At 37.0% G+C, this 143,130-nt stretch overlaps 3 protein-coding genes, 2 non-coding genes and 2 pseudogenes across 6 annotated transcripts; 6 read left to right on the top strand and 1 right to left on the bottom strand.

Moving 5' to 3' along the window:
• Positions 1-11,242: 11,242 nt before the first annotated feature.
• LOC148565718 (uncharacterized) lies at positions 11,243-12,811 on the top strand. Its single transcript, XM_088486460.1, has 4 exons — positions 11,243-11,547; positions 11,706-11,794; positions 12,287-12,523; positions 12,711-12,811. Exons 1-4 carry the CDS (start codon positions 11,243-11,245, stop codon positions 12,809-12,811), a joined length of 732 nt encoding a protein of 243 aa, XP_088342586.1.
• Positions 12,812-28,064: 15,253 nt separating this feature from the next.
• Positions 28,065-46,684, top strand: LOC110272274 ((+)-cis,trans-nepetalactol synthase NEPS2-like; annotated as a pseudogene). Its single transcript, XR_015883805.1, has 4 exons — positions 28,065-28,496; positions 28,609-31,813; positions 36,415-36,457; positions 46,242-46,684. The product of XR_015883805.1 is annotated as a (+)-cis,trans-nepetalactol synthase NEPS2-like (transcript).
• Positions 46,685-49,603: 2,919 nt separating this feature from the next.
• On the top strand, positions 49,604-50,799 carry LOC148565717 (zinc finger BED domain-containing protein RICESLEEPER 2-like; annotated as a pseudogene).
• An 18,063-nt stretch (positions 50,800-68,862) lies between these two features.
• On the top strand, positions 68,863-108,618 carry LOC107642010 ((-)-isopiperitenol/(-)-carveol dehydrogenase, mitochondrial-like). Its single transcript, XM_016345351.3, has 2 exons — positions 68,863-69,115; positions 107,926-108,618. The coding sequence occupies exons 1-2, from the start codon at positions 68,919-68,921 to the stop codon at positions 108,527-108,529; spliced, it is 801 nt and encodes a 266-aa protein (XP_016200837.2). The 5' UTR covers positions 68,863-68,918; the 3' UTR covers positions 108,530-108,618.
• On the top strand, positions 83,716-83,824 carry LOC148565716 (small nucleolar RNA R71). The gene has a single exon (XR_015884439.1). It is a non-coding gene; the product is annotated as a small nucleolar RNA R71 (small nucleolar RNA).
• Positions 108,619-116,881: 8,263 nt separating the features above from the next.
• Positions 116,882-117,364, bottom strand: LOC148565715 (uncharacterized). The gene has a single exon (XM_088487219.1). The coding sequence runs from the start codon at positions 117,362-117,364 to the stop codon at positions 116,882-116,884; it is 483 nt and encodes a 160-aa protein (XP_088343345.1).
• Positions 117,365-135,974: 18,610 nt separating this feature from the next.
• Positions 135,975-136,082, top strand: LOC148565714 (small nucleolar RNA R71). The gene has a single exon (XR_015884114.1). It is a non-coding gene; the product is annotated as a small nucleolar RNA R71 (small nucleolar RNA).
• Positions 136,083-143,130: the final 7,048 nt, after the last annotated feature.

Below are 143,130 nucleotides of genomic sequence, written 5' to 3'. Positions count from 1 at the left end.
CCACCGACACCGGCAGCTCGAGATACTCGCAAACCATCTCGAAACAGCGGATAGAAACCCAGCTGTTCGGATGGAGCTGTGACGGCGACACGGATATCCGATTCAAGAGCCACATCTGGAACTCGGAAAACGGAAGGCGAACCCCGACCTGGGTGAACATGGCTTTGTAAAACCAAATCCAGTCGGCGATCCGGGGAGAGTGAAGATTGATCTCGTACAGCTGCTCATAGGGGGCAGGCACGGAGGTCTCATAATTGGCCTCTTTGTCTGTTCCCCCGCATAAGTACCCGGCTTGTCGGAACTCCGTCAACTCCGCCAGATCCATCTGGTTTGGCGAGTCCTTTACATTCGAGGTTACCCAAACGTACTGATCATAGCTCGCCACGGAAGGGGAAGCCCGGGAGATGACACGTGGCATACCTACAGCGGGGTACCACTCCGTTAGCCTATGAGGTCGGAAGTCCGGGAAAAACCCAGAAACTATACCCTTTCCACTCAATCATGACCAAATACGGCTAAAAAGCTATACCTATCGCACAAATCACCTAGAAACCTACCCAAGAATGGTACCCCTCCTTCAACACATCTACCTAGCATCAAATGGTCATATGGCAACAAATCCCAAAAAAGAAAATACAAGCAGGAACGACCGAATACAAGTAGCAAGCACGCAACAATAAAAGTTAACAAAGCGCAAGAAAATAGGGATGGAGAGTCCCCTGAATTGGTTGCAGGAGCTTGAAAGTAAAGGAAGAAGCACTGAGACGCTCAAACAAGAAGCTTTGGATATCAGGGAGAGAAGAAGAGGGGAATAGCAAGAATGGGAGCAAGGGAAACAAGAAACTGTTTAAAAACCGCTGCACAAAGCGCCAAAAGGCCAGGGGTAAAATGATCTTTGCGCGCGGGATTTTTTGTGACCCATTATGAGCATTTAATGCTCAGCGCAAAGAACGAAGCAACGAAACGGTCGCCTTAGCAACCAAGAGACATGCGCGCAGGGGGCACGTCATTCCCACGGTCAGCCGACCCGATGACAACACACGAACGAGGAAATCACGCGCCACCGATGTCCCTCTCAACCATCACTGGCGCGTCGGGGGCACTGTTACGGCCTGGCCCAGAATCCCTGCGGGTCGGCCCGACCCGGACGCCACCCGATCCGGATACACGCCCCACAACCGACCCGGACACGCGTCCAAGACAGCTCATGTACAGCTATGGGACAACGTCCCTGGAAACATGGGCCTGTCCTCATCGGGCCCACCTCTGACAGGTATATAAGGGGAAGACTTGCTCTTCCCCCAAGGTACGTCACATATCACACTACCCTTTCCGCCTGCACATTTACTGACAAGAGCGTCGGAGTGTCTTTGTAGGTGGCACCCCCCCTTTTTCCACACAAAGTACTTGGGACCTCGCGTATCGCTGACCGGCAGTCCACGACTTGACGACCCCCTACCATCATCCCGGATCACAACCCGAACCGTCCGGTAACCGACCTACCGAACATAAATATAATAAACATTGGACATATAAGATGAAACAAAATATAGATTACAATCATAGAGAAGTAAACACACAAGAATAAAATAATTATGGTTAAATAATGTAACCATTCATAAAGGCTCAAATCTTGCAGGTTGTGTGTTCTTTAGCTCAAAAATCATGTTCCAAATACAACTTCAAGCAAATTTAACATAAAAGTTTTAATTAAAATTAGTGAAATTTTGTTCCAAAGATAGGGTCTTAGAAGAAAATTATTGTTTTTTCAATCAAGCAAAACATGCATGCAACTAATCTATTACTATGTAATTTATCCTATTCTATAAAAGAAAAATCTAACTAAATATCCTAATTTATTGGTGTTAGGTAAGAGAAATTACCTCCGGAAGTCAGGTACTGACCGACCTCCCCACACTTAAGGCTTTGCACCATCCTCGGTGCCATCTGTCAAGAATAGGAGTGGGTTGGTAGCAGTATCTCCACAGTCGGGACCATCATGGCTCCCTGTGCTGGTAAAGGAAGTGGAGTCCGGGGTGTCTGAGTCCTTGAATTTTCCCATGATCAGCTCCTTGAGGTATGTGAATCGGCGCTTGTTACGGCGCTCTCTCATCTTAGCTTTGTGTTCTTGCCGATCCAACCTTGCAAGTATCTGCTGGAGCAGTTGGTCTGTAGTAGGCGCTTGTGGTGTTGAAGAAGGGATATCTTCAACTGGTTCAGTAGGCTGGCTGATAGTGGCTGCTGGAAGTCTAAGGTACTTCCCGTTAGGGACATACTGATCATCCCGGGGAAGCATGGCTTTGGTGTCCCCAGCTCTGTAGGAGACTCCGACTGCTGAGATAAGATCTGAGACCAGGGCAGGAAAAGGTAAGTTGCCTGCGATTTATACGTGTCCCATGGCATTCCGGATGTGTCTTGGTAGGTTCAGAGGCTGGTCTGTAAGGATGCACCATAGTAGAACGGCCATGTCCGCAGTAAAGGAGGACTCGTGAGTGCTCAGAAAGACGTAATGGGACATGATCTGTGCCCATACGCGAGCCTCCAAGGTAAGTGCTGAAGCCGAAATTCCCTTAGGGCGGGTACGATGGTATCCGTAGATCCATCTGCTGCCAGGTAGTGCGATAACTCTGAGAACAGTGTCCCAGTCAAATTGGTACATCTGGCGCTTGAGTGCGGCTTCTTGAAAGGCATCCAATCCTTCTGGAATAGGGGGAAGACTTAGAACTTTTTGAATGGCCTCTTCTATAATGGGGACTTGCTTCTGATGGACATAGACAGACTGCAGGGTTGGTAGGTGGAAGTTGGAGTAGAACTCGACTACCCAAGAAAGATTGACCTGCCTTGGTTGTCTCTGTAGGAAATCCCATTGTCTTTGTGCAATCTGTGGATCAACAAATATAGCAATGAGGTTTGGGAGGAGAAGAAGGTATTCGTTATTGTAACTCCTTTCTACTAGGATGGGGAACATCTGCTCACAGTAGCGATTGGGGAATCGCGCAGTGTCCTTTGCTGGGAAGGCTCTTTCTTTATCATCAACCTTTATAATCCTCTTAATTTTCTTTGTTGAGGGCTTAACTGCAGTTGAAGAAGGCTTTGCCACTAATGCCCTCTTCGTTCCTCTTCTTGCTGTTGATTTGGGAATGGCTTTCTCTTTTCCTTTCTTGGTGGCCATCTTGAAAAAGGGAAGAGAAAGTAAATTAAATTCAAAGATATAGAGCAAGGAAGAGAATGGAAAAGGATGGTTAGAAATGCACATTAAAAGGTAAATGATGTTAACACACGCTCATGAGTACATGTGAAAACTCATTAATGGAAAATAGCTAGTACATATGATGACAAGTGAATGCAAGGTGTTTATTGGCATGCCGGCAAAGGGCACGAGTAGCATAGATCAAGCATCACTCGTAACAAACCATCACGTTTGTATTGACAATTGATTTCAATTAATAAAATAGTAAAGGGAATTTGTGAAAAGCAAGCATTGAATATTGGAGTAGAAAAATGTAGAGAAGTTCATAATGTCATATGGACGTTTTCACAAACACATAACATGCATGTAGAAGAAGCTCTTGAAAATAAGAATTTGAACATGCAAGTAATCCCTTAAAAAGTAATATATAATTGTCAAACAAATTTACAACAATCCACAAGCGTATAATAATAAATAATGACTCACATAAATTGATAACACCAAGTAAAAAGGAAAAAGAAGAAAGAAAAAGAAAATATGAATAATGAAAGTAAAAAGAAAAAAAAGAAGATAACATATAAAAATAAGAAGAAAAATAGAAAAGTAAGGAGAGGAGAATGAAAAACCTTGTTAATGGGGGTGAGAGAGAGAGAGTGTGTAAAAAGTGAGAAAGAAGGAAGAAGGAAGAAGGGAAGAAAAAGAAATAAGGAGGAAAAAAGAAAAATAGGATTTGGGGAAGAGAAAGATAAGATAAGTGGCAAATCAGGAAAGCTGTGCGGTGCAATCGACGCGGTCGCATGGGGCACGCGGTCGCGCGACTTGCGCTGATACTGATTGACGCGGTCGCGTCGGTCACGCAGTCGCGTGACCCGTTTTAGGCTAATGGCGCGAGGGTAGCCTCGTGCTCGCACAACTCTCTGTTCAAAATCATATTAGTGCCAGATTTTAGGTGACGCGATCGCGTGGGGCATGCGATTGCGTGAGTGGGCTTTAGAAGGATACGACGCGGATGCGTGAGCCATGCGTCTGCGTGGGTAGAATTGTGCGTTCAGCACCAATCCAGCACCACTCGAGCACAATTTTTGGTTGTGCACCCTTTTGACGTCAAAATCCAGGGCACGCGGTCGCATGGGTGACGCGGCCGCGTGGGAGGCTATTATTCCCATATGACGCGGTCGCGTGGGAAGATTTATGCCATTGGCACGCCTCCAGCCCTGCTCCTGCGTAACTCTCTGTTCATATTATTATTGTCTCCTATCTCCTTACGACGCGGACGCATCAATGAGGCGGTCGCGTCGCGTGATTTCATTTTTTTTAATAAAGTATGTAAATGCAGATGTACGAAATGTACTAATGAAGAGAAGAGTTATTGAATAAGAAAACTAAAATTAAAGAAAAGAACGATCATACCATGGTGGGTTGTCTCCCACCTAGCACTTTGCTTTAACGTCCGTAAGTTGGACGCTCCACTAGCTCAGTCTTCGGCTATGTGGGGATCTTCCAAGAGGAAGATCTCAAGCTCCTTATTTTTCTTCAGCTTCTCGCCATGGTACAGCTTTAAACGATGTCCATTAACTTTAATAGGTTCAGAGCTTGAAGGATGACTTAGGTGATAGACTCCGTACGGTTCGGCCTTCTCTACTCTGTATGGACCTTCCCATCTCGATCTCAACTTGCCTGGCATGAGCCTCAGTCGAGGCTTGTAAAGGAGGACTAAGTCCCCAGGTTGGAACTCTTTCCTCTTGATGTGATGATCATGTACAGCCTTCATCTTCTCCTTGTATAGTCTTGAGTTCTCATAAGCTTCTAGGCGAAGGTTCTCCAGTTCTTGCAGTTGCAACTTCCTTTCAGCTCCGGCTTTTTCAATTCCCATGTTGCATTCCTTTACTGCCCAAAAGGCTTTGTGCTCAACTTCCACAGGGAGATGACAAGCTTTTCCATAAACTAAGCGGAAAGGACTCATCCCAATGGGTGTTTTGTATGCTGTTCTGTATGCCCAGAGTGCATCTTGTAGCCTGGTGCTCCAGTCTCTTCTATGAGGTTTGACTATCTTCTGCAAGATACGCTTTATTTCTCTATTTGACACCTCGGCTTGCCCATTAGTCTGAGGATGGTAGGCTGTTGAAACTTTATGAATTATCCCATGCTTCTTCATTAGTCCTGTTAGTCTCCTGTTACAAAAATGGGTGCCTTGATCGCTCACGATTGCTCGTGGTGATCCAAAGCGACAAATAATATGGTTTCTCACAAAGAAAACAACAGTGTTAGCATCATCATTGCGGGTAGGAATTGCTTCCACCGATTTGGAAACATAATCCACAGCTAACAATATATAGAAATAACCATTAGAATTTGGAAATGGACCCATGAAGTCAATGCCCCAAACATAAAAAATTTCACAAAAAAGCATAATTTGTTGAGGTATCTCATCCCTCCTGGATATATTACCAAATTTCTGGCATGGGAAACAAGCTCTATAAAATTCAGCAGCGTCTCTAAAAAGAGTAGGCCACCAGAATCCACAGTCTAAGATTTTTCTAGCAGTTCTTTGAGGGCCAAAATGTCCTCCACTCTCAGATGAGTGACAGGCCTCTAAGATGGACTGGAATTTTGATTGAGGCACACACCGTCTAATTACCTGGTCAGCGCCACATCTCCATAAATATGGGTCATCCCATATATAATATTTAGACTCGCTTTTCAGCTTATCTCTTTGATGCTTAGAAAAGTTTGGAGGAAAAGTGCGGCTAACTAGATAATTAGATACAGGTGCATACCAAGGGACTATCTCAGATACTGCTTGCAGGTTATCAAATGGGAAATTATCAGCTATAGGAGTGGGGTCATCTGTAATGTGCTCAAGGCGACTCAGGTGGTCTGCCACTAAATTCTGGTTACCACTCCTATCCTTAATTTCTAAATCAAATTCTTGTAATAGTAGTATCCAACGTATAAGCCTTGGTTTGGACTCCTTTTTAGATAATAAATACTTTAGAGCTGCGTGGTCTGAATACACTACTACCTTCGCACCAAGTAAATAGGCTCGGAATTTATCCAGAGCAAAAACAATAGCAAGAAGCTCTTTCTCAATAGTAGTGTAATTAGATTGAGCGGCATCTAATATTTTAGACGCATAAGCAATAACAAAGGGGCCCTTACCTTCATGCTGAGCCAGTGCTGCTCCTACTGCATGGTTGGAAGCATCACACATTATTTGAAATGGTTGGCTCCAATCTGGTCTTCTTACAATTGGGGCTTGAGTCAGTGCGGTCTTCAGCTTATCAAACGCTTGTTTGCAATTTTCATTGAACTTGAACTCAATATCTTTCTGCAATAACCTGGATAAGGGAAGTGCTACCTTACTGAAGTCCTTAATGAATTTCCTGTAAAAACCTACATGGCCAAGGAAAGAACGGACCTCTCTCACAGAAGAGGGGTAAGGTAAACTAGAAATAATATCCACATTTGCTGGGTCTACAGAAATGCCAGTATTAGACACAACATGTCCTAGTACAATCCCTTGTTTAACCATAAAGTGACATTTTTCAAAATTTAATACAAGGTTTGTACTTACACGTCTATCTAATACTCTAGATAATCCATCTAAGCAAAGGCTAAAGGAATCGCCGTATACACTAAAATCATCCATAAAAACCTCCATACAGAAAAAACTCATCATGCACCTTTGAAAAGTAGCTGGTGCATTGCACAAGCCAAAGGGCATTCTCTTGTAAGCATAAGTCCCAAAAGGACATGTAAAAGTGGTCTTTTCTTGATCCTCAGGAGCTATATGAATCTGGAAATAACCTGTGTAACCATCTAAAAAACAATAATGCGATATACCTGACAGGCGATTCAGCATTTGATCAATGAATGGAAGAGGATAGTGATCCTTACGGGTTGCTTGGTTGAGGCGTCTGTAATCAATGCAGACCCTCCAGGCATTCTGAACTCTGGTTGTCAGGAGCTCTCCATGCTCATTCTTCACTGCAGTGACTCCAGACTTCTTTGGCACCACTTGTACTGGACTCACCCATTCACTGTCTGAGATGGGATAGATGATATCTGCCTCTAGTAGTTTGGTCACTTCCTTTTTGACAACCTCTAGGATAGTGGGGTTCAGTTTTCTCTGTGGTTGACGGATAGGTCTTGCTCCCTCTTCTAAAAATATCCTATACTCACAGACTTGGGGATTGATGCCTACTATGTCTGCCAAACTCCAACCAATTACCTTCTTGTGCCTCCTCAGCACACCAAGTAGCTGCTCTTCCTGTTGAGAAGTGAGTTCCCTTACAATGATAACCAAAAACTTCTGCCCGTCTTCAAGGTAAGCATATTTGAGGTGTGGAGGAAGGGGTTTTAATTCTAACTTCTGATCATGTTCAGGCTCTGGGTTGTCTGGAGCTGGTGACAGTGGTAAGGCACTACCATTGTCCTCTGAGAATGTCCCCACACTTGGACCTTGTCCTGTGTGCTTCTCTTCAAATTCCTCCTGGTGAACTTCAGCCACGGTTTCATCTATAATATCACACTGGAGGATAGAATGATCTTCTGGAGGATGCTTCATAACTCCATTCAGATTGAAGATCACTACTCGGCCATCTATTTCAAAAGAGTATGTTCCTGAGAAAGCATCTAATTTAAACTTTGAGGTCTTCAGGAATGGTCTTCCGAGTAGGATTGATGATGGCTTGTCTGAGTCATTCTGGGGCATCTCCAGGATGTAAAAATCAATGGGAAATGTGAGCCCTTTAATGCCCACTAATACATCTTCAGCAACTCCAGCCACTGTAATAATGCTTTTATCTGCTAACACAAAACAAGTTGCCGACCTTTTTAAGGGAGTGAGCCTCAAAATATCATATATAGACAAAGGTATTATACTTACACATGCTCCTAAATCACACATGCAATCAGAAAATACTACACCACCAATAGTACAATTAACCATACAAGGACCTGGGTCACTACACTTTTCAGGTAAACCTCCCATTAAAACAGATATGGAACTTCCTAAAGGAATAGTTTCTAATTCATTAATTTTGTCTTTGTGGATACATAAATCTTTTAGAAACTTTGCATATTTAGGTACCTGTTGAATAACATCAAAAAGAGGAACAGTTACCTCAACCTTTTTGAATATCTCTACCATTTTTGGATCAGGTTCCAGCTGCTTCCTGGGCTTCCTTGCAAGTTGTGGAAATGGAATGGGAGTGGTGTCTTCTGTAGTGTCTGCGCCTTTTAGTGCTTCCTCTTGTGGTTGCACTTCTTCTTCTTCAGCCATGTCTTGTATGTCCTCTTCCTCTTCAATATCTTCTATTTCCACTACCTCTTCAGCTGAGGCGTGTTCTGATGGATTTGGCTCCTCTTGATTTTTCTCCTGCTGTGTGGTTCCGGACCTCAGGGTGATGGCATTAATACCACCCTTGGGATTGGGTAATAGTTGAGAGGAAATTCCACTGGAGCTCAAAGGTTGGTTATTGGAGTTGTTCATTGATCCAATCTGGGAGACAAGAGCCTGCAAAGTAGCAGTTAGACCATTTAGAGTGGAATTGATGTTATTTTTCATGGTCTGCTATCTCTGATCAATAGATTGTAGTAAGTCATCATTGGCAGATGAAGAAGGATGGGTAAATTGAGAGGTCTGCTGTAGGGTATTCTGTGGTCCTTGGGATTGCCTTAGGTGAGGTGCTCTGTAAAGCTGATTCTGATTCTGTTGCCTGTTGTTGTTGTTATTCTACCTCTGATATCCCTGATTATCTCTGCCTCCTCTGCTGTTGTTGTCCCTCCAATTCTGGTTAGAATTGTCTTGCCATCCATAGCTGTAGTTGCCACCTTGATTGTACCCTTGGTTGGGGCGGTCATAGAAGTTATGAGTGGCTGCCATGGTGTTGTCTTCCTGCTAGAGCTGCAGATATTCATCAGTATAATGGCTGTAATCAGCATAGATTTCGCAAACTCTTTGTGGGAATAACTGTTGGTTTTGCTGTGCTGGAGAAGGTTGAGCTTGCTGAACTTATTGTTGATTTAATTGCATTTGCTTCAGCAAGTTGGTCATTTCACAGATACTCTGAGTTAGAGCAGTAGTCTCTCTGCTAGAGGATACTTCTGCAACGGCTTTTGAACGGCCTTGTTTTTGCCTGTGATTCCTAGTAGATTCAGCTAAATCACTGATCAATTGCCATGCCTCATCAGTGGTCTTGTACTTTTTCATAGACCCATTGCTAGCACTTTCCAATGTGGTCTTATCTTGGAGCCTCATGCCCTGTGTGACATAACCGAGTAACACTATCTTGTCAATCATATGGTGGGGGCATGCTTCCAGAAGGTTATTGAAGCGCTCCCAGTATTCATAAAGCGTCTCGGATTCATCCTGAACAATCATGAAAATATCTTTCCTTAGTTTATCAGTTACTTCAGCTGGAAAGAACTTTTCCAAGAATTCTCTTCTCAGTGTATCCCAGTTGGATACAGTTGCTGTGGGTTGAGTGTAGTACCACTCTCTTGCCTTTCCCTCAAGAGAAAACGGGAAGGCTTTCAGCAAGATTGAAGTTTCATTTGCACCATCACGCCTGACAGTAGAACAGGCTGCTTGAAAATCTCTCAGGTGCTTGATAGGCTCTTGAGTAGGTAAGCCATGAAACTTGGGCATTAAATTGAGCAGTGCGGTCTTTATTTCAAAATCTGTAGCCACCACTGGGTGATGCGCTTGAAACGGTTGCATTGTAAAATCAGGGGCTCCTTCCTCCTGGATAGTAACTCTTCTGGCTGCTGCCATGTTACCTGTACGTAAATCAACCGAATCAGTAGAACGGGAGCTGGTTTCTTTCTCAAGTGGCGTTTCAGATCGCCCTCAGAGAGGGCTAACCGACGCCGAGCTTGCCTTATTCGTGAAATAGTTCTTTCAACACTACAAGAAAATAGAACATTTGTAACAAAAATTTTGTATCAAATTTAAAATTGTTACAAAAAAATAATTTTTTGTAATAATAATTAGTAATTGTTACAAAAGAATAATTTTTTGTAATAACATTACAAGTTGTTACAAAACATGCTAATATTTTGTAACAATCTAACTTTTGTTGTTACAAATTATGTTAGTTTTTGTAACGAATCTTTGTTTTGTTACGAAATATTATAATATTTTGTAACAAAAAACAAAGAAGTTGCAAAAATTCGTAATATTTTGTAACAAAATATCTTTTTGTTTCAAAAACTCCAATTGTTTTGTAACAAAAAATTAATTTCTCACAAATCAACATTATTTGTAATAAGTTATTTGTTTATCACAAAATGTAAATATATTTTATAACAATTTTTTTTTCAAAATGTTAAACACGCTAAAAAAATTTGTTTATATAATTTTTTATAAAAGAAAATAAATAAATAAATAAATAAATAATAAATATTTTATATATCTTACTTTTAAATATTTAAATTTTTAACCTTATTTTATAAATAAAAGAGAATTAATTTAATTATTAAAAATTTTCATTAAATTAGTATTTATTCGAAGATAGATTTCAAGTTAGTAATTAAACGGCATTTCAAAGATAATTATTTTATATTTAATTTAGTTTTAAATTATTACTTTATTTTATTATTTTATTAATAATTTTACTCTAAACAAAACTTTAATTTACACTCCCAAAACACTAAACCCTAGCTTAATCCCAATCCTACTTAAACCTAATTTTCTACGCTAACCCTCTAACACACAAACAGCAGCCACACAGCCGCCCACGGTCACACACTCACACTCAATACACACAAAAAGAAACCTAACAGCAATTAGAAAAGAAATAAAAGAAAGAAAGGGGAAGAGGGGAAGCACGAAGAGGGAGAAAGGGGAAGAGAGAAGAAAGGAGATCCGACGATGAGAGAGGGCCGCGCTGCTGTCACCGCCAGAACCGCGAGGAGAGGGAGTCACGCCGTCAGCCGCGTCGCCGTCCGTGAAGCCATCGCATTCCGTGAAGCCATCGCCGCCAGCCGTGTCGTTACTGTCGTCGCCGGTTTTCACCACGCCTCGTCACCACCGCCGCGCCGTGCTCCATGCCGTCGCCGCCACTGTTCCGTCACAAGAGAAGGACGCACGAGGGAGGAAACAGAACCGCGAGGGAGCTCAGCCACGAAGAGAGGAGACGCGCGTCAGATCTGTCGCCGCGGGTCCGCCCATCGCCACACCACGTCGCCGACTGTGAAGCTGTCTCTGTCGCCGCTGCCGGAGGTCGCCATCGGAGCCGCCGTTCCACTTCTGTCATTCTTCTTTTTGCAGTGAGTTGCCCGCGCCTTGAACCGTGTTTCCTTTTTGTAGTTCCACCTTGTCCTAGGTTCCCAGCAGCAATGTCTGCAAATGAGTGAGTGTGTGTGTGTTTTTTTCTCCTTATTTGTTCATTGGGTCAAACATGATACTAATTGGTTGTCTTTCTTTTGTTTGCATAATTTAGTAGTTTTCACCATGGATAAGACCATTCTAATGGCCTAGTCAGTTAATACCATTGTTTGCTCTTTTCAGATTAGCATCAGCACCAGCCATGTTCAATAGCACACTCACAAAGGATGAAGCATTCTTGTGTCCTATTGATGGATCCATTATGATAACAGGTACATGATGAGGTTGTAGCTGAATGTCACTATTCTAACTGTAAGACATCATAGTTGTTTGAAAGCTTTAGATTTTGTTTGTAACATGCTCTTCAATGCAAAAGTCCTTTTGAGTTATCTGTAGAGATTGGTATTGCACATGCTTCTTCTTGCGAAACTATAATGAATCTTGGAGAATGTTGAAAGGAGGGTTCAAACAAAATCACTTAGCCATGAAACCTGATATACTATGTCAAGGAACTACTATTTATGCCTTAACCCTTAGCTGTTAGACTGAGTGGTTTTCCTTACTAGCTTGTTATCGTATTGGTGGTCATGAATTGTTTTTACTATTTCCTGTTTGTTAATAATTAACATCCATGGGTTTTGACAGACACTTTTATGTTAGTTTAGTTTGGTTTTGGTAATTGAAAAATAATTTCTCATGGATAAAATGAAATTTTGAATGTTTAACTCACCAATTGTTTATGAAACATCTCTATATGTGAACAGCGAGTCATCTGCCCTTCAACCGGAATGGATTCAAATTTTTCACAAATGCTGGTGGACTTGGAAAGACTGATATCAAAGACGTATTAGAGCGAGCTACTGATATATACAATCAATTTACAGCTGAAAGTTTAGCAAATTCTGAGAGAAAGGCTTCATCATCTATTAAGCAAGTTGATTACATGAATGTATATACATCTGACCTAGTAAAGGCAGTTCGCAAAGCAGCGGGAAGCATAGGTATGTCTTGATATTGGTATGATAATAAATAGTTGTTTGGTAAATAAAGTGGTTAATAATGGAGTTCTAATTGGGATACATTATGTGTTATTATTTTTATGGTAGCATTTACAGTTTTTTCTCTGTCATTTTTTTGAATGTTCTGATCCTATTTGCTAATCTTTTATATTGCATTGTCTACTGACAGAGAAGCCATTGGGTGGTTTCCATATAGTTGTTGATGCAAGCAATGGGCCTAATGCTGAAGTGCAATGTGCATTTGAGTCTTTCTCCAAACTTAATATTTGATGTTTCATTTTGATAATTAATCAGAAAAAGGTTCTGGAACCACTCGGAGCATTTACTACCGGTAGTCAATTTTTGGAGCCTGATGGCATTTTCAATTTCTGTTGTTTCAATTATGTTTTATCAGAAAGTTGACAATTCTATGGTGCCTGATTATTTTACTCTAGTGCCTTATTATTTTGATTCTATTTTTTGCATTTTTTTAGTGATTTTGATACTTTTTGTTTTCTTAAATTTTTGTGTTTTTAGGTAACTACATCATCATTATTAACATAGAAATATTAATTCAATTTTGTTATTGATTTTGTGTTTTTTACAATGCATTGAATTAGGATAGTTTTTATTGTGGAGTTATAGAGAACCACTTTGAAATTTAGTTTACATAGAGCCCTTTGAAAGTGATAGTCACTGTGATGCTAGGTTATGGCATAAAGGCTTAGAAATCTAAGTTAAGTATTCAAGTACAACTTCAAGAGGCAATGCAAGACTGTGAAGAGCTAACAAAGAAAATAGATGTGCTCAAAGAAAAACTTAAAAAGCAACAAACACGCCAAAAGGAAGAATAAGCTCGAGTGAAAGCTCAATTGGAAGCTCAACAAGCTGTTGTGAACTCTCTCATAGCGCGCTTTGACAATGAAACAAACTAAACCTTAAAGGTACTCCTAAAGTTGCTTATGGTTTTAATACATTTTCGTAGATGATTCCCATTTTATATTAGTATATTTTAATTTGTATATGGATCTATTTATCACATTTTACTTGTGTCATGGTTGAAAAATGACAAATGTCCTATTATTTGGTTTGATAAATTTGGTTGGGTATGGCTGAGACATAAGTTGTGAATTGGTTGTGTTTGTTGGAACCGTGGACGGTGGAAATATCCAAGTTTTAGGGGAGGTTTTGCCGAAATTTTTCTAAACATTTTGGATAAAACTTAGTGGAAAAATTATAATTAGTGTTATATCTTGTTTCTAACTTTTTTGTTTCGATTTTTCTTATTTACAGGAGTGCTGAAATGGTGACCATATGCTACCTTGAGGGCTCAAGAATGTTTTGATGCATAGAGACACTAATCTACGTTAGAACTTTTATGTTAGAACTTTTATGTTTTGGTTGAACTAATCAATGTACTCACTAGCTAATGTTATTTTGTTTCAAGACAATTTTAGCTAAAAGGATCTTGTTTGACTTATGTATGTTTTTGCATATTATATACATGTAAACTTACTTATTAAAATCGTTAATATATTAGTTAATTTAAAAAATAATTTAGTAAATTATGCATGTAATTTGTAATAAAAAAAAGTTTTGACAAAATAATTAATTTACTTTCGTAACGAAAGAAAAAAATATTACACAATCATGTTACATTTTGTAACAAAATTTTTTGATAGGAAAAAAATTGACTGTCACGAAAAATACCTTCAAGATCAAAATTTGTTACCACTTTTGTAACGGCTTCTGGTTTTTTGTATCAGAAAAAATTGTTACAAAATATGGTATTGAATTGTAACAGTTCCATTTTTCGTTACAAAAATTTTTTGTAACGGGACTTACTGCAATGGACCCTTTTTTTGTTACAAAAAACTTTTGTTTCAAAATTTTGACGTTTTGTAACAATATTTTTTGTTACAAATGCGCCTTTTTCTTGTAGTGCAATCTCAGGATCGAATACTGGCAAGTTTGGATCAGGAAGTGAACACGTCATCTAACAAAAGAAACAAGCAGCTCATAGTAGCAAAATAAAATAAAATGTAAATAAATAAATTCCAATTAATAACTTTAGCACTCTATTGCAACTCTCCGGCAACGGCGCCAAAAATTGATGTGGGCAGAAATTGGCGAGTTAAGAATTGTTATAAGATATGTGTTGCAAGTATAGTTCTCAACCAACCAGAAATCCGCTTATCAATTTAGAAGGGTGTCACAGAAATTAAAATTAAAATAATGGGAGTATGAATTCCAGGTCGTCTCCCAACGAGTTGCAGGAAAGTGTGCTATTTTATTAATCAGATGTTTTCAAAAAGATTTAAGTTGAATGGCAGAAAATTAAATTAGAGAATTTATATAAATTTAAATAAATGCCTTAACTGGGAGTTGATTAGCTGGAATCCCTATTCTCGTTGGAGTACTCTCAAGATCAATTGACAATTGAGGATTGTTATGTTTAGTTGTCCCTCACTAAGTAAGGGAAAGTCAAACCAGTTGGAATGCTGTTTCTATCCACAAGTTCCAATCCGCTCTTGGGAAAATTGGTGTTAGTGACTAGAGAGCAGTCCAACAATAAACCTAATTACAATCTTTCTCTTGAGCATCCCAACTCAAGGGTTCCTTTCAATCAACTCCCCATCAAGTTAGGGAACTACTCGCTCATTGTAAATGTAAAATTCATAACATAAGAAAGGGAATTAAAGAAAGCCATGATAAATAATGATCAAAAGATTAATTAAAAATAAAAGTAATTCTTGTATTAATAAATGCTAAAATAATCCAATAGTAAAATTAAGCAAATTAAGGAACATGGAAGAGTAAGAGACAAGTAAAGAGAACGAACTAGAATGTCGAAGTCTTGATGAGGCAATAACTCTTCTCAATATCCCAATGCAAAAATAATGAAAAATAACCAATCCTAAAAATTATCAATGTCTAGAGAGAAAACCTAGAGGAGAGGAAAACTAGATCTAAAACTAAAAACTATGCGGAATGAATGTTGTTTTTGGTTTCTGCATGTTCTCTGGCTCTAGTCTGCTTTTCTGGGCCGAAAACTGGGTCAAAATAAGTCCCGAAATCGCTCCCAGCGATTCTACAGATTATGCAGATCATGCATGTCACGCGGACGCGTCATTCAGGCGAACGCGTCATTCGGCGTTTCGCTTTGCCACGCGGGCGTGTCGTCCATGCGGCCGCGTCACTCGTGCTATTCCATGCCGCGCGGTCGCGTCTTCCATGCGGCCGCGTCACTGCGATTTCCTTTCTTTCGCGCGGTCGCATCATCCATGCGGCCGCGTCGCTTCTCACTGGTCATCTCCTCAATTTCTTGTGTTCCTTCCATTTTTGCAAGCTTCCTTTCCAATCTCTAACTCATTCATGCCTTATAAAGCCTGAAACACTTAACACACATATCACGGCATCGAATAGAATAAAGGAGAAATAAAATACATAATTAAAAGTCTCTAGGAAGCAAGTTTTCAATCATACAATAACTTTAGAAAGGAATTATAAATGCATGCTTATTTAATGAATAAGTGGGTAAAGATCGTGATAAAACCACACAATTAAACATAATATAAACCATAAAATAGTGGTTTATCACCTTCTCATACCCTTTAACTTTTGAAGCAAAGTAGACTCCTCATTCCTCCTTTACTATCGAGACAAACTCCTCATTGTGATAGCCATACATTCAAGGATTGGAAAGGCTTTGGACCCCAGTCGACATCCCCAGAATCCACCAAAAGCGCACAATGATTCGAAAGCGAACGAGGGAGACCGTTTAAACTTAAGGTATTAAACACCTCCTGCCATTCACTATTCACAAACATCCTATCAATCCTGCTGCAGCTCTTCCTCCATACCATGTGAAATTCTCCCATTAAGATCTAGCTCTAAAAGTTTTATATCATCTATCCATGTCTTGGACTCATAGCCACTCTGGGACAATGTTTTATACCCAATTCTGTTTTTAAGCTTCATAATATCATTAAAATAACTTTCCATAATCAATGAGACACCACAATTCGTTTTCAAATTTGATATCTATGTCCATACATCCAACTTCTCTTTTCTTTTATGGGAACCATAAACAACACAAATCAAACCAGCCATATTTTTTTTCTTTTATAAAGTCCTTCACTGCCAACCACTTAGCCCCTGAAAAAACTTGAGATCCTTCAACAAAATCAGGCCTTCAGATACAAATTAGACCCCCTGAGTTTCCTAACGCATCAATGGATACCCATTTAAATGAACTCAGTCCCCACAGTTTTAACACCATATTTCTATCACAATTTTCTTTCTTAATTTCCACCAACCCTACAAAATCAATTTTATTCTTTGAGCATAACCTCCTAACTATCCCTAATGTCCTTTTCCCCAAAACTCCCTAGTATTCCAAAAAAGTAATTTCATTTAAGAGAAGAAACTTCACCTGGGTTTTGTGTGTGCCAGCCACCCTTACCGTGCCCCTTTTTGCACACCACGACCGTCTTTTCCCTCTTTCTCAGGTCATAAGGCGTGCTCTCTTTTTTGTTTACTAATCTAACAAGTATTTCTAGAATCATATCTTCTTCCTCCTCAACAAATACCATACCTGGCCGCCTCCTCACAAACCTTCCTCGTTGCCACTGCTTCTTCTACGGAGCTGGAGATGTTCTCTTTATGATCCCTTGTAGAAGGAGACGCATCTTTCCATACGCCCCAGTGCCTCACCAGAACTCTGAGTGTTAATCTCTTTAGAGTTACCCAACGGAAAAGCTTTTTGGTGCATTTAAGCCATAGAGAAGCAGGGTCCAAAACCAGGTGGGTATGGGCTAAACCCACCAGAAAGTTCTTGTTCCAAGTTCTCTACTTGCTCTGTCCAATGTGAAGTCCTTAGCTGCTTATTTTTGTCACTAATACCTTGGGCCTTGTAACACTGCAATCTAATAGACTCCACATATGTGATTTCAAATTTAAATTAATCCCTTCATCCTAACATTGTTGACCACTTTGCCAAGCTTCCTGTAACTCCCCTCCTCAGATAATAATCATACCCCTCCCAAGCACTAAAGCCCACATTCTTATTAATATCTTCTAGTCGCTTCTGCATTAACTCCTCTACAAGTGGATCCCGCCTTACACAATGACCTCCCACCTTGAAGCTTCACTATTGTCATAGGTCTTGCTACTATTCGATCTACTCTCTAGACCTCCTTCACTTTTACTTGCCATACTTTTCAGATGGACTTACACACTGTAAATCTCCCATCTGAAATCCCTCACAAAAACCTTAAACTTTCTGTCCCCATCCTTCATTATACCCCACTCCTGGATTGGTTCCTATTGATACGAGTCTATTAGTACTTTGGCCGCACAAAAGGAGCAGTAATTCTCCGTGAGGCCATCCATCATGACCATATTCCCCCATATTTTTTCTATATTCTAGAATGATTTCTCTAACCATAAATGCACTAGAACTCTCATTATCTCCACCCACACCCTTCTTGATAGATTCCACATAAAACTCTAATAAGGTTAGAGCTCATCAAAGAAGTCGTTGAGTATTATATCATTGAGTATTTTTTCTCTATAATCTTTATTTTCAAGCGTGATCAAGCACTTATGGGATCATATGTCTCTACATTCAATCCTGTCATCACCTACTCACTCGTCCGTTAACATGCTCATCAGTAGGTTGTGTAAGAAATTATATTATTATATGATGTCTCATGTGTGTGATGCGTCTTATTTTATTGGTTTAATAAATATTTAATTAAAAGAAAATTACATGATTATTTTAAAATGTAACCAACTTGATGGAAGTTGGTTTTTATGAAAAGAAATCAGAATTTAGTCCTTACTTCCTACCTATGAAGTCTTTCTTCTTCATTCACTATCAATAACCAAATTGAAAAAAGAATTAAGAAGGCAAAGGAATAGACAAAGTGAATTCTTCCTAATATCATCATCATCATGGATTAAGGTTAGTAACTCTTCTCATTTCTATTTGTGATAATCATAAATTTCAAGATCTTTCCTGTGAATGATAATTTTATAATGTATACTAAAATTATATTGAGCATAACATGTGGTATCAGAGCGCTTAGGTTGTGAAATTTATGATTGTCCATAAAAATAAAATTTTACTGCAAAATTGATATAGCATGAAATCTGCAGTTATAAGAGCTTGTAAATTATATTTTCAGTTCATGAAGTTTTGTGCATGAAGTTTAATGCTTGTATGTATAAGTGATCAAGGCATTGCTATTATACTGTGTATATATTGAAATTGGTTTCCTCTTATTCATAAGACCAACGCTCTAACCAACTGAGCTACGGGACCTTATTATGAAATTGGTTTCCATTGTTACGCACTGCGTTATTATGCTTGCATATTTATGAACAGCGATTTTTTTTTAAATCCAGAATAATGAGAAAACTCTTTCAATTTCTTTAATTTTCTACCAATTTGTGTAGCAAAGTACTCAAATTTTAGCCGAAAGTAAACAGTATCTTTTATTTTTGTAACAATAAAAGAAAATTTTGTATTGAAATTTTAAGGTTTGTTAATCACTAAAGTGGTCAAATCTAAAAATTTTAGTTAATATCATGTTTATTATTTTGTATCAATTACATATAAGAAAAGATGCTATATGATAATTATTTATATGTTAATTGAAGTTCATTATTATGAGATATTTAAGGATCACCCAAAGGTTGATTAGTTGATCTTATAATTAATGAACATGATTGTTAGCACATATATATATATATATTATTAGTATTTAAATATCCAAAGATATTAAATATTTTTAATTGGTGCATGTATCTTTACTAAATAAAGTTAAATTTATTGGCATCATTGTGTTATTGTATATTGATATATCACCTAAAGGAGAATATTAATATACTTTGAATGTTTCTATGAATGCTCTTTGAATCTAAATAATGTGTTATCTTATGACTCAAAGTGTTAATATAAAGTATGTGATAATTGTAGCAATTCTTCCTGTCGCATTGCATTCGCATGCTACGTCTGTTCCAATGTTTAATGGGCTGAATTTTTCTTATTGGTCTGAACAAGTCCAATTTCACCTTAGTGTCTTGAATCTTGATTTAGCAATTCAAGTTCAGAAACCTGCTGCTATTACTGTTCTTAGTAGCAATGAAGAAAAAGCTCATTATAAAGCTTGGAAAAAGTCAAACAGACTTAGTCTTAAGTTTATGCGGATGAGCATAGCAAATAGCATCAAGTCAGCTCTTTCCAAGTCTAATAATGCTAAAGAATTTATGAAACTTGTGGAAGAACGCTCCCAAATTGCTGATAAGTCTCTTGCTGGGACGTTAATGGGTACTTTGACCACCATGAAATTTGATGGTTCTCGTACATGCATGAGCATGTCATTGAAATGACAAATATTGCAGCAAGACTTAAGTCATTAGAAATGGAAGTGGATGAAAATTTTCTTGTGCAGTTTATTTTAAACTCATTACCATCTTGAGTATGGTCCTTTTCAAATAAATTATAATACTATGAAGGATAAATAGAATGTGCATGAGTTGCATAGTATGTTAGTTTAAGAGAAAACCAGACTTAAGAATCAAGGAAATCATTCTATCCATTACCTGAACCATCAAGGAGTTAGAAAGAAAACTGGAAAGAAGCATGAAAAGGAAAAGGGAAAGGGACCATTAAAGACTGTTGAGTCCTCTTCTAAAATCCAGAAGAAAGATAAGTGTCATTTCTACAAGAAACCTGGACACTTCCAAAATGATTGTCTAAAGAGGAAGGCTTGGTTTGAAAAGAAAGGTAATAAACTTAATTATGCTTATGTATGTGTTGAATCAAACTTAGTTGAAGTTCCTTGTAATACATGGTGGATTGATTCTGGAGGTACGACTCATATTTCTAAATCGATGCAGGGATTCCCTACAACCCGAACCATAAGGCCAAATGAAAAGTTTGTCTACATGAAAAATAAAGATAAAGCTCCAGTAGAAGCTGTTAGGACTTATCAGTTGATTCTCGACACTGGACATCATTTAGATTTGCTAGATACTTTTTATGTACCAAGTATTTCTAGGAATTTAGTTTCTTTATCTAAATTTGATGTTGCTGGATACTCTTTTAATTTCAATAATAGTTGTTTCAGTTTGTTTAAGCACAACTATATAATTGGATCTGGCATACTTTCTGATAGTTTATATAAATTTAATCTTGATGATTTATATGCTGAATCACCTATGACTTTGCATCATAAAGTTAGCACTAAATGTGGTTTAGTGAATGAACGTTCTGCTTACTTGTGGCATAAACGTTTAGGTCACATTTCCAAAGAAAGAATGGACAGGTTGATAAAGAATGACATCCTTCCAAAATTGGATTTTAATAATCTCAATATTTGTGTAGATTGTATTAAAGGGAAGCAAACAAAACATACAAGAAAAGGAGCCACAAGAAGTACCCAACTTCTTGAAATTATACACACTGACATATGTGGACCCTTTGATGTAAACTTTTTCAATAAAGAAAAATATTTTATCACCTTTATTGATGATTATTCACGTTATGGTTATGTCTATCTACTTTATGATAAATCTCAAGCAGTTAATGCTTTAGAAATTTATATAAATGAAGTAGAAAGACAGTTGGATAAAAAGGTAAAAATCGTTAGATCTGATAGAGGTGGTGAATATTATAGAAGATACGACGAAAGAGGACAAAATCCAGGTCCATTTGCTAAATTCCTTGAAAAATGTGGTATTTGTGTTCAATACACTATGCCAGGTACACCTCAACAAAATGGTGTATCAGAAAGGCGAAACCGTACTTTAAGAAATGGTTAGGACAATGATGAGTAATGCATCTTTACCTATATCATTGTGGATGTATGCTTTAAAAACTACTATGTATTTATTAAATAAGGTTCCTAGTAAGGCAGTTCCTAAAACTTCTTTTGAGTTATGGACTAGGAGAAAACCTAGTTTAAGACATCTACATGTTTAGGGATGTCAAGCAGAAATAAGAGCTTATAATCCGCAAGAAAAAAAACCGGATTCAAGAACAATCAGTGGATATTTCATTGGTTATCCAGAAAAATCAAAAGGATATAGATTTTATTGTCCTACTCATAGTACAAGAATAATTGAAACTGGCAATACACGGTTCATTGAGAATGGTGAGACCAGTGGGAGTACAACTTCACAAAATGTGGAGATTAAAGAAGTCAGAATTCAAGTTCCTTCAATTTGTACTTCTACTTCTGGAGTTGTTATTCCAAATGTTATTGAGCCTAATCACGATCAACAGGAACAATAAATTATTGATCCTGTTGTTGTTGGACTAAATAACAATCAAGAGGAACAAGAATTTATTAATCCCATGGTTAATGAGGAGCCGATAATAGAACAACCACAAGAAATGACATTAATAAGAAGGTCTCAAAGAGAAAGAAGATCTGCTATTTCTAATGACTATGTGGTGTATTTACAAGAGTCAGAAAATGACTTGAGTGTTACTAATGATCCAGTTTCTTTCTCACAAGCCATTCATGGTGATAATGCTGATAAATGGTTAAAGGCCATGAAAGATGAGCTTAAATCAATGGAACAAAATAAAGTATGGGACCTTGTGTAATTACCTAAAGGATGCAAGAGAATTGGGTGTAAATGGATCTTTAAGACTAAACGTGATTCTCATGGCAACCTTGAACGTTACAAGGCTCGTCTTGTTGCCAAAGATTTTACTCAAAAAGATGGCATTGATTACAAAGAGACTTTCTCACCAGTTTCTAGCAAAGACTCTTTAAGGATTATCTTAGCTTTGGTGGCTCATTATGACTTAGTGTTACATCAAATGCATGTAAAAACTGCCTTTCTTAATGGGGATTTAAATGAAGATGTTTACATGGATCAACCAACAGGATTTTTGGTTGAAGAAAAAGAACAAATGGTGTGTAAACTTAAGAAATCACTATATGAACTTAAACAAGCATCCCACCAATGGTTTATCAAATTTAATAATACCATTCTGTCCTTTGGATTTAAGAAAAATACCATTGATCGATGTATATACTTGAAGGTCAGTGGGAGTAAATTCATTATTTTAGTTCTATATGTTGATGATATTTTGCTTGCTTCTAATAATCTTGGTCTATTAAGCGAGACTAAGAAATATCTCTCTAATAACTTTGAAATGAAAGATATGGGTGAGGCAAGTTATGTAATTACTATTCTGAGATAGATCACAAGGACTATTAGGATTGTCTCAGAAATCATATATTAATAAAGTATTAGAGAGATTCAGAATGGCACAATGCTCAGCATCACCTGTTCCAATTCAAAAGGGGACAAGTTTAGTCTTATGCAATGTCCAAAAAATAATTTGGAACGGAAACAGATGAAAGGAATTCCATATGAATCTGTTATTGGGAGTTTGATGTATGCTTAGACTTGCACAAGGTCAGATATCAACTTTGCAGTTGGTATGCTTGGCAGATACCAAAGTAATCCAGGATCGGATCATTGAAAAGCTGCAAAGAAAGTTTTAAGGTATCTGCAAGGGACAAAGGAACACATGCTTACTTATAGGAGATCTAATCACCTTGAAGTGATTGGATATTCAAATTCAGATTTTGCCGGTTGCGTAGATACAAGAAAATCTACTTTTGGTTATTTGTATCTCTTAGCTGGAGGAGCAATATCATAGAAGAGTGCGAAGCAGTCAGTAATTACTACTTCTACAATGGAAGCTGAATTTGTGGCATGCTTTGAGGCCATGGTTCAAGTAAGTGGTTGCGAAACTTCTTTCAGGGCTTGAAATTGTTGATAGTATTGCTAGGCCGCTGAAAATTTATTGTGATAACTCCGCAGCAGTTTTCTTTTCTAAAAAACGACAAGTATTCCAAAGGTGCTAAGCATATGGAATCGAAATACTTTGCTGTTAAAGAAGAAGTTCAGAAACAAAGAGTGTCAATAAAGCACATTAGCACTAATATTATAGTTGCTGATCCTTTGACTAAAGGGTTACCGCCCAAAATATTTACTAGTCATGTTGAAAGGATGGGTATTATTAGTTTATAGGATCAATGTATGTTTAATGAAGTTTGTGTTTCATGGATATTGACATTTTGAGCTCAAATGAATTAATGTTTTTGTATTACCTGATTTTCAATTTGTTGTATACATAATAGAATTAAAATAATCAGGTATTGTCTTACAATGAAGACATTATTGTTGGACTAATTATGTTATATACTTCCTAATTATGGCTCATGTTAAGAATGTGGCTAACTTTATAGTACATAGAAGGGACTATGTCGATTAGATGACGTACAACCGCTATGACTCATGCTAGTTTTATTCTTATCATGATAAATTAAGCTATGCAAGTAATTGCTTAGAAATACGCATTATGATAAATATTTCTTAAACCATCAATAGGAATAATGACACATGAGCTAAGTGGGAGAATGTAAGAAATTATATTATTATATGATGTCTCATGTGTGTGATGTGTCTTATTTTATTGGTTTAATAAATATTTAATTAAAAAGAAGTTACATGATTATTTTAAAATGTAACCAACTTGATGGAAGTTGATTTTTATGAAAAGAAATCAGAATTCAGTCCTCTCTTCCTACCTATAAAGTCTTTCTTCTTCACTCACCATCAATAACCAAATTGAAGAAAGAATTAAGAAGGCAAAGGAATAGACAAAGTGAATTTTTCCCAATACCATCATTATCATGGATCAAGGTTAGTAATTCTTCTCATTTCTATTTGTCATAATCATAAATTTAAAGATCTTTCCCGTGAATGATAATTTTATAATGTATATTAAAATTATATTAAGTATAACAGGTTGAACTTAATCGGTTTGATTTTCGATGTCATAATGCTTCTGCTCAAAATATCCACTTGCACATCGAAGACTACCCCCTCTACCACCTTCCTTTTTGGGTTGTTCTACTTAGGCTTCGTATTTTCATGGGCCTTCGTTCTAGCATTTTTATTCATTCCCACTACTACTTCCTTTCCAGTAAAATGCTTCGCCATGTCCAGATCTTGTCTTTACCTTCTTGTTCTCAGGTTCACGCTTTCTTTTTCTCTCCATACTCCAGAATTAGCAGTAATACCTATTCCTCTCGTATGACTCTGTCTCATGAACCTTACAAACGACACATCAACCCTCTTGCCCTTGATGGAGACACCATCCGTTTGTGGCGCCCCACTTTCATCTCCCTCTAATGAGTCAAACCTTATGAATGCAAATCATCCTGAGTGTCCTCACCTCTCTTTTATTGAAATGTACACATCTACGATTCCTCCCACCCACCCAAACCCTCGAAATAGATTCTTTTTTGTGTTATCATCAGGCAGATTGTCAACAAATACCGAGTGCGTCATCCTCTCTACCTCCTTCCACGTCCGTACTACGTTTTCCTTGTTAGTGCTCTCGTAATTGCTTGATCTTGAGTCCGTTCCTCTACGTTTATCCCTCCTTCTTTGTTAAATATGTCATCCTTTCTTGCTTTCAATTCTCCCCATATTGAGAATTAAATAATTAAACTTTGACGCTACATGTTAGTCATTAAGTGCAAATATATTCAAGGTATTGGTGAATTGAGTAACAAAATCAATGATAAATTTTAGCTCAAAAAAATGTGTTTTAATTTTTCATGGATCAATAAGCAAATTTTAAGAGTTTAAATCCTGTAATAGTATTTTTTGTACCTCTTTGCTTACGTTCAGTTCTCTCCACCAAAGTATTAAATATTTTTCACTATATATCAAGCTTTAGTGAGTGCTTGTAAACCACTGCAATAATGTACACTGCAATTTGATGGCATAAATTTATTAGAATGTATATATTTGAACCAAGGCCAATAACCTCTATTTATAGACTATAGAGTCCTAAATCCTTATGAATGTTACGAGTGGTTGGGATATAGTTTAAAAAGTCAAAATTACACATTTTTCAAATTAATTTTTATAAAGTCAATTTTTCAAAATTTGACGACTCGAGATTGAATTAATTTACACTCGAATATTTGATAAAAAAAAAGTCTTAAAACATGTTTTTTGGAATCTAAATAAGTTTTTGTCAAACTAAATTGAATTTTATAATTTAAAATTATTTTTAACTTAATTTAAAATATTTTTAACTTGAGAAATAAAATCAGGTTTACCCTCGACAAGATTCTAAAGTCCTAAATATAATTCTAATGAATCTTAGACTTTGATTTTTTCATTTTTATTACTTGCATTTTAAATTTTTCTGGTGAGTTAGAACTTTAAAGCATCTCTAATGTTAGTTTAAGTTTAATTTTATTTTGAATCTTACAAAATGATACATAAGCACTTTTGGAATAATGATTTAAAATTAGAACTGAGATTTGCTACTCTAATATTTGGTTTCAATTTAATTAGACTTTTATATTATTTTTAATTATTCCATCAAAATAGTTATACAAATAATAAAATTTTATTAATTTTTTATCAAAGTGATACATTTTTTCTAAGGTAATACCGTTTTATTTTTTTATCAATTTCAATATAAATTTCAGTTATAAATTAGTTAATAGGTTCTTGAAAGTATTAAAAATGACTTCAAAAATATTCTATTGAAGTTAGGGGTGCACATGGGTCGGGTGAAGTCGAGTTTGATGTGACCCAAACCCGATCCGAAATATACACCGGATCTATTTATTAGACCCGAATCCAGCCCTAAACCCGATGAAACCAATATATTTTCGAGTCACAATTATACCGGGTGAAAACCGGGTGAAAACCAAGCCGTTAACATTACATTACGTTGATACCTTCTTGTAAGCTAGCATGTAAAAATATCCAAATTTCCAAGACTCCAACCATTATTTAACATGGTAAAATTCACTTAGAAAAATAATATAACAAGAACCAATCATTCTTCAAAATTAAAGCATAACCACAATCAATACTAAAGCATAACCACAATCAATACTAATATTGTCTAATAATACCAAATATTTAAATCAATACAAATAACACAATATTATGCATTAGTCTAAAGTCTTATGCATTCTAAACATAAAACATTAACTTATAGTCTTATAATGACTAATAATACAAAATATTAAGATTTACAATACTTAAATTCCACATAAGAATAGTCATGATCCATCACTAATAACACAAAATATTAATTGTGTTTGATGGCCGGGCCACCGGACCGACTTCGGGTGACCCGAGCTATGGCCTGAACCCGACTCGAAATAATAACCGGGTCTATTTTTGAGACTCTTATCCAACCCTAAATCCGATGAAATCACACTAAATTAACCACTAAAATATTCGAGACCGGGCCGAGCCTTCAGACCGGACCGAGTCATGTGCATCCCTAATTGAAGTTGTTCTTAAATTTATAACGTAATTCCTTCCATTAACGTACGTTTTCTTTTGAACAAATTTGGTAATTCTTTCAGTTATAAATTTATATTTATGTGAGAAAATGTTTTCTAAAATAAGATTTTAGTAAAGTGGTAAAATAATATTTAATAGTTTTTGAATTTGTAATTTTTAATATTTGTGAGTTTCACTATTTTAATTCAATAATGATTAAAGTATTACTATATTACTTTACCAATATTATCACTTTAGAAGAATTTAATTTTAATTATGTTATCAATATTTAAAATTTATTTTTATCATTCTTCAAATAATTTTATTATATATAAAAATATTTGTCATGCATCAAATATATTTATCATTCATCAAAATAAGTAATCGTAATAATTTAAAAAAAATCATACTAAATATACACTAACATAAATTATTAAAATAACACTAATAAAAATATATATTAAAATATAAAATATATATTAAAAATAAATTAAATAATATATATTTATATATAAATATAATAACTGATTTTAATGCACGTAAAGATGACATTTTCGTTTTTCAAAATTAATTCATATATTTAACTAGAATTACAACCACCATTTCCATTTCCCAAAATCTCACCGTTTTCGTAACAACATCCTCACCCAAATTGTCATTACTTACATGAAGCTTCAATTTGAGCATTTGGGATGTATTTAATAACATCTCTCGCGGTACCAATTATTTCATAAATCATATGTTGGTTTCATATTTACACTAAAGTCCCAAAAATTGGCTGGATACTTGTTATATTATTCAACTATAGTAACTAAAGATTTATTTTCTTGAAATGGATTTAATTTGTTTTCCTCCTTTGCAAGTTGATCCTTTGTTTATATTATTGAGGAAACTAATTTCATAATTTAAATATAAAAGTTGTTTTTGATAATTTAAATAGGTAACTTTCATTCATGAATAGGATCAGGTCCAATTTTGTTAGGTTACAAATATTTTTTGGAATTTCTTCCAACTAAATTTGATTTGGTTTGATAATAGCCATTTGAGCCAATTCATAAACTATTCTATTTCTACTTCTTTTAATATCTGAAAATAAAACTGATCTTAAGGAAGAAATTAGATGAAAGCCGTCTAAAGGAGTCAAAATAGTTGCTATGTATCTGTTTTGTCTTTAGGTAGTGTAATTATGTTGAGGAAGCAACATTTTTAGAGGCCCATTAAGCAAGCCTTTGCCTCACCTTCGTAAGGTTGGAGAGGATAAGCTTCAGCGTCAATGCATGCAGCATCGACATTTATTTTTAGGAGATTGGTAGGTGGGAAATTCCAAATTCCAGAGCTATTGGTACATGGTACAAGAGATTGCATTCATTGTTGATTGATAATATGAGCACACATATATTCTTCACATCTCAGGTTTACCGAATCCACTACTTCCATGGGCGTCTTCGTTCTACCTTCAAAGAGCAACTCATTTATAACTATCCATTTGGAGGCTTGTACAAAATAGCCCTTGCATTCATTTAAGATCATCTCAATCCGTGTTGCTGCATTTGATTCTGGATTTTCAGAAGTTCTAATGGACAGGGGGCTATGAAACTAGACCATGCGAGTAAATTCACCATCTTTGAAAACATGGATAACTGTTTCTTCCTTACTCCAACACCTTAGAGAAAGTAGTATGCAGCTAATTCTCTTTTTTTTTTTTTTTTTTTTTTTTGCAGGTTTTGTATTGTGGGGAGCAAGTTGTTTATTATTCTCCATGTGCATGTGCAGTTTATTGATCTCGGATGCGCTTTTGCCTTTTAGAGCCTTTTCCAATTCGGTTCATCCACTGTTGGAGTGGTGCTGCTTCTATATTGGGATTTCTTCAAATTCATAAATCTGTGATAAGCATATCTGACCTTAAATTCTCCATTTCTTGTGAATTTCCAATAATATTGATTTGGCTGGTTAGTTATATAGGTAGAGGAATTTCTATGATTTGTGTGGCTTCAAATTCCATGAAGTTCTCCTTTACTATTCTTACATCTCATCTCATTTCTATGATTTTTTTTAAGATTGATTATAGGACTCCAGAGTCTCTGTCTGTTCTGGTTTGGGAGCCAGGGTGACCCTCAAATTTTCACTGACCTACCATCCCCTATTTTCTAAAGTTCTTGCTCCCATGTGTAGGATTTCTCTGGCTTTGAGAATGCTTCTCCATATATGGCTCCGACTGTAGCCAACAGACGCTTCTAAAAAATTTTTCCTAGAAAAATATCTCACCTTGATGATCCTTGTTGCTAAAGAGTTAGGTCTTTTCATGAGTTGTCACCCTTGTTTCGCCAAGAGAGAGAAAATGAAAGCTTTAAAATCTCTAAACCCAAGCCCTCCTTCCGATTTACTAGTCCATATCTTGTTTCAATTTACTCAATGCATCTTTTTTTTTTTTTCATTTTTGTTTTTTCAATAAAAATTCCTTATCATAGAGTCTCTGTGATTATAGAGGCTGATGGAAATTTGAAAGCAACCCATGATGTAAGTTGGGATTGGTTGGGATACCGTTTTGATTAGTGTCTCCTTTTCCACTCTAAATAACTCTTCTCCTCGCACCCTTTCAGCTTCTTCCATACTCTCTCCTGTATGAACTCAAAGACCTTATTCTTGAATCTCCCTACCAAGATGAGGAGTCCCAAGTATTTAGAGTATTGCCTTTATCCCCATCTAATCTTAGATCAGAATTTGTCTGGTAGTTGGCACATTTTGGCTAGAAGAGATTTCTGACTTCTTTAAGTTGATTCTCTGGCCTAAAACATTCTGGTATAGAACAAGTGATTCCTTGATTTTCAAAATGTCTTGGTCGGTACTCTAGAAAATAGTATGGTCTCGTCCACAAAGAAGAGGTGGTTGATCTGTGGAGCTTGCTTTACGATCTTGATGCCTCTAATCAGCTTGCTATTTTGGACCGCGATAAGGAGTCCTGATATAACTTCAGCACACAGGACAAACCAATAGGGAGATAGAGGGTCTCCTTGTCTTGAGTCCTCTAGCAGGTTTGAAATTTCTACTAGGGATCCCATTTAGGAGGACCGAGGAGAAGTTGTTTTGGTAGAGATACATTTTCAAATGAGGTTTACCCATTTTTCAGAGAAACCCATAGAAATTAGGACCTCTTTTAGGAAGTCCTATTATATTCTATCATAAGCTTTTGCCATATCCAGCTTTATGCGCACATATTCTTTTTTATTTGTCTTAGGCTTCATTGTTTGACTTTTTCTTTCTTTCCCTTTTGATGCCAATATTTAGAGATCTCGTTTTCATTTTAGCTTAAACCAATTCTGAGCATTTTTTCTTTGGCTTGTAATGTGCTTGTTAGTCTTGATTAGAGATCAGCAATTGATGGCCCAAAAGCATGGTGAATCTTATTTTTGTTCATCCTTCCTATGGACTGAAGCCTTCATGTAGAATAGTTATGTGTGCTTCTTGTTTGGGTCTGGTTCACTAATTAAATTTGGAATTAGGTTCCTGAAGATTTTGACTTCAGACTAGTTAGTCCTTAAAGAAAAAAAAGTACCAATTTGATCTTACAGGATAGCAAACGGTAAACACATGATGTCTTTCTATCAATTCATCAACTAAAATTTAACGGTGATGCTTATATGTACTGTTAATTACTCTGAGGTGTCTATCTATGAAAGATAGTCATGTATATAACAACTTTTGTAGCGAAATTTCACTTATTTTGATAAAATTTGTGATAAATAATTAAATAGAGATCAATTGATAAAGGGTATATGAAAACTCAAGCTAATAAATGCTTCACTGTCTAAAATTGCATCGTTTTTCTGCTCATATGACAGTAATGAGACATGTACCACTGTAAATAATGAAATACATGGATAATTATATTTCGTTTCGCACTATTCATTGATAAAAGGACATACATATCCACCGTTTACTATCTTGGAGGACCTAATTAATACTTTTTTTTCTTTAAAGACTAATTAGTCTAAGGTCAACATCTTTGAGGATCTGATTATCACTTTATTCTTAAATTTGTTAGCACACATTTTGGCTTTCAACCCAATAATAAATGTTTGTCATCATATATCACTATATCAAAATCAATTCTAACTCAACAGAAGCATTATTGGGATCTACTGTTTCGTTGTTTTTTTTCCTAACATGATAATATTTTGTGTTTATGTCAGATTTTGGTCAATATTGGGACTACATTCAGGCGACTATGACTCAATGTTACAGACAGATGTGAGCACGATGGAATGGACTTGGCACTACACTCCTTCAAACCCTAGAGGAGCTCTTGGATTCGAGGAGAGAGGACTTCCAATTTAAATATAAAAGTTGTTTGCGATAAAGTTATAGTTATTTTAATTTTCTTAAGCTATAATGCTATAACAGTCAAGACACTCGAGTTTTTCTTGATCTCTATTTTGTCAATTTTGATATATAAAGAAAAGATAGAAGACAAAGATAGGTTAGGTAGTGACCAATAATTAATGGATGCATGTGAGAACATAAATATATAATAATAATAATAATTGCGACCTTCATCAATCTCTGCAGATAACGAGACTAGTCACCAAACCTATACATAAAAAAATGGAAAAAACATCAGCATCTCCCAGCGGTGGTAAAAAGTTAGCGGGAAAAGTGGCCATAGTCACAGGCGGCGCCAGCGGCATCGGGGAAGCGACTGTTTGTGTGTTTGCCGACGAGGGCGCCCTTATGGTGGTGGTTGCGGATGTCCAAGATGATCTTGGGAATCAGGTAGCTGCCTCCATTGGTACTCACAGGTGCACCTTCCTCCATTGCGATGTAACGGACGAAGATCAAGTGAAAAGCCTTGTCCAGCCAACTGTCTACAATCATGGACAACTGGATATCATGTTCAGCAACGCTGGAATCCTTAGTCCAGCCGAACATGTGAAATCTTATTTAGTTAAGAGTAAATCTAGGAAAATTATTATTAAATAGAAAAATAAATATTTAGCCGAATATGTCCAATATTTTTATTAATATCTAATCAGTATTTATTTAATAAGAAAGAAAAATAAATAATTTTAAATAATTAGATATAATTTTATATCATCAAAATTATTAATGATAGTTAATTGATAACTATAAATTACAAAATTTACTTTTTCATAACACTTTTTTTTATTAATGGTTTAGTTGATTTGATTTGGGTTGATGAAAGAGAAATAATATTTATATGATCGAAGAAAAAGGTTAAATAATTAACACTTTCTTTTGTCTTATTTTAATTAAGGTTATGACAATAAAGTTAATGAATCCGTAAAATTAGAAATTTAATAGTTTAATTGAAATTTAATCTGGAGTTAAATTTAGAGTTGAATTGGATATAATAAAATAATATATTTATATATAAAATATATATTTTTTAAATATTTTTTATATTTTATTATTTTAAATTAATTAACTATTAAAAAAAGAAATCAGTTCAATTAATTAATTGGTTGTTTTACTGTTTTTCAATTTTTTTAATTGATTCATTATTGACCAATCTTCGTTCTAAACTAAAATTCGGTAACTAATTTCTAATCTCGATCTGTTCTTAGAATACTAATTTTAAACCAATATTAATAATTTTGTTTAATAAACTACTATTTTTGATAATATTTTAAAATATTAACAAATTTAACCATGAAATAAATTAAACTAGTTTGATATTTATAGAAGACAGTTTTTATGTAATAAAAATATTTAAACGTTAATTTAATTCAGACGTAAATTTATTAATGTGTCAAGCTTTAATAAATAGAATGACTCTGTTTTGTCTTTTATGAATATAATACATCTACAAATTTAAAATAGGATCAAATTTCTTTAAAGTAAAAATATTGATCAATTAATAAAATAAGAGATTAATTCCATTTAAATTTAACATATATAACAAGGTACCGTTTTTGGTGTCCACATGCCGTCTATGATGCCCACAAATTATGATGGCTATGCTAGCTATGGATAAACAAATAATTAGATGCTGACACGGGGAGGAAAAGGCTATTGTTTGACTTACTTATCATTTTTAAAGTAGTTTACCTATTATCGTAATCTCATTAGTTTTAACAACATTAAATTATTTTTTTCTTTTTTGGTTAGAATTCATTTTTTTTTTATTTTTAACAAATAGTATCCCACATGTAAAAAAAAAAAAAAAAAAGAACATTTTAATAGAGCAAACAAAAGAAGTTATATCAAGAAATCAACAGATTCAAGCCAACACCTCAAGGAGATAACAGTTCGATTTTGTACCGTCACTCAATTAAAGAACGAAAACGTACGATGGAAAATGCGAAACGGTGAGTCTTGCTAACAACTTCTCCGTGGTGGTAGGGCAGTTAGGGATACCGATCAGAAATTGCAGTTTAAAGGCTCGAGAATGGGTATGTGACGCTTAGGTTGTTGAAGCCACCGTTTTCGTGTCTTATGATTGAAGGCGGCCTGACATGGCAGCCATGGAGATCATTTCAGAAGATGCTACGGAGAAGAACAAGGCAACGTTGCTATTTTAGAGGGTACGACGACATTGAAGAGTAAGCCTTGTAGAAGAGAAACTAAATTAAAGGAAAGCAGAAATCTGAATTTAAGAAGAGCTAAACCTAAAAACCCTAAAACCTAGAGAGAGGAGAGAGCCTCTCTCTCTAGAAAATTACATCTAAACCTAACTAATGTGAATGAAAGTATGAATGATTGATTCTCCTTCTAGCTCCACTCTGCAGCCTCTAAGTAGTGTTTTCGGGCCTAAAACTGGGTCAAAAGCAGCCCAGAAATCGCCCCCAGCGTTTTCTGTTTAATGCAGCACGTGACGCTCTGTCACGCGTACGCGTCGCCCACGCGTACGCGTCGCTGGTCGTTTTCACTGTCCACGCATAGGCGTCAGCCACGCGTGCGCGTCGTATGCCTGCTGCGCTACTCACGCGTACGCATCGCCCATGCGTGCGCGTCGCTACCAGATTCTGAAATACTTGATTTATTGTGTTCCTTCGACTTTTGCATGCTTCCTTTCCATCCTCCAAGTCATTCCTGCCCTGAAAAACCTGAAAACACTTAACACATATATCACGGCATCGAATGGTAATAAGAGAGGATTAAAATTAGCAAATTTAAGGCCAAAGAAGCATGTTTTCAATCATAGCACAAATTTAGGAAGGAAAATGTAAAACATGCGAATTATATGAATAAGTGTGAGAATAATGGATAAAATCCACTCAATTCAACCTAAAATGTACCACGAAATAGTGGTGCATCAAATCTCCCCACACTTAAACATTAGCATGTCCTCATGCTAAGCTCAAGAGAACCAAAAGAGTGAAGAGGGATTGTAGGACTTATGCAATGTAACCTATCTATATGAATGCAACTATATACAAAATGCTTTTACCTACTTGGTTAAAATTAAATCAAATTCTCCAAGAACAAATATGAACGAGATTCCACTAATTCAAATCATAAAATGAAGTATAAAAAGACTCGCAAGAAGAAATCTCGTGAAAGCCGGGAACAAAGAATCGAGTATCGAACCCTCACCGGAAGTGTATGCACTCTAATCGCTCAAGTGTTTAAGGTTCAATTCTCTCAATTCTCTACTAACCTTGCTTTCTAAAGCTTGCTCTTCTTCTACCAATCAATAAAAATTTAATGCAAAAATACACATATCAAGAGGTCTTTTCAAGGGTTGTAATGGGGTTAGAGTCAAGGTAGGATTGTATTTGGTTAAGGGGACTAAAATCTGAATCATTGATTAACCCAAACTTCCCACCTAACCTAAGACAATCCATGTAATCAACATACAAAATCTAACTACCCATTAACTATGTTTTGCCACATAATCATGCATCCCTAAATCACATAAGTGCATGCATACATCAAACAATGGAAATATAGAATTAAGCAAGACAAAGATCACAATTTTAGAGAGAACAACACACACCAAAATAAAACATTGGTTGATAAGATGCAACCAATTACATAGGCTCAAAATCTCACTGGTTTTGTGTGTTTGAGCTCTAAAACCATGTTCCAAAATAAAATTCTTCAAGCAAGTTCAACAAAAATTTTAATTCAAATTTGTGAAATGCTATTAAATAGTTTCTTGGAAAAGAATTCATTACTTCAACCAAGTAGTACATAAATGCAAACAATTAACTACACATGCAATCTATCATGCAATGCAACAACTCAGTAACAAAGAAAACTAAACATTGGTGTTGGAAAGAAAGTAACTAACCCACGAAAGTCGGTCTCGACCTCCCCATACTTAAAGGTTGCTACCGTCCTCGGTGCATGCAAAGATGTGCAAGTGGACGAGTTGTTACAACTAATGCTTTTTCTCCAAAGATTTTGCACAGGAACTTATTTTTTGTCCATTTGGAAGCCGTTCCTCTCTCCTCTTGATGGCCATCCTGAAAGAAAAGGAAAAGGAAGAAGAATAACCCACAAACAAAGATATGAAAAGAAATAAAATATATGTGGGCTATTGCCAAATAATGAGGTTCTCAACTACATGGTAGCTACAACATACAAGTGAGAAAATAATAGAAGCAAAGGGCATGGCAACTAAATAGCAAACAAGTCAAGAAGCACCCAAAACAATGCAAGAAATATGCAATAGTTGAGCAAGAAAATGTAGCACCAATGTGAAATAACAAATATAGAAAAAAAAAGGAGAAGAAACAACAAAGTTAAAATACAATAAATGCAAGCATACAAATTTAATAAGTAAAAGAGAATGAAAGAAAATGAGGATGAGAAGGGAGGAGAAGAGAGTGAGAAAGGAAGAAGAAAGAATAAGAAAGGAGAGAAGAAAGAGGAAGAAGGGAAAAACAGATGCGACGCGTAAGCGTCGCCCATGCGTACGCGTGGGTTGTAGGATAAGGAAGTGACGCGTACGCGTCAGTCACGCGTACGCGTGGAAGTGAATTGTGCTCCGCGCACAACACTTGCACAATGGCAGCCCAACTCTCTGTTTGTAGTACTGGACAATCAAAATCTTGCGTCGACATGCACGCGCACGTGTGGATTGGCTATGCACCTAGCACCCCACCAGCGTGGTCCTGGCACAACTCTCTGTCCAAGCCGCGCGCTCGCATCATCCCAGCACCATTTTCGCATGGTCCATTTTTGGGCATCGATGCGTACGCGTCGGTCACGCGCACGCGTGACAGCCTTTCCTTTTTTTATTTTAAATAAGAAATTAACAAGCTACCAGAGTAATGCCAGACATTATTAAACAAGTAAAACTATAACTTAAAATAAATAAACTTAACTACAAATAAAAATGCAACTTATTACCACTATAAACAAAAAAGGGAAAATATGATGAATTTACCATGGTGGGGTGTCTCCCACCTAGCACTTTTAGTTAAAAGTCCTTAAGTTTGACATTTGGTGAGCTCCTTGTCATGGTGGCTTGTGCTTGAACTCATCTTGAAACTTCCACCAATGCTTGGACTTCCAATAAGCTCCGACATTTCCAAGTGAATTCACCAAGCCTTGATGAGGTTCTTCACAAGCTTTGAGCTCCCAAAGTTGATCCTCTTGTATGTCGGGATCCCAAATCTTATTTTTACACCCGTCTTTAAGTTGATCGTCATTGTTCCAACCGGGTGGCAAGTGATGCGTGAGCATCTTTCCTATCTTTTCCTAGTGAATTTGCATTTAAATTGTTGAGTTTAATCAAGAATTAATTATCTTTTAGCCACTATGGATGCTACTTTGAGTCTTGTGCAATTTTGTTTATTTTAGGTATCATTTGATTGGATTTGATGGAGCTTCTGCAGAAAAAGAGAAGAAGGCTATATAGGGCAGAAATGCTTAGAGGATGGAGAGGAAGCTTGCACAAATGGAATCAGCACAAGAATTAAAAGAGATGGCAACGAGGAGCAACGCGTGCGCGTACCTGACGCGTGCGCGTGATTTGGAGCTTTCCATGGCGACGCGTGCGCGTACCTAACGCTTACTCGTGAAAAGCGAAGTTTCTCAGCGACGCGTGCGTGTGACACGCGAAAAAGACCATCGACGCGTACGCGTGACTGGCGCGTACGCGTGACAAGCGCGAAGTGCAGAAAACGCTGATTCCTGTTAATTCAAATTTAAACTTAAATTTTAAATAGGAAAAGATATTAATTTTAGTTTTAGAAGATAGATTTTTAAATTAATTAGGATTAGATATAAAAGGGGAACATTATTCCACTTTTTGAGGGAGCTGGAGGGGATTCCATTCCAGACTACCAAAATACATTTTATCAGAATGCTTATTTTCTTCTTACCATGAGCAACTAAACATCCACTGTTAAGGTTAGGAGCTCTGTCTATTGTATGGATTGATTTTATTGTTTTTCTATTTTAATTCATGTCTTGATTTATATTCAAGAATTGTTTTCGTTCTTTATTTTATGAATTTGGGTGGAACGGAAGTATGACCCTCTTTCTAATTGAGTTCTTGTATAACTTGGAAAAGCTCTTTACTTGAACAACAGCTTAAAAACAACTTCTCCTAAATTTCTAGTTTATTTGAATTTAACGGGATACGTGATATATAATGCTTTTATATTTGGGTAATTAGGATTTCTGTGGCATATAACTAGAATTGAACTCCACCCCCTAATTGGAATTAATTGACCAAGGAATTGGCTGTTGATGAATTTTAGAGGAGACTAGAAATGTCTAAGGAATTAGGGTCTAGTCACATATAGTTGCCATGAATTAAATCTTACATGATTAAAATAAATTAATAAGAAAAGTCAATCCAGAAAATAGATAACTCTGAAGCCTTAACTGTTTTCTCCATACATATTCCCAACTTATTTACTTGCTCTTTTGATATTCTTTATATTGTTTAATGTCTTTAAAAACCCAAACACTATTTTCTGTTTGCCTAACTAAGTAATTCATTTAACTATTGTTGCTTAGTCCTTCAATCCTCGTGGGATTGACCCTCACTCACCTGAGGTATTACTTGGTACGACCCGGTGCACTTGCTGGTTAGTTTGTGGGTTGTAAACACCGCACCAAATTTTTGGCGCCGTTGCCGGGGATTGATTGTGATTAACAACTGTTAGTTGTTTGATTGCTTAGATTAGGCATTTTAATTTTATTTTTTTTAAATTTTGCTTAAGTATTTTCGAAAAAAAAAATTTAAAAATTTTTTAGCATTAATATTTTCCTTAATTTCTGAAATTAAGTTTGATGTCCCCTTAGTTGTTTTATTCTTCCTAGTTATTTTATTTATTGAATTTAAATTTCCTTTATGTTCTTTCTTCTTTACTTGCCTGTTTACCACATGGTGCGTTTAATTCTATTTAGTGTTTTGTGCTAAAGAAAAATAATGGAGAGAGATCACATGGGTTACTACTCACACCCAAGTAGTGATTCATATTATTGTGGATGGAGGAACTATCCGAATTTTGGTTGGCAAAGTCAAAACCAAAGAAACTCCAATGCTCCATGTTTCAACTATCAAGAATCACCATCTCCATATTCATATCAAGAACTACCATCTCCATATTCATACCAAGAACCACTATCTCTCTATCCATATCAAGAACCATCATCTTTCTACCCATATCAAGAGCCACTATCTCCCTATTCATACCAAGAACCATCATCTTTTTACTCTTATCAAGAATCATCATCTCCTTCTCATTCATATCACGAGCCACCATCTCCTTATTCATCTCAAGTACCATCAGATATTGAGCTTCTCATGAAAGAATTCAAACATGATATAAAGACGAGTGTAAAAAATGTAGAGAAACATGTGCAGTCGATTATCAAGTCCCGGGAAGAGGAACAAGCAAATTTCTTCCCAAGAGATATAATGCAAGATCCTATAAAAGAAAGTGAGGAAATCAATCAAAGGAGTTTACACTCCAATGAATTAGAGAACTTTCCATCCTCACACATGGAAGAAGAGGAAGATGCAAAAACAAAGGAGGAAGATGAACAAATAAAGGAGGTTGTAAGGGATGAAAACAATTATGAGAATCTACACTCCGCAGAAGTAGAGATTGGCATAGAGAGTGAGTTTATTGAACCACCAATTCAAGAAGTTCTTAATGAAGGGTACACTCTAACCATCACACAACACCCAAATTTTGAAATCAAAGAAGTGAAGGAAACCAAGGAATGCACTGAAAAGAGGATTGTGACCAAGAAACTGAAGAAAATATCCATGAAAAAGAGAAGGTCAGAAAAAAATAATCCAACCTCTACACCAACAAGCAAGGTGAATCAAGTTAATCAAAATAAAAGAAGGCTTGTTCGGAAGAATTTATATCAGGGGGCACTAATTTTCACCTCTCCCCCCTTGGAGACATTTCTCTTAACCAACTGGAAGAAGAGGAAGAAAAGTCAACAATCAAGTGTCAAGCTAGTGACATTAAAGAAGTGCTTGTCGAGAGGCAACGCAATAATTTCATATCCTTAGTTATTTCTCGTAGTAGTAGTTTTATTACTTATTTGATTTTTATTGAGTTTTTACTGTTTTTCTGATCATACAGCTATTTTATAACAGGAACCGAACAATTCAGGCGACATAAAAAAAAAGTGCACACGACGCGTACGCCTCATATGTGTGTGCGTGAAAAATAAAAGTGAACAAAGAGTTACGCAGGAGTGGCGCAGGAAGTGTGCCTTGCGCACAAACATGTTCACGTATACGTGTCCATGACCCGTGCGCGTCATTTGCGATTTGGCACTCCACGCGTACGCGTCAAGCACGCGCACGCGTGGATGAGTAAAATCGGCGTAAAAGGTGTTTGGCCAGAGAGTTATGATGGTGTGGGGCTGAAACTGTACTGGGTGCACAAGCCCACCCACGCGTACGCGTCCCTGACGCGTACGCGTTGTTTTCCCATCCTGGCCATCCATGCGTACGCGTCGCGTGCGATGCCTAATTAAACTAAATCAGCGCCTGATTTCAAATCATCCACCCCCCAATCCTAATTCTCTCTTGTTCTTTTATCCTTTTATTCTTCTTTCATCATACTATTTGTTTTTGTTTTCAGTTCTTCTTTGCTTGAGGACAAGCAAACCTTTAAGTTTGGTGTTGTCGCTACGCTTATGGCTTTTCTGCTTATTTTAATAGCACCAAAGGAAGATGAATGTTCTTCATGGAGGAATGAGATGGCCACTAGAATAACTGAGGTGGTTGAGTTCCTTTCATTCTATTTCTCTTCCATTCTTATTTTGTTGTTTTCTGTTTTCTGTTGCTTTGATTGCCTGCATTGTCTTTAGTACTTCCAGTTCTTAGAATTAGTTTCATTCTGTTATTTGTCTCATGTACCACTCACTGAACTTGAATCTAAAAAGAAAAAAAAAATAAATGATGTATTTCATGAGAAATTGAGTTTATATTGAAGAGTAGTCTTATTCACTTACATGTGGTGGTATTTTCTGTGACTATGAATGCATAACATGAACAGTGCATATTTAAATTTGAATCAAAGAATGTTGATGTACAAGAAATAGGGATTTAGAGAATTATTATGACTTCTCTGAAATAAACAAAAATTTAATCCTTGAAGCAAAAGAAACAGCAAAAAAAAAAGAGGATATAAAAGCAAGGTCCAAGGCTTTGAGCATCAATGACTAGGGAGGTTAGACATGATTAAAAGCTCAAAGAGTTATTTCCCTAGTCACATGCTTGTGGTGTTCTTGTGTCAAGTAATCCTTGAGACAAAACATTTAGAGTCGAGATCAATTACAATTAGGCGAGTATGCCAAAGGCTTTGAGCACCACTGTCTGGGAGTAACTAAAAGAAAAATCAGAACTTAAAGAGAGTTCCCCAGTTAAGTGCTTGTGGTGTTTCTGTGTCAAGTGAAGCTTGAGACAAAACATTTAAAGTCATGGCTAGGCTCAAGGTGCGAAGCACCAAAGAAAAGAAAAATTGCTGTGTTCAAGGGTTAAATTGAGTTACAAAAGATCAGATAATTCATAATATTATCCATATTCTAATTCTGAATGACACTGACATCCTTTTGATTCAAAGGAGAATGAGATGCCAAAACTATTCAGGATTGCAGTTGTAAACCCCACTATAAGAAGAGACATGAGCTTAATCAAACTCTCATTTTCATGCAAATTCACATCCTAAGCTTATATTAGTTTGGTTGCTTGAGGACAAGCAACAATTCAAGTTTGGTGTTGTGATGCGTGAGCATCTTTTCTATCTTTTCCTAATGAATTTGCACTTGAATTGTTGAGTCTAATCAAGAATTAATTATCTTTTAGCCACTATGGATGCTACTTTGAGTCTTGTGCAATAATGTTTATTTTAGGTAGCATTTAGTTGGATTTGATGGAGCTTCTGTAGAAAAAGAGAAGAAGGCTATATAGGGCAGAAATTCTTAGAGGATGGAGAGGAAGTTTGCACAAATGGAATCAGCACAAGAATTAAAAGAGATGGCAACGAGGAGCAATGCGTGCGCGTACCTGACGTGTGCGCGTGATTTGGAGCTTTCCATGGCGACGCGTGCGCATACCTAACGCGTACGTGTGAAAAGCGAAGTTGCTCAGCGACGCGTGCGCGGACCTGACGCGTACGCGTGACACGCGAAAAAGACCATCGACGCGTACGCATGACTGACGCGTATGCGTGACAAGCGCGAAGTGCAAAAAACGCTGATTCCTGTTAATTCAAATTTAAACTTAAATTTTAAATAGGAAAAGATATTAATTTTAGTTTTAGAAGATAGATTTTTAAATTAATTAGGATTAGATATAAAAGGGGAACATTATTCCACTTTTTGAGGGAGCTGGGGGGGATTCCATTCCAGACTACCAAAATACATTTTATCAGAATCCTTATTTTCTTCTTGCCATGAGCAACTAAACCTCCACTATTAAGGTTAGGAGCTCTGTCTATTGTATGGATTGATTTTATTGTTTTTCTATTTTAATTCATGTCTTGATTTATATTTCAAGAATTGTTTTCATTCTTTACTTTATGAATTTGGGTAGAACGGAAGTATGACCCTCTTTCTAATTGAGTTCTTGTATAACTTGGAAAAGCTCTTTACTTGAACAACAGCTTGAAAACAACTTTTCCTAAATTTCTAGTTTATCTGAATTTAACGGGATACGTGACATATAATCCTTTTATATTTGGGTAATTAGGATTTCTTTGGCATATAAGTAAAATTGAACTTCACCCCCTAATTGGAATTAATTGACCAAGGAATTGGAATTGAATCTTACATGATTAAAATAAATTAATAAGAAAAGTCAATCCAGAAAATAGATAACTCTGAAGCCTTAACTGTTTTCTCCATACATATTTCCAACTTATTTACTTGCTCTCTTGATATTCTTTATATTGTTTAATGTCTTTGAACACCCAAACACTATTTTCTTTTTGCCTAACTAAGTAATTCATTTAACTATTGTTGCTTAGTCCTTCAATTCTCGTGGGATCAACCCTCACTCACCCGAGGTATTACTTGGTACGACCCGGTGCACTTGCCGGTTTGTTTGTGGGTTGTAAACACCACACCAGCAAGCAATCCGAATTTTCACTGAGGCATCCTAACAACTTCCTAGACCCAATCAATTGAGAACTATACCAACCATTGCACTTAGGCCTTGAACATCCAACCATAACAAACCTAGGATTGTGTTGCCAACCACTAACCATCCCCCTTTTACTCTTAAAACCAGAAAGAGTTCTAAGTTTTCCATCCGTCTCAAGCAAACCGTATGCAAGCGAGAAATTAAAGCTTAAAGAGTAGAGATTTACCCACTTGAATGAAAGGACGGATGGTGATGGCTTTGGGAGAGGTGTCTCCAATTTCGGCCCTGCCAATGTATGCTTCACTCTCTTAGGCTCCTCTTTGATGATCTCCACCTCTTGACAAGTTTTTTCAATATTAACCTCTTCTTCAAGTCCAATGGGAGATGATTCAATTGTAGATAAAAACTCATCAATTATTGAATCCATCTCATGATCAACCTCCTTAGAGTCTTCAACCATGATATATCGTGGAGGTTGCACACCCTCCTCAACGTCAAATCCAAACTTCTTGGAAGGAGGCTCTATGACTTGAGTTTCCCATGGAGGTTCCGCATCTCCTAAGTCTTCAACTACTTCCTCTTCTTCGATAATTTCGGCTTTCTCCACTTGCTCTAGTACAAAATCCAACTTCTCCTTGATGTCTTCCACCTCTTGTTCAACCTCCCCTAATTCTTTAACTATTCCTTCATCTTCAAGGGTCTCTCCTACCTCCACCTTTTGGGCCTCCTCTTGCTTCTCTTGAAGTATAGATGCGTGAATGGTGCACGAAATTACAATCACACTTTTGCAACTCCGCACAACTAACCAGCAAGTGCACTGGGTCGTCCAAGTAATACCTTACGTGAGTAAGGGTCGATCCCACGGAGATTTTTGGCTTGAAGCAAGCTATGGTTATCTTGTAACTCTTAGTCAGGATATCAATAATTCTCGGATTTAATTGTAAAAAGTAAAAGAACATGAAATAAATACTTGTTATGCAGTAATAAAGAACAGGTTGAGGCTTTAGAGATGCTTTGTCTTCTGAATCTCTGCTTTCCTACTATCTTCTTCTTCATGCACGCAAGGCTCCTTCCATGGCAAGCTTTAAGTTGGGCATCACCATTGTCAATGGCTACTTCCCGTCCTCTCAGTGAAAATGTTCCAAATGCGCTGTCACCGCACGGCTAATCATCTGTCGGTTCTCGATCATGTCGGAATAGGATCCATTGATCCTTTTGCGTCTGTCACTACGCCCAACACTCGCAAGTTTGAAGCTCGTCACAGTCATCCCTTCCCAGATCCTACTCAGAATACCACAGACAAGGTTTAGACGTTCCGGATCTCAAGAATGGCCGCCAATAATTCTAGCTTATACCACAAAGACTCTGATCTGAATCATGAGGCTAAGAGATATGCATTCAATCTAAGGTAGAATGGAGGTGGTTGTCAGGCACGTGTTCATATGTGAGAATGATGATGAGTGTCACAGATCATCACATTCATCAGGTTGAAGTGCGAATGAATATCTTAGAATAGAAGCAAGCGTGCTAGAATGGAAAACAATAGTAATTGCATTAATTCATGAAGAACAGCAGAGCTCCTCACCCCCAACAATGGGGTTTAGAGACTCATGCCGTAGAGAATACAATATAAAACGTGTAAAGTGTCTTGAGGTACAAGATGAATCACTAAAAGTAGTTTTTATAGTAAACTGGTGACCTAGGGTTACAGAAAATGAGTAAGCTAGGGTGTTTAGTGTAAAAATTCACTTCCGGGGCCCACTTGGTGTATGCTTGGGTTGAGCATTGAAGCTTTCATGTGTAGAGACTTTTCTTGGAGTTAAACGCCAGCTTTTGTGCCAGTTTGGGCGTTTAACTCCAGCTTTTGTGCCAATTCTGGAGTTAAACGCCAGAATTCTTGAGCTGACTTGGAAAGCCTGTTTGGGCCATCAAATCTCGGGGAAAGCATAAACTATTATATATTTCTGGAAAGCCCAGGATGTCTACTTTCCAACTCAATTGAGAGCGTGCCAATTGGGCTTCTGTAGCTCTAGAAAATCCACTTCGAGTGCAGGGAGGTCAGAATCTAACAGCATCTGCAGTCCTTTTTCAGCCTCTGAATCAGATTTTTGCTCAGGTCCCTCAATTTCAGCCAGAAAATACCTAAAATCACAGAAAAAAACACAAACTCATAGTAAAGTCCAGAAAAGTGATTTTTATTTAAAAACTAATAAAAATATAATAAAAACTAACTAAAATATACTAAAAATATACTAAAAATAATGCCAAAAAGTGTATAAATTATCCGCTCATCAGTGAACTTGATCCATTAAGTCCCTAAGACGATCCCTTCTCTCTTGTCCCATGTCAATAGCATAATTGGGATCATGTTGTTCTTGGATTGATGTATATGGGTGAAAAAAAAGTGCACTAGAGCTTGAGAGTTGGGTAATGGGGGTAGAGGATGGATCCACACGTGATATAAGAGCTTGGAGAGTAGAGGTGAGACCGGTGAAAGTAGAGGTAAGTGCAGTTTGAAGTATGTTACTATTGGTTATGGAAAATTATTTTTGGAGTTTTTAAATGTTGAATAAGGAATGTAAATGACAAGGAAATAAACTAATAACCAAGGAAAGTCCTAGCAAAGATTGAGAAACAGAATTTCTATCCTCATTATCATTGTCAATTGTGATGATAATTGCAAATTACTCTCACTTAGTTAACCTCTAACAATTGGAGGTAAGTCAAGTGAGTAAATTAACTTGAGTTCACAAGTCCTAATCAAAGACTAGAGTTAGTGAAGCTCAAGCCAACTAGCAACTTTTCAATCACCAACCAACAAGAGACTTTGACAATTCAAGAGTCTCCAAATTGTTCAATCCAAGCTAAAAACATAAAAATCTAATTTAAAATCCAACCAAACATTTTATCAAATACTTGGTAGGTACAAAATAAAAGCATGATAAAATTAACGAGGAATATTAAATCTAAACAACCAATTGCAAGCATCAATGACTAACAATTAAAGAGAGTAATAATAAACATGGAAAACATAAATTACATTAATGAAAATTGAGAGTAACACATGAACTCATAAACTAAATTAGCAAAATAAAGAAATCAATAATGGAAGTAGATAACTAAAGTGCTAGAATAAATAAAAGTAGAAGAGAAACTAAATTAAAGAAAGGTAGAAATTTGAATTTGAGAAGAGCTAAACCTAAAAACCCTAAAACCTAGAGAGAGGAGAGAGCCTCTCTTTCTAGAAAACTACATCTAAACCTAGCTAATGTGAATGAAAGTATGAATGATTGATTCCCCTTTCAGCTCTACTCTGCAACCTCTAAGCAGTGTTTTTAGGCCTAAAACTGGGTTAAAAGTAGCCCAGAAATTGCCCCCAGCGTTTTTTGTTTAATACAGCACGTGACGCTCTGTCACGCGTATGCGTCACCCACACATATGCGGCACTGGTATTTTTCACTATCCACGCGTAGGCGTCAGCCACGCGTGCGCGTCGTATGCCTGCTGCGCTAGTCACGCGTACGCGTCACCCATGCATGCGCGTCGCTACCAGATTCTGAAATACTTGATTTCTTGTGTTCCTTCTACTTTTGCATGCTTCCTTTCCATCCTCTAAGCCATTCCTGCCCTAGAAAATCTGAAAACACTTAACACACATATCACGGCATTAAATGGTAATAAGAGAGGATTAAAATTAGCAATTTAAGGACAAAGAAGCATGTTTTCAATCATAGCACAAATTTAGGAAGGAAAATATAAAACATGCAAATTATATGAATAAGTGTGAGAATAATGGATAAAATCCACTCAATTTAGCCTAAAATGTACCACAAAATAGTGGTGCATCAATGGCACTATGCGTGAAGCACGCAGCATGTGCGATGGTAGAAAGGCACGTGAGGGGCAGAATAGTGTGCACATCAAGCATTCTTGCCAGCAGAGGAGCACAAAGAGTGACAGACTACGTCATGTCGAAGCACGCCATCTTGGGTTTAATGCACGCATCCAGCGTGCAGTTGGCCGAGCATGGGTCAGAGTCAACTACGTCTCACCAAACGTACTGGCCACTCCAATGACATGTATGGCGCATGGTAACTGCTTTGAGGAGGTGCAGCAGATTTATGGGTGCTTTGCTAGGCTTGGCGTGCTCACACCGTAACACGTGGTGGATGCGGTGTTGTTTTTTTGTCTCTGATGACTCGGGGTTTATCACCGGGCATGAAATCTGCGTCTACGGTGCATTAACTTATGGCAAATAGATTTTGCAGCACTTTGTTGATTCTTATTTTAATTTGATTTGGTTTCATATGTGTGAAGTGTGAACCCTCCTCTTCAATGAACAATGCTCTAATTAGGGCTGGGCAAAAAATCCAATTCTTGGATTTTAAACCCAATCCAAATCAAACCATTTAAAAAAAAAACCAGTGTTTAAAAAAAATTCAAACCATATTGCATCAATTTTATGGTTTGGTTTTTTAATCCAAACCATTTAACCAACTTAAATCTAGATCCGGATCCAAATCCAAATTAGGATCTAAATTTGGAAAAATCCTAATTCGATGAACCAGTTCCCAGTTCACACTACGCACAAATCATCGCGCTTCTCCTTCAACTGTGGCGTCGCGCTTCTCCTTCAACTGTGGCGTCTTCTCCTTCGGCGCTTCTCCTTCAACTGTGGCGTTTTCTCCTTCGGTGCTTCTCCTTCGGTCTTCTCCTTTCTCGTTCGCCGTTGTCATTCTTTGGTTTCACCATCTCCATCTCGCCGACTTGCCGTCACAGGTGTGGGCTTTCCATTCGCCTCTGCTCGTGCTTCTTGTAACTGGGTCATAGCGTTAGTACCATTACCTCTGCTCGTTCTTCTTCTAGAGGAATTTCGGGTTGTCATGTCTGATTTTGTGATTGATTGCATTGCAGATTTTGTTTTTCCACCCAGGAGCACAATAAAGTTAGTGAAACTGAACCAGAACAAGCGGTTCCAGCACAAGCAGAACAAGCAGTAGCCCCTGTTCTAGTTCTCTGCTTCCAGATTTTTGTCCATTTTCCTTTTTATTTTATTAAGTTTGATTAATTTTGGTTAATTATCTTAGTTAGATTAGTTGCTGTTAGTTGATTATAGGTGGTTAGGTTAGGATGATTTTTTTTAGATTGTTAGGTTTATGATGGAATTGTTGTTTTGATGAGAAACTGGGCTGAGATGGTTTGAACATTGTTTGCTTGTGTGAAAATTTACTACTTTATTGTAAAATTGCTGAAATTATTGCTGGAACTGGGCTGTTTTGATGAGAAACTGGGCTGGGATGTTTTACTTTTATGTGGTTGCTAATTTGTGCTGAGAACCTTGTATGATTTGAATGCAAGTTCATTTTTTCTTTTCTTTATAATATGAACATATTTGTTATTGGATTATGTTCCTGGGCTCCGACCTCCTCGATGCATAGAACTGTTTGCTAGAGAACTGACAGCTGGTTGGGTTTCTTGGGGGAACGAACCCCTTCACTTCCAAGATTCTAGATATTTTGTCAAAAGATAGATAGATAATAGATACTATACTTCTTTGCAGTAAGGTGCTAACCAAGCGACCACAGGTTTAATTTTTTCTTCTTCTCTCCTCGCGGGGTGGCATAAGGTTATGCGCTAGGCCGGAGTTTTGTGCATTATGGTGTTCAATAGAAAGATGAATATTATACAAGTGAAATATGACCAAATTTTTGTTCATGCCTGAATTTGTATCGTCTATTTTTGGTACTGCTTTTTTGCTGCATGTTATGTTGACTGAATGTTATTTAGGGTTTCGACTTATTCGATTAGAGGAATTATGACTACTGCTCCTATTACATGTTGTTTTCCATCCCCTTATTTTTTAACTCGAGACTATTGAATATTTCGGAGCTTGTTTGAATATTTGTATCTCTCATCCAATGCCCTATTTTTGTTTTGTCCCTTTTTTGTATTCTTTTTCATTCTTATGTGGCTGGGGAAGAAACAAAAGCTATATCGAAGCTTTGCTTCTACTTTGAAGGGAAGAAACATAAGGAGTCAGATGCGTATAGCTTTGGCGGTTGCTTTAGAGATTGCCACCAGGAAAAAAGGAGTTTAAGCTTATAGAGAATCAAGATAGTCAAAAAGGGTTAGTTGAGTAGGTTTGGGATCATTATGGAAGAGAAGAGCTGTATAAGGTTGTGGATGAGAGACTAGAAAAGGATTTTGATGAGAAACAAGTGAAGTATTTGATGATTGTTGGTATGTGGTATTGTCATCCTGATAAGAATATGAGGCCATCAATAAGACAAGCAATTCAAGTGCTTAATTTAGAATGAAGGTCCACTGGCACAGCTTTCAACAAAGATGTCTATTGCAATTTATTATATCCATACACCTTCTGTCAGCTCTGATAATGCTTCCATTAGTGTTAGCCTTCAATTTGGTTGTTCAGACCTATTTGTTAGATATTTCATGAATAATAGATTATGAAATTATGGCCTTTCAAGGTAGAAGTGCAAGAAAGTGTTTTGGTATCATTTCCCAAAGCTTAGTATATTCAGTTGTTCAATAAAATTGTGTTGATCCATACTATATTATATTATGATTATATGTGAATTATAATATTGATTATCATATTCTTTGGAATTGGCTTTTTTCTTGAAGATAACAATTTTCCTTTTATTAGGTTTTTCATTATTTGATTTAGATTTTGTGATGGTGGATTTTTTTCTTGAGAAAATTTTACATGGCAGTAGCTTATTGAGTGACATAACATACACAATTAATTTTATGTTAAATATTATTGACTATAATATATATAGAAATTCTTAGATATAGATTTTTTTAGACTCTTTAAGTTTATGTGAAATAGCCTCATAATCCATGTTCATATATCTCTTTACAAATATTATATTATTTTCATAAAATGCAAGACACTAAGTTGGTACAATCAGTTGTTTGTCTCTCTTTGGGCTGTGTATAGTTTATGAATCATGCTGAAATCATTCTTAATATGAAGTTTTAATTTCATAATCTTTGGACCATATTTTCTTTGCGAGATATATGAACATGGATTAGTTTATGAATCATGCTGAATTTTTATTGGCTGCTGTTTCTTTGGATTAGTTTGTGTTAATTTTAGCATGTTTGGCACCAAATTTTGAATTATATACACCTTGCTTTATATGCAGAGCAAGATGACTAAAAACAGTAATATTGAAGCAGCAGGGATGTCCGCTAGCACTCAACCATCTTCTCCACTGTCAGGTGTTCGTAAGAATCGGTCAGCTGTTTGGGGTCATTTTGATGTAGAGAATGCTACCGAGAAGAAGGCTAAATGCAAAGATTGTGGTAGCTTAATACAATATAGGAATGGAACCAGCTCAATGGGTGGTCATTTGAGAAGATCCAAGCAAAATCCTAATAATGATTCGAACAAAAGAAGAAAAACAACGACCACACCGACTATAGATGAGCGTGGTGTTTTAAATTCACCCAGTGCTTTCAAATTTGACCAAGAGGAGGCTCGAAGGGGACTTGTGGAAATGTTTATTGGGGAAGAGCTACCATTTCGCTTTGTTGAAAGCCCGAAATTCTGAAGATTTGTACATGCCCTACAAGCAAGATTCAAAGTTCCTTCACGGACTACATTAGCACGTGACATTGGAGCTCTTTATGCTGAAGAGAAGATGAAGTTGCAAGATTTTCTCTCGAAAAATTGTGGTAGAGTATGTCTAACCACTGACTCTTGGACTTCAATTCAAAATTTACTTATATGAGTTTGACAGCACACTTTGTTGATTTGGATTGGAAATTACATAAAAAATTACTTAATTTTTGTCAAGTGACAAGTCATTCAAGAAAGGTTATAGGAGCAACAATTGAATCTTGTTTAAATAATTGGAATTTGAATCGAGTATTTAGTGTGACAGTTGATAATGCCTCGTCTAATAATGTTGTAATTAAATATCTGAAGCAGCGATTGAATTCTTGGAATAGCATTATTTTGAATGGTGAATTTATTCATTTGAGATTTTGTGCACATATTATAAACTTAATTGTAAAATAAGGGTTGAAAGAGATTGATGAATCAGTCTTGAGGATTCGTAGCACAGTAAAATATGTTAGATCTTCTCCATCTAGAGCTAGTAGGTTTCAAAAGTGTGTTGAATTAGAAAAAATCTAATATAAAGGCTTACCTTACATGGATGTTGAGACTAGGTGGAACTCTACCTATCAAATGTTAGAGGTAGATTTGAAGCATCGCAAAGCATTTGAGTTGCTTGATTTGAAAGATAATACCTATATAAGAGAGATGAATGAAAGAAAAGGGAGAGGTGTTTCTTCTGATTCAGACTATGAGTATGCTGAGTTCATTGTACCATTTTTGTGAGTGTTCAATGATGCCACTATACGTGTTTCTGGTACCTTATATGTTACCAGTGATATGTATATGAAGGAAGTATTTGCAATTGAACGATTTAAGGTGTGTTTGATAAACACGTTGGAAGCACAAGAAGCGCATTCAATCTTTTTTAACGCTGTAATTTTTGTTTGGCTAATTTTTTTCTTGTGAACGCGAACATGATTCTGGGTTTGAACTCCCGTTCACCAGAAGCAACAAATTGTAGCTTTTGCGTTTAGCTTCTGTGTTCACTTCATAAATTAAAAAATTAATTGGAATTCTACCAACTTTGCCATTCAATCTCATCTACAATAAGAAATATAAAAAACAATCATCAGAGTTCTTGAATTTTTTTCATAGCTATGCTTCACAAATAAATATTTTTTTAATATTATTATTAGTACTCTTTATTAAGTTTTATTTTTTATCAATTTTTTATTTATTTTTTTATCAATAGTATGGATACTTTTGTTTAGAATTTTTTTTATGTTCACTTATGTATATCATTGTAATTTTTTAATAGAATTTTTAATATTCATTATTCATATATCTTTTTTTAATTATTTTTATTAATACGTATTTTTTATAGAATTTTATTTTTTTATTTTACTTTGTATATTTTTTATTATATATTCTTAAATTAGTATATATTTTATTTATTATTTAATTTTTATAATATAAATTTTATTAAAAAGATATAATTAAATACAAAAAGAGTACGAAAAAAGAGTACTAACAAATTATAACAAAAGAGTACTAATTTTCAATACATAAATTTAAATTGCTTTCAAAAGTAATTATAGTCAAAAAGTGTTAAAATAATATAAATTTGAATGATATAAATTCATGTCCTTTTTAGTAATTTTTGTCTAAACGTAATTTTGAATAATGTAATCCAAACAACATTCATTTTATTCTAATCCATTTTGATACAAAATTACCAAACATAAATCACATTAACACCAACTCACTTTTTATCAAAATCAAGTTTGTAAAATCAATTTTATACAAAATCTCGTTTGCAAACTCTAATCCAAACACACACTTATTCGTCATTCTTGTGATTCTGTTGATTTTAGTACTATGTCAATGGCAGAAAGGATGATGGTTAAGTATGAGAAGTATTGGGGCAATCCTGATTCGGTGAATATGTTATTATTGATTGCTATCGTACTTAATCCAATGCAAAAGATTGAGTTTGTCAATTATTTCTTGGATTACTTATTTGGAGAAGAAAAAGGAGGCCAATTGAAGTCAAAGTTGTCCAAGTGCATAAAGTTACTTTATCAGCAATACCAAAGTTCTGAGGAAGCAAGTGAAGCTAATACGCAAGATGTTCAAGCCAACAACATTAATACCGATCTTCATGGCATGGGCTTTTTTCTACAAGCAACCGGTCGTAGAACAAATACAAGATCTGAAATTGATAGATATTTACAAGAAGAATGCGAGCCATACTCCCATAAGTTCGATATACTAAACTGGTGGAATGTCAACTCAACCCGATTTCCAATTCTTGGAAATATGGCTCGTGAGGTATTGGCTATACGTATTGCTACGGTAGCTTTGGAGTCTGCATTTAGTACTGGAGGAAGAGTCCTCAATCCATACTGCAATTCCTTAACACCTAGAATGGTAGAGGCCTTAGTCTGCACAGGAGATTGGCTTAAGAAAGATCTTTTCTCTGCTTTAGATGATGATGGTGAAGTTATTCAACAAGTTGATCAAGGTATAGAATTTTTTTCATATTTCTTCTCATTTTATTTTATTTTTGTTTTTTCGTCTTTCTATTTTAGAATTTAGGTATTAGTTACCAATTAAAAGTTGTTGAATATAGACTTGATAATTAATTTGATTCCCTTGGCAGATATATTTTCCTCTAATGACGGTGCTTGTTCTATGGCGGCATAAATTGATAATCTTGATGATGACTAGGTATGGTTAACATTCTCATTTGGTTTAATACTTTCATTCAAAGATTTATTTTAAAATGATAAAGGTATATTTTGTTATTTGCAGATATATTTTTCTCAAAGGTTGTGATTGTTTGATGATTTTGTTGGCAACTTGGCATCTTTTGATACTTTGTGGTTGTTATTTTAGAGAGATTTTTTGGTGGTATTCTTTGATGTTTTGAGAATGATTAAATGTTATATAGATTAGCTATTGTCATTAGATTTATAAAGGGGTAGATTCCAAGCTTGAAAACACTTCCACCCAAGTAATATTGTTGATGACTTGGTGGAAGTTGTTGAACCTTCTTCTGTTGAGCTTGAATTTGATCTTAAGGAGAATCATGTACAACCTCCTAGGCATATTGTGGATGATGAAATATTGAAAGAATTTGAGCAAGAAGCAAGCCCCACCATTGAAGATGATCCCGTACCAACCAATGTGCCATTTGAAATTGTTGAACCTTCCTCATTATTGTGTGAAATTGATGATAAGGAGGACCGTGCATAACCTCCGACACATGGCTTGAGCAATGAGAAATGTGTAGAGGAAGTTGGTGAACAAGGAATTGACATTGAAGATGCTTGCCAAGAAGTTGAGGTATTCAAAGAAGAGCACAAGGGAGTGGAACTTGCAAGATTATTGGGATCACCCCTTCCTAAGTCACCATCATCCATTACATCACTCAAGTGGGTAAATCTCTTATCCCTAAGCTTTATTTTCCCACTTGAATATAGTTTTCTTGAAATGGATGGTCAACTTAAAGCTCTTTGTGGATTGAAGAGTAAAGGAGAATTGTGTAGTGGTTAGCAAAATAATGCTAGCCTCGTTAAGGTTGAACCCTCAAGGCATAGGCCCATGGTTTGAGGAATGCTAAATTGTATGGGTCTAGGAGGAGAGTTTGGTTCTCCAATGAGAATTCTATGTGCTTGTCACCCAATTGGAACAATGATGATCAATTAGAAGACGGGTGTGAAAATAAGATATAGGATCTCGGATCACAACATGAATGCCAATTTTGGGAGCTCATGTCTTGTGAAGAACTTCACCCAAACTTGGTGAAGCCGGTTGGAAATTCTGACAACCGTTTGGGGAGCAAGCATCCTTGGAAGTTCAAGGATGAGTACAAGCATAAACCACCTTGACAAGGAGCCTCCCAATTGTCCAACTTAAGGACAATAAATAAAAGTGCTAGGTAGGAGACACCCTACCATGGTAAACTCTTTCCATTCTCTTGTATATATAATCAATGAATGAATTGAGTTGTCATTGTTAGGTAGTTTTCTTCTTTGCATATTCTTGTTTTAGTGTTTTGGTTGTTAGTTTGTTTGATTAGATTTATGCCTTAAGTTGTAGGTTAGCTGTTTGAATTGTATTTTTATTTGAATTGCCTAGTATAGTATTTGAAAAATTTCTCAAAAAGAGTTAGAAGTTTTGTTAATTTTGCATTTTGATTGGTTTTAAGTATATATATAGTAGATGAGAGTGCCCTATTTCTATTTTTATGTGTAAAAAAAAATGGGGGGGGGGGGAAGGGAGGCTCTCACGCGTACGCGTACCTGATGCGTACGCGTCACTCGGTGATTTTCGTAGCCCACGCGTGTGCGTGAGCGACACGTACGTGTCGAAATGCTGTTGGAGCTCCTAGTATAAAAACCAGAGAGTTGTGCAGGAGTTGTGCATCTTTTGTGAGAAGAGCACGATTTATGCCCACGCGTACACGTATCTAACACATATGCGTCCCCTCTCTTTTCTGCATCTCACGCATATGCGTGAGGGACGCTTACGCGTCACTTTCCCTTCCTGCTTTTCGCGCGCACGATTGCCCATGCGCGCGCGTCGCTTTCGCGCCCTGTTTCTACCATGTTTTCTTTTCCTTTCTTTTCTCCTTTTTCTTCTTTCTTCTTTCTCCTTTCTTCTTCTATTTTCTTTCCTTCTCCCATTTCTTTTATCTCTCTTCTTTTCACTTCTCTCAACATTTTTCAATCATTTTTCTCCACTTCTCATTCTCCCTCTTTTTAAGTTTTCGCTTCTTATTTTTCTCATCTTTCATTTTCTTTTATTTATTACATTTGCATACTTTTGTTCATTGCATTTTAATTTTATTTTTGTAACTTGTTCTTCTTTTCTTTGTTTGTTATTTTAACATTGGTGTTGAATTTTCCTACTCAACTGTTGAGAATTTCTTGGATCTTGGTGCTTCTTGACTTGTTTGATATTGATTGGGTGATGAAATTTTTAGGTCAATGCTTAATCTTTGATGACTCTTGCATCCTTTATGCATTGATATGAACTCATATTGCCTTTCATGATCCACTCTTTCCTATTTGAACTTGATGCTTCTAAGTGTTCTCTTCATGCCATTTGCTTGTGCTGTGATTTTACTCTTGCATCAAGTGTTAGTTGATATGCCCTTTGCTTATATTTCTCTCTCACTTACATGTTGTAGCTACCATGTAGTTGAGAATTCCACTCTTATTTGGCATTAGACCCCGCCTATGTTCTATTTGCTTTGATATCTTTGTTGTGGGGTTAATTTTCTTTCTTTTTCTCTCCTTTTAGGCTGGCCACCAAGAAGGGAAACGAAAAGCTTTCGAATGGGGCAACAAGCAAGTCCCTTCGCACAACCTTTTGAAGGAGCTCATCAGTTATAGCAACCCATCCACCTTTCTCTTCTTTGCATGTACCTAGGACGGTGCAATCTTTAAGTGTGGGGAGGTCGAGGACCGACCTCCGTGGGTAACTACTTCCTTTTTCAACACCAATTATTAATCGTCTTTGTTAGTTAGTCATTGCATTGCATGATAGGTTGCATGATAGTTAGAATTTGTACATATTTTGCCACTTCTTTCTTGTTAGGACTACTTGGTTAGAGTGATGATTTCTTTTCCAAGAGACTGTTTTAGGGCACTTACCAATTTGATTAAAAAAAATTTTGTGTTGAACTTGCTTGAAGGAATTAATTTTGGAACATGATTTTTGAGCTAAGAACACAAGCATGTGAGTTTTTAGCCTAACTTCTTTTGTGTATTATTCTCTCTTTATGATTGTAATCCTTGATTTATTATTTGATTCTTTATGTCTATTATTTCGTGTATGAATGCATTTATATGATTGAGGCCCTCATTTCAAGTAGCTCACTTACCCAAATAGCCTTACCCTTTTATCCACTTTTCTTAGCCAATTTTGAGCCTATGTTAAATCCCTTTTGTTCTTAATTTTAGCACATCACTATCCCTAAGTGAAAAATAATAAATGTCCTTAATTTTGATCTTTGATTAGCTTAGGCTAGTGAGAGTTTTTATCATTCAAGTTTGGAAAATTTGGAAACATTGGTTGGGATAAAAGTGTGTTTTTGTATTTTTATTGAAGATCTTGGGAATTTGGTACATACTCATGCATTAAATATTTAAAACCATATGCATTGATAAATTTGTATATACTTTAGTGTGAAAAAAAATGATAAAGAAAAAGAAAAATCGAAAGAAAAAAATATATAAAAGAAAAAGAAAAAGAGAAAAAGAAAAGCAATAAAAGGAGACAAAAATGCCCCCAAAGTAAAGTAATAATAACAATATATGGAATGTGAATTAAAGAGAATGCATGAGTGTGTGAAAAAGTAAAAATTGGGTAGCTAGGTGGTGTATTAGAATTGTATAGGTTGTTATATGTGTTTGGTGAGAGCTTAGGTTAATCAAAGATGCAAATTTCAAGCTCACTTGGCTATATATGCATCCTTACCTATATCCTAGCCCCATTACAACCTAAAGATAAGTACTCATGATAAATGTATGCATGCATTGAATAATTGTTGATTGTTAGATGAAAAACAAATCTTGGAAAGCATAATAAGAGGAGAATTGAGTGAATCAACCCTATACACTTGAGCGACTAGAGCGGATACACTTCCAGTGAAGGTTCGATGCTCAATTCCTTGTTCCTGGCTTTCATAAGCTTTCTTCTTGCAAGTCTATTTGAACTTCATTTTGATATTTAAATTAGTGAAATTCATGAATCATCATACTATGTTAGCCCTACATGTTCATATGTGTTATTGGAGAATGATTTACTTTTAACTAAGTAGGTAGGAGCATCTTACATTTAGTTGCATTCATATAGATAGGTGCATATAGTTTATTTGCATTGAATAAATGTTCATACCCCATTTCTTATCTTTCTTGGTTTAGCATGAGGACATGCTTAGTTTAACTATAGGAAGGTTTGATAAACCCCAGTTTTGTGGTTTATCTTGTGTTGAATTTAAGGAATTTTATCAACTTATCTCACATTTATTCAATGAAATAGCATGGTTTTGTGAACTTCTCCTAATTTGTGCTTAAGAGCGAAAACATGCTTTTTTAGGCTTTAACATTGCTAAATTTAATTCACTTTAATTCTATTCGAGGCCTTGATATGTTTGTTAAGTGATCTCAGGTTTAGAAGGCAAGGATTGAATTGAAGAAATGACGAAAAAGTATGCAAAAATGGAGAATTCATGAAGAAATGAGATTTTGGTAATCTGTCCAGTGACACGTGTACGTGGCCCATGCGTGCACGTGGAAAGGAAATCATCAAGGCGACGCGAACGCGTGACCGACGCATACGCGTGATAAAGAAAGTTGCCAATGACGCGTACGCGTGACCCATGCGTATGTGTGATAAGCGACATGTGACCTCATTAAAGGCAATACGCTGGGGGCGATTTCTAAGCTCAAGGAGGTCCAAATCCAACTCATTTCTGATGCTTTTGAACCCAACTCATCATATTTTAGGTTAGAATTCTAGAGAGAGAAGCTCTCCCTTCTCTCTAGAATTTAGGGTAGTTTAGGTCAAGTTTTCTTAGATCCAAGTTTTAATTCTTGTTTTTAGTTCAACTCTCTTTATATCTTATTGTTTTATTGACTTAGTATTCTTAGTTTCTCTTGTTATTTTCTTTGCTTGGTTGATTTTGTGCTTATGAACTCTTGTAGATTTTGATTCTCTTTTAATGCAATTTTATGTTTTCATCTTTTTATGTTTATCTTAATTGCTATTGTTGATTTCTTGCTTATGTTAGTTATAGCTTTTATTAATTCTTGTATTTTGTGATGTTTACTTTTATTGTACTCTAGGTGTTTGATAAAATGTTTCCACTAGTATTAGAGTAGTTTTCTATACTCTTGGCCTAGGCTAAGGGAATTGGGTGACCTTGAGTCATTAGGTCTAATTGAATTGGTGATTTAAGAACCCTTAGTGGTCAATTTGATACCCATTAACACTAGCCTACTACTAAGTCAATTAGTAGCTAGGTTGGGACTTATGGTTTGATGTTGATAAAGCCTATTTGACTTACTTTAAGCATAGAAGTAGACCTGATGGGTTGGTCCCTCATAATTGTCAATATATGGTTTATAGACAAGGATGGTGATCTCAATTTCTATGCCTTAGCCAAGAGTTCCTTTCCTTTCCTTTATTAATTATTTTCATTTACTTTCTTGTTATTTACTTTTCTTGTAAATCACCAAATCAAACCCCCTTGTTCCTTCATAGCCAATAATTGAGCACTTCATTGTAATTTCTTGTGAGACAACCCGATGTTTAAATATTCTCGATTTTTATTGGGGTTTGTACTTGTGACAAACAGATTAAAACTTTGATGGAGAGTTATTAGTTGGTTTGGAACTATGCTTATAACGAAATTCTTTTTCTATTTGTGTAAAATTCCTAATCGACAATAATTCTCACATCAGGAAGCAGGACCAAATTTTTGAGGCTTTAGTGTGTCAGCTCTTATCAAAACATCAATAGGCCCATGTTTCTTAGAGGTAAATGTCACACCACCCAATCGTCCTCTGCTCTGACTCCTACCATGTGTATCCAAGTTCTCCTCAACTGGTTGTGGGCCAGTAACAACTGGAACAATAGGCGTTTGTCGAGTAACTGAAGGAATTGAAAGATAAAAGTGAAATTATGCCTATGAAAGTACTAAGTATTGGGGAGAAGGATTTCTTTTGCTTACCTCTTGTTTTCTTTGACGATATCCGTGTAGGAGAGAAGACCATATTTGAGAGAACTTCATCGACAAAGGTGCAATGAGCAAAAAAGTACTTTGACCACCATTTTTGAAAGTCATGAGTTGATAGGAAGGAATGTGTGATATTAAGATGTTGGTATTGAGTCGACATCCTTTGGTGGTTTATTTTCAATATTCTGTCAAATTCTTGTATCTCTAACACCTCATAGTGAATCTTTTGAGCTTCAGGATCGAGAGACAAAGGAGAAGGTAAGGCTTGGGCTAAACCAAATTGTCGAGCCACATATTGGGGCGAATAAACAATTAGTTTCTTTTTGAAAGCCCAGGTCGATTCATGTGGTAATCTGACAGGTAGAATTTGAGGGGTTAAGATTCTAGCTCACATATCATCGATTAATGACTGATTTTCTAGTTGAAAACTAATAAAAGAATATAGACATGAAACAGAACTGGGTCGAAATGAAAATGGATTTGAAAAATATGAGATATTATTGTCTTCATTAATGTCAAACAAAGTTCTGACAAAGTGTCAAAAGGCACCAATAGGGGACATAATTTTTGGTTTCGTCCAGAAAAATTAGAAAAGATGAATGCCATTAATTAGAGTCTTGGGGTTTTCCAATTCAGAAGCTGTGAGTCAAGGCTCTAAAATAGCTTTGAGCCACAAATTTACAACCCAAAAGGACCAAAAGGCTTGGTCGAAGGATTTCCTTGACGAATTTCACCAACAATCAAAGAAAGAGTTTCAAAAAGCTAACTCAGGATCAAGGCAAGAAGGTCGACGGGTTTTTATTTAATGGAGCATAATGGTCAGGGGAAAATAATTATTTTTTTGAATTTGAACTGACTTAGAGTAGGAAACGAAAGAATTGAGTCAAAGTAAGAGAAAGGCTACATGTTCACTATCAGAAACAAGGTTTTCGTCAGAACCTATGTTGTTTTGAATAAAGTTTGATATGGAATTCGAGTCAAAATTGATATCAAAATCATCTTTAGGGCAGTCAGTTGACCATGACACAAATTCACCATCGACTGATAAACCGGTCAGGGTCGAAATATCCATCAAGGGCAGGCCCATCATTCCATAAGAAAAATAAAAATTATTGGTGGCATGTCACCAGAAGTACAAACTGGCTCCTAATAAAGGAGCAATATAAGATAGGTCAAATGTAGCTAATTCTAAGGCATACACAATATTTAGAGATTCTCAAATCGGCTTATATATAGGTGCTAGTCGAGACATCCAGGTTGAAAAAAGAGGACTCAAATCCTTAGGGGGAGCAGTTTTGAACACTCGACTAGCAAAATATGAAGCCTTGATGTTCTTACAGAAAATCAATGGTAGATGTTCTGGTGATGATGGAAAGAAAGAAGAAATAGAATTAATCTGTTCTTGGATTTTCAAAGGTCCTAAAAAAGAATACAACACTCTATTAACTGAGAATGGTAGAAGTACCTGGCGACGCCAGAGACTAGAGGTTTCTACATTTGGATTTGGAGCTTTTAAAGCTCCATCTTCATCATAAAGCTGCGCTGTTTTAGCTACTAATGGAATAAGAGGAAGGGTTTTATCTCTTTTTTCACGAGAATGAGAAGTAGCGGCCATGGATGTTGAAGAAGAAAACGTGGCGATGATGTTTGGCATAAAGGTTGAATGGAAAAGCAATTAAGAAACTGTGGGAAGCGCATTACCCTGAGAGAAAAAAGTTTAGGGTTTTCAAGAAGCAACTTTCTTGAAAATTGGGAATGATTTAATTCAATTTGTGAAGCAATTCAAGGAATGGCCCATTAAGACCCAGGGGACATTATGTGTTTCCAGAAAAGTCTGCGTCATTTTAAATAGTGCGTAACTGTCCTTTCAAATTTTAAGAATTTGAAAAAGTCGCATGTGCTTGGCACAAGAAATATTAAAATTTGTATTTTTGAATAAAATAACAAATTTTAAAGGGAGAATTTGTTGGTACAAAAAAATGAATTTTTTCGACTATCAGCAGTTTCGAACATAAAAGTAGTGTTTCGACTACAGAAGTAGAAATAGGCAAGTTGAAGTCGAAAAAAGATGTTACAAAGAGCGTTGAAGTCGGAAGGGTAGTTATTTGTTTTATTTGATCATCAAGGCTTGCTACTCGACCTTCAAGCTGAGTGGAGGACATGGATGCAAAATCTGAAGAGCAAGTTGAAAAAACGTGATACTTTGAAGACCAAGGAAGATGTGGGTGTCAAAATTTGGGGGTCAAGATTCTTCATGGTCAAGGCAAGGTAATGGCTGAAAAAAAAAGAAGGAAGTAAGATAGTGGATAAACATGATCCATGGCAAGTCTATTTCCACGATCTATAAATAGTAAAAACTCAAAAGAGTTCGGGAACTTCAATCAAGAACACTAGATCATCACATAAGCTCATCAAATTCCCAGTCTCTGCAGCGCAATGGAAGAACATGGAGTGCAAGTGCATGTGAGTATTAGAAGTCAATTTTTAACTTTTTCTTTCCTTTTGTTTATTTAGTTTAATTTCATTTATTTTTTTTGAATTTCGTTATTTCTTTGTTTAAATCAATATTTGATGCTTTTATTCTTTTGTTGTTTATCATAAAGTTTACCACTAGTAATCTCGACATAGATTGCCTTGACACTAATTAAGTAATTTTTAGGTCGAGCTCACTTTTTTTCAGATGAATCGTATCTACTTCCCAATACTTGAGATCTTGATACAAGCTCGTTTCAACACCACCTGTCGAAGTTGACTAAAAAATGAGTGAAACAGTAAGTTATTATGTAATATTTTGAATCCTCAAACAGAAAAAATATACTGTCGATATAAATTTTGACCCATAGAGATTCAACTCATAAGTAATCAAAATTTGACAAGTATCACTTGGTTATAGAAATTCTCTTTTGACTACAGAAACGAAGGACACTTGAGGGCGAAAGATTGATGGTTCAAAGCAAGTTGAGAATACCATCTGGATCGACATCACGTGGTCAAGTACAGGCACGATGCAATAGCGTGGGACTTGAAGGACAAGACAAAAGAACACGGGAGCATCACGATAAAGATTTTTCACGGTCAAGGCAAGGTCATGGTCTGAGAAAAAGGAGGAACCAGGTCGTGGTCAATATTATTCAGGAGAAAGATGTCATTGTGATCTATAAATAAGAAGAACTCAGAAAGGTTTAGGGACTTCAATCAAGAACACTAGATCATCACATAAACTCATAAAATTTCCAATTTCAATGGCGTAACGGAAGAACATGGAGTGCAAGTGCATATGAATATTAGAAGTCAATTTTTAATTTGTTTTCTTTTGTTCATTTGATTCATTTTCTTTTCTTTCCTTTCATTTTCATTATCATTCTGCTTTCATTGAAATTTTGACGGTTTTATTTATTCAAAGTTTTCTTTATTTAATTATTTATTTATCTATTTTACTTTATTCGTTATAAATTCATTATTAGTATCTCGCGCAAATTCTTTTGACGCTGTTTTTAAGTAATTTTTAAGTCGAACTCATTCTTTTTTTTAAAAGTGTCGTATTTGTTCTCGGAATTGGAATTTTGATACAAATTTGATTTAATATCTTATCGAAAAATACCAAAATTCGAGTGAAACATATTCAAAATAAACTTTTAATTAGTTAAGATTAATTATTTTTTAATTTTCAATTACACGTTATACTGTATTAAGAAAAAAATGTCCGTGTTTCATTTTCAAGAGAATAAACGAGTGGTTAAAAGTATTTTGGATTTTTGGATATTTAATAAAGTGTTGACTTTGTACATATATCATTACTCATTTTAGAATATAAGTTAGCCTGTGTGCTATTATTGTTATTATTCTATCCTTTGGAATTGGAAAGTCAAATGGAATTAAAAAAACGATTAATTGTCGCATACAAGCATTTTTATTATGCAAGTTTTACAAATCCTTAATATCCCTTATTTTTAAAATGCGTTTTTTATGGCATATATCTTTCACGCACCTCCTTAAAAAAATTTTCAATCAATCAACGCGCGAGTATATAACTTTATTTTCGAAAGGATTTCGTTTCCTTTTTCGAATTTCTTTTGTGTTTTCTTGCCTTCTCTCTTCAATCTCTTTTGTGCGTTTCTCTTTGTCTTCTCTTTCGCCGTTTACGTAAGTTTCTCTCTATTCTCTTTTTTTGATTTTCTCGTTTTTCATTGTTTCTGAAATCAAGTTCTGAAATCGTTTTGAAGATAATGGATGATTCAACTTCAGATTGTCAGCTGAACTAGAGCGAAGTAGATTTTGAATTTGAATCCAATAAAGTTCTTGAGGTGTGATTTAATTTCAGTTAATAATTGAATTTGAATTTGAATCCAGTTAGTAGTTTATGATTGTGTAGCTGAAAAATGCATGGACTTTGCCTGTGAAATTTGTTGTTCATTGTTTCTTGTTTGAATTGAATCTAATGTACTAGTTCTAATGAATTTTCTACATTTTATATCAGACGTTCAGGTGTAAATCAAGAATATTTGGGTGTATTTTAAAACAGTTTGGGTGTATTTACAGTTTATGACTTTTCATCTCATTGAGAGTGAATTGTCTTATTCTTTTAGTTGAATTATTTTAGTTTCTGTTTAATGATGATTCATGAATATGATTTTTGTTATTTTTTATGATGGTTTTACAGTTCTATTTGCATTCTATAGTTTATGCTTGTTTTAATATGGTATATTTTAGGTGTATTTTGTAGTCCCTCTATGGTATTGATGAGCAGTTTGTTTTTCACATACAAGCGTTTTTCTCATATGAGTCTTTACAAGTCTTCTCCTCCTTTTATTGTTTTGAATCCAATCAAGTGGCTGAGGTGTAGTTCAATTCAGAAGAAAAAAATGCAACATTAGAGAAAATATTTTTTATACAAAAATACTATTTGTACACTAAAATCAGCTACATATGTATTTGTGTATAAATATATGTATGGTTTAATTTATTTCAATGTATATTTGTATTCCAGTATTTATTTTATACTGATGGCTAACTTTGGTGGCTAATTTTAGTGTACACGTAGCATAACTCATTTCTGTATTTGCAGCAAATTTGGGTATAAAACGAAGATATTTGGGTGTAACACGAAGATATTTGGATGTATTTTAAGGAATTTTGGGTATATTTTTATTCTGATAAGTTCTGCATAATTTATATCTCTTTCTCTTCTTCCTCCTAATCTTCTACTGCTTCTTTTTTTTTCATCATCATCACCATCATCTTCTTCTTTTTTTCTTATTCATCTTTTTCTTTTTATTTTACCTTCTCAAGTTTCTTTTTATTTTACTCTCTTAACAAAAATAAAAACAAAAAAATCAAACAAGGAATAAGAAGAAACACATAATGTTCCAAAATTACTTGGAAAATGATGAACTTATATTCATTTAACTAAAAGAAATAAAGAAATAAGGAAAAGAAGAAGAAGAAAAAAATGCAGCATTAGAGGAAATATTTTTTTGTACATAAATGCTATTTGTACACTAAAATCAACCACTAAAATCAGCCACCAATATATTTGTGTATAAATACATGTGTGGTTTAATTTATTTTCAATGTATATTTGTATTCTAGTATGTATTTTATACTGATGGCTAAATTTGGTGCTTGATTTTAGTGTACATGTAGCATAACTCATTTCTGTATTTACAGCAAATTTAGGTGTAAAACGAAGATATTTGGTTGTAACACGAAGATATTTGGGTGTATTTTAAGAGATTTTGGGTGTATTTTTATTCTGATAAGTTCTACATAATTTAGAACTCTTCTTCTTCCTCCTTCTCATCTTCTGCTGGTTCTTTTTTTTTCATCATTATCACCATATTCTTCTTTTTTTTCTTATTCATCTTTTTCTTTTTGTTTTACCTTCTCAAACTTCTTCTTGTTTTACTCTATTAACAAGAATAGAAACAAAAAAATAAAAAAAATAAAAAGAAGAAGAAGAAGAAACACATAATGCTGTAAAATTACTTGGAATAGGATGAACTTACATTTATTTAACTAAAAGAAAGAAAGAAATAAGGAAAAGAAGAAGAAGAAAAAAATGCAGCTTTAGAGGAAACATTTTTCTGTATAAAAATGCTATTTGTAAATTAAAATCAGCCACTAAAATTATCCACCAATGTATTTGTGTATAAATACATGTTTGGTTTAATTTATTTTCAATATATATTTGTATTCTAGTATGTATTTTATACTGGTGACTGACTTTGGTGGTTGATTTTAGTGTACACGTAACATAACTCATTTCTGTATTTGCAGTAAATTTGGGTGTAACACGAAAATATTTGGGTGTAAAACGAAGATATTTGGGTGTATTGTTATTTTGATAAATTCTGCATAATTCAGAACTCTTCCTCTTCCTCTTCCTCATTCTCATCTTCTTATTTCATATTCTCATAATTCTTTTTGGGAGGAAAAATCAAACAAATAAGAAAAAATACATAATATTGCAAAATCAAAAGAAGAAGGAGGAAAAACACAATGATGAAAATGAAACACGTGAAAAAAAAAAGAGAAGAAACACAAAGAAGAAAGAGAAGAAGAAGGAAGAAGAGGAGGAGTAGGAAAAACACGAAGAAAAAAATAACAATTGTGATTTTTATTGAGAAAGAAGAAGAGTCGTTCATAACGGTGAAGGAGCGCTTTAAAAACGTAATGCGTGTGTTAACACGCTTTTTTGGATGAGCATGTTGGATTTGGCCCAACTTATAAGACTTATAAGTAAAAAAGACTTGTATATATAGCATAACTGTTAAAAAAATATATTCAAATTTATTTGAAGCATTTGTGGCTGACCAACGTGGTCAAAAAAAAAAAATGAAACGAAGGGTCACTTCCACAGTTCCACTGCTTATGGGTGATGATGATCGCATACACGTTTAATACGGAACGGAAGTAAAAGTGCAGTTTGCTGGTTTTTTTTTTTTTTTTTTTTCTCAAAAACAAAAATGTTATATTTAAAATTAATATGATATATTTATATATAAATATATATTATTTAATTTATTTTTAATATATATTTATATTTTAATATATTCTATATAAAAAATTAATTTAATAATTAATTTTTCAAATATACATAATATGATTTTTTTTTCAATCTATGCATGAGCTCAATTTCTCAATATGAAAACTATGTTACAATAAATTAGAATTAAAAGGTCATAATAAATTTAATTTTAATGCAACAAAATAATATTTTTATAATTTTATATATATATATATATATATATATATATATATATATATGATGATAAAAAAATATTTTGATAAACAATTCTACACTAGCTCTTTTTTATATTTCCATTATATATAACATGTATTAATATTAATAAGAAGTTGCTTTCAGAGTTCAGACATCAAATGGTCCCTGTTTTTACTCTAATAACTTTTAATATTCTGACTTCGGTGATTAAATTTCACATAATTAATAAATAATTAGATAATAAATTAATTATTAATTATTAATTAAAAAATTAAAAAATTAAAAAATAAATTTTGTTAATTTATAAAAATAAAATTATTAAGAATACGAATTTTGATATTAATTTAAAGATTTTGACTCAAAAATAGATTAATAAGCCAAATCAATTAAATCAAACTCAAACGAAATTCAAGACTCATCATATAAAAGTTAAGACTTGCATCTTCTCTAAAATTAAGTAAGACACGCCGAGAAAGAAACGAGAAAATGGATCTTTTTAATTTTTTTTAATAATTGAGAGAGTAAAGTGTGATTTTTTATCATTAGTTTTATAAGTGAGATCAAGAATAAATATGAAAGAGAATAATAAAAGATTAAAAATCACACTTTACATTTTCAATTTTTTTTAACAATTAGCTATGGAAACTTAATTTTATTTTCTTTCAAATTCCAATTCCACTTATTATCTTTTAATTTCGAGCGAGCTCTAATTACTGCGTTGTTTGCGGCTACGCAATCATCGCGTCAAACTCTTCGAAATTATCCGAACATACAAAGTGATAAGAAATTAGTTATTTTCACTCAATCATTTCTTTTTTAAATTCAAAATTTTGGTTAATAATTATTGAAGATTTTGATGTTCTAAGATTAAATTAGTTTGAGGAAATTATGTTGGATTGATTTTTCTATAAATAAAAATATATTTTTTTCTAAATATATATGGCGCATATAATAAATACACATGTCTAAATATAACAATAATTACTAGTCTATTATTTCTTACTGAAAAGTTCAATCAATAAGGATGCTAATATAACGTCTTCTATAAGAAAAAAGTGTCATCGACTTACATGGGATACTTTTAGTAAATTTTCTTCATTTATTTTATATTTTGTTAATCTATTGCATGCAGAATGAAATTCTTTAAATTTATTAAAACAAATTAATACAAAATAAATTTATTAGAATAACTATATATTTAATGTAATGATTCATATAGTTTTGATATGTAGTTATTATCAATTAATTGAAATAGATTAGATAGAGGTATATTATGAAAATGATTGAGGGTTTCCATTTTTTTAACTTAATCAAGAAGATGCAAATATTGCATTATTACATGAAATCAAAATTAAAATAAATAATAAGAAATAAAAAATAAATAATAAATCAACTTAATTAATGTTTGTCATGATATTTCTAGCCATAATCTTAATTAGCACTATATGTAACATAAAAGAATTTTTCGTTTACTATTTATCACTTTTTTCATGATCTATGCAAATCATTTTCAAATGATAAAAAAATATGTGAAGATATATATATATATATATATATATATATATATATATATGGATAAAAATAAAAAAAATAATTATTTATCAACTGTAGAAAACATGAATAATACAATAAAATAACATTTGTTTTGAATATTAAATTTAAGCAAATTTAAGAAAAAAATTTATAGATCTTTTTAAAATTTTAAAAAAATATTAAAAAATAAAATATTATTTTAGTCTCTAATGTGTAGACTAAATTCTAATTTCATTTTAATGTTTGAAATATTCTATTTTTATTTCAAATATTTTATTTCATTCTATTTTAGATCTCTAGTTAAAATTAAATTTTTTTTTCAAAAAATATTTATTTTTTATTGTTATATTTTTTATTATTATTCTATTATTTTTGCTCTTAAATTATTATAACAATTACCGTAACCACTATAATAATTATGATTTTTTTTTCATTTAAAAAAACTCATAATAAAAAAAAAATTTTGGAATAAAATTATAATAGAACAAAATAAAATATTTAAGATAATAATAAGATATTTAAAATATTAAAGAACAAATAAAAAACTTAGTTTAAATATTAAATATTAAAATAATGCTTTGTTTAATGTTAACAGTAAAAAAATATTTTACCGATTCTCATATTTCTAACACGTGACTGGTAATTTTTTTGTACCATTTAATATTCACACACAAATTTCAAGAATTATTAATTAAAAATTTAATTAACATACATCTTAAAAATATATGATAAATTTATTATAAATAAAAAATTTTAAATATTTTTATTTAATAAATATAAAATAAATATATTAAAAATTTAAATTTTTTATATTTTTAATAAAAAATTTTAATTTATAAATTTAAAAATATATTTTTAAAACACATAATACATAAATTTTTAAATTAATTAGAGGATATGTGCGTTTTGAAAAATTTAAAAACTACTTTTTTTTACTTTTGACTTATAAAAAGTTACATTAATAGTATTTGGTATAATTTTTTAGATAAACTTTTAACTTTTTAAAAAGTTATTTAAGAGTTTTTGAAGAAGTTAAAAATTGTTTCTCCTATTTTCAAAAGCTATTTTATCATTTTTATTTAATGCACAACTAATTTTAAAATAAGAACTTTTATAATAACTTTTTAAATACAAAATAACTTATTTAAAAGTTATTATTAATAAAAGTCCTTATATTTTAAATTCTTTTTTTTTTAAATAATTTATTTTAAAAGTTTAGCCAAAGTGGGAGTAATAAATTAAATTGTCCCCACGTGTCAGTGTCAATAATGAATGAATTCTTAGGGTAGATACTAACCAACAACATTAGCGCATACATATAATACGAGAGTAATATAATACTGCTCCATTCTGCATCCATAGTGTTTCTCCAAAACATATCGTTCAAATAAAAAAATGCCTGAGACAGCTAATTCCGTTGGTAGTTCCGGCCACAAGTTGGCCGGCAAAGTAGCCATAGTCACTGGCGGGGCAAGCGGCATCGGCGAAGCCACAGCCCGTCTGTTTGTAGAGCAAGGTGCAAGTATGGTGGTGATAGCAGACATCCAAGATGATCTCGGCAACCAAGTAGCTGCATCTATTGGCTTTCACAGGTTCATCTTAGATATATGCTATTTAATTATTTCCATGATGTATTCATAAATAATGAAAAATACTTCTTTAAAAAAATAAATAACATTTGAACTCCGTCTTAGGTCAACGCTTGCTGTTTTATCTAGGTAATTTTATGTGACTTATATATCTTTTAACACATCAACTCTAATAATATTTTTATTTTTCTAGACTATGGTGAGTATATTTTGAGAAATACTTTGATGAATTAGGTTTGGACATAATCATTTAAAAGATTTTCAGTTTATTTATTTTTTATATTATTTAACATAATCGATCCAGTTAAAGAATTATTTCAGGTTAACAAAACATTTAAAAACAGTTTTTTTTTTCAAACAAAGTAAATAGAAAAAGAGAAAATTGACTAAATATTGTTAGAGAAAATTAATATAAAATTTTTTTCTAATATTTATTAAAATGAATTAGTTTTCAATAGTATTTGAGTAATCCATAAAATTTAACATTAATATATTTGAATATCAACATCCATTTTACCATATATAAGAATTTATAAATTCTAATCACACAATAATATTTTACACAAAAATAACAATTAAAAATTATTAAATAATTTATTTTTATATATAATTAAATTATTTAACACAATATTATTAATATTTTAATTATTATATTACATAAAATATTTTTATACGAATAATTTTATGTAATTATCGTTATATAAAGTTAATAGTTAAGAAATATTAAATAATTTGATAAATTTAATTAAAATATTTTTTAATAATTTTTAATTATTAATTTTACGTAAAAATAATTTTACGTGAATTTTTATTTTATTATTTTATCATTTTTTGTGTATATATTTCGCTCTCTTGATATAAAAGCAGTGATGGGAAGTGGGCACGGTGAAGCTATCTTAAAAAAACGTGTTTCTTTCTTTTAATTATATATTGGCCATCGCAATCACCTGTCTAATTCAATAATTTATTAAGCGTCCTTAGTTCCGCACCCAAAAGTATTTTATTCAAGGAAAAGTATAGGTAAAGTGCTAAACGATGAAATAAAGTATGGGTAAATAATAAAAATATTAAACAATATAAATAATAGATATATTGAATATTTATTTTATTAGTGTACAGATAATTATTTTAATATTAAAATTTAGAGATTTAATTTAAAAATATAATGTATTTTTATTTAATTAGTGATTGTTCATATTATTCAATAAAACCATTATCTCCCTAACATTCCCCTTATTCAAAAGTTTCAATGCCATATATAATGCACGGGATATATTATGCATCAAATTCCAATTCAGCACAACTCATTTTCTCCATGTTTATGGTCATTTTTCTCTACTGAAAATACAGTTGTTAAAAAATTATTTACAAAATATTAATTTGAACAAAATGTATAATATTTAGATTAATATAATTATTATTAGAGAAAATTCTACTTCTTTTTCTAAAAGATACTAAAATAATACTCTCTTTTTTTCTATTTATAAAATATACATTCTCCTCCTTTATAACTTTTAAAAAATCTCATCTTTAATTTATTTTAAATTTTTTGTGTTAACTAATATTAACTTTATCTATTTTTCAAGAAAAAATAAATTATTTTTTACAAAAATATCCTTTAACAAAAATTTTATTTTTTGTCATTAAATTTTACTTACTAAAATATCTTTTAATAAATTATTTTTTTATTGATTAAATTCTATTTTTACCAAAATAATTTTTTAAAAAATTTAATAATTAAATTATTTTTTCTAAGATACCACTCAATAATTTTTTAATTATTAAATTATGATTCTACCAAAATTTTTGTTAACAATTATTTTTATATTTTATTATTAATTTTTTGATACCAATATATATTATTTTAACATTAAAGAAAAAATCTTACCATTTTTAATATGTATAACAATTAATATATATTGATATCAAAAAATAATCTTACCAAGATTTTTTTATTTAATGTTAAAATAATATATATTGATATAAAAAAATTAATACTAAAATATAACTATAATTATTAACAAAAATTTTGGTAAAATCATAATTTAATAATTAAAAAATTACTAAACGGTATTTTAAAAAAAATAATTTAATTATTAAATTTTTTAAAAAATATTTTAGTAAAAATACAATTTAACCAATAAAAAAATAATTTGTTAAAAGGATATTTTGGTATGTAAAATTTAATGACAAAAAATAAAATTTTTGTTAAAGAATATTTTTATAAAAATTAATATATTTTTTTAGAAAAATAAATAAAGTTAATATTAGTTAACACAAAAAATTTAGAATAAATTAAAAAAAAATTTTAAAAGTTACAAAAAAATATATATATTTTATAAATTAAAAAATATTATTTTAACATTTTGAAAAAAAAAGTAAAATTTTCTCTTATTATTAACATTCCCCATGGAAAAAAGTATTAGCAAAATTAAAGTAGTACATCTAGAAACTAATCCTAAAGTGTTTTTGAGAGGAAAATGGGAGCCAAGTAAAGGCCATAGGACATAGGACTAAAGTAGTAAACTCGTAGTTTATATCTTTATTCATAAGACTGTTGTAGTATCGTAATTCATAAAATCCTAAAACGAAACGTATATGTGAATCGTAAATTAAAAAAAATATAAACATATGAAGGTTTAAAAATATAAAAATAAATTCAAATTTTTACATATCTATCAATTATAAGTTTTTTTGTTTTAATTATTTGTGCAGTATATTAATATACAATAATGACTAGTATAATATAACCCTTTTGTTCCAAAAAAAGAAAAGTTCATTAGATGTGAATAAAATTAAGTGTTTATAGATAGAACTATTGACAGAAACAAAAAAAGGGGGTCTCCCACATTCAAGACAAATGAGTAGAGTAGTAACGGAAATAAACTAAAGAAGAAGAGGAAATTGCAGAAAGAATAGAGAGAAATAAAAATTACTATTCAAAATATAACAAAACAAATTCAATACTAATTTTAATTTTTTTTAATTTTAAAATTCAAACACTAGAATTTTCCTATTCCTATTCCTATATTTTTCTTTCATCTGTGTGATTCAAATATTTTATTCTCTTCTTCTTAACAATAAATTAATAATACCTTTGCAGCTCCACTAATCTAGTTTATCTATATACCAAATCAACTAATAGATCAGAATGAAAAAAAAGAGAACAAAATAGAGCACAAATGTTAAAACTTAAAAGGGTCGAGGAAAAGAAATGGGAGAAATAGAAGAACAAAGATAATGATCAATATTAAAAGAAAAAAAGAGGGGAGAGGCCGAGTGACAGAGGTGATAACGGTGGAAGAAGAAAGAAGAGAGATTTAGCCAAGAACGAAAGGCAACACAATGACTTCAACAACAGAGATTATGGAGACCATAAAAATGAAATAAGACAGGTTCTGAGCACTTTCATCAAAAGCGCGATTTCAACGATTTTGAATGTTTTCCCGACGATTTTGCACGAACGCCATTTCTCTTACTCGAATAATATAAACGAGATGAATTGAGGGAGCAAAATCACAAACTCGTGCGATTTCACAAGTTGGCTCGCGATTCTAACTACCTTGCATAGGACACAAGTTCAAATAAAACATATGTAAAAGACTACATACTAAATTGTAACCGTGCGCAGCAAATAGCCGCAAATACTTCAATAAAACACTCGACATTATAAACTAATTTCTTTTAAAATATTTGCGTATTTATTATACAATATTTATAATCTTGTAGCTAAATGATTATGCCACAAGTATTTAAATAAGTATCCAACCATGCATGTATTGTATATTGTATGGAAAAAGTGTAAAATACATAAAAGATTTGGGTGCTTAACAAAAATATTCTTGATAGATTAAAATAATAAAAACACTTCTAAAAATTTAAAAACATAACAAAAATAATCAAATATTATATACGTATGTATGTATTCTGAATTAAAGCCCTTTGGGATCGAATTTTTATAGAATAAATAGTCAAATTAGTTCTTAAAAGATCACTCATTCTCTAAATTGGTTCTCAAAAAATATTTTTAATCAAATTCGTCTTTTAAAGATTTTAAATTAGTCATGTTAGCCTTTTCCGTCACTTCTATTGCTAACAGCGTCAGAGTTTGTTGATGTGGTACGTTAAATAACATCATAACACATACCTAGTAGTCCTAATTGACTATTAATATGATTCGTTTATGAAAGTAGATCAAATCAACCCTAAATTATAATATTCTAATGCTTTAAGTTTTTTCCTCAATTAGGTTTTGATTTGATCTAATTTCATAAACTTATTATGTTAATAGTTAATTAAGATATCTAAGTGTGTGTTGTGGTGTCACTTAACGCGTTACATTAGTAAATTTTGACACCATCAACAAAGAAAAGGACAGAAAGACTAACATGACTAATTTAAAATCTTTAAAAGACGAATTTGATTAAAAAAATCTTTTGCAGACCCATTTGGAGAACAAGTGATCTTTCAGGAACTATTTTGACTAAAACATTTGTTTCTCGTATTCTTGAATTGAATCAAATAGTCATCGATCGACTTAGATTTTTCCCTTCTCACTGTGAATAAACCAGACAATGTTACTTTCATTTCACCTCTAAAGAATTGATCATGAAAACTTCTTTTTAACTGAACCTAGATATGAATTGAGTTAGGTTGCAAGTTTGAAAACCATGTAAATGCATTCTTTGTCAGAGAAGAGAGAAAATATATCATTTCAAATATTCATTACTAGCTAATTCATCAATTTTGATTGTGTAACGAGCTATGTGCTCGATCGTCGATTCTCTACTTTCTCCTGCAAACTTAGTGAGGGATTTGAGAGTTTTGACTCTCCTGGAGAGTTCGGCTTGCAAAACATAATCTGAAAAGAGAGATATAAAATAGAGTTGATTTGTCACCCATATATTTAACCCTGTTCTATTTAAAATCCGTTCGACAACTTGTGTTATATTCTGACCATAAGCTTGAGCAGCATTGCTTGGTCTCGCCTCATTCAACATTCTATTTGGATCATCTCTTCTATTTAACATTAGAGGCGGATTATTAACCTGCATCCTAACTATTGGTAGTACAAACGGTTGATTGATTGCTCCTACGATATCATCGACACATAGCTATCTACTCTATCCTTGTATTATTATTTTTCATTATAAGATTTAAAACTGTAGCCATTTGCTGTGCAAGCGTATTGACCAAATCATGATGGCTATCCTCAATTTATTGTCTAAGCACAGCCAAAGATTCGACCGTGTTAGGAGATATTGTTCTGACAGGAACTTGTCTCGACATCTCTGAAAATATGGAGGCACTGGTGCGCGAATTGTGAACTCGCACAACTTAACCGGCAAGTGCACCGGGTCATCCAAGTAATATAGGTGCTCATAGCATCGCTTGTAGCGGCGTTCCATCTGATCCAGGCTGGTAAAGAGTCGATGCACCAAATGATAAACGGGCTCAGGAGCAGGTGGAGGTGCAGTGGATGGGGATGGGGCGGTGGATGCTGAAGGGACAGCTGAAGAGGTGGCTGCCTCAGCAGAATCAGGGAGGAAAGGTGGCCTGTAACCAAATTCCAGAAACTTCCTGCTGTGAGGAATGATCTTCTTGCACTCTGCAGCAGTCGGCTTCGCATCGGCCAGCTCCCAAGGCACGTCAGCTCGGCGGCCTAGCTGGGTGATCAGATAAGGGAAAGGGAGAGCGCCTCTGACATGGGCCCTGGCCATATAATACCGGATAAAATGTGGAAGATACAGGTCCTTACCCTCCATCACACACTAGATGAGGGTGATCATAGCAGCGGGCAGCTCTGTCTCATGAGTGCTCGGCATCACATAGTTGCTCAGAATCTGGTGCCAGAGCCAAGCCTCATCATTCAAATATATCAGCTTGATTCCCTTAGGCATCACTGTATTATTTCCCATGACCCATGGGACAGTCGGATCAACGGCTATTCTCTGCCTGACAGCATCCCAGTCAAATCTCATAAATCTCATATCCTCTTCAGCCTTTTGGTAACCGTCAGGCTGATCTGACTTAGGCTGAAGGTGGAGGATGTCCTCAATAGCTTCCTCAGTGACTAAAATCTGTTTTTCTCTGAGGTGCACTGCATCCAGGAAAGTCTTGAAATAGTTACAGTAAAATTTTCTGACCCAGGAAGCATTGACCTCTGTCAAGTTTCGTTCCAAGAAGAACCAGCCTCTCTATTTTATCTGTTCGGAGGTGTACTGCTGTAGTTCTTCTGGAATTTTTAGAGTTCTTTCCAGGTACAGGTTCCTGGAAGTGCAAACACTGGATACTTGAGCTCACAGTATCTGTTTGCAAATTTAACTGGATCTGTGGCGGTGAGGAGCTGGTCAGCCTTCTCCTGCGGGGTAAAGTGCTTTTTCCGCCAGGAGTCGTCATGGAGGATATCCAAAATAGTGTTGGAGGATTCTCCTCGTTTTTGTTTGCCAGTGGTTTCCTTTCCTTTTCCTTTCCTCACGGGATCAGACATCCTGAAAAGCAGAAATAGCAGGATATAATTGAAGACTAAAGCAGGAAAACAAGTAGGCCAATAGGATTTATCAATGTAAGCATAAAGGCAAACGAGCAATAGAATTATGAAATGAGTTAAATATATGTACATTTTGGACTGTTTGTGAGTGAAAAATCTGAGATGAAAAATCACAATCCAAAATATATTATAAGTGGAATTCATGTTAATTAGGAAAACAGTAATCATGCCTTGAGTTAGAAAGTTAAAGTAGTTAGTTAAAAACCGAAAAGAGAAGTTTGAAAGTTAAAATGGTTAGGAGTGAAAAAGGAGGAGTTAAAGTAAGTGGCATGAGAATGGTTTCTTAGTTAACAAGAATTGCCCAAACTTGAAGAATAAGCAACTCATATTCAAGCAAGGATTGCAAGTTATTGATGATAATTCATATAGAGGAAAGAGGTGTAAAATGAGAATGAAATCATCAATAAGCAAATGGAAACTCAAAGAACCATAAAGAATGAGAATGCTAGCCCGTGCATTCATGAATTGATTTGGTTGTAGCCATGTAATGCAAAATACGGAATTTCCAAACTCAATACATGAATGGTGTAGAATAAAACAATTTGCAGAAAATTGGGCAGCATTCTGGCTAAAATTGGATGTTCCCAGGTAATAAACAGCAGGGAAAATTAGTTCATATGAAATTAAATAGTGTTGAAAAGGTGAATATGGTGTAATAGCAACATCAAGCATGAAAGAATAGCATATGAACATGACACCATCACAGCTAATTCAGAATTGGCAATCAGATAAAAACATGGAGCAAGAACGGTGCAATTATCATGCCTAAATCCACTAACCACATCCTAGCTACCTAACCACCTAGAATCCACTACAAACATGCATCTCTAACTATCCTAATTTGAACAGAAAAAATAAGCAACTAACTAACTAATGAGGCATGCGTGATTAGGGCAAAAAGAGGTATGACGCGGTCGCGTGATGGACCCGATCGCGTAAGTTGGGTAAGAGATGAGTGACGCGGACGTGTGAGGCATGCGAACGCGTCGCTGTGAATTGTGCTAGACGCACAGTTCCAGCGTCATTTTGGCGCAACTCTCTGTTTCCATTTAGGGGGCCATAATATCCACGCGACGCGGACGCGTCGCTCACGCTTTCGCGTGGGATGAGTGTTGTGCAAGTGACGCGTTCACATCAGAGACGCGAACGCGTGGGCCGTTTTGTGCTAAACGCACACTAGCCGCATGATTCCAGCCCAACTTTCTGGGTGTTGGATCTTGACGCCGATTTCCAGTTCACACCCACGCGTAGCCTGCGCGCTCGCGTGGGGTGATCTTTTTTTTATGCAGTATGCAGAATGCAATGAATGTTATGCACAATTCCAGGTTCAATCAAAATTCAAAAACAGACTAAAATGGAAAAGGAACGATCATACCATGGTGGGTTGTCCCCCACCTAGCACTTTTAGTTAAAGTCCTTAAGTTGGACATTTGATGAGCTTCCTGTTATGGTGGTGGTGAGCAGAAATTGTGATTACACTTTAATTATGTAAAATTCATCGCTCTTTCTTTCTCTGGTAATGGCGCCAAAAACATGATGCCACTACCATGGTTCACAACTTCGCACAACTAACCAGCAAGTGCACTGGGTCGTCCAAGTAATACCTTACGTGAGTAAGGGTCGAATCCCACGGAGATTGTTGGTATGAAGCAAGCTATGGTCACCTTGTAAATCTCAGTCAAGCGGATATAAAATAGTAATGGAGTTTTCGAAAATAATTAATAAAATAGGGATAGAAATACTTATGTAAATCATTGGTGAGAGTTTCAGATAAGCGAATAGAGATGCTTTCGTTCCTCTGAACCTCTGCTTTCCTGCTATCTTCATCCAATCAGTCTTACTCCTTTCCATGGCTGGCTTTATGTGATACATCACCACTGTCAATGGCTACTTTCGGTCATCTCTCGGGAAAATGATCCAATGCCCTGTCACGGCACGGCTAATCGTCTGGAGGCATCACCCTTGTCAATGGCTTCATCTTATCCTCTCAGTGAAAATGGTCAACGCACCCTGTCACAGCACGGCTATTCATCTGTCGGTTCTCGATCATGCTGGAATAGGATTTACTATCCTTTTGCGTCTGTCACTACGCTCGGCAATCGCGAGTTTGAAGCTCGTCACAGTTATTCAATCATTGAATCCTACTCGGAATACCACAGACAAGGTTTAGACTTTCCGGATTCTCTTGAATGCCGCCATCATTCTAGCTTACACCACGAAGATTCTGATTAAGAGATCTAAGAGATACTCATTCAGTCGAAGGTAGAACGGAAGTGGTTGTCAGGCACGCGTTCATAGGAAATAATGATGATTGTCACGTTCATCACATTCAGGTTGAAGAGCGAATGAATATCTTAGAAGCGAAATAGGATGAATTGAATAGAAAACAGTAGTACTTGCATTAATCTTTGAGGAACAGCAGAGCTCTACACCTTAATCTATGGAGTGCAGAAACTCTACCATTAAAAATACATAAGTGAAAGGTCCAGGTATGGCCGAGATGGCCAGCCCCCAAAACGAGATCACAGGATCAAAATATAATCCAGGATGTCAAATACAATAGTGAAATGTCCTATTTATAATAAACTAGCTACTAGGGTTTACAGAAGTAGGTAATTGATGCATAAATCTACTTCCGGGGCCCACTTGGTGTGTGCTTGGGCTGAGCTTTGAGTGTTGCACGTGTAGAAGTCCTTCTTGGAGTTGAACGCCAGTATTTGTGCCAGTTTGGGCGTTCAACTCTGGTTTTGGATCCTTTTCTGGCACTGGACGCCAGAATTGGGCAGAGAGCTGGCGTTGAACGCCAGTTTGCGTCATCTATTCTTGGCCAAAGTATAGACTATTATATATTGCTGGAAAGCCCTGGATGTCTACTTTCCAAAAAATTGGAAGCGCGCCATTTCGAGTTCTGTAGCTCCAGAAAATCTACTTTGAGTGCAGGGAGGTCAGAATCCAACAGCATCAGCAGTCCTTCTTCAACCTCTGAATCTGATTTTTGCTCAAGTCCCTCAATTTCAGCCAGAAAATACCTGAAATCACAGAAAAACACACAAACTCATAGTAAAGTCCAGAAATGTGAATTTAACATAAAAACTAATGAAAACATCCCTAAAAGTAACTAGATCCTACTAAAAACATACTAAAAACAATGCCAAAAAGCGTATAAATTATCCGCTCATCACAACACCAAACTTAAATTGTTGCTTGTCCCCAAGCAACTGAAAATCAAGTAGGATAAAAAGAAGAGAATATACTATAAATTCCAAACTATCAATGAAACATAGCTCCAATCAAATGAGCGGGACTTATAGCTTTTTGCCTCTTGAATAGTTTTGGCATCTCACTCTATCCATTGAGGTTCAGAATGATTGGCATCTATAGGAACTCAGAGTTCAGATAGTGTTATTGATTCTCCTAGTTCAGTATGATGATTCTTGAACACAGCTTCTTTATGAGTCTTGGCCGTGGCCCTAAGCACTTTGTTTTCCAGTATTACCACCGGATACATAAATGCCACAGACACATAATTTGGGTGAACCTTTTCAGATTGTGACTCAGCTTTGCTAAATTCCCCAATTAGAGGTGTCCAGGGTTCTTAAGTACACTCTTTTTTTTGCTTTGGACCTTGACTTTAACCGCTCAGTCTCAAGTTTTCACTTGACACCTTCACGCCACAAGCACATGGTTAGGGACAGCTTGGTTTAGCCGCTTAGGCCAGGATTTTATTCCTTTAGGCCATCCTATCCACTGATGCTCAAAGCCTTGGGATCCTTTTTATTTACCCTTGCCTTTTGGTTTTAAGGGTTATTGGCTTTTTGCTCTTACTTTTTCTTTTTCTTTCTATTTTTTTTTTCGCCTATTTTTTTCTCTTTTTTTTTCTGCAAGCTTTGTTCTTTGCTGCTTTTTCTTGCTTCAAGAATCATTTTTATGATTTTTTAGATTATCAAATAACATGTCTCCTAGTCATCATTCTTTCAAGAGCCAACATATTTAACATTTATGAACAACAACTTCAAAAGACATATGCACTGTTCAAGCATACATTCAGAAAACCAGAAGCATTGTCACCACATCAATATAATTAAGCTAAGTTCAAGGATAAATTCAAAACTCATGTACTTCTTGTTCTTTTGAATTAAAACATTTTTTCATTTAAGAGAGGTGATGGATTCATAGGACATTCATAACTTTAAGACAAAGTTACTAACTACTAATGATCATGTAATGAAGACACAAACACAGATAAGCACTTAACATAGAAAATGAAAAAAACAGAAGAAATAAGAACAAGGAATGAATCCACCTTAGTGATAGTGGCGTTTCCTTCTTGAGGAACCAATGATGTCCTTGAGCTCTTCTATGTCTCTTCCTTGTCTTTGTTGCTCCTCCCTCATTGCTTTTTGATCTTCTCTTATTTCATGAAGCATGATGGAGTGCTCTTGATGTTCCACCCTTAATTATCCCATGTTGGCACTCAATTCTCCTAGGGAGGTATTGATTTGCTCCCAATAGTTTTGTGGAGGAAAGTGCATTTGAGGCATCTCCGGGATCTCATGGTGATGAGCTTCATACGCCTCTTGAGCTCCATGAATGGGCTCTCTTGCTTGCTCCATCTTTTTCTTAGTGATGGGCTTGTCCTCTTTAATTAGGATATCTTCCTCTATGTCAATCCCAGCTGAATTGCATAGGTGGCAAATGAGGTGAGGAAAGGCTAACCTTGCCATAGTGGAAGACTTGTCAGCCACCTTGTAGAGTTCTTGAGGTATAATCTCATGAACTTCCACCTCTTCTCCAATCATGATGTTATGGATCATGATGGCCCGGTCTATAGTAACTTCAGACCGGTTGCTAGTGGAAATGATTGAGCATTGAATGAACTCCAACCACCCTCTAGCTACAGGCTTGAGGTCCAATCTTCTTAGTTGAACCGGCTTGCCTTTGGAGTCAATCTTCCATTGAGCTCCTTCTACACATATGTCCATAAGGACTTGGTCCAACCTTTGATCAAAGTTCACTCTCCTTGTGTAGGGGCGTGCGTTCTCTTCCATGTTCGCCAACCTCACATTTTCCGGACTAAAATCCAAGTATTTCCCCCGAACCATTGTAACATAGTTCTTTGGATCCGGGTTCTTACTTTGATCATGGTTCTTGGTGATCCATGCATTGGCATAGAACTCTTGAACCATTAGGATGCCGACTTGTTGGATGGGATTTGTTAGAACTTCCCAACCTCTTCTTTGAATTTCATGTCGGATCTCCGGATACTCATTTCTTTTGAGTTTGAAAGGGACCTCAGGGATCACCTTCTTCTTGGCCACAACATCATAGAAGTGGTCTTGATGGGCTTTGGAGATGAACCTTTCCATCTCCCATGACTCGGAGGTGGAAGCTTTTGTCTTCCCTTTCCCCTTTCTAGAGGATTCTCCGGTCTTAGGTGCCATCAATGGTAATGGAAAAACAAAAAGCTTATGCTTTTACCACACCAAACTTAGAATTTTGCTCGCCCTCGAGCAATAAAAGAAAGAATAGATGAAGAAGAAGAAGAAAATGGAAGAGAGGGAGAGTGGGAAGTGTTTCGGCCAAGAAGGGTGTAGAGGGGTGTGTTGTGTGAATTTGGTGAAGAATGGAGGGCTTTATATAGGGAAGGGAGGGGGGAAAGGTTTCGGCCATATGGGTGGGTTTGGGTGGGAAATTGGTTTTGAATTTTGAAGGTAGGTGGGGTTTATGAGGTAGGTTTATGGGGAAGAGTGGATGGATATGAGTGGTGAAGAGGTGATGGGGAAGAGAGATTGAGGTGATTGGTGAAGGGTTTTGGGGAAGAGTGTTTATGGGATTGTGTGAAAGAGGGGTGAGAAGAAGTGAGTGGAGGTAGGTGGGGATCCTGTGGGGTCCACAGATCCTGAGATGATCCTGTGGGGTCCACTGATCCTGAGATGATCCTGTGGGGTCCACAAATCCGGAGGTGTCAAGGATTTACATCCCTGCACCCATTAGGCATGTAAAATGCCCTTGCACACAACTCTGGGCGTTCAGCGCCAGGTTGGTGCCCATTTTGGGCGTTCAACGCCCATTTGTTGCCATTTCTGGCGTTGAACGCCAGAACCATGCTTGTTCTGGGCGTTCAGCGCCAGAACCATGCTCTGTTCTGGCGTTGAACGCCAGGCAGATGCTCCTCCAGGGTGTGATTTTTCTTCTGCTGTTTTTGATTCCGTTTTCAATTTTTATATTTATTTTGTGACTCCTCATGATCATGAACCTATAAAGACATATAACTAAGAAAAATATAGTTAGATAAATAAAAATTGGGTTGCCTCCCAACAAGCGCTTCTTTAATGTCAATAGTTTGACAGTGGGCTCTCATGGAGCCTCACAGATGTTCAGAGCATTGTTGAGACTCTCCAACACCAAACTTAGAGTTTGGATATGGGGGTTCAACACCAAACTTAGAGTTTGGTTGTGGCCTCCCAACACCAAACTTAGAGTTTGACTGTGGGGGCTTGGGTTGACTCTGCTTTGAGAGAAGCTTTTCATGCTTCCTCTCCATGGTTGCAGAGGGAGATCCTTGAGTTTTAAACACAAGGGAGTCCTCATTCCATTGAAGGACTAGTTCACCTCTGTCAACATCAATCACAGCTCTTGCTGTGGCCAGGAAAGGTCTTCCTAGGATGATGGATTCATCCTCTTCCTTTCCAGTATCCAGGACTATGAAATCAGCAGGGATGTAAAGGCCTTCAACCTTTACTAACACGTCCTCTACTTGTCCATATGCCTGTTTTCTTGAATTGTCTTCCATCTCTAATGAGATTTTAGCAGCTTGCACCCCATAGATTCCCAGTTTCTCTATTACAGAGAGGGGCATGAGGTTTATTCATGAACCAAGGTCACACAGGGCCTTAAAGATCATGGTGCCTATGGTACAAGGTATTATGAACTTTCCAGGATCCTGTCTCTTCTGAGGCAATGTCAGTTGATCCAGATCACTTAGTTCATTGATGAACAAGGGAGGTTCAACTTCCCAAGTATCAATGCCAAATAATTTGGCATTCAGCTTCATGATTGCACCAAGAAACTTGGCTGTTTGCTCTTCAGTAACATCCTCATTCTCTTCAGAAGAGGAATACTCATCAGAGCTCATGAATGGCATAAGGAGGTTTAATGGGATCTCTATGGTCTCTAGATGAGCCTCAGAGTCCTTTGGTTCCTCAGAGGGAAGCTCCTTATTGGTCACTGGACGTCCCAGGAGGTCCTCCTCCTTGGGATTCACGTCCTCCTCTCCTTCTTTGGGTTCGGCCATGGTGCTTATGTCAATGGCCTTGCACTCTCCTTTTGGATTCTCTTCTGTATTGCTTGGGAGAGTACTAGGAGGGATTTCAGTGATCCTTTTACTCAGCTGGCCCACTTGTGCTTCCAAATTTCTAATTGAAGACCTTATTTCATTCATGAAACTTACAGTGGCCTTAGATAGATCAGAGACTAAGTTTGCTAAATTAGAAGTATTTTGTTCAGAGTTCTCTATCTGTTGCTGAGTGGATGATGGAAAAGGTTTATTATTGTTAAACCTGTTTCTTCCACCATTATTAAAGCCTTGTTGAGGCTTTTGATCCTTCCATGAGAAATTTGGATGATTTCTCCATGATGAGTTATAGGTGTTTCCATAAGGTTCACCTAAGTAATTTACCTCTGCTATTGTAGGGTTTTCAAGATTATAAGCTTCTTCTTCAGAAGATGCCTCTTGAGTACTGTTGGATGCAGCTTGCATTCCATTCAGACTCTGAGAAATCATATTGACTTGCTGAGTCAATATTTTGTTCTGAGCCAATATGGCATTCAGAGTATCAACTTCAAGAACTCCCTTCTTCATAGGCGTCCCATTATTCACAGGATTCCTCTCAGAAGTGTACATGAACTGGTTATTTGTAACCATGTCAATGAGTTCTTGAGCTTCTGCAGGCATTTTCTTTAGGTGAATGGATCCACCTACAGAAGTATCCAATGACATCTTTGATAACTCAGATAAACCATCATAGAATATATCCAGGATGGTCCATTCTGAAAGCATGTCAGAAGGACACTTTTTTGGTCAGTCCTTTGTATCTCTCCCAAGCTTCATAGAGGGATTCACCTTCTTTCTGTCTGAAGGTTTGAACATCCACTCTAAGCTTGCTCAGCTTTTAAGGAGGAAAGAACTTAGCTAGGAAAGCCTTGACCAGCTTATCCCAAGAGTTCAGGCTATCCTTAGGTTGAGAGTCCAACCAGATTCTAGCTCTGTCTCTCACAGCAAAAGGGAAAAGCATGGGCCTGTAGACTTCAGGATCTACTCCATTAGTCTTAACAGTATCACAGATCTGCAAGAATTCAGTTAAGAACTGAAAAGGATCTTCAGATGGAAGTCCATGAAACTTGCAGTTCTGCTGCATCAGAGAAACTAGCCGAGGTTTCAGCTCAAAATTGTTTGCTCCAATGGCAGGAATGGAGATGCTTCTTCCATGTAAATTGGAATCTGGTGCAGTAAAGTCACCAAGCATCCTCCTTGCATTATTATTATTTTCGGCTGCCATCTCCTCTTCCTGTTCAAAAATTTCTGAAAGGTTCTCTCTGGGTTGTTGTAATTTAGCTTCTCTTAATTTTCTCTTCAGAGTCCTTTCAGGTTCCGGATCTGCTTCAACAAGAATATTCTTGTCCTTGCTCCTGCTCATATGACAAAGAAGAGGGCACAAAAAAAAATAATAGAGTTCCTTTATACCACAGTATAGGGATTCCTTTGTGAGTGGAAGAAAAGAGGGAGATAAAGAATGTAATGTAATGGAAGAAACACAACTGTGAGGAGGGTAGAGATGTGAGATGAGATGTTAGTAGATGAATAAATAAATAGAATAAGATGGGAGAGAAGGAATTTTCGAAAATAATAATTTTTTTTTTGAAAAAGAGTTAGTGATTTTTGAAAATAGTTTTTGAAAAATGTTAGTAATTTTCGAAAAATTTTGAAATAAAAAATAAAAATAATTAGTTAATTAGAAAGAAATTTTTGAAAAAGAGGGAAGATATTTTCGAAAATTAGAGAGAGAGAGTTAGTTAGGTAGTTTTGAAAAAGGTAAGAAGCAAACAAAAAGTTAGTTAGTTAGCTGAAACAAATTTTGAAAAGATGAGAGGTTAGGAAGTTAGAAAAGATATTTTGAAATCAAATTTTTGAAAAAGATAAGATAAGAAGATATTTTTGAAAAGATATGATAGAAATTAGTTTTTGAAAAAGATTTGATTTTTAAAATCACAATTAATGACTTGATTCACAAAAAATCACAAGATATGATTCTAGAACTTAAAGTTTGAATCTTTCTTAACAAGTAAGTAACAAACTTGAAATTTTTGAATCAAAGCATTAATTGATGATGTTATTTTCGAAAATCATGTGATAAAAATAAGAAAAATATTTTTGAAAAATATTTTTTGGAATTTTCGACAATAACTAAGAAAAATGAAAAAGATTTGATTTTTGAAAAAGATTTTGAAAAGGATGAGATTTTTAAATTGAAAATTTGGTTTGACTCAGAAAACAACTAGATTTTAAAAATTTTTGAAAAAGTCAACTCAAATTTTCGAATTTATGAGAGAAAAGAGGGAAAGATATAATTTTGATTTTTTTTGAAATTTTTATGATGAGAGAGAAAAACACTAAAAAGATGCAATGCATGAAATTTTTAGATCAAAACATGTGATGCATGCAAGAATGCTATGAATGTCAAGATGAACACCAAGAACATTATGAAGATCATGATGAACACCAAGAACATATTTTTGAAAAAAATTTTTTTAATGCAAGGAAAACATGCAAGACACCAAACTTAGAATTCTTTAATGCTTAGACACTAAGAATTCAAGAATGCATATGAAAAACAAGAAAAGACACAAAACAAAAAATCATCAAGATCAAACAAGAAGACTTACCAAGAACAACTTGAAGATCATGAAGAACACTATGAATGCATGAGAATTTTCGAAAAATGCAAGATGCACATGCAATTGACACCAAACTTATAACATGACTCAAGACTCAAACAAGAAACACAAAATATTTTTTTGATTTTTATGATTTTCTAATTTTTTTGGATTTTTATTTTATATTTTTCGAAAATTATTTAGAAAGAAAGAAAAATAAGGATTCCAAAATTTTTAATATGAATTCCAGGAATCTTGCATTCTTAATTTAAAGCTTCAGTCTAGGAATTAGATATGGCTCACTAGCCAGCCAAGCTTTCAATGAAAGCTCCGGTCCAAAACACTAGACATGGCCAATGGCCAGCCAAGCTTCAGCATGTAATTCAGACATGACATGCCTGACATACCCTACAGTCGTATAATAGCTGATGGTTGGAAGCCTCAGTCCAAACGAATTTAGACATGGCTTTACAGCCAGCCAGGCTTCACATGCTTCATGAAACACTAGAATTCATTCTTAAAAATTTTGAATCTAAAATTTTTTTCGAAAACAGGTGAGAAAATTTTGAAATATTTTTGAAAAGAAAACAAAAAGAAAATTACCTAATCTGAGCAACAGGATGAACCGTTAGTTGTCCAAACTCAAACAATCCCCGGCAACGGCGCCAAAAACTTGGTGCGCAGAAATTGTGATTACACTTTAATTATGTAAAATTCATCGCTCTTTCTTTCCCTGGTAATGGCGCCAAAAACATGATGCCACTACCATGGTTCACAACTTCGCACAACTAACCAGCAAGTGCACTGGGTCGTCCAAGTAATACCTTACGTGAGTAAGGGTCGAATCCCACGGAGATTGTTGGTATGAAGCAAGCTATGGTCACCTTGTAAATCTCAGTCAGGCGGATATAAAATAGTAATGGAGTTTTCGAAAATAATTAATAAAATAGGGATAGAAATACTTATGTAAATCATTGGTGAGAGTTTCAGATAAGCGAATAGAGATGCTTTCGTTCCTCTGAACCTCTGCTTTCCTGCTATCTTCATCCAATCAGTCTTACTCCTTTCCATGGCTGGCTTTATGTGATACATCACCACTGTCAATGGCTACTTTCGGTCATCTCTCGGGAAAATGATCCAATGCCCTGTCACGGCACGGCTAATCGTCTGGAGGCATCACCCTTGTCAATGGCTTCATCTTATCCTCTCAGTGAAAATGGTCAACGCACCCTGTCACGGCACGGCTATTCATCTGTCGGTTCTCGATCATGCTGGAATAGGATTTACTATCCTTTTGCGTCTGTCACTACTCCCGGCAATCGCGAGTTTGAAGCTCGTCACAGTCATTCAATCATTGAATCCTACTCGGAATACCACAGACAAGGTTTAGACTTTCCGGATTCTCTTGAATGCCGCCATCATTCTAGCTTACACCACGAAGATTCTGATTAAGAGATCTAAGAGATACTCATTCAGTCGAAGGTAGAACAGAAGTGGTTGTCAGGCACGCATTCATAGGGAATAATGATGATTGTCACGTTCATCACATTCAGATTGAAGAGCGAATGAATATCTTAGAAGCGAAATAAGATGAATTGAATAGAAAACAGTAGTACTTGCATTAATCTTTGAGGAACAGCAGAGCTCTACACCTTAATCTATGGAGTGCAGAAACTCTACCATTAAAAATACATAAGTGAAAGGTCCAGGCATGGCCGAGATAGCCAGCCCCCAAAACGAGATCACAGGATCAAAATACAATCCAAGATGTCAAATACAATAGTGAAATGTCCTATTTATAATAAACTAGCTACTAGGATTTACAGAAGTAGGTAATTGATGCATAAATCCACTTCCGGGGCCCACTTGGTGTGTGCTTGGGCTGAGCTTTGAGTGTTGCATGTGTAGAAGTCCTTCTTGGAGTTGAACGCCAGTATTTGTGCCAGTTTGGGCGTTCAACTCTGGTTTTGGATCCTTTTCTGGCGCTGGACGCCAGAATTGGGCAGAGAGCTGGCGTTGAACGCCAGTTTGCGTCATCTATTCTTTGCCAAAGTGTGGACTATTATATATTGCTGGAAAGCCCTGGATGTCTACTTTCCAACGCAATTCGAAGCGCGCCATTTCAAGTTCTGTAGCTCCAGAAAATCCACTTTGAGTGCAGGGAGGTCAGAATCCAACAGCATCAGCAGTCCTTCTTCAACCTCTGAATCTGATTTTTGCTCAAGTCCCTCAATTTCAGCCAGAAAATACCTGAAATCATAGAAAAACACACAAACTCATAGTAAAGTCCAGAAATGTGAATTTAACATAAAAACTAATGAAAACATCCCTAAAAGTAACTAGATCCTACTAAAAACATACTAAAAACAATGCCAAAAAGCGTATAAATTATCCGCTCATCAGGTGGCTTGTGCTTGAATTCATCCAGAAATCTCCACCAATGTTTGGAATGCCAACAGCCTCCGGGGTCCCAAACAAGGCACGTAAAGCCCTTGAGCAGTTTTAAACAGGTTCTCAGGCTTCTGGGGTGTTTAATGTCAGAACAGATTCCAGGATCCCAAACATTACTTTTACACCCATTTGTGTCTTGATTTGCATTTTTCCAGCCGGGTGATAAGTAATCGGGATTCTCACTGTAGTGACCAAATAGCTTCCGAGATCCATACAATTGAGCTTGGCACCAATCCTTGCGCCTCAAATTAAAGTGTGAAACCTCATTGAATCTTGCATACCAACTCTGAGTGCGAGTCATTTCCCTTTTGCTCTTAAAGCCGCAAAGAGCTCTAAGCTGGCCATCTGTTTCAAGTAAACCATATTTAAGTGGAAAAGTAAAGATAAAAGCTAAGGATCTTACCCACTTGAAGTTTGTATTGGGTGGTAATGGCTTTGGGGTAGGTGTTTCCAGTGGTTTTACAAGCTCTACTCCCTTGTGGTCTTCTGTAAATTCTTCCACTTCCTTGCAAACTTTTTCAATTTCAACCATGTGACGATCAAAGTCCTCGATTTCTTCCTCAACATCACTCAAGTCATAAGTTAGAGGTTGAGAAAAATCTACCTCAGCATCATCTTTGTATTCACTTGGGGAAGATTCTTCTATCTCAAAGAATTCACTTGCGGATGCAAGTTCATTACTACGAGAATTTGACTTGTGATTATCATCATCAAGGAAACTTGCGTCATGGGTTATTCTGTCTAGTTCTTCATAAAATACCCGCTTTGGGGGTCGTGCACTATCCTCCTTGGCATCAATTGTAACGTCCTTGATGGAATTTTTCACAATTCTGGATTTTCATGGAGGTTCAGCGTCTCTTAAGTCTTCAATCAACTCTTCTTCTTCTTGGATAATTTGGGCTTCCTCTAATTGTTCCAGAAGAAAGTCATGCTCCTTACTGTCTACTGGAGTTTCCAGTGTCTCCTTCATGATACGTTCTTCATTAGATTCTCCACATGAAGTCAAGAGGATTCCTTGAGTGCCCGAACGTCTGGAAGATAATTGATTTATTGCTTGCTCCAATTGATGAAGGGTTGCGTGAAATTGATCTACTGTTTCCTTGAGGCGAGCCTGTGATTCTTGAGTTGATGGATATGGACATGGTACATAAGGAAGTGGTGGTTCTTGGGAGTAATTGGATTGGAATTGGGGTGAATAAGGATCATACAGTGGTAAATAGTGAAAAAGAGCTTGTGAGTGTAGTGGTTCAAAGCTGTGTTGAGAGGGTGGTCTATGAGCACAGGGTGGGGCTTGTTGGTAACTACCAAGGGGTCCATCATATCTATCAGCTTGGTATGCATTGTAGAATGGTCCTTGTCCATGATATCTTGGAAGGTGTTGTTGCCTAAAGGGTTGATCAGATCCTCTTGGCTCCATCCATTTTTGATTGCTTTGACCGTGATGCATAGTCCTGTTATAGCTTCCACTCCTTTCAACAAATTTAGAACTAAACTCAAAGCGAGAGGGGTGAGAACTCATAGTAGCTAATAGAAGTAAAAAGGGAAAACAAAAACAAATAAACAAGTAAAAGAAAAATATTTACAATAACCAATAATAAGGCACACGTTTGCAATTCCCCGGTAACGACGCCATTTTGAAAGAGCGAAACTCTCGCGCGATCTAGAATTTTCACAAATAAATTTGCATTGTAAGTATAGCTTTTAGACCGACAAGAATTCCTTTCTTACAAAAGTTTGGTTGTCACAAGTAACAAAATCCAATAAAATTTTATAACCGAAGTATTTAAACCTCGGGTCGTCTTCTCAAGGAATTGCAGGGAAGTGTTCTTATTATTGGTCATGAGTTTTGTAAATTGGGGGTTTTTGAAATAAGGAGCAAGTAATTTAAATGACAAGAAAAATAAATTAATAATAATAAAATCTCTTGGCAAGGTATAAGAATTTGAAATTTCTATCCTAGTTATCCTTATCAGATGTGATGAGAATTGGGTTTTAATCCCACTTAGTTAAGTCAAGTGGACTAATTAGCTTGATCCTCAAGTCCTAGTCAATCCTTGTGGGAAGACTAGCTTTAGAGCGATCTAGATCAATTAGTAATCTGCCAATTTCAACCACTGCTGAGTTTGACAACTCAAGTGTTACCAATTACTTAACCAAAGTCAAAAGGAAGAAAATATCTAAATTAAATTAAAAGTATCCATATAAATAAAGCAAAACAAAGTAAAATCTGAAATACCTCAAAATATATTAAATATAAAACCAATCTAAACAATAAGAGTTCATAAACCAATTTGAGAAAATAAATAAATAGAACATTAAACCTGGAAATTGAGAAGGAATAGTCCTAAATCCTAAGAGAGAGGAGAGAACCTCTCTCTCTAAAAACTACATCTAAATTATGAAAAGTGAATAATGGAAGATCTCCCTATGAATGGATGCATTCTCCTACTTTATAGCCTCTAGTATGTGTTTCTGGACTTGGATCAGGGCCAAAAAGGGTTTCAGAAATCGCTGGATGTTTTCTGCAGTTTTTGCACGTGACGTCTGTCACGCGTGCGCGTGGGTCACGCGTTCGCGTCGTATGCGTGCTGCTCAAGTCACGCATCCGTGTTGTCCATGCGTTCGCGTCGCTGCCTTCTCTTCAAAACTCCATTTTCATGCTTTCCTTCTATTTTTGTATGTTTCCTTTCTGTCCTCTAAGCCATTCCTGCCCTATGAAACCTGAAAATACTTAACACATGAAAATATGGAGGCACTGGTGCGCGAATTGTGAACTCGCACAACTTAACTGGCAAGTGCACCGGGTCATCCAAGTAATATCTCAAGTGAGTGAAGGTCGATCCCATGAGGATTGTTGGACTAAGCAACAATGGTTATCCAATTGGCTTAGTTAGGCAAATAGAAAAGGTTGTTTGATGGTATAATTTGCATAAAACAATAAACATGAGAATAAAGAAAGCAAATAAAAGGTTTAGTGTAAAAACAGCGAGAGAGAACAGTTAAGGTTTCAGAGATGTTTACTCTTTCCAGATTAAAAGTTCTTACCAACTATTTTAACAATGCATGATTCATTTCATGACAAACTGTAAATGACTAAACCCTAATCTCTTAGTGATTTAACCTCCTCTAACCTTCATTAACCGCCACTCTCGTGGTCACTTAATTTCGATTAGATGGCTAAATTCAAAACTAGTTTATGGCCACAAAAACCCTAATTACCCAAAGCTAACAGGATTATATGTCACATATTCCAATTAGTTCATGTAATTATCAATTTAGGAGGAATTTGTTTTCAAGCTGTTGTTCAAGCGAGATAACTCTCTCGAGAATCACAAGAACTCATGTAGAATAAGGGTCATACTCTCGTTCCACCCAGATTCATAAGATTAAGAACGAAAACAATTCTTGAAACTGAATCAGTACATTAATTAAAATAAAAAAGCAATAGTCTTAATCCATAGAAATAAACAGAGCTCCTAACCTTAACCAAGGAAGTTTAGTTCCTCATGACTTACAGAAAAAACTAGGGTTCCAAAAAGTGAAACATGTGGAAGAGAGAAGATCCCCCCCAAAGGGTGAATCTTTTCCTTTTATATCTAACCTAATTTGATTCGGAAAATAAAATAAAATAATAAATCCTAAAACTAAAAGATATTGTTTGTAAATAAAAATTATAAAAAGAAAATATAAAATGACTAATAAATGCTAAATCCACTTGAGATTCCAAAAGAGAGTGAATTCAGACTGCCTGGTCTGGCGCTAAACACCAGATGGGTGTTTAGCACCCTTTGGGGACAGAGACATTGCTGGATTTAGGGTCTTACTAGCGCTAAACGCTAGCTGGGCATTTAACACCCAGGGGGGTGCTGCCAGCTGCTCCTTTTCAGCTCAAAACTCAGTCAAATTGCTCTAAATTTCACCTAAAATCATAAAAACACTAAAACAACTCAAAGTAGCATCCAAAGAGGATTTATGCACTAAAATACTATGAAACTAAATAAAATCTAATAAAAAATAATTAGAAAATAAAGAGAAAAAAGGTACAAGATGCTCACGCATTACAACATCAAACTTAAACTGTTGTTTGTCCTCAAGCAACCAAAATAATATAGGACTGAGAAGAGAAAATACTTTAGACTTGAGTTGTCATTTAAGCTCAGGCCTAGTTACTGAGTGGGGTTGATGACACTCTAACTCTGAATAGTCTTGGCATCTAACTATCCTTTGAAGCTCAGAAATATTAGTATCCTTCAGAACTAGAACTCGAATGGTATTATAGATTCTCTTCTTTAGGCTCTAATTGATTTTTGAACACAGTTTTTTCCTTTCTTTTCTTTGGTGTTTTGCACCTTAAGCCTCGTCGTGACTCTAAGTGTTTTATCTTCAAGCTTAACTTAATACAAGAGCACCACAAGCAATTAGCTGGGAAACTCTTTGAGTTCTAATTTTTTTTATTTCTTCCAGACAGTGGTGCTCAGAGCCTTTGACATACTCTGTAACAGCAATTGGTCATGACTTTAAGTGTTTAGTCTCAAGGGTCAGTTGACACTTTCACACCACAAGCATATGGTTAGGGAAAACCACTCTTTTGAGCTTCAGATCAATTTTGACCCTCCTAACCATTGATGCTCAAAGCCTTGGACCTTTTTCTTTTGATTTTTCTTTTTTTATTATTTTTTGCTTTTTGTTTTGCTTCAAAAATCAATCTTTTTCTTATTTCAGAGAATCTATAATACTTCTCTAAGTTCTGGTACCTCAAGAACCAATATTCTCAACTTCAATATCAAATATGCACAGTTAATTTATACATTCAGAAATAGAGATAGTGTCACCACATCAAGGTAACTAGAACAACTATATATATATATATATATATATATATATTTAAAACTCAAATCTCATGCATTTTGCTACTTCTTTTTCTTTTGATTTTTATTTAAGCTCAGTGAGTAATACATGAGAAATCTTTTTAAAATAAACATAAACTAAACAACGAACTAGAATGCAAGAAAATCCTACTTGTAATCATGCAAACTTATAATAGAAAATAGAAAATAGAATGAATACTGAAAAACAGAAGATAAGATAAAGGAAGGGAGAATAAAACTCAACTACCTCAGTCATGGTGACTGTTGCTCCCTCCGGGGAATCCTTTCTGACGTCTCAGGTCCTCTAGCTCACGCTTCTACCTCTGTTGCTCCTCTACCAGGTAGTGGAGGTGATCAGAGTGATCCTGATGCTCAATCCTCAGCTGATCTACAAACGATGTCAGCTCCCCAATGGATGTAGTCAACTGATTTCAGTAGTCACAGGAAAGAAAATAGACTCCCTGAGGCATCTCCGGAAGGTCCTGTGGAGGTGGTGGAACTGGCTCATGCTGTGGTCCATGCTTGGGCTTTTTAGCATGAACATGCTCCATATCCATCCTAGTGATCCGTCTATCAATGTTGATTGGGGTATCTCCATCAATGTGAGCTCCAGCTGCTGCACAAAGGCGATAGATGAGGTGAGGGAAAGTCAGTCTCGCAGAGGTGGAGGGCTTGTCATTTATCCTGTAAAAATCCTGAGGGATCACCTCATGCACCTACACCTTGTTGCCGAGCATGATACAGTGAATCAGCACTGTTCACTCAACTGTAACCTCAGAACGGTTACTTGTAGGGATGATGGAGTATTGGATGAAGTCCAACCATCCTAAACCAACTGGCTTGAGGTCGTGCCTACCCAGATGGTATGGTTGACCTCTAGAATTTCTCCTCCACTAAGCTCCAGGGAGGTAAATGTTAGCAAGAATCTGATCCAACCTCTGGTCAGTGTTGGTCCTCCGAGTGTATGAATGAGGAAAGAAAAGAGAAAAAAGAGAAAAAGGGGACGTCGCGGTGGCACTGGGGTGGCCGGCGGCGAAGCAGAACTGGGGGAAGGGAGAAGAGGGGATATTGCGGTGGTTGAAAAGAGAAGAAAAGAAAGGGGTGAAGTGTGGTGTTGTGCGAATTAGGGCTCGCACAAGGGGTCTAATTTTTGAATTTGTGCGTACGTATCTGCCATGTGTATTCATGAGTTGACAAGCGTTTGCCATTGATGCATATGCAAGATATACGCACAAAAACATAATGGTTCTGGAATGACATCGTGCGTACGCATGATATGAATTTTTTCTTAAGATATTAAGCCTAAAAAGGGTTTTCTAACCTAAATTTAACGTCCTAAAACCAAATTCAACCTCAAAATTAACCAAAGACTTAGTAAATACAATAAAAATAAGCCTAAAAAGAGTTTTCTAACTTAAATTTAACATCCTAAAACCAAGTTCAACCTCAAAATTAGACTTTTCAAATGCAACAAAAATAAAAAGCTAAATTAAGTAAAGTATGTAAACAATTTATTTTTCCATTCTTTTTGAACATAATCAACCTAAGCATGACCAAGAGCATAAACAAGACTTCTTAACCTAAATATTTATATTCTCAAACAAATTAACAGGATTTCTAACTCTTAAAAACTATACAACTATTTAAACATGCAATTCAAATTGAAAATCTACCAAATCAAGCTAACAGCTAAGAGAAATATTTACAAGAGTTATAAAAAGAGATGGGTTCACTACAAGAAAATATTCATTTTGCCACGCTTTTAAAGCGTAGCGATAACTTTTAGTCACACTTTTCGAGCTACCGGCACACTTTTGAAAGGGTCACATCTACAAACGTGTCAGTTGCTCTATTACCACGCTTTTGGTGACCTATAGCCACGCTTTACCTTTTGCCACGCTTTTAAAGATTGCCATGCGTAAAAGCGTGACTATATATGCCAGATATGGCCACACTTTTAAAGCATGCCAAGAGAGAGATATGACCACGCTTTAAAACGTTCCAAGATTGAGAGAGATGACTACACTTTTAAAGCGTGCAAAGAGAGATATGGCCACGTTTTTAAGGCGTGGCTTGCTAACTAGAACCTGAAAGCGTGGCCTCTTTCTTTGTCAAATTAAAAAAAACAAAAGAGAAAATAAGAAAATATAAAAAGAATTGATTTTTTTTATTAATTTTCATGAATTATTTACATGCTACTATAATCGGTGAAACATCTTAAAAGATGACTCTCAAACTTCATTCTTAATGCAAATCCTTCCTAAATCAGCTGCAAGTTCTTCCATCACCGCTTTTACTACGTCCGGTGCCATATCTGTCTTCCCAATCAATATTGTCTTCCTGAATCTAAACCCTTCACACTTTTTTGGTTCTCCTTCGAATATCCCGGTCGATGAGTACTCGTGATCCCCGAATGCAAACTCTACACCGTGCACTACAAACAACAAAATTTCAAAACCAAAACCATAAAGCTATATGAGAAATATAGAGTCAAATGTATCAAGAAATATAGAGTCAAATGTATCAAGTTATAATATAATATGATATCATTTTGCAGTGTTAATAAATTAAATATGTCACTCCCACCAGTCACAACCATTGAAATTTTTAGATATTCTAAATTGAAATTAAATTATACGGTGCCTAAGATATTCTAAATTTTTCTACAGCAATCTCCACTAGTCAAAATTGAGTGAGAAATTAAGGCAGCTTTTTAACAAAAAATAAAAGAGGAAAAAGAAAAAAGAGAGTGATGAGGGCACCAAAGCTTCTAATAATAGATAGAAATCAAGTAACATAACTACATTTCAGTATAGAATGGCCAATCTAATAATAATAAAGTCTCATTCTATTAGAAAATGTGGTCAGTGTTAATAAAGAGAAAACCTTTCTGGCACACTTAAGAGAAGTGACACTAAAGCAATATTTCTCATATCGAACAGGTGATATAAGAGAAATTACCATTCACTTGGTTAGGCTATGCACCCTCTTGCACCTTCTACCCATTCTTTTTACTACTGCAGCTGAACTATGAACATTGTTAATACTAAAACTGAAAAGAGAATACTCTGTCCATGGATGATTTTCACAAAATGTTGGGTAGGTTTCTTCCTAGAACTATTAGAGGGTATGATAATGCAACTATGCATCATGGTATAGTCACTAGGCAGACAATCATACCTTTAAATCTTCTTTTCTTGTTAGCTCTCCTTCTCTTCCTCTATTCCTTTGTAAGCTCTGTTTCTTCTTTAATATCACCCTTTCCTTCAAACACCTCCTCAAGAGCCAGCATAGCTGTATCTGAGACAGCCACAGGTGCAATATGCCCATGAAAAGTGTATCACATTATAAAACACTAGTAGTTGGAAGAAGAATAGATTAAATTGATATTGCAAGATAATAGCTCTTTACTTCTTCCATTGTCCGAGCAGGCACATTAATTTGAATAGACATGTCCTCTATAACCTGTCAAGTTTCAACACAAGCCAATTTAAAAGGCAGAATAGCTAGTGATGTGCATATATATCAAGGGTAACCTGCAGTATGATATAATGCCGGTTTTAAAGCAAAATTGAAATGAGCAAGGGCATCCAATTTCAGTCCAAGTTTCTTGAATAATATGCTTTCCTGATCACAAATAAAAGGCACTCAATAGAACACATCAGAATTCAGAAAAAAAAGAAAAAAAATTACAAAGTAATGGAAGCAAAAAATAATGTAAAGCAATTGAGACTTTCACCTGTTGTTCTGTTCATCTCTAAATAACAATGGCGCAAAAGTGGGGTCTTCCTTCTCATCATACTCTTGCTGTCCACAAGCAAAAACAGTAACTAAAGGTCAATTTTTTATGACAAGACATTAAGAATTAAAAATAGCAAAAGAAATATAGACCTCATAAATTTCTGCAAGTCCCTTCTTGCTTTTATTGTCATCTTGTAATCATCACCAAAATGATTTGCCCAAGTAAGCTACATATCTATAAATACACAACTAAAATGTTTTATGCATCTATTTAAATAAACCAAAAATGAAATTCCATGGAACTCACCAAGTGAATCAACAAAATCTCTTCCAGTTGTGCCTCTATTTCTCTCTTTCATCATCAAAACTTTCCAAATAAACGACTGAAGTCACATTCAGAAAAATATTTAGAACAATAATATATAAACCTATAGAAAATTAGGAATTTTTTTCTTTTTTTTAAAAGAACAGTGTGTGTAAAAAGAAGAAACCTGCTTTCTTCTCTGGTGACTGCTTGGAATCTTGTCTAAAACTTCTTCTTGTCTGTCCTCAAATTCATTGTTCATCTACAAATATTATGCTACAACAAATTGTTACATGCACACAGAAAACACTTAAATTAACAAATAATGAATTAAACAAAGATTTTATTACAAAACTATGTGACAGGTATTATTTAATTCCTCATCATGAGTCAGCAGATACACAAAATGACATTCATATGAAGGAAAAATCCATAGCCTTATAATGCAATCCACCTCCAAACAGCATCAATAACAGTATAATAGAACTAAAGATAAATAAATAAATGAAACCTTAATGTAATTGTTGTTGTAGAACTGAAGAAGACTGTGTTGTGGTGTATAATGAAGCAACAATTTTCCCAATTGATTGTTTCGAGAGTGAGAGAATTGAAGTTACCTAAATTCTATAAAACTAATAATTTATCAATTTCCATGACTCAAGGAATGAAGATTAGCAGCAAGAGAATACATTACATGGCAAGACAACTTTGGTGCCAAAACAACAAACCAAAGTTCATAACTTCATATAAAGCAAAGAAAAGAAGAGAAACGAACCTCTTGAAAACAGTATCAAAAGAACTTGAATTAATAACAACCTCTACAAGAACTTAGTAACCAATTATCAAGGACTCAAAACAGTATCAAATATGTTCCACAAAATCAAAATTATTATCACAACACCAACAAACAATAAGAATCTGAATATTGACATCAAAAAATAAGAAATAACCTAGACTAATTAATTTTAACATATCAATTTTAGGTCATTTACAACCACAAATATAAGAAACAAACAACAATACCAATTATTACCATTTAAATTAAAATGACCTAAAGCCTAAAATAAAATCGAGTTAGACTTAAGTAAATACTAATAACTAGTAAGTAACTTCAAAAATTTTACAGCAACCTCCCTCACCAGCTCCATACTACTTATATCAACTTTTAATATTTGTAGAAAATGGCTCACCAGCAGCAAAGCAGCACTACTGTAGCAGCTGAATGTGTACTACTACGCATCAATGGCAACATGTATGCTCGGACAGCAATCAGCTGGCAGTGCTTCCTGGTGCAGCTATCTTTCTCATTCACTTTTGAGACAGAACTTAGAGCAAAATCCAAAAAGACTTAACTGTATTCAGGAATACATACATACATACAACAACAACAACAACAACAACAACAACAACAACAACAACAACAACAACAACAACAACAAAGCCTTGTCCCACTAGGTGGGATCGGCTACATGAATCAAACGACGCCATTGTGCTCTGTCATGTATCATGTCTACAGAGAGACCGCTTACATGTAGATCTCGTTTGACCACCTCATGGATGGTCTTCTTAGGTCTTCCTCTGCTTTTCGCCCCTTGTCCATCTTCCATCTCATCTACCCTCCTGACTGGGTGTTCTATCGGTCTTCTTCTCACATGTCCAAACCACCTAAGACATGATTCAACCATCTTTTCCACAATGGGTACTACTCCAATTCTCTCCCTTATATCTTCGTTCCTTATTTTATCCAATCGCGTATGACCACTCATCCATCTCAACATCTTCATCTCTGTCACACTCAGCTTATGTTTGTGCTCTCCTTTGGCCGTCCAACACTCCGTACCATAAAGCATAGCCAGTCTTATAGCGGTGCGATAGAATTTACCTTTAAGTTTTAAAATCACTTTTTTGTCACATATAAAACCAGATGCACTCCGCCATTTTGACCAACATGCTTGGATCCTATGATTTACATCCTGTTCAATCTTTCCATTATCCTGTATGATGCACCCAAGATACTTAAAACTTTTAACTTTTTGTAGGATGTTTTCTCCAATCTTCACCTCTATATTAGGGTTTTCCTTTCTCAGACTGAACTTACAGTCCATATATTCCGTCTTGCTATGGCTTATATGCAGACCATACACTTCTAGAGCTTCTCTCTATAAGTCCAACTTCTTATTTAGGTCTTCCCTTGACTCTCCCATAAGGACGATATCATCGGCAAAAAGCATGCACCATGGCACAGGCTCTTGGATGTGCTCTGTGAGTACTTCCAAGACTAATGTGAAAAGGTATGGACTTAAGGATGATCCTTGGTGTAATCCTATACCAATAGAAAATTCTTCTGTCCCACCACCTTGAGTCTTCACACTAGTTATGACCCCGTCATACATGTCTTTAATTGCACGAATATATGCGATTCTTACTCTCCTCTTTTCTAAAACCTTCCATAAGACCTCCCTTGGCACCCTATCATACGCTTTTTCGAAATCAATAAACACCATATGTAGATCTCTTTTATTACTACGATACCTCTCCATCATCCTTCTTAATAGGTATATCGCTTTAATGGTAGATCTGCCTGGCATAAATCCAAATTGGTTCTCTGTTACTTGTGTCTCTTTTCTCAACCTCCGTTCTATCACCCTTTCGCATAACTTCATGGTATGACTCATGAGCTTGATCCCTTTATAGTTTCCGCAACTTTGTATATCCCCTTTATTCTTGTAGATAGGTACTAAGGTACTCTTTCTCCACTCATCAGGCATCTTCTTTGACCTTAAAATCTCATTAAAAAGCTTGGTTAACCAGTTGATGTCTTTTTCTCCAAGGCCCTTCCAAACCTCAATCGGGATATTATTAGGTCCTACTGCCGTGCCATTTTTCATCTGCTTTAGAGCCTCTTTTACCTCGAAGTCTCGAATCCTTCGATAGTAGTCAAAGTTTTGATCTTCTTCCCTTGTGCATAACTGACCAAGGCTCGAAAGAGTCTTCTGTCCCTCATTAAATAACTCGTAAAAGTAGCTCTTCCACCTTTCATTAATCTTCTCCTCTTGAGCCAATACCTCTCCATCCTTATCCTTTATGCACTTAACCTGATCCAAATCTCTTATTCTTCTTTCATGGCTCTTTGCAATTCTATATATACCTTTTTCTCCTTCTTTCGTGCCCAAAGACTAGTAGAGACCCTCATACGCTCTTCTTCTTGCTTCACTTACAGCCACTTTTGTCTCTTTCTTAGCCGCCTTATATTTTTCCCAGTTGTCTGCGTTGCAGCATAAAGATCACTTTTTAAAGTACTCCCTTTTTATCTTTATCTTTTCTTGTACACTCGCATTCTACCACCAGGACTCCTTGTATCATGGTCATATTCCTTTAGATTCACTAAAGCTTTCTTTTGCTGTTCTTCTAATAACTTCTGCCATCTCCCTTCACATCTCTTCCGCGCTTCCATTCCCATACCACTTTACCTCTTCTCCTACCCGTCTTAGGAAGCTTCTTTGTTCCTCACCTTTCATCCGCCACCACCTCGTCCTTGGGTTCTTCGTATGATGTCTTTTTCTTAACTTTTGCTCAATGCAAAAATCCATGACGAGCACCCTATGTTGTGTTATCAAACTCTCTCTCGGGATAATTTTAGAATTAATGCAAAATTTTCGGTCGACACTCCTCAACAAGAAGAATTCAATTTGAGAGCTTGTCATGCCACTCTTATAGGTTATAAGATGTTAGTCTCTCTTTTTAAAACATGTATTTGCAATAAGAAGATCAAAGGTTGAGGAAAAGTCCAAAATAGTTTTAACCTCAGCATTGATCACCTCGAAACCATGGCCTCCGTGAATACTCCCATACCCAGTCACTTCTCTCCCAACATGGCCATTTAAATCTCCTCCTAAGAAAATCTTATCTCCTGAAGGTATGTCTTGAATCAAACTCTCTAGATCCTCCCAAAACCTTATCTTGTGTTGTTCGTCTGAACCCACTTATGGTGTATAGGCACTAATCACATGGAAAGCACCTTCCTCCACCACAAGTTTGATAGAGATGATCCGATCTCCCACCCTCTTGACATCCACTACGTCCTTCTTCCACTGCTTATCCACAATAATTCCAACCCCATTCATATTCTTCACCTTTCCTGTATACCAAAGTTTGAAACCAGAAGTATCCAACTCCCTAGCCTTCACACTAACCCATTTTGTTTCTTGTAGGCACATAATGTTAATCTTTCTCCTTGTGATGGTGTCCACCACCTCCATGGACTCCTATTAGAGTGCCTATATTCCATGTACCAAATCTCAACCTTCTGTCGCTCCGACATTTACCTTTTACTTTGTGAACTAGCTTATTTACCCTCGTCCGTTCATGAAAATGCAAGAACCCTTGCTCATTTAACACTACATCTGGGCATCGATGCAGCGGCTCTTGCTCATTTGACATCGTACTCGAGCGATACAGCACGTTGCTTCCAGGCAACGACCTAGCTTTAGCGCAATAATGTCTTCGATTCATGTCAGAGGGATTCGACTATATTTTTATGTTGGTTGTCGAAGACCTAACACAACCCTCCTCTTTTATCCGGGCTTGGGACCGGCTATGTACCGCAACTGTAATATAGTCGGAGTTGTATTCAGGAATACATGAGAACAATTAATACAATTTTTCAATTAGTAGCTACATATGAAAATCTTAGGAATCATTGAAAACCAAATAGAAGTACTGGAAATATATATTAACAAGCCAATTATTCAATAAACATTCTCTTCCAACACAAATAATATTAATAGAGAAATAATGTTTAATGCGAAAACCAAATATCCAGAAGTTTAGAGAAAAAAACCTAAACCAAATCAAAATAGAACCAAAAACAGTTTAGAAAAATCAGAGACAATGAAGAACCAAGAAAATCAAAACAAAAAATCAAATTCAAAAACAAATAATCAGATCAAGAAAAAATTTGACCAAATAATTTACCACGACACTGCGAACGCTGAACGTGGCTGACAGTTGGCATTGACGGATGGAGAGGAAGAGGGTTGAGAGAGGGAAACGGAGGTGTGACAAGTGAGGGAGAGGGAGACAGTGGCGCGATGACTTCAGAGATGGAGACGGCAATGTGACGGGTGTTGAGCCATGGAGGGACACTGAAGGAGTGCCGACACAGGGAGCACTCGGAGGGAGCACCGGCGGAGGGAGCACCGACGGAGGGGTTGTGAGAGAGGTTGACCTACGAGTGTTATTGGGAGCGAGTGTGAGAGTGCCAACGAAGAACGACCACTGCTCCTGCATGAAAAGGATGGAGAAGGAAGAGGAACAGAATAGCGCTGTAGCCAGGACTCGCGAAGGCGCCATCAGAGCGACGATAAACCTACCACCACTGCTGTCGTCCTCCGTGTCTGTGTGAGAAAGATGGAGGAAGAGTGCTCGAATGAAGAAAATGAGGAAGAGAGGAAGGCGCTGCTGTGTGAATTAGGCTTAGGGAATGGGGAACAAGGGTTTTGTTACAACATTGTCACTCTCAGACACAAAAAATTAAAATTTTTTTGGAACTTTTTTGCCACACTTTTATAGCGTGCGAAAAAGTTACAAGAAATAGCCAGGCTTTTAAAACGTCACTATAATGAAATCATGTCTTCATTCTTGAAAAGTGTGCTTGCTTTTTCTATGGCCCCGCTTTTGAAGCGTGGCAAAAAAAGCGTGGCCAAATCTCTATTCAATTATCACCCTAATAAAAGCGTGGTCATTGACTCTTTTCTCCATGCTTTTAAAGTGTAGCAACAAAAAACGTGGCCAAATATCTAATCAATCGCCTCCCTCATAAAAGCGTGGTCATTAACTCTTGTTGGCCACGCTTTTAAAGCGTAGCAAGAAAAAAGTGTGGCCACAAGCCTTTTCTGTTGTAGTTGTTTAAAAAGGTTTTACTATGGTTGGTGTCTCCCACCTAGCACTTTTAATTATCGTCCTTAAGTTGGATGGTTAATGAGGTTCATGTCAAGGTGGCTTATGGTTGAATTCCTCCTTGAATCCCTCCAATGCTTGGACTTCCAATGGTCTTCGGGATCCCAAATTGTGCCACCAAGCTTTCAAAATATCCCAAACAAGTAGTAAGACCCCAAAATTATTGATTGTTGAAGTGTATTCTGAGGTCCCAAACTTTGTATGTCCACTCGCTTTCTTATTGATCTTCATGTTTCCGTTCAGGTGACACAATTCTTGAATTCTCCTTAAAACGCATAATCCTCATCCTAAATCCATCGAATTGAGCTTCACTCCACCTTTGGACTCCAAAGTTTGAGTTTTCTTCCATCATGAACCTTGATTCTAGTGGCCAACCAATATCCAATTTCCTCTTGCTTAGCACCCCAAGAAAAATTCTAAGTTGACCACCCGTTTCTAACAAAGCATATTGATATGGGCCAAGGAAGTTAAAGGATGAGATGATTACCCACTTAACTTGTAATATGGATGGTGGTGACTTAGCAAGGGAGATATCTAATAGATGTGCTATGGTTGTTCCCTTTCCCTTTGACTCTTCTTTAACAACCTCCACCTCTTGGCAAGCTTCTTCAAATTCCATCTCTTGTTCACCAACTTCTTTCAAATAATCTTCATTGCCCAAAATATATTTTGGAGGTTGTGTACAGTCCTCCTCAACATCAATTTCAAATCTCACGGAAGAAGGTTTAACAAACTCATTGAGATCATTGCTCGGTGCAGAATCATCCTCAATAATGGAATTCATCTTTTGCTTAACCTCTCCTAAACTTTCAACCACTCTGTCGAGTTCAATGCACTCAACATTCTCACCTTTTTGAAATGAATCCTCCAATCTCTCCTCTTCAACATCCTTCACATGTTGCGGTTCATCCATCAACTCCTCTTCCTTTATTTGGTGCTCCAAGCTCTCTTCTATACTAAGTTCTTAGGTTGATTCTCCATATTCATCCGTGGAAGTGCTTGGATTATTGCAAGAGCGTATTGAGGTCAATCGGGTTGAAGCTTCGACTAAGGTAGCCATGATAGCATTATGTCCAAGGTTGTCAAACTCGCGAGTCTAGGTAAACTCGTGGAGCTGACTTAGACTCGACTCGTAGACTCGTATGAGTTTACCTATTATAATTTTTTTGCAAAAAATATATATATCGTGTATAATATATATGTTTACTCAAATATAGCCATTCAAACTCAACAATTTCAACATAAAAAAACATAATAAATTAACATAATACTACAATTATAACAAGTACTCTAGAACATACATTCAAATCCTTCACAAGTATGCATCTAGTTCAACATAAAACGCGAAAAGGGCTTGGAGAACAGAGTGATTGAATGAGTGTGGCAAGCAAAGTGAGGGATTTAGCTGTTTAGGGTTACGTTCATACGTTGCTCCCTTTTTTCCTCTTTTTTGGGCCCAAAACGGCTCCATTTTTGCAAAAAAGGCCAAACAAAACAAACTCGCTGACTCGCCCATAAACTCGCGAGTTTGACCGAGTTTATGCGAGTTTACTCGAGTCTACCTGAGTCTATCCAGAAATGAATTTGTGTCTGAATTAACTTGATTCCACTACCTAAACTCATACGAGTTTACGAGTTAACTCGAGAGTTTGACAACAATGATTATGTCGCTTGATTGATTCCTATTTTTTCTTTCTCGTCTCCCTTTGCTCTTGAAGAAAGGAGCAAAGAGTATCATCCATGGAGGGTTGTAGTGGAAAGAAGGATTCATCATTTGGGAGAAAGTTTTCATATATGGGAGGTGGTTCATAAGGGTGAAAGTGTTGAGGTTGTGTATATGGAGGTAATTAGTCAAGGGGAGTTTGAGAGTATTGGTGTTGGAATGGTGGTGGTTCTAAGTATGATTCATATGACTCATATGGGTGTTCTTGAGGCACATAAGGTTGGTGGTATGGTGAATATAGATTAGAATGATATGGAGGTGTTTAATGGTAAAATGAGGCTTGTGAGTATTGTGGTTAAGGACAATGTTGAAGATGGTGATCATATGAATATGGTCATTGAGGTTCATAACTATTGCAAGGACCACCAAATCTATTGGGTGGTTATACACCATAGGATGAATTGAGATCATAGTAGCACGACGGAGGGGGTTGACATGAGGATTGTCTTTGAGTGTAAGCCTCCTCCCTCCATTGATAGTTTCTTCCTTGGTGCAAACTGTCATTGAAATTGCCATTACCTATAGTATTTCCACAACCATACCTAAAATCAAAAGGATGAGAATTCATAAGAAAGAGAGAAAATAAAAACATGGAATAACAAAGAGCAAAGAAAAACAAACTCCCAACTATTAGCAAAACAAGAAAACAAACAAAAAGCAAGCTATTCACACTATTCACATATTCACAACAGTCAATAATATGACACACGCTGCAACTCCTCGGCAATGGCGCCAAAAACTTGATGCATGGCTAAACACTGATTTAGAAATTCACAAGTTATAAAACTCGAATTTTGTTATAAGCATAGTTCTAAACTGGCAAATAACCCTACAAAGTTTAGAAAATTGTCACAATTCAAATCAATTACCGGAAGTTTTAAATCCCGGGTCGTTCTCCCTAGAGATTGCAATCGAGTGCTCAATTATTGGCTATGAGAAATCGAGGGTTTTGATTGCAATAAACAAGAAGTTAATGAAATAAAATTAAAGAAGCAAATAATAACTAAATATCAAAGGTATTTAAACTAAGACAATTAAGGAAATTAACTAAGAAAGATCTTGGCAAGGGTTGATGGTTAAGGATCACTGTCTTGGTCACTAACCACAACATGATAATTACAAAGACCAAAACCAATCGTCAACCTCTAAACGACGAGAAAAATCAACCGGGTTTAATTAATCATAATCAATAAGTCTTAATCAACATACTAATTAAATTAGGAAAAGATTAGCATCAATAAAAACAAGAATAATTAAATCTCTAAATTATCAATCAACTTGGACATTAGTAACTCAAGGTCACCCAAGTTACTAACTAAAGCCAAGAGTTGAAAATTCTACTCCATAACTAGTTCAAGCATTTTATCAAACACTTAAAATGTATAAAAGTAAAACATTATACATTGCAACAATAATAAAACCTACAACTACCAAATTCAAGAAAGCGACATCAACAACTTAAACAAGCAAATATAAAACTTAAAACATCAACTTCATTAATGAAACTCAAGAATTCACAAGTTCATCAAATAACAAAATGGAAGAAAGCAAACTAACATTAAAGTCTAATAGAATTATAATGCAAGAATAAGAAAACAAGATTAAAACTAAAATTAAACAAGACTAAAATCTAAAACTAACAAGAAAATTAAGTTGAATTCTAGGGATTCTAGAGAGAAGTTTGAGTTTTTCTCTCTAGAATCTCCCTAAAGGCTAAAAAAATAATGTGTAAAATGTAAGTGTACGAGTGTGTTCCCTCCCTTCATCATCTTAGCACTCAAAATGCTTTAGAATATGGCAATTTAGGGCCTTTTGGAAGTCCAAAGTGAGGAAGCACGTGTTTTATTAATCCAAGCACGTGGAGGTATTTCGCTCACGCGGAAAAGTCTCGCGCTCACAAGAATCTCGCGCACGCGAGAATCTTGCGCACATGAAGGAAATGTGCTCTCGCGGATAACTCGCATGCGCGACAGAAGCTCGCCTACACGAAGAACGCGCACGGCGACATAAGCTCACCCACGCGAGACTTCAGCAACTTCCACTCCAAATTGCTTTCCGAATTTACTTTTTTTCTCCGTTCTTTTCGATCCCTTGAAGCCACTAAAGTGTCTTAACTCTAAAACACTTAAATAAAATTGATCACGACATCAAATGGCATAAAAAAAATTAAGAAATCAATGATTAAGAGCATAAAAAGTATATTTTTCACTCATGAGTTCATTGGAAGCAATAATTGAAAAACTCCACAAATTAAGCTAAAATTGTGTGATTTAGTTAATAAACTCCATACTTTTTAATACAATTTATAACAACAAAATGGAGTTTATCAATATTCAAGGAAAACAATAACTGTTTTTCAATCTTTTTTTCAAGTGTTGAAAATCTTCGACTTTGATGCTATGTACCATCTTTATTTCGACTTCGACTTATTGTATCTGCATCTATTGGTAATTTTAACTAATTTTTTCAGACCGACACAATTTGTAGTCGAAATGCCTTTTGTTGAGAAAATTCAATTTTAGTACCAACAACACCCAAATTGATTTTAGAGAATTTTAGATTGAACATTTTAGTCTAATAAACTTTTATTTTTTATAAGTCCTTAAAAGATACTTCCTTTTGACATATTAGTCTCTCTATCATTTTAAAAGAGATCTAATTTTTTTTAAAGTGTTTTTTTTACACCAATTATCTTATAATAAAATTTATTAGAAATTTATTTATCTAAAATACGTGTAAAAAAATTTGATTGAAATCGATGAAAGGATTAATTGTCTCTTCAATAAGAGTGACATCCTCGAACATTTTTAAAGGATAATATTTATTTTTTAAATAAAAAGCCTTAGGAGTCAGTAGTTTTTAAACTAATAAATATGTAAATTGAATATTAAATATAAACATCTAAAATTTAAAACAATATAAAAATAATTAATTAAAAAATATTTGAAGGTAAAATAAAGTAAAACTAATTTAAAATTTAAAGTTATCGACAACAAATAAGAGGTGGTGGATAGCGAAGGTTAACTGGTGATACTGATAGTGGATGAATAAAATTTGAGTATTTAAAAGAAAAAAAAAATGACAAAAAAAAGAGTAATTTAAAAAAGTTTGAGTAATTTAGTTAGTTTATTTGTTGAATGATGTTGATTTTTTATTTTTATTTTTATTTTTGACTCCTAACTAAAATATTTATTAAATATCAAAAGATTCTCTCAAACTTTTCAAAGATCAATTTGAGTGATTAGGCCGTTTCTATATGATATTTTTCCTTGGAAACATTCGCAGGTGCACCTACGTCCACTGTGACGTGGCAAACGAGGATCAAGTAAAAATCCTTGTGAACACAACAGTCAACTCTCACGGAAAACTGGACATCATGTTCAGCAACGCTGGCATCTTAAGCCCTTCAGACCAGACGGTCCTCGACCTTGACATCTCCCAATTCGACCGCCTCTTCGCTGTCAATGCTCGCGGCATGGCCCTCTGCGTCAAACACGCGGCGCGTGCCATGATGGAGGGGCGCGTGAGAGGCAGTATCGTGTGCACGGGAAGCGTGGCCGCCACACACGGTACTCCCCGGCGTGTCGACTACACCATGTCAAAGCACGCGGTTCTCGGGTTAGTGCGCGCGGCAAGCCTACAGCTCGCAGCGCACGGCATTAGGGTGAACTGCGTTTCACCCAACGCGCTGGCCACGCCTCTGACCTGTGCGTCGTTTGGGTTGGAGACGGAGGAGATGCAAATGCTGTACGCGCATAACGCGAGGTTGAGGGGTATGGTTTTGACTCCGAAGCATGTTGCCGACGCCGTGCTGTTTCTCGTGTCCGGTGACTCCGAATTTGTCACCGGACATGATCTCGTAGTCGATGGTAGTTATATCGGTGGTTGACACTTTTAGTTGATGTTTTATATATTTTATCAAAATTGCGGAAATGGATCCGACAACAAATTGGTAAGATTATTGGTTTATGATTTATTAGTTCGATTGAATTAAATATTAAATAAAATTATTAAAAATTTTATATATAATTTTAATATATAAATTTAATAAAATTTAATATTTCATAATTTTACATATTTATAAAAAATTATAAAAATTTATAACTAAAAACAACCAAAATATATATAATATCCATAATGTTCTACTATAACAAATTTTAATTTGTCCCATCAAACTCACCATCACTCTGGTATTGTACCTCCATGATCATATCAATTTTTTTTCATCGGACAGTTGCATCACACACTCATTATCTACTGATCTAAGTACTCTATCAACATTCTCTTCTTGGATAGTCTTTAATTCTTTATCTTCAATGACGCCATAGGAGATATTATCATTTAGAAAGTTTCTAAAAAATGCCATCTTTTAATGTACAACTAACTTAAATTTTCTTAACTTCAGTCTCCATCGTAGTGAAAGTGATTAATCATAATAAATAAATTAGTCCTATATATCTGTTCGGTAGGTCGGTTACCGGTCGGTTCGGGCGAAAATCCTTGGAGATGGTAGGGGCTCGTCAGGTCGTGGACTGCCGGTCAGGGTGTGCGAGGTTCCGAGTACTTCGTGTGAAAAAGGGGGTGCCACCTGCAAAGACACTCCGACGCCCTTGTCAGTAAAATGCGCAGACGGAAAGGATGATGTGATATATATGACGTACCTCGGGGGAAGAGTAAATCTTCCCCTTATATATTGTCAGAGGTGGGCCCTGTGAAGGTAGGCCCACTATTCCCGAGACGTTTCCTTCACAGCTATGAGTGAGCTGTCACGGACGCGTGTCCGGGTTGGCGATGGAGCGCCCTACCCCTGACCGTTCGGGTCGGGTGGAGCTCGGGTCGGCTCAAGCCAGCGGAGGATTTGGACCAGGCCGTAACAGTGCCCCCACGCGCCGGTGGTAGCCGTGAGGACTATTGGTGGCGCGTTTTTTCTTTCTTCACACGTCGTCGCCAGATCGGCCGCCTGTGGGGTGGACGTGCCCCCTGTGCGCGTGTCTTTTGGTTACTAAGGTAACCGTTCATCGCTTCGTTCTCCGTGCTGAGCATTGAATGCTCATAATGGGTTGGGAAACCCCGTACGCAAAGACTATTTTGCCCCCAGTCTTTCGCGCTTCTTGGGAGGCAGTTTTAAATGGTTTGTCTTCCACCTTTTCCTCCTTTTATGCGTGTTTCTTCCATTTCTTTGCTATCTCTCTCCTCTTCCCTTGGAAATTCCAGAGTGCTGTTACAGTTTTCTCGAACATCTTCCTTTCATCCTTCCAGCTTTCAAAACAAATTCAGGTAATCTTCGGACTTCTCTTTTTTTCTGCTCTGTTATTGTGTACTTGTTGTTTGTATTTGTTTGTTCTTGCTGTCTTGCTTGGAATTAGTGGCTATGTTGCAAGGTAGACGTGTTAGGGGAGGGGTACCATTCTAGGGTAGATTTTTAGGTGGCTCTCGGGATAGGTGTAGTTTTGGCCATGCTTGATTAGTTTTTTGGGTTTTCCGGGCTCCCGACCTCATAGACTAATGGAGTGGTACCCCCACTGTAGGTATGCCTCGCGTCGTCTCCCGGACTTCCACCTCCGCGGCGAACTATGACCCCTACGCCTGGGTGACCTCAGACATAAAGGATTCGCCGAACCAGATGGATCTGGAGGAGTTGACGGAGTTTCGGCAAGCCGGATATCTCTGCGGGGGGGACAGATGAAGAGACCAATTATGAGACCTTCGTCCCTGCGCCCAACGAGCGTTTGTATGAGATTAATTTCCGTTCTCCCCGGGTCGCCGACTGGATTTGGTTTTATAAAGCCATGTTCACCCAGGTCGGCGTTCGACTGCCGTTCTCCGATTTCCAGATGTCTCTCCTTAGTCGGATATCCGTGTCGCCGTCGCAACTCCATCCGAACAGCTGGGCTTCTATCCGCTGTTTCGAGATGGTTTGTGAATATCTCGAGCTGCCGGCGTCAGTGGATGTCTTCCTCTTCTTTTTCAACCTTACCAACCCCTCCAAACAAGGGAAGGCGAGGAAAGGGTTTTTGTCTTTCCGGTCTGCCCAGGGCCGGAGAATATTTGGTCTGTTCGAGGACTCCTATCATGGGTTCAAGGACAAATTTTTCAAAGTTCGCCCTGCTAAAGGTCGCCACCCCTTTTGGTTATCGTTAGAGGGGGAACGCCTCATCCCGACCTATTGGAGTTTCGGGGCGGGGTCTAACTCTTTCATCAAGGTGACCTACAAGGGGATGTCCTCTGTAAATAAAAGGATAGCCGATGTGTTGTATGCTATTTTTGGGAAGAACCCTGTGAACCCCTATCTCCTCATGGGTGAACGGGAGTCGGCCATGAATTATATTTGTGAGCTATTCTGCCTTGTGTTTTTGCATGGCTTGTTGTTTATTTTGTTTTTCCCGACTTCACGACTAATGTGTTTGGTTTCCCGTTGTAGTGGAGATGTCTGCTTCGGTAACTGGGCTTGAAAATTTGGTCAAGACCTTCTTGGAGGATAGCGATGATGAGAAGGCTGACGAGAAGGATGCCGGGGAACCGGGGGGCCCTTCCGGGGAGAAAGAGGATCAGGCCGTGCCCTCTCCCCAGGACACCGGTATGTCTGAAAAAGATCCAGCCGAGGTGCAGGCTTTTCCCATTCCCGAAGAGATGGCCACTGCTGGGCACTCGTCTCCTACCCATCAAGAATATGATGATGTGGAACTTAGCCATACCCCCAAGAAACGGAAGGCATCTGCCAGCCCGGAAGGGACTCTTACCATCATGGAGAGAAATTTTGATGCTACAAATTTCATTGACTCCCAGCTGATCCTTGGACGGAGGAGAATTTTCTCGGGACCGACCTGGCTGGGCAGGCGAGATGGATGTACCGGACTCTGCTCCGGGGGGCCATGATAGCTCGAAAGGCTGAGTTCGATTTGTCGAGAATGCAGGCTCTCCGACGGAAGCTCGAATCTTCAGGCAAGGTGAACAACGACTTTAAGGTTCAAGTCGAGCTGCTCCAGAGTCAGTTGTCCGAGATGGGGAGCTCAAGGCCTCTGAAGAGAGAGCAACATCTGCCGGGGAGAAATTGAAGGCTTCCGACGAGACGGTGGCCTGTTTAGCTGAACGGGAGATGACCCTAGAGAGCCAGCTGAACGCTGCTCAGGGTCGGGTGGCGTCCTTGGAGAAGGAGCGTGACCAGGCCATCTCGTTGGCCAAAGCCACTAAAGCCGAGGTCAAAGAGCTCAAGAAAAAGCACAAAGCGACCAAGGAGCAAGGGAAGAATGCGATCTTTATGACCGAGGATGCTCTGAAGGCCCAGGTGAAGATTGTGGCTCCTGAATTCGACACGTCGGCTATCGGGGTCTTCAAGACGATCCAAGACGGCAAGATTGTTGACATGCCTCGGAAGTGATTTCTTGTAACTTTGATTTGGTGTGGATTTGTTGAATATTTCGTCGTGACTTTATAACTTTTATGCTTAACTGGTCGCTTGGTCGACTTATCGTTACTATCGTTTATCTTGCTTGGTGTTTTATTTTTGTTACCGTCTTTCCGGGGCGGACTTATTGCTTATGTCCGTTTTGCCGTTTGCACTGGTAACCCCGTTGGGGTCGTCGTGGTTTTATTTTTGAAACCGTTGTGGTCTTATTATCGCGGCCGTTCGATATGGCTATGGTTCCATTGGCTTCCCGGGGTGATCAGTCCCGGGTGGCTGTTTACGAGTGCGATCTTCGCGGGGTACGTGTTGGAATATTTAGACAAGTAAGAATTAGGCGTTAGCTAGACAAGTTCATGAGCACAGTAGGCATTTGATAAAAGTAAATAATTGGGAATTAACATTTGATTAAAGTAAACCTCTATCTCGCTTATCAGGCTGCTTGGTCGGGGCGACCAAGCTACGAATAGAACCTCCTCAGGTTGCCTGTGTTCCATGTTCTCGGGATCTCTCTGCCGTCGAGTCTTTCTAGCTTGTAGGCGCCTTTGCCGAGCACTTCCCTGATTCTGTAGGGACCTTCCCAATTTGCCGCCAGTTTTCCTTCCCCTGGGGTCGGTAAACCGACGTCGTTACGTCGCAGGATGAGGTCTCTTTCCCCAAAATCCCTTCTGAGGACTTTAGTGTTGTAGCGCAGGGCTATTCTTTGTTTTAGTGCCGTTTCTGACAAGTGGGACATCTCTCTGGTCTCTTCCAGCAGGTCCTTTTCTACTGCTTCGTCTACTCCCGTGATAAGTAATCGTGGACTCGGTTCGCCAATTTCCACGGGTATCACTGCGTCGACTCCGTATGTTAGGCGAAAGGGGGTTTCCTCGGTGGAGCTTTGCTCGGTTGTCTGGTAGGACCAGAGGACCGAAGCGAGCTCGTCGGCCCATGCGCCTTTTTTGCTGTCTAAGCGTTTCTTGAGGCCTAGTAGGATGACTTTGTTTGCAGACTCCACTTGTCCGTTTGTCTGGGGATGTTCTACTGAGGAAAACTTTTGTTTTATGCCCAGGCCGGTGAGGAATTTCGTGAACTTCTTGTTAGTGAACTGCGTCCCATTGTCCGAAATGACGACCTTCGGGATACCGAAACGGGTTATCACTTGTCTCCACATGAACTTCCGACAATTGGATGATGATATGCTGGCTAGTGGTTCAACCTCTATCCATTTGGTGTAGTAGTCGATGGCGACTATGAGATATTTAACTTGTCCTGGGCCAACTGGGAAAGGTCCTAAGAGGTCGACTCCCCATTGAGCGAAAGGTCGTGTAGACGTCAGTAAACTCAGCTCGGAAGCCGGCGCTTTGTGGAAGTTGGCGTTTTCTTGACACTTTACGCATTTCCTGACAAATTCTTTGGAGTCTCTCATCATTGATGGCCAGTAATATCCAGCTCTGATGGGCTTCCTTGCTAGGGCTTTGCCCCCGATGTGGTGGCCGCAGCATCCCTCGTGGACTTCTCTAAGTACATAGTCCGTCTGGTCGGGGTGTAAGCACTTCAATAGGGGTTGGCTGAGCCCCTTTCTGAACAGTTGCCCTTGTATGATTGCATATCTGGCTGCCTCCCTTCTCAACGTTTTGGCTGCTTTCTCATCGTCAGGTAACTTGTCGTGTTCCAGGAAGTTTGTGATGTGGTCCAACCAGGAGGGGCTTGATTCCGTCAAATGAAGGGCAACTGTTGGTTCCTTCACCATGCCTTGGATGAGAGACCGGTTGCCCGTTCCTGGTTTCGTGCTCGATAGTTTAGATAGGAGGTCTGCCCGTGTGTTCCTTTCTATTGGAACGTGTTGGACTGTGACCTCTAAGAATTGCTCGGTCAATTCTCTAACTTTTTCCAAATACTTTTGCAGGAGGGGGTCCCTAGCTTGATAGCTTCCGTTTACTTGTGAGGTGACGACCTGTGAATCGCTGGACACTTCCAGCCTCGTTGCCCCGACTTCCCGGGCTAGGTTTAGTCGACCCAAGAGGGCTTCGTATTCCGCTTGATTGTTCGACACAGGGAATTCAAACTTGGTCAATTGCTCGTAAATGACCCCCGCCGGGCTCTCTAAGATGACCCCGGCTCCCCGGACGTTTGGTTGGAGGCACCGTCTACGTGGAGCCTCCACCGTGTGCCTGTTTTCTCGGGGGGATCACCCGTTACCTCTACCAAGAAATCTGCCATTGCCTGCGCCTTGATCGCATGTCGGGGCTCATACTGCAAGTCATATTGGGAGAGCTCAATGGCCCAGGTCATCATCCTCCCAGCCAAATCGGGCTTTTGGAGTACTTGGCGAATTGCTTGGTCCGTTCTCATGACTACACGGTGTCCCTGGAAGTACTGCCTCAACCTTTGGGAGGAGATTAGGAGTGTTAGCACCAGCTTTTCCAATTTGCTATACCTCAGCTCTGCTCCTTGTAGAGCCCTACTCACGAAGTAAATCGGTTGTTGAGACTTCCCTTCTTCTTGTACGAGCACTGCTGCAAGCGCTTCCTCTGTTACTGCTAGGTAGAGATAGAGTGGTTCTCCGGCCTTGGGCTTCCCGAGCACCGGAGGTGTTGCCAGGATTTCCTTGAAGTGATTGAATGCTTTCTCACACGCTGGGGTCCATTCAAATGCTATTCCCTTTTTCATCAGATTAAAAAAGGGTAGGGCTTTCGCTGCCGATGCGCCGAGGAAGCGGGATAATGCCGTTAGCCTTCCTGCCAACCGTTGGATGTCTTTGATACAACCCAGGCTCTTCATCTGGAGAATCGCTTCACACTTCTCAGGGTTGGCCTCTACTCCTCTTTGGGTGATCATGAATCCCAAGAACTTCCCAGCCTCCATGGCAAAGGCACATTTGAGCGGGTTGAGCCTCATGCCGTGTTGTCGGAGGGCTGCGAACACGCCCCCCAGGTCACTTAAAAGATCGTCGGGCCGTGTTGTTTTTGCGAGGATATCGTCCACGTAGACTTCTACTGTCTTGCCTATGAGCTCACTGAATATCTTGTTCATCAGTCTCTGGTACGTGGCGCCAGCGTTTTTCAGACCAAATGGCATCACCTTGTAGCAATAGATCCCTCCTGGCGTTATGAACGCCGTTTTGTCCTCGTCGGGTTGGTGCATCGGTATCTGATTGTACCTAGAATAGGCGTCCATGAAGCTCAGATAACGGTATCCCGCCGCCGCGTCGACGAGTGCGTCAATGTTTGGGAGGGGCTAGCAGTCCTTGGGACATGCCTTGTTGAGGTCGAAATAGTATACACACATTCTCCACATCCCATTGTGCTTTTTAACCAACACTACCTTCGACAGCCACGTCGAGTAGTCCAGCTCTCGGATGAACCCTGCTTCAAGGAGGCTGGCCGTCTGCCTGGCCACCTCCTCATACCTTTCCTGCGATATCTTCCTCCTCCTCTGGGCCACTGGCTTAGCTTCCGGCTTGACGGCCAGGTAGTGTGACATGAGTTGGGGATCTATCCCCGGCATGTCGGCTGGCGTCCAAGCGAAGAGGTCGGCATTGGCTCTGACCATCTCCATTAAAGGTTCTTTTAGTTCATGGGGGAGGTTTCTGTTTATGAACGTGAACTTCTCCTCCCCATCACCGACCCTAAATTTTTCCAAGTCCCCTTCTGGCTCGGGTCTGGGCTTGTCATCTATTCTGGCATCCAGGTCAGCAAGGAAAACCCCCGATGCTTTTTTGGACTTTTTCCTGAGAGAGAGGCAGGCGTGGTCGCAAGCGACTGCCGTTTCCAAGTATCCTCTGATGGATCCTACGGATCCGTCATCAGTAACAAACTTCATTACGAGCAGCTTTGTACTAATCGCTGCCCCAAGGTCGTTGATGGTTTTTCTCCCCAGGATGATATTGTAAGCTGTGGAATCTCCTAAGACAACAAAATCGGCCATTACCGTTCTTCACCTCTGTCCTTGTCCCAGGGAGGTCGGGAGTGAGATGATCCCATCCGGCTTGATGAAGTGGTCTCCCAACCCCACCACGCCGTGCTGGTGGGTCGCCAGATCGGCATCACGCAGTCCCAAGGCATCGAACACGTTGCGAAACATGATGTTCGAGTCCGCCCCTGTATCCACCAGGATCCGTTTGACGAGGCCGGTTCCGACTCTGGCCGTAATGACCATGGGTGGGCTTTCTGGTACCTCGTCGAACCATTGGTCCTCGGGGCCGAAGGAGATGGGTGGGAGTCCCCGGGAACTTCTAGCAGATGAGGAGGAGACCGCCAGGACTTTGGCGTCTTTCTTCTGTGCAGATTTCGACCTCGGGGCGAAATTCCTCGCTGTTACTACGTTCACCACCGTGAGACCGTGGTCGTCCTCCTCGGGTTCTTGACATCGTCTTGTCGCCCGGGACCTGTCCTCGCCATCGTGATCCCGATTCTGTCTCCTCGGTTCCCTTATGAGGTGGGAGAAGTCAGCAAGCTTTCCGTCCCTGATTGCTTGCTCCAGGGCATCCTTTAGATCGAAGCAGTCTTGGGTCTTGTGCCCGTATCCCTTGTGATATTCACAGTAAAGGCTTTTGTTTCCCCCCGTCCTGTCCTTCAGAGGTCGGGGTCTCGATAGTATCCCTTTCTCGGCTATCTGTTGGTAAACTTCCGTGATCGGTGCCGTGAGGGGGGTGTAGTTGGTGAATTTCCCGACTCGGGGAAATGGCTTTGGCGTCTTGCTCGGACCGCCGTCCCTAGCGTGTTCCTTCTGTTTTTCTCCACCCTCGTAGTGTCGGGCTTGGTTGTAGGGGGGTTGCCGTTTATTGGCAGCCACGACCCGGCTGACTTCTTCGTCGTTAATGTACTCCTTAGCCACGCACTGGATCTCCTGCATGGTCTATACCGGCCTTGTGGTAAGGTGCTTTCTGAAGTCTTCATTCAGGAGCCCATTCGTTAAGCACAAACTCGCCACCAAGTCCGTCAGCCCGTCAATTTCCAAGCATTCGTCGTTGAAACGATCTAGGTATTTCCTGGTCGGCTCCCCAGCTCTCTGGGTCACTCCCAGCAAATTGATCGGATGCTTGGCTTTGGTGATCCTGGTCGTGAACTGAGCCAGGAAGGCGTGGCTGATGTCGTAGAATTGGGTCACCGAACTCTGCGGGAGGTTATTGAACCACCATATTGTAGGTCCCGCTAGGGTAACTGGGAAAGCGCGGCACCTTACCTCGTCTCCCACTCCTTCTAGGTTCATCCTGGCCTCAAAGGCCATGAGGTGTTCCTGCGGGTCTTGTGTCCCATCGTACCTCATGTCCGTTGGCTTGTCAAACTGTTTTGGCAGCCGGACTTCGAGTATGGAACGGTGGAATGGGGTCGCTCCCATTATTACGGGTCCTTGTGTTCCCGTCGTTCTGCCCTCGTCGCTTTCCCGACGAGTGTCCTCGTCTCCGGGGTTCGTGGTACGCCGCCTCTCACGTCTGGCGTAAATGACGGGGTCACGACATCTTCTCGCGCGCCCTCTCTCCCCGGTGCTTTCGGATTCAGCGTGGGGGCTAGGCGTGTGGTGCACAAAATTGTGATCTCAGGCAACGGCGCCAAAAACTCTGTACGCACGTCTTAATAAATCGTTTTTCATTCACAACTTCGATACAACTAACCAGCAAGTGCACTGGGTCGTCCAAGTAATAAAACCTTACGTGAGTAAGGGTCGATCCCACGGAGATTGTTGGTATGAAGCAAGCTATGGTCACCTTGTAAATCTCAGTCAGACGGATAACAATTGATTATGGAGTTTTCGAAAATAGATAATAAATAGATAGAAAATAACGATAGAAATACTTATGTATATCATTGGTGAGAATTTCAGATAAAGGTCTAGAGATGCTTTTGTCCCTCTGAACTTCTGCTTTCCTGCTGTCTTCATCCAATCAGTCCTACTCCTTTCCATGGCTGGCTTTATGTAAGGACATCACCATTGTCAATGGCTACTTTTTATCCTCTCTGGAAAATGGTCCGATGCGCTGTCACTGCATGGCTAATCGTCTGGAGGCATCACCGTGGTCAATGGCTGCATTCTATCCTCTTGTGAAAATGGTCCAAATGCTCTGTCACAGCACGCCTAATCATCTGAGGTTATCGATCATACTGGAATAGGATTCACCCTCCTTTTGCGTCTGTCACTACGCCCAGCACTCACGAGTTTGAAGTTCGTCACAGTTATTCAATCCCAGAATCCTACTCGGAATACCACAGACAAGGTTTAGACTTTTCGGATTCTCATGAATGCCGCCATCAATCTAGCTTATACCACGAAGATTCTGGTTAAGAGATCCAAGAGATAATCATCCAATCTAAGGTGGAACGGAAGTGGTTGTCAGGCATGCGTTCGTGGGGGAATGATGATGATTGTCACGTTCATCACATTCATATTGAAGTGCGAATGAATATCTTAGAAGCGGAATAAGTTGAGTTGAATAGAAAAACAGTAGTACTTTGCATTAATCTTTGAGGAACAGCAGAGCTCCACACCTAAATCTATGGAGTGCAGAAACTCTACCGTTTGAAAATACATAAGTGATGAAGGTCCAGGCATGGCCGAATGGCCAGCCCCCAAAACGTGATCAATATGATACTAAGATGAACTAAAAATCATAATATGTCTAATACAATAGTAAAAAGTTCTATTTATAATAAACTAGTTACTAAGGTTTACAGAAGTAAGTAATTGATGCATAAATCCACTTCCGGGGCCCACTTGGTGTGTGCTTGGGCTGAGCTTGAATGTTACACGTGCAGAGGCTTCTTCTAGAGTTGAACACCAAGTTGTAACGTGTTTTTGGCATTCAACTCTGGTTCGTGACGTGTTTCTGGCGTTTAACTCCAGACTGCAGCATAGAACTGGCATTCAACGCCCTTTTGCGTCATCTAATATCAAACAAAGTATGAACTATTATATATTGCTGGAAAGACCTGGATGTCTACTTTCCAACGCAATTGGAAGCGTGCCATTTTGAGTTCTATAGCTCTAGAAAATCAACTTTGAGTGCAGGGAGGTCAGAATCCAACAGCATCAGCAGTCCTTCTTCAACCTCTGAATCTGATTTTTGCTCAAGTCCCTCAATTTCATCCAGAAAATACCTGAAATCACAGAAAAACACACAAACTCATAGTAAAGTCCAGAAATGTGAATTTAACATAAAAACTAATGAAAACATCCCTAAAAGTAACTAGATTCTACTAAAAACATACTAAAAACAATGCCAAAAAGCGTATAAATTATCCGCTCATCACAACACCAAACTTAAATTGTTGCTTGTCCCCAAGCAACTGAAAATCAAATAGGATAAAAAGAAGAGAATATACTATAAATTCCAAACTATCAATGAAACATAGCTCCAATCAGATGAGTGGGACTTGTAGCTTTTTGCCTCTTGAATAGTTTTTGCATCTCACTTTATCCATTGAGGTTCAGAATGATTGGCATCTATAGGAACTCAGAGTTCAGATAGTGTTATTGATTCTCCTAGTTCAGTATGATGATTCTTGAACACAGCTACTTTATGAGTCTTGGCCGTGGCCCTAAGAACTTTGTTTTCCAGTATTACCACCGGATACATAAATGCCACAGACACATAATTAGGTGAACCTTTTCAGATTGTGACTCAGCTTTGCTAAAGTCCCCAATTAGAGGTGTCCAGGGTTCTTAAGCACACTCTTTTTTTTTTGCTTTGGACCTTGACTTTAACCGCTCAGTCTCAAGTTTTCACTTGACACCTTCACGCCACAAGCACATGGTTAGGGACAGCTTGGTTTAGCCGCTGAGGCCAGGATTTTATTCCTTTAGGCCCTCCTATCCACTGATGCTCAAAGCCTTGGGATCCTTTTTATTTACCCTTGCCTTTTGGTTTTAAGGGCTATTGGCTTTTTGCTCTTGCCTCTTGGTTTTAAGAGTTTTTGGCCTTTTCTGCTTGCTTTTATTTTTCTATTTTTTTTGCTATTTTTTTGTGCAAGCTTTGTTCTTTGCTGCTTTTTCTTGCTTCAAGAATCATTTTTATGATTTTTCAGATTATCAAATAACATGTCTCCTTGTCATCATTCTTTCAAGAGCCAACATATTTAACATTCTTAAACAACAACTTCAAAAGACATATGCACTGTTCAAGCATTCATTCAGAAAACAAGAAGCATTGTCACCACATCAATATAATTAAACTAAGTTCAAGGATAAATTCGAAACTCATGTACTTCTTGTTCTTTTGAATTAAAACATTTTTCATTTAAGAGAGGTGATGTATTCATAGGACATTCATAACTTTAAGACAAAGTTACTAACTACTAATGATCATGTAATAAGACACAAACATAGATAAGCACTTAACATAGAGAAAACGAAAAGCAGAGAATGTAAGAACAAGGAATGAGTCCACCTTAGTGATGGTGGCGTTTTCTTCTTGAGGAACCAATGATGTCCTTGAGTTCTTCTATGTCTCTTCCTTGTCTTTGTTGCTCCTCCCTCGTTGCTTTTTGATCTTCTCTTATTTCATGAAGGATGATGGAGTGCTCTTGATGTTCCACCCTTAGTTGTCCCATGTTGGAACTTAATTCTCCTAGGGAGGTGTTGATTTGCTCCCAATAGTTTTGTGGAGGAAGATGCATTTGAGGCATCTCCGGGATCTCATGGTGATGAGCTTCATGCGTTTCTTGAGATCCATGAATGGGCTCTCTTGCTTGCTCCATCCTTTTCTTAGTGATGGGCTTCTCTTCCTCAATGGGAATGTCTCCTTCTATGAAAGCTCCAGCTGAGTAACATAGATGGCAAATAAGATGAGGGAAAGCTAGCTTTGCCATGGGGGAGGACTTTTCGGCTATTTTGTAGAGTTCAAGGGAGATGACTTCATGAACTTCTACTTCCTCTCCAATCATGATGCTATGAATCATGATGGCCCGATCCACAGTAACTTCAGATCGGTTGCTAGTGGGGATGATGGAGCGTTGGATGAACTCTAACCATCTTCTAGCCACAGGCTTGAGGTCCAGTCTTCTTAGTTGAACCGGCTTGCCTTTGGAGTCAATCTTCCATTGAGCTCCTTCCACACATATGTCCATGAGGACTTGGTCCAACCTTTGATTAAAGTTGACCCTTCTAGTGTAGGGGCGTGCATCTCCTTGCATCATAGGCAAGTTGAACGCCAACCTCACATTTTCCGGACTAAAATCTAAGTATTTCCCCCGAACCATGGTGAGATAATTCTTTGGGTTCGGGTTCTTACTTTGATCATGGTTCCTAGTGATCCATGCATTGGCATAGAACTCTTGAACCATTAGGATGCCGACTTGTTGGATGGGGTTTGTTAGAACTTCCCAACCTCTTCTTTGGATTTCATGTCGGATCTCCGGATATTCATTTCTCTTGAGTTTGAAAGGGACCTCGGGGATCACCTTCTTCTTGGCCACAACATCATAGAAGTGGTCTTGATGAGCTTTGGAGATGAATCTTTCCATCTCCCATGACTCGGAGGTGGAAGCTTTTGTCTTCCCTTTCCCTTTTCTAGAGGATTCTCCGGTCTTGGATGCCATCATTGGTAATGGAAAAACAAAAAGATTATGCTTTTACCACACCAAACTTAGAATGTTGCTCACCCTCGAGCAAAAGAAGAAAGAATAGAAGAAGAAGAAGAAGATATGGAGGAGATGGAGGGATGTGTGTATGGATGTGAGTGGTGAATAGAAAACAAAAGGGATGACCATGAATGGAGAGAGAGAGAGGGTGAGGTGGGTGGGGAATCCTGTGAGATTCACAGATCCTGAGATGATCCTGTGGTGTCCACAGATCCTGAGGTGTCAAGGATTTACATCCCTGCACCCATTGGGCATGTAAAACGCCTTTGCATACAATTCTGGCATTTAAACGCCGAATTGATGCTTGTTCTGGGCGTTCAGCGCCCAGATGCAGCATATTTCTGGCGTTGAACGCCAGCCAGATGCTTGCTTTTGGCGTTCAGCGCCAGCTTTCCTCACTGTGCATTTCTGGCGTCTGAACGCCAGGATGCTGCTTGTTTCTGGCGTTCAACGCCAGAAACATGCTCTGTTCTGGCGTTGAACGCCAGGCAGATGCTCCTTACTGGCGTTTAGACGCCAGTAAGATCCTCCTCCAGGGTGTGATTTTTCTTCTGTTGTTTTTGATTCTGTTTTTAATTTTTTGATTTATTTTGTGACTCCACATGATTATGAACCTAATAAAACATGAAAAACAATAAAAATAAAAATAGAATTAGATAAATAAAAATTGGGTTGCCTCCCAACAAGCGCTTTTTTAATGTCAATAGCTTGACAGTGGGCTCTCATGGAGCCTCACAGATGTTCAGAGCATTGTTGAAACTCCCCAACACCAAACTTAGAGTTTGGATATGGGAATTCAACACCAAACTTAGAATTTGGTTGTGGCCTCCCAACACCAAACTTAGAGTTTGACTGTGGGGGCTCTGGTTGACTCTGTTTTGAGAGAAGCTTACTGTGCCTCTGGTGCACAAATTGTGAATCACACTTTTCACAACTCGTAGCACTGACCAGCAAGTGCACTGGGTCGTCCAAGTAATACCTCACGTGAGTAAGGGTCGAATCCCACGGAGATTGTTGGTTTGAAGCAATCTATGATTATCTTGTAAATCTTAGTCAGGAAGTCAATTATGTTTATCAGTTGAGTTGCGAATAAACAAGAGAGCAGGATTAAAGGTTACTTGTTATGCAGTAATGGAGAATATGTTGGAGTTTTGGAGATGCTTTGTCTTCTGAATCACTGCTTTCCTCTATCTTCTTGTTCACGCACGCACGTCCTCCTATGGCAAGCTGTATGTAGGGGTTCACCGTCGTCAATGGCTACATCCCATCCTCTCAGTGAAGAATATGCTCACATGCTTTGTCACAGCACGGCTAATCATCTGTCGGTTCTCGATCATATTGGAATAGGATTCTTCGTCCTTTTGCGTCTGTCACTAACGCCCAGCACTTGCGAGTTTGAAGCTCGTCACAGTCATTCGATCATTGAATCCTACTCGGAATACCACAGACAAGGTTTAGACTTTCTGGATTCTCATGAATGCCGCCATCAGTTCTAGCTTATACCACGGAGATTCTGATTAAGGAATCTAAGAGATACTTAGGCACACGTTCATGGTTTGAGGAAGGTGATGAGTGTCACAGATCATCACCTCCATCACAGTTAAGCGCGAATGAACATCTTAGATAGGAACAAGCATGTTTGAATAAAAAGCAGAAATACTTGCATTAATTCATCGAGAGCTCCTCACCCCCAACAATGGAGTTTAGAGACTCATGCCGTCAAAGAGTACAAAGTTTTGATCTAAAATGTCATGAGATACAAAATAAGTCTCTAAAAGTTGTTTAAATACTAAACTAGTAGCCTAGGTTTACAGAAAATGAGTAAACTGTAGCAGATGGTATAGAGATCCACTTATGGGGCCCACTTGGTATGTGCCGGGGCTGAGATTTAAGTAATTCACGTGCATAAGGCCATTTTGGGCGTTCAACGCCAGGTTTGGATCCATTTCTGGCGTTGAACTCCAACTTTTAATCCTTTTCTGGCGCTGAACGCCAGAATTGGGCAGAGAACTGGCGTTGAACGCCAGTTTACATCATCTATCCTTGAGCAAAATATAGACTATTATATATTGCTGGAAAGCCCTGGATGTCTACTTTCCAACGCAATTGGAAGCACGCCATTTCGAGTTCTGTAGCTCCAGAAAATCCACTTTGAGTGCAGGGAGGTCAGAATCCAACAGCATCAGCAGTCCTTTTTCAGCCTGAATCAGATTTTTGCTCAGCTCCTTCAATTTCAGCCAGAAAAATACCTAAAATTACAGAAAAACACACAACTCATAGTAAAGTCCAGAAATATGAATTTTTCCTAAAAACTAATGAAAATAAACTAAAAAATAACTAAAACATACTAAAAACTATATGAAATTATCTCCAAAAAGCGTATAAAATATCCGCTCATCACAACACCAAACTTAAACTGTTGCTTGTCCTCAAGCAACTAGACAAATAAAATATAAGACTAATAGGTTGAGAAGCAATAATATCTCAGAGTTTTTGAGTGAAGCTCAGATTCTAATTAGATGAGCGGGACTAGCAGCTTTTTGCTTCCGAACAGTTTTGGCATCTCACTTTATCCATTGAAGCTCAGAGTGATTGGCATCTATAAGAACTTAGAATTCAGATAGTGTTATTGATTCTCCTATTTCAGTATGATGATTCTTGAACACAGCTATTTCATGAGTCTTGGCCGTGGCCCTAAGCACTTTGTTTTCCAGTATTACCCCTGGATACATAAATGCCACAGACACATAATTGGGTGAACCCTTTGGATTGTGACTCAGCTTTGCTAAAGTCCCCAATTAGAGGTGTCCAGAGTTCTTAAGCACACTCTTCTTTCTGCTTTGGACTTTGACTTTAACCGCTCAGTCTCAAGTTTTCACTTGACACCTTCACGCCACAAGCACATGGTTAGGGACAGCTTGGTTTAGCCGCTTAGGCCAGGATTTTATTCCCTTAGGCCCTCCTATCCACTGATGCTCAAAGCCTTGGGATCCTTTTTTTTTATTACCCTTGCCTTTTGGTTTTAAGGGCTATTGGCTTTTTTTTTTTTGCTGCTTTTTCTTGCTTCAAGAATCATTTTTTATGATTTTTTAGATTATCAATAACATGTCTCATGTTCATCATTCTTTCAAGAGCCAACATATTTAACAGTCTTAAGAAACAAATTCAAAAGACATATGCACTGTTCAAGTATTCATTCAGAAGACAGAAAGTATTGCCACCACATGTAACTAATTAGAATTTCTCTTATTGCCTCTTATTCAAAAGATCTACTATTTTATTCATGTTTGCTGATAATGAGAAAAATAAACTATAGCTTAATTGGAGATAAGATCAAAATAGATACTAGTTACTACTATATGACTCCTAAGGTGAACTTTTCTAATGACACTATCATAGATTTAGAGCAGAAATTGGAATTTAACAACCTTTATTCTGGGGGAACAGGGGTTCCTCTGATCCTTGGGGTGCTCGGTCCTGCAAGAGATAACTTCTGGCGCTTCAAGTCCCTTAAGTCACGCCCTTGCTCCTCTTGTTCTTTAAACATATAGATAAGAATTTGACTGTGTTCCTTCTGTTCTTTTATTATTTGCTCCATAGCTTCCCGTATCTTGGTGATAGACGTCTCAAGATACTCCCAATATTCAGATTGAGGGATTTCTGGGAGGAATTCCTGCGTTTTCTTCTTGGTGGGATCCTCCTGCGCTTGTTGTTTTTCCATTGATGCCTTGGTGATTGGTTTCTCAACTGAGATGTACTCAGTTATTCCCATCCTTACTCCAACATCCTTGCAGAGCAGCGATATCACGCTTGGATAAGCCAACCTGGCCTCCTTAGAATTTTTGATAGCAATTTTGTAGAGTTCAGCTGAGATCAGCTGATGAACTTCCACTTCCTTTCCCATCATGATGCAATGGATCATCACTGCTCTTTTAACTGTGACTTCAGAACGGTTGCTAGTAGGCAACAGAGAATGCCCAATGAAGTCCAGCCATCCTCTGGCGACTGGTTTGAGATCTTCTCTCTTGAGTTGATTTGGGACACCCTTTGTGTTGGTGGTCCACCTGGCTCCAGGGATACATATGTCCTCTAGAATCTTATCCAGACCCTTGTCTGTTCTCATCATTCTCCTGTTGAAGGAATCTGGATCATCTTTCAGCTGAGGTAGCTTTAAGATCTCTCTGATCTTGTCAGGGGTGGTATGAACAATCTTTCCTCTGACCATGGTCCGATATTCATAGAAGGCAGTTCCAGATAGTTTTTGCTTGTCAGTCTGCCACATATTAGCATAGAACTCCTGGATCATATTCCTTCCCACCTTCGTTTCAGGATTAGCTAGGACTTCCCAGTTCCTGATTCGAATTTGCTCCTGGATCTCCGGATATTCATCTTCTTTCAGATCAAATCTAACTTCCGGGATCACTGATCTCAGACCCATTATTTTGTTATAATGGTCCGAATGTTCTTTAGATAAGAACTTCCCTTGATTCCAAAGTGGTTTTGGAACGCTCTCTTTCTTGCCTCTTGGAGTGGGTTGTTTTCCTTTGGGGGCCATGATCTTAGTGATCGCGGATAAACACACCAAACTTAGAGGTTTGCTTGTCCTCAAGCAAAAGAAAAGAAAGGAGAGGGATAGAAGGAGAGCTAGGTGCAATTGTTGATGGGAGAGGAGGGAGGCCGAACTCAAATTTATAGGGGGGAGGGTGGGTTTTCGAAAAAAAGGAGATAAAGATATGATAAAAAGATTTATTTGTAAAAGATAAGATAGAAGATATGATAAGAGAAGATATAGTTTAAAATTGAGAGGATATGAAAGATTTTTGAGAAAGATAGATTTAATTTTTGAAAAAGATAAAGTGGAGGTTTTGAAAAAGATATTGATGAGTTGAAAAGATAGATTTGTAAAAAAAATTTTGAAAAGAGTTGGATTGAATTTGCAAAGAGGTCTGGTGCTTATGGATTAAAATACATTTGATATTTTTAGGGTAGGGTTTTTAGAAATTATGGAATTTAGAAATCAAGGTTCTTAACATGTTTATGCAAGAAATCATGTATTGAAGTATGAAAATCAAGATTTAGAATGAAAAAATTTGAATAAAAATGAGTTTTGTCTCCTCCCTGCCATCCTGGCGTTTGAACGCCCAAACACTGCCTGTTTTGGGCATTCAGCGCCCAAATGCTGCTCTCCTGGGCGTTCAACGCCCAGCTGCTGCCATTACTGGCATTCAACGCCCAGTGGGTGCCCATTTCTGGCGTTGAACGCCCAAATTGCTACCATTACTGGCGTTTTCTTGCCAGTGAGCTCTTTTTCTCTGTTTTGTGTGCCGAGTCCTTCTGTAACTCTGTGGACTTAAATGATTCTTCACCTTAGTGTCAGTGAACTTTATATAAACAAATAAAAATAAAAATAGGGCAAAATGCTTAGAGGATTGTTGCCCCATGGCTGGGTTGCCTCCCAGCAAGCGCTTCTTTATTGTCTTTAGCTGGACCTTGCTGAGCTTTTAATCTAGCTTCAGCCTTGAGCACTCTTGCTCAATGTTGCCTTCAAGATAGTGCTTGATTCTCTGTCCATTGACAATGAACTTCTTATCAGACTCAATATCTTGAAGCTCCACATAACCATATGGTGATACACTTGTAATCACGTATGGTCCCCTCCACCGGGATTTCAGTTTTCCGGGGAATAGCCTGAGTCTAGAGTTAAACAACAGAACCTTCTGTCCTGGTTCAAAGATTCTAGATGACAGCTTTCTGTCATGCCACTTTTTTGATTTCTCTTTATAAAGCTTGGCATTTTCGAAAGCTGTGAATCTGAATTCCTCTAGCTCATTTAGCTGGAGCAATCATTTTTCTTCTGCTAATTTGGCATCAAAGTTTAGGAATCTGGTTGCCCAGTAGGCTTTATGTTCCAGTTCCACGGGCAGGTGACATGCCTTACCATACACGAGTTGGTATGGAGAGGTCCCTATAGGGGTCTTGAATACTGTTCTGTAAGCCCACAGAGCATCATCCAAGCTCCGTGCCCAATCCTTTCTACGGGTATTTACTGTCCGTTCTAGGATTCTCTTTAATTCTCTGTTAGAGACTTCAGCTTGCCCATTAGTTTGTGGATGATATGGAGTAGCTACCTTGTGGCGAATTTCATACCGAACCATGGCAGAGTAAAGCTGTTTATTGCAGAAGTGAGTGCCCCCCATCACTGATTAGTACTCTAGGGACACCAAACTTGCTAAAGATATGTTTCTGGAGGAACTTCAGCACTGTCTTAGTATCATTGGTGGGTGTGGCAATGGCTTCAACCCATTTTGATACATAGTCAACTGCCACCAGAATATAAGTGTTTAAGTATGATGGTGGGAAAGGTCCCATGAAGTCAATTCCCCATACGTCAAACAACTCAATTTCCAAGATTCCTTGTTGAGGCATGGCGTAACCATGAGGCAGATTACCAGCTCTTTGGCAACTGTCACAGTTACGTACAAACTCTCGGGAATCTTTATAGAGTGTGGGCCAATAGAAGCCACATTGGAGGACCTTGGTGGATGTTTGCTCACCTCCGAAATGGCCTCCATATTGAGATCCATGGCAATGCCACAGGATCCTCTGTGCTTCTTCTCTAGGCACACACCTACGGATTATTCCATCTGCACATCTCTTAAAGAGATAAGGTTCATCCCATAAGTAGTACTTTGCATCAGTAATTAATTTCTTCTTTTGTATCCTGTTGTACTCCTTGGGTATGAACCTTGCAGCTTTATAGTTTGCAATATCGGCAAACCATGGTGTTTCCTGAATGGCAAATAAATGCTCATCCGAAAAGGTCTCAGAGATCTCAAGAGAGGGGAGGGGCGTCCCTTCTACTGGCTCTATCCGGGACAGATGATCAGCTACTTGGTTCTCTGTCCCTTTTCTGTCTCTTATTTCTATATCAAACTCTTGCTGAAGCAACACCCATCTGATGAGCCTGGGTTTTGAATCCTGCTTTGTGAGTAGATATTTAAGAGCAGCATGATCAGTATACACAATCACTTTTGATCCTACTAAGTATGATCTGAACTTGTCAATGGTGTAAACCACTGTAAGTAATTCTTTTTCTGTGGTTGTGTAATTTTTCTGGGCATCATTTAAAATGCGACTAGCATAATAAATGACATGCAGAAGCTTGTCATGCCTCTGTCCCAATACTGCACCAATGGCGTGATCACTGGCATCACACATTAGCTCAAATGGTAACGTCCAGTCTGGTGCAGAAATGACTGGTGCTGTGACCAGCTTAGCTTTCAGCGTTTTGAACGCCTGCAGGCACTCTGTGTCAAACACAAATGGCGTGTCCGCAGCTAGCAGATTGCTTAGAGGTTTTGCGATTTTTGAAAAATCCTTTATAAACCTCCTATAGAATCCTGCGTGTCCCAGAAAGCTTCTGATTGCCTTAACATTGGCAGGTGGTGGTAATTTTTCAATTACCTCTATTTTTGCTTGATCCACCTCTATTCCCTTGTTTGAAATTTTATGCCCAAGAACAATCCCTTCAGTCACCATGAAGTGACATTTTTCCCAGTTTAAAACTAGGTTGGTTTCTTGGCATCTTTTCAGAACAAGTTTCAGGTGATCAAGACAGGAGCTGAATGAGTCTCCATATACTGAGAAGTCATCCATGAAGACTTCCAAAAATTTTTCCACCATATCAGAGAAAATAGAGAGCATGCATCTCTGGAAGGTTGCAGGCGCATTACATAGCCCAAATGGCATCCTTCTATAAGCAAACACTCCAGATGGACATGTGAATGCTGTTTTCTCTTGATCCTGAGGATCTACTGCAATCTGGTTATAGCCTGAGTAGCCGTCCAAAAAGTAGTAATAATCATGACCTGCTAGTCTTTCTAGCATCTGGTCTATGAATGGTAAAGGAAAATGATCCTTTCTGGTGGCTGTATTGAGCCTTCTGTAGTCAATACACATGCACCACCCTGTAATTGTTCTTGTAGGAACCAGTTCATTTTTTTCATTATGAATCACTGTCATGCCTCCCTTTTTTGGGACGACTTGGACAGGGCTCACCCAGGGGCTATCAGAAATAGGATAAATAATCCCAGCCTCTAGTAGTTTGGTGACCTCTTTCTGCACCACTTCTTTCATGGCTGGATTTTTAGCCGCCTCTGTGGTTGAACCACTGGTTTGGCATTATCCTCCAATAAGATTTTGTGCATGCATCTAGCTGGGCTTATGCCCTTAAGGTCACCTATGGACCACCCAAGAGCTGTCTTGTGTGTCCTTAGCACTTGAATAAGTGTCTCCTCTTCCTGTGAATTTAAAGCAGAGCTTATGATCACTGGAAAAGTGTCACCTTCTCCCAGAAACGCATTTTTCAAGGATGGTGGTAATGGCTTGAGCTCGGGTTTAGGAGGTTTTTCCTCTTTCAGAAGAAATTTCAGAGGCTCTTTCATGTCCTCTGAATCCTCTAAATCAGGCTGAACATCTTTAAAGATGTTCTCCAACTCTGATTCAAGACTCTCAGCCATGTTGATCTCTTCTACCAAAGAGTCAATAAGATCAACTTTCATGCAGTCTTTTGATGTGTCTGGATGCTGCATGGCTTTGACAGCGTTCAACTTAAACTCATCATCATTGACTCTCAGGGTTATTTCTCCCTGTTGGACATCAATGAGGGATCGTCCAGTTGCTAGGAAGGGTCTTCCTAGAATGAGAGTAGCACTCTTGTGCTCCTCCATTTCCAACACAACAAAGTCAGTGGGAAAGGCGAATGGCCCAACTCTGACAATCATGTCTTCAATCACGCCTGATGGGTATTTAGTGGAGCCATTAGCAAGTTGGAGACATATCCTGGTTGGTTTAACTTCTTCAGTTAAGCCAAGCTTTCTGATAGTGGATGCAGGTATTAGGTTGATGCTTGCCCCAAGATCGCATAAGGCTGTCTTGGTGCATTGACCTTCTAATATGCATGGTATCAGAAAACTCCCAGGGTCTTTGAGCTTCTCAGGAAAGCTTTTCAGAATGACTGCACTACATTCTTCAGTGAGGAGAACTCTTTCTGTTTCTCTCCAATCCTTTTTATGACTCAAGATCTCTTTCATGAACTTGGCATAAGAAGGTATTTGCTCAAGTGCTTCTGCAAATGGAATATTTATTTCAAGAGTCCTGAGGTAATCTGCGAAGCGAGCAAATTGCTTATCATGCTCCTCTTTCCGGAGTTTTTGAGGATAAGGTATCTTGGCTTTATATTCTTCAACCTTAGTTGCTGTAGGTTTATTGCCTACAGAAGTGGTTGAAGAAGCCTTTTTAGAGGGGTTGTTATCAGCATTTGTGTGTGTCTGATCCCTCACTAGCAATTGAGTGCCAGAGTTAGAAGCTGGAGTGAAACTGGACGCCAGCTCCTTGTCTGCTCCTGGCGTTTGAACGCCGGAATTGTGCCCATTTTGGGCGTTCAGCGCCAGATCTTGCCCATTTTGGGCGTTCAACGCCAGATCCTTGCCTATTTCTGGCGTTGAACGCCAGTCCTACCTTGTTTCTGGTGTTGAACGCCAGTCCTGAGCATGGTCTGGGCATTCAGTGCCAGCCTTCCACCAATTTTCTGGCGTTTTAGTTCCAGAATTACTTTTCCCTGGGCTCTTACTGTCCTCAGGTGAATTTTGGGTGGTTTGCTCATTTCTTAGCTTTTTGCTGCCTTGAGGTGGGGTATTTAATGTTTTCCCACTTCTTAGTTGAACTGCTTGGCATTCTTCTGCTATTTGCCTTGACAGCTGCTGCTTTGTTTGCTTAAACTGTTCGTCCATATGTATATTAGCCATCCTTGTCTCTTGTAGTCTATCTTTGAATTCGGCTAACTGCTTTGTTAGAAAGTCCAATTGCTGATTGAATTCAGCAGCTTGTTTTACAGGACTGAGTTCAGCAGTTGCTGTTTTGACCTCTTCTTTCATGGAAGGGTCACTGCTTAGGTACAGATGCTAATTCCTGGCAACTGTATCAATGAGCTCTTGGGCTTCTTCAATTGTCTTTCTCATGTGGATAGATCCACCAGCTGAGTAATCCAAAGACATCTGAGCTCCTTCTGCAATCCCATAATAGAAGATGTCTAACTGAACCCACTCTGAAAACATTTCAGAGGGGCATTTTCGTAGCATCTCTCTGTATCTCTCCCAGGCATCATAAAGAGATTTATTATCTCCTTGTTTGAAGCCTTGGATGTCCAGCCTTAGCTGTGTCATCCGTTTTGGGGAAAGTATTGATTCATGAATTTTTCTGTCAGCTGTTTCCATGTCCTTATGCTGGCCTTAGGTTGGTTATTCAACCACCTCTTAGCTTGATCTTTTACAGCAAATGGAAACAATAATAATCTGTAGACATCCTGATCTATTTCTTTATCATGTACTGTGTCAGCAATCTGTAGAAAATGTTCCAGAAACTCTGTGGGTTCTTCCTGTGGAAGACCGGAATACTGGCAACTTTGCTACACCATGATAATGAGCTGAGGATTCAACTCAAAGCTACTGACTCCAATGGAGGGTATGCAGATGCTATTCCCATATGAAGCAGTAGAGGGGTTAGAATATGACCCCAGAGTCCTCTTGGACTGATAATTTCCACTTAGGTCCATGATGGAGAAAGGGAGATGATGTAAGATAGAAAAAATATTTTTATTTATTTATTTATTTATTTATTTGAAAAACAAAATAAATCAAAATAAAATAAATAAAAATGAGTGAAAGATTTTTGAAAAAATGAGGAGAGAGAAAGTGATTAGGAAGTTTTGAAAAAGGTATGATTTGGAAAAGATTTTTTAAAAAAAATCTGAATTTTTGAAATAAATTTCGAAAATTTGTTTTAGAAATAGAGAGAAAAGATATTTTTGAATTTAGTGAGGAAAGAGAAAAACAATAAAATAGCACAAGATTTAAAATTTTTAGATCTAATGCTCCTAGTTTTCAAAAATTTTGGAAAGAAAACACCAAGGAACACCAAACTTAAAAATTTTAAGATCAGGACACAAGGAAAACTCAAGAACACTTTGAAGACTCACAAGGAACACCAAACTTAAAATTTTTAGAAAACCAAACTAAAATTTTCGAAAAACACAGAGGAATCAACAAGAAAACACCAAACTTAAAGTTTGGCACAGGATTTAATAGAAAAATTATTTTTTTGAAAAAGATTTTAATAAGGATTCTAAAGTTTTAACACGACAATAATACGAGACTCTAAACAAAAAGAGAAAAAATTTTTTCTAATCTAAGCAACAAAATAAACCGTTAGTTGTCCAAACACGAACAATCCCCGACAACGGCGCCAAAAACTTGGTACACAAATTGTGAATCACACTTTTCACAACTCGTACCACTGACCAGCAAGTGCACTGGATCGTCCAAGTAATACCTCACGTGAGTAAGGGTCGAATCCCACAGAGATTGTTGGTTTGAAGCAATCTATGGTTATCTTGTAAATCTTAGTCAGGAAGTCAATTATGTTTATCAGTTGAATTGCAAATAAACAAGAGAGCATGGATTAAAGGTTACTTGTTGTGCAGTAATGGAGAATATGTTGGAGTTTTGGAGATGCTTTGTCTTCTGAATCTCTGCTTTCCTCTGTCTTCTTGTTCACGCACGCACGTCCTCCTATGGCAAGCTGTGTGTTGGTGGATCACCGTTGTCAATGGCTACATCCCATCCTCTCAGTGAAGAATATGATCACATGCTCTGTCACAGCACGGCTAATCATCTGTCGGTTCTCGATCATACTGGAATAGGATTCTTCGTCCTTTTGCGTCTGTCACTAACGCCCAGCACTTGCGAGTTTGAAGCTCGTCACAGTCATTTGATCATTGAATCCTACTCGGAATACCACAGACAAGGTTTAGACTTTCCGGATTCTCATGAATGCCGCCATCAGTTCTAGCTTATACCACGGAGATTCTGATTAAGGAATCTAAGAGATACTCATTCAATCGTATATAGAACGGAGGTGGTTGTCAGGCACACGTTCATGGTTTGAGAAAGGTGATGAGTGTCACAGATCATCACCTCCATCACAGTTAAGCGCGAATGAACATCTTAGATAGGAACAAGCATGTTTGAATAGAAAGCAGAAATACTTGCATTAATTCATCGAGACACAGCAGAGCTCCTCACCCCCAACAATGGAGTTTAGAGACTCATGCCGTCAAAGAGTACAAAGTTTTGATCTAAAATGTCATGAGATACAAAATAAGTCTCTAAAAGTTGTTTAAATACTAAACTAGTAGCCTAGGTTTACAGAAAATGAGTAAACTGTAGCAGATGGTATAGAGATCCACTTCTGGGGCCCACTTGGTGTGTGCTGGGGCTGAGATTTAAGTAATTCACGTGCATAAGGCCATTTTGGGTGTTCAACGCCAGGTTTGGATCCATTTCTGGCGTTGAACTCCAACTTTTAATCCTTTTCTGGCGCTGAACGCCAGAATTGGGCAGAGAACTGGCGTTGAACGCCAGTTTACATCATCTATCCTTGAGCAAAATATAGACTATTATATATTGCTGGAAAGCCCTGGATGTCTACTTTCCAACTCAATTGGAAGCATGCCATTTCGAGTTCTGTAGCTCCAGAAAATCCACTTTGAGTGCAGGGACGTCAGAATCCAACAGCATCAGCAGTCCTTTTCAGCCTGAATCAGATTTTTACTCAGCTCCTTCAATTTCAGCCAGAAAAATACCTGAAATTACAGAAAAACACACAACTCATAGTAAAGTCCAGAAATATGAATTTTTCCTAAAAACTAATGAAAATAAACTAAAAACTAACTAAAACATATTAAAAACTATATGAAATTAACTCCAAAAAGCGTATAAAATATCCGCTCATCAGCCTCTTTTCCATGTTTACAGAAGGATGATCTTGAGTTTTAAACTCAAGGGAGTCCTCATTCAATTGAAGGACTAATTCACCTCTGTCAACATCAATCACAGCTCTTGCTGTGGCTAGGAAGGGTCTTCCAAGGATGATAGATTCATCCTTATCCTTCCCAGTATCTAGGACTATAAAATCAGCAGGGATGTAAAGACCTTCAACCTTTACTAACACGTCCTCTACTTGTCCATAAGCCTGTTTTCTTGAATTGTCTGCCATCTCTAATGAGATTTTAGTAGCTTGCACCCCAAAGATTCTCAGTTTCTCTATTATAGAGAGGGGCATGAGGTTTATCCCTGAACCAAGGCACACATAGCCTTTTCAAAGATCATGGTGCCTATGGTACAAGGTATTAAGAACTTTCCAGGATCCTGTTTCTTTTGAGGCAATGTCAGTTGATCCAGATCACTCAGTTCATTGGTGAACAAGGGATGTTCATCTTCCCAAGTCTCAATACCAAATAATTTGGCATTCAGCTTCATGATTGCACCAAGGTACTTGGTAACTTGCTCTTTAGTAACATCCTCATTCTCTTCAGAAGAGGAATACTCATCAGAGCTCATGAATGGCATAAGGAGGTTTAATGGAATCTCTATGGTCTCTAGTTGAGCCTCAGATTCCTTTGGTTCCTCAAAGGGAAACTCCTTATTGATCACTGGATGTCCCAGGAGGTCTTCCTCACTGGGATTCACGTCCTTCTCCTCTCTTGTGGGTTCGGCCATGATGGTCAATTCAATGGCCTTGCACTCTCCTTTTGGATTTTCTTCTGTATTGCTTGGGAGAGTACTAGGAGGGATTTCAGTGACTCTTTTACTCAGTTGGCCCACTTGTACTTCCAAATTTCTAATGGAGGACCTTGTTTCATTCATGAAACTTACAGTGGCCTTAGATAGATCAGAGACTAAGTTTGCTAAATTAGAAGTATTTTGTTCAGAGTTCTCTGTCTGTTGCTGAGTGGATGATGGAAAAGGCTTGCTATTGCTAAACCTGTTTCTTCCACCATTATTAAAGCCTTGTTGAGGCTTTTGATCCTTCCATGAGAGATTTGGGTGATTTCTCCATGAGGGGTTATAGGTGTTTCCATAAGGTTCACCCATATAATTTACCTCTGCTATTGCAGGGTTCTCAGGATCATAAGCTTCTTCTTCAGAAGATGCCTCTTGAGTACTGTTGGATGCAGCTTGCATTCCATTCAGACTCTGAGAAATCATATTGACTTGCTGAGTCAATATTTTATTCTGAGCTAATATAGCATTCAGAGTATCAATTTCAAGAACTCCCTTCTTCATAGGCGTCCCATTATTCACAGGATTCCTTTCAGAAGTGTACATGAACTGGTTATTAGCAACCATGTCAATGAGTTCTTGAGCTTCTGCAGGTGTTTTCTTTAGGTGAATGGATCTACCTGCAGAAGTATCCAATGACATCTTAGCTATTTCAGACAGACCATCATAGAATATATCCAGGATGGTCCATTCTGAAAGCATGTCAGAAGGACACTTTTTGGTCAGTTGCTTGTATCTCTCCCAAGCTTCATAGAGGGATTCACCTTCTTTCTGTCTGAAGGTTTGAACATCCACTCTAAGCTTGCTCAACTTTTGAGGAGGAAAGAACTTGGCTAAGAAAGCCGTGACCAGCTTATCCCAAGAGTTCAGGCTATCTTTGGATTGAGAGTCCAACCACACTCTAGCTCTGTCTCTTACAGCAAAAGGGAAAAGCATGAGCCTGTAGACTTCAGGATCTACTCCATTAGTCTTAACAGTATCACAGATCTGCAAGAATTCAGTTAAGAACTGAAAAGGATCTTCAGATGGAAGTCCATAGAACTTGCAGTTCTGCTGCATCAGAGAAACTAATTGAGGTTTCAGCTCAAAATTGTTTGCTCCAACGGTGGGGATGGAGATGCGTCTTCCATGTAAATTGGAATTAAGTGCAGTAAAGTCACCAAGCATCCTCCTTGCATTATTATTATTTTCGGCTGCCATCTCCTCTTCTTGTTCGAAAATTCCTGACAGGTGCTTGCTGGATTGTTGTAATTTAGCTTCTCTTAGTTTCCTCTTTAAAGTCCTTTCAGGTTCAGGGTCTGCTTCAACAAGAATGTTCTTGTCCTTGCTCATGCTCATATGAAAAAGAGAGAACAGAAAAATAATAATAATAATAGGGATCCTTTTTGCCCAGGTATAGAGGTTCCTTGTGTGAGTAGAAGAAAAGAAGAAGAAAAGAATGTTAATGTAAAGAAAGAAACACAAGGGTGAGGAGAGCAGAGATTGTGAGATGAAAAAAAGTGTTAGTAGATGAATAAATAAATAGAAGGAGATGAGAGAGAAGGAGAATTTTCGAAAATTATTTTTGAAAAAGAGTTAGTGATTTTTGAAAATAGTTTTTGAAAAAGGTTAGTAATTTTCGAAAATTAAAATAAAAAATTAAAATAATTAGTTAATTAAAAAGAAATTTTGAAAAAAGAGAAAGATATTTTCGAAAATTAGAGAGAGAGGATTAGTTAGGTAGTTTTGAAAAAGATAAGAAACAAACAAAAATTTAGTTAGTTAGTTGAAACAAATTTGAAAATCAATTTTGAAAAGATAAGAAGATAAGAAGTTAGAAAAGATATTTTAAAATCAATTTTTTTGAAAAAGATATGATTTTCAAAAAGATAAGATAATAGGATATTTTTGAAAAGATATGATTGAAATTAGTTTTGAAAAAGATTTGATTTTTAAAATCACAATTAATGACTTGTTTCACAAGAAATCACAAGATATGATTCTAGAACTTAAAGTTTGAATCTTTCTTAACAAGCAAGTAACAAACTTGAAATTTTTGAATCAAAACATTAATTGTTGATGATATTTTCGAAAATATGATGTAAAATTAAGAAAAATGAAAAAGATTTGAATTTTTTTTTGAAAAAGATTTTGAAAAAGATAAGATTTTTAAATTGAAAATTTGATTTGACTCATAAGAAACAATTGAATTTTAAAAATTTTTGAAAAAGTCAATCCAAATTTTCGAATTTTATGAGAGGAAAAAGGGAAGATATTTTTTTGATTTTTGAATTTTTAATGATGAGAGAGAAAAACATGAAAAAGACTCAATGCATGAAAATTTTGGATCAAAACAATGAATGCATACAAGAATGCTATGAATGTCAAGATGAACACCAAGAACACTTTGAAGATCATGATGAACATCAAGAACATATTTTTGAAAATTTTTATATGCAAAGAAAACATGCAAGACACCAAACTTAGAAATCTTTCATGTTTAGACTCTATGGATGCAAGAATGCATATGAAAAACAAGAAAAGACACAAAACAAGAAAACATCAAGATCAAACAAGAAGACTTACCAAGAACAACTTGAAGATCATGAAGAACACTATGAATGCATGATTTTTTCGAAAAATGCAAGATGAACATGCAATTGACACCAAACTTACTCAAGACTCAAACAAGACACATGATATATATATATATATATATATATATATATATATATATATATATATATATATATATATATATATATATATATATATATATATATTATTTTTATGATTTTATGATTTTTTTGGTTTTTTCGAAAATTATATGAAAAAGAAAAAAATAAGGATTCCAAAATTTTTAATATGAATTCCAGGAATCTTCAATTCTTATTCTAAAGCTCCAATCTGAGGGTTAGACATGGCTTAATATCCAGCCAAGCTTTAGAAGATATAAGCAATTCCCTGACATGTGGAGGCCTCAGTCTAAAAGAATTTAGACATGGCTTTACAGCCAGCCAGGCTTCAACATGCTTCATGAAACACTAGAATTCATTCTTAAAAATTCTGAAATAATTTTCGAAAACAAAGGGAAAATTTTTGAAAGATTTTAGAAAAATTTTTTTGAAAATAAAACAAAAAGAAAATTACCTAATCTGAGCAACAAGATGAACCGTCAGTTGTCCAAACTCGAACAATCCCCAGCAACGGCGCCAAAAACTTGGTGCACAAAATTGTGATCTCAGGCAACGGCGCCAAAAACTCTGTACGCACGTCTTAATAAATCGTTTTTCATTCACAACTTCGATACAACTAACCAGCAAGTGCACTGGGTCGTCCAAGTAATAAAACCTTACGTGAGTAAGGGTCGATCCCACGGAGATTGTTGGTATGAAGCAAGCTATGGTCACCTTATAAATCTCAGTCAGGCGGATAACAATTGATTATGGAGTTTTCGAAAATAGATAATAAATAGATAGAAAATAATGATAGAAATAATTATGTATATCATTGGTGAGAATTTCAGATAAAGGTCTAGAGATGCTTTTATCCCTCTGAACTTCTGCTTTCCTGCTGTCTTCATCCAATCAGTCCTACTCCTTTCCATGGCTGGCTTTATGTAAGGACATCACCATTTTCAATGGCTACTTTTCATCCTCTCTGGAAAATGGTCCGATGCACTATCACTGCATGGCTAATCGTCTGGAGGCATCACCGGGGTCAATGGCTGCATCCTATCCTCTTGTGAAAATGGTCCAAATGCTCTGTCACAGCACGGCTAATCATCTGAGGTTCTCGATCATACTGGAATAGGATTCACCCTCCTTTTGCGTCTGTCACTACGCCCAACACTCGCGAGTTTGAAGTTCGTCACAGTCATTCAATCCCAGAATCCTACTCGGAATACCACAGACAAGGTTTAGACTTTCCGGATTCTCATGAATGCTGCCATCAATCTAGCTTATACCACAAAGATTCTGGTTAAGAGATCCAAGAGATAATCATCCAATCTAAGGTGGAACGGAAGTGGTTGTCAGGCACGCGTTCGTGGGGGAATGATGATGATTGTCACGTTAATCACATTCATATTGAAGTGCGAATGAATATCTTAGAAGCGGAATAAGTTGAGTTGAATAGAAAAATAGTAGTACTTTGCATTAATCTTTGAGGAACAGCAGAGCTCCACACCTTAATCTATGGAGTGCAGAAACTCTACCATTTGAAAATACATAAGTGATGAAGGACCAGGCATGGCCGAATGGCCAGTGACGAGAGGATTTTTGCATGATCTAGAAATTTGCGGATAAATCCTCGTTGCAAGTATAGTTTCTAAACCTTCAAAAATTCCTTCGTACAAACGTTTTGGGTGTCACAAGTAACAAACCCCTTTAGAAATTGTTAACCGAGTATTCAAACCTCGGGTCGTCTTCTCAAGGAACTGCGAGGAAGTGTGTTCTTATTATTGGCTATAAAGGTTGTAATCGGGGTTTAGAAGATGAGAATCAAGTAATTTAAATGACAAGTAAAGTAAATGGCAATTAAAATAAATAAATACTGTAAAGCAAACTTTTGGCAAGGTAAGAGAAGTCGGAGGTCCAACGTAGTTATCTCTCTCAACTATAATGAAAGTTGAATCTAAACTCCACTTGGTCAACCTTTACTAGGGCAAAGGAAAGTCAGGGGACTAATTAAATTGACCTTTGAATCATATTTATTTCCTAAGAAAAGGTTGGGATTGCTTAAGTTCAGCTCAATTAGCAAGATAACGATTATCAATTATGTTGAGTTTAATAACTGTTGAGTTACTAAATTCTTAACCAGAACCAAAAGGGAAAAAAGTAAAATTGCTGGAATAATAAAAATATCCTTAGATAGGAAGCAATGGTGACTTAAATCAAAGAGAACAATCATAAACTGAAAATACCTCAATTATCATTAATTCAAATAACTGTCTGTAACATGGAATAATTCGTAAATCAAATTATAATAATCAATTCAAATGTTGGAATAAATAAAAAAAAGTAAAACTAAAATAAAAGAACATTAAACCTGGGATCCAGAGTTACTCTTAAAACAAGAAGAAATCCTAAATCCTAAAAGAGAGAGAGAAGATCTCCCTCTCAACTAAATCTAAATCATTGAAAGGTAAAATATGCGAGCTCTCTTTGAATGGGTTCATTCCCAGACTTTATAACCTCTGGTCTATGCTGTCTGTACTTGGATCTGGGCCAAAAAGAGCTTCAGAATTCGCTGGGGGCGTATTTTGTAATTTCTGGTGCGTGGCCTCTGTCACGCGTCCGCGTGGGTCACGCGGTCGCGTCATCTGAAGCTTTTCCTTTCCACGTGGTCGCGTCAGTCACGCGACCGCGTCATGTGTGTTCTGCTTAAGGCGCGCGGTCGCGTCAGTCGTGCGGCCGCGTCGCTGCTGATTCGTGCTTGGCACGCGATCGCGTCATCCATGCGATCGCGTGAATATCAGTTTCCTTCAAAGCTCCGTTTTGCTTTCTCCTTCCATTTTTGTATGTTTCCTTTTCCATCTTTTAAGTCATTCTGCCTTAGAAAATCTGAAACTACTCAACACACTGATCACGGCATCGAATGGAAATAAAGGTAATTAAAATAATTAATTTTTAAAGCTTAGGAAACATGTTTTTCACAATATGACATAATAAGGAAGGGAAAGTAAAACCATGCAATTAATGTGAATAAGTAGGTGAAGAGTTGAATAAATCACTCTAATTAAGCACAAAAGAACTCATGAAATATGGGTTTATCAACCTCCCCACACTTAAACACTAGCATGTCCTCATGCTAAATCCAAGGTAAATAATTAAGGTTAAAGTGATGAAATGTTATGAAATGCAACCTATGCTAAATGCATCTACCTAATGAGTCATGCAATTCTAATTCATCCACTCATATATAAAGCCTACATGTAGTCAAATTATTTCACATTCTCAAGGAGATATATATATATATATATATATATAGCTAACCCTCAAATAATAAAGCACCTTTTTGCAAATGAGATGAGAGAAAAAAAACATGCAAGACAATCAGAGATAAATGTTAATGAGCTTTTGAACCCTCACTGGATTTTGTGTTTTCTCTCTAATCACTCAGTGTTTATTGGGTTAATCACTCTATTCTTCTTTTTATTCTTTCTTTCTATAACCTTGTTTTTCGTCTAACCAATCAACAATTATAGAACATAGTCATACCAAAACTCATGAGGTCTTTAATTAAGGTTGTAATGGGGTCAAGGCAAAGGGTAGGGATATATGTATAAGGCTAAGTGAGCTAATAAGTGAATCCTTAATTAGATTAAGATCTCACCTAACATACATACTTAGTAAAACAATGCTTCTTTACCTATTTTCCCTATTTTCTCACTTTTGATGTCACATGCTCATGTTTCAATTCTTGTTTTTTATCCCATGTGCATTGCTTTTTATTTTGCATTGGGGAGTTCTTTTTTTGTATCCCCTTATTTACATGCTTGAAAACTAAATTTTTTTTTTTTTAATACACATGGTAATTTTAATTAATTTGAATTTTCATGAGCCTGCTTCCCAAAATTTTGAGTTGCTTTATTCTTTTTAATTTTTCTACCTTTTGTCTTTATCAACTATGTTCCCAATAAGTTTTCCACATTTTACTCTATTTATAATTTTCTATCTTAAGCTAACCAAGGATTCACTTGGAATTTTCTTTTGTTTTTCTGCTTAAGGCTAGTAATTTGGCTAAAATAGAATAAGGGGTTTTAAAAAGCTCAAAGGGGGCTAACAAAGGTGATGTAAAAGGTAGGCTAATTTGGGGTAAGTGAGCTAAGATCAAATGATGGCCTCAATCATTATTTTGAGATGTACCTATATTCTATAATCGGACATATAGACTAAAACAAAGTAAAGAACACCAGAATAAGAAAGAAGGTTGGAACACACAGGAATAAAAATTATGGTTTGAATGTAACCATACAGTTAAGCTCAAAACTCACAGGCTATGTGTTCTCTAGCTGAAAAATCATTTATCACTTATGTATGTCATGCAGGTTTAGTTAAAAATTCTCATTATTCTCTTAAAAAGTAATTTAGGGTAGCCTTTGAAGTTTTAATGTTTCTTCTTGATGAAATGTTGTCAGTTTAACTACATCATGTAATGCTATATACAAGGTTTTATGGATCTAAATCTATTATGTTCAAGTTCCTAGCTTACTCTTTTTTTATATATTTGTCAATTTAAACTAAGCTATAACTAAGCTATCTTATGTAAAAAGGGTAAACTATACTAATTGATCCACTAATAAGTTAGAATTGCAAACTAAACTTAATAACTGAAATGAACTAAATAACTAAAATATGAACAAAAAATGCAAAATGCAGAAAATAGAGTAAAATACACAAGTAGAAATGTATAAGTACTCAGAAAATAACAATAAAAGAAAAAGAGAAAAATATAGAAAAATATCCAAAATAAAAGAAAAAGTATGTAGTAGTTCACCAAAATAAACGCCAGAGATGGCGACCTCCCCACACTTAAAATGAAGCATCGTCCCCGATGCTCAATCAAGCCGGGTGTGAAAGAGTGTCATCACTGGGAGGGATGGTAGCGGGGGTCTCTGTGGCGGTGGTGGGCTGAGAGTCTGGCTGCTGTAGAGGGGGGACTAACTGGATCGGGATCTCTGGATCTGTAGCCTCAAGCTGATGTGGGGCCTCCTGCTGTGGTGTAGCGTGCTCTGTGCCTGCCTGCTGATGAGGCTCCTCCTCGTGCTCATCCTCCTCCTCCTCTGATGGCTCTGATGGTGTGTCGGGCTCGGAGGGGATGTTGGCGCCCTGTCTGATCATCAGCTTCAGATGGGAATAGCGTCGCCTGC

This window comes from Arachis ipaensis, chromosome B5 (genome assembly GCF_059453495.1).
Source record: "Arachis ipaensis isolate K30076 ecotype BB chromosome B5, ASM5945349v1, whole genome shotgun sequence".
NCBI lineage: Eukaryota > Viridiplantae > Streptophyta > Magnoliopsida > Fabales > Fabaceae > Arachis > Arachis ipaensis.
Note: the sequence above shows the minus strand (reverse complement) of the source record. Positions and strands in the feature narration are given on the sequence as shown.

Coding starts and splice junctions, on each gene's coding strand:
- LOC148565718 (XM_088486460.1), top strand. CDS start 11,243: ATGCCGTCGCCGCCACTGTTCCGTCACAAGAGAAGGACGCACGAGGGA. Junction 11,548..11,705: donor GCAGCAATGTCTGCAAATGA/GTGAGTGTGTGT, acceptor TGCTCTTTTCAG/ATTAGCATCAGCACCAGCCA. Junction 12,524..12,710: donor CAAAGCAGCGGGAAGCATAG/GTATGTCTTGAT, acceptor GTCTACTGACAG/AGAAGCCATTGGGTGGTTTC.
- LOC107642010 (XM_016345351.3), top strand. CDS start 68,919: ATGCCTGAGACAGCTAATTCCGTTGGTAGTTCCGGCCACAAGTTGGCC. Junction 69,116..107,925: donor GCATCTATTGGCTTTCACAG/GTTCATCTTAGA, acceptor AAACATTCGCAG/GTGCACCTACGTCCACTGTG.
- LOC148565715 (XM_088487219.1), bottom strand. CDS start 117,364: ATGGGAGCGACCCCATTCCACCGTTCCATACTCGAAGTCCGGCTGCCA.